This window comes from Delphinus delphis, chromosome 13 (assembly GCF_949987515.2).
Source record: "Delphinus delphis chromosome 13, mDelDel1.2, whole genome shotgun sequence".
NCBI classification, from domain to species: Eukaryota; Metazoa; Chordata; class Mammalia; order Artiodactyla; family Delphinidae; genus Delphinus; species Delphinus delphis.
In genome coordinates, this window is record NC_082695.1 from 17,198,525 (window position 1) to 17,320,420 (window position 121,896).

General features: G+C 52.9%; 2 protein-coding genes and 1 long non-coding RNA gene across 7 annotated transcripts in view; 1 reads left to right on the forward strand and 2 right to left on the reverse strand.

Moving 5' to 3' along the window:
* TRPV4 (transient receptor potential cation channel subfamily V member 4) overlaps positions 1 to 14,998 on the forward strand; it is a 22,445-nt gene extending 7,447 nt beyond the window's left edge. For 2 of the 5 annotated variants that reach the window (XM_060029402.1, XM_060029403.1), the window contains 13 exons: positions 710 to 862; positions 1,580 to 1,720; positions 2,351 to 2,649; positions 4,235 to 4,414; positions 5,629 to 5,787; positions 6,163 to 6,255; positions 6,398 to 6,471; positions 7,183 to 7,348; positions 7,588 to 7,654; positions 10,409 to 10,725; positions 12,143 to 12,270; positions 13,878 to 13,999; positions 14,472 to 14,998. In XM_060029402.1, coding sequence (XP_059885385.1) covers positions 710 to 862; positions 1,580 to 1,720; positions 2,351 to 2,649; positions 4,235 to 4,414; positions 5,629 to 5,787; positions 6,163 to 6,255; positions 6,398 to 6,471; positions 7,183 to 7,348; positions 7,588 to 7,654; positions 10,409 to 10,725; positions 12,143 to 12,270; positions 13,878 to 13,999; positions 14,472 to 14,629 — 2,057 coding nt within the window. In that variant the 3' untranslated portion in view covers positions 14,630 to 14,998. The remainder of the gene's footprint in view (positions 1 to 709; positions 863 to 1,579; positions 1,721 to 2,350; positions 2,650 to 4,234; positions 4,415 to 5,628; positions 5,788 to 6,162; positions 6,256 to 6,397; positions 6,472 to 7,182; positions 7,349 to 7,587; positions 7,655 to 10,408; positions 10,726 to 12,142; positions 12,271 to 13,877; positions 14,000 to 14,471) is intronic. The other 3 variants (XM_060029405.1, XM_060029404.1, XM_060029406.1) reach the window with 3 other exon arrangements.
* A 10,669-nt stretch (positions 14,999 to 25,667) lies between these two features.
* Positions 25,668 to 80,562, reverse strand: FAM222A (family with sequence similarity 222 member A). The gene is made up of 3 exons (XM_060028219.1): positions 80,451 to 80,562; positions 51,946 to 52,077; positions 25,668 to 27,077 (listed from the first exon to the last, which is right to left on the reverse strand). The coding sequence occupies exons 2-3, from the start codon at positions 52,025 to 52,027 to the stop codon at positions 25,792 to 25,794; spliced, it is 1,368 nt and encodes a 455-aa protein (XP_059884202.1). The 5' UTR covers positions 52,028 to 52,077; positions 80,451 to 80,562; the 3' UTR covers positions 25,668 to 25,791.
* Positions 80,563 to 82,700: 2,138 nt separating this feature from the next.
* On the reverse strand, positions 82,701 to 121,336 carry LOC132436497 (uncharacterized). The gene is made up of 3 exons (XR_009521802.1): positions 121,261 to 121,336; positions 83,592 to 83,770; positions 82,701 to 82,989 (listed from the first exon to the last, which is right to left on the reverse strand). It is a non-coding gene; the product is annotated as an uncharacterized lncRNA (long non-coding RNA).
* Between the last annotated feature and the right edge of the window lie 560 nt (positions 121,337 to 121,896).

Genomic DNA, 121,896 nt, shown 5'->3' on the forward strand with positions numbered 1-121,896 from the left:
CCTCCACTTTGGGGAATGCTGCACTCCCTCTGCTCCCCTCTAGGGGCACTAGTGTAATCGCTTCATGGGAAAAGGATCTATGTGCAAATAGGCAGGCAAAGACTGCCTCCTGGGTCTGCTTTTAGAGGTTCACAGTCCTCATTAACAGATTAAAGGTTCTGAGAAGTCCTGTAGTGAAGAAATACGGTTGGCATTGTTTAACCCAGCATTCCCCCTTTTTATTTGATTTTTTAAAATTCTCTCCAGATATGCTTTGGTAAACACCAACCTCTCTACAGGCTGCAGCTTCCCACATTTTAAGAAACTTCTGCTCCTGGGCTTCCCTGGTGGTGCAGTGGTTGAGAGTCTGCCTGCCGATGCAGGGGACATGGGTTCGTGCCCTGGTCCGGGAAGATCCCACATGCCGCGGAGCGGCTGGGCCCGTGAGCCATGGCTGCTGAGCCTGCGCGTCCGGAGCCTGTGCTCCGCAACGGGAGAGGCCACAACAGTGAGAGGCCTGCGTACGCCAAACAAACAAACAAAAAAAACTTCTACTCCTCTGAGTTTATTTGACCTTCTCAGTACCATGGGGAGCAGATAGGGAACAGGCTCGAGAGGAGGACCGACACGGCCAGGACCTCTGGCTCCCTGCCCAGTGCCCTGTCCACAGCTGCCCAGCAGTTTGGGCCACGGGCCGAGCGCCCCTTCTCCCGCATGTCTCTACTCACAGAGCCATCCACGGGGAAGACCTGCCTGCCCAAAGCCCTGCTGAATCTGAGCAACGGCCGCAACGACACAATCCCTGTGCTTCTGGACATCGCTGAGCGCACGGGCAACATGCGCGAATTCATCAACTCGCCCTTCCGGGACATCTACTACCGAGGTGAGGCTCTGGGCTGGGCGGGAGGGGGGCACCGTCTTCACTTGTCCAACCATCCCCCCAACTGAGAGCTTCAGTCTGGGCCCCAAGTGCCAGCACGTCCCCAGGAACCAGTTGTTGAATGAATGAATGAATGGACGAAAGGACAATAACTACCCCTTCCAACTTGGATATTCTGAGTTTCACAATCAAAGGTTCCAAGGTTCCCAGATGCAGTGAGCCAAAGGGGCCGTGAACCTGGAAATCTGGACCCAAGATGCTCTGGTTCTGGATACTCTGAGGCTTTGTTGCAATAGTTCTATGAGCCACCAGCTCAGAGAGGCACAGGTGTCACCGGGGCCAGCTCCCTGGGTCTAAATTCTGAGATCTGTGAATCCAACTTGACCTTCCAGATTCCTGGATATGCAGATTCAAAGGCTGTGAATTTTATATCCCAAATTCTGTGAGACCATGATGCCGTTGTTTCCTCTAGGATGAAAGCCTCTTATGAGTCTGAAAAGTTCCCACATTTGGGACCCTCCGAGTTGGATATCCCTTGAGCCCAAGATTCTGCTTGCATGACGCAGCAGATCTGGGACCTCGGGCGTCAGAGACGCCACGTCTGGGAATGTCTGAAGGTCTATTTGCTGCCCTCGGGTGGATTTCTCCCTTTTGCACCCCAGCGCCTCCCACGACTGGTCGGGTCTCTGCCCCCGGTGACTGTCCCCCACCCCATCCCAGGCCAGACCGCCCTGCACATCGCCATCGAGCGCCGCTGCAAACACTACGTGGAGCTTCTGGTGGCCCAAGGTGCCGATGTTCACGCCCAGGCCCGGGGACGCTTCTTCCAGCCCAAGGATGAGGGAGGCTACTTCTACTTCGGTGAGGAGGGGCTCGGTGGGGCCTGGGGCCCACGGGGGAGAGGCTGGGGGCTGGGGGCCTATGGTGGTGCTGGCAGCCCTGAGCCCTCCCCAAACAGCCAGGGCTGCGCTGGCCACGGGCCCAGACAGCACCCGGTACACAGGCCACCTTACTGGTCTTGGTCACTGAGGTCTTGTCTTTGAGGAGTAGAGCATCACCACACTGCCCTGAGCCTCAGTTTCCCCATCTCTATGGTGGGGATCATGATGGGGTCAGAGGGTTGTGATGGGGTGTCCCTGCCCCTTAACACTCGCATCCTCCAGTCTGACTTAAGCTGGGACTGATGGTCGGATTGCATCACCGCCATGTCCCAGTTGGACCCATGAAAGATTTTAAATTTCACCCCTGCTCAAAGGCACATGTTATTTGGGGTTCAGGCACAAAGTCCCTTAAAGAATCCCTCACAGCCTCCAAGTCACATGACGCCCCCCACCCCCCCGGCCCCTGTCTACCCGGGGGCATCGCCTCCAGACACGTGCAGTCAGCCGGGGCTCGTCCACGTTGACCGTGGGCACTGCGTCCATTGTCACGGTGTCTGCCCCTGAGTGTCCGCCCCCGGGGCCCCGTCACTGACCACCCCCTCACCTACAGGTGAGCTGCCCCTGTCGCTGGCAGCCTGCACCAACCAGCCCCACATCGTCAACTACCTGACAGAGAATCCGCACAAGAAGGCGGACATGCGGCGCCAGGACTCCCGTGGCAACACAGTGCTGCACGCACTGGTGGCCATCGCTGACAACACTCGCGAGAACACCAAGTTCGTCACCAAGATGTACGACCTGCTGCTGCTCAAGTGTGCCCGCCTCTTCCCCGACAGCAACCTGGAGGCCGTGCTCAACAACGATGGCCTCTCGCCCCTCATGATGGCCGCCAAGACGGGCAAGATTGGGGTGAGTGCAGGGCCGGGGGCACACACCCATTCTTGCCCCTCCACACACACACACACACACACACACACACACACACACGCACACACACACACGCGCGCGCACACACACACACGCGCGCACACACACACACACGCACACACACGCACACACGCACACACACGCACACACACACGCACACACGCACACACGCAGGGGAGGGGCTGCCGCTGGCATGCGTTATTATTAATGTGCACACCCACCTCCCATCCTGCCAACCCCAGTGTGCAGATGTCCCAGCTCAAGAACCTGCTGTGGCTCCCTATTGTCCAGCCAAGCTATTCAACCTCATCCCAGAGCCTCTCTGCTCTTCCCACCCCATTGGATGCCCACTGCCCCATTCCCACCAGCCAGGGCAAGCCACTGACAGAGAACTGAGTCCCAGAGCTGCAGCCCTGCAGTACTCCCCTCTACTCCATGGCAGGGGTCCTGGCTCAGCCTCTAACCTGCTGAGTGGCTGTGTGCCAGTTGCTTCCCTCTCTGGCCTCACAGCACAGGGCCTAGAGCAGGATTTCTCAGCTTGGGTCTGGATGTTCTGGGGCATGGGGCTGCTCTGTGTCATTGTGGGATGTTTAGCTGCATCCCTGGCCTCGACCCACTAGATGCCAGTAGTACCCCCCACCGATTGTGACAACCCCAAATGTCTCCAGACATTGCCAAATTGTCCCCTGGGTGGGGCACCCATCGACCTGATTGAGAACCAGATCTGGGGTTCTCTCGAGTCAGGAGCACCTGGGTCCAAGGCCAGGCTCTGCCACTTCCCAGCATGTCACCTCAGGCATCTCACCGCTCTGTGCCTCAGTTTCCTCATCTGTAAAATGGGGATAACAATAGTGCCCTGTGGTATGGTGTTCTGACAACTCAATGAGGTGATCCACTTAAAGCTCTTAATAAAGATCCTGGGATGGGTAATAAGTGCTCAATAATCGGTAAGAGTTATTATTCCTCTATTAAAAACATAGCAAAAAATTACTAAAATCACAATTATGCCAGAGTCCTGAGGCGGTAGAAAAGGCCTGGGTTTAAAATCTGGCTTTGCCTATTGAACTCTGTGGCCTGGGGGGACTCCCACCTGGATCTGTTGCCCAGTTCCCCTGTGTGTAAGCCAGAGATAGTGGGAGTAGCAATAAGAAGGACCGAATAGGATAATTGTTACTAGATTTAACTGATCAGTAAGATTGATTAATTGCTGTTTTAATTATGTAAGGAAGATACTCATGACAACTCAGATTTTTAAGGCTGACCTGGGTTCAGTCTGGATTCAGTGGGCTGTGTGGCCTCAGGGAACATCCTTCTTTTCTCTGAGCCTCTGTTTGCTCATCTGTCAACCAGGATGGTAAGGGTAGGAAATAAACAAGATGATGTGAGGAAAGGGTCCGGCATACAGCAGGTGCTCAGTAAATATTTTACCCTTCCCTCCATCCTGCTCTCTGGGAAGGTGCTATCTGATGGGCTGACCAAGCTCCCAGGGTCCCTCCAATGTGTGTGGCCCAGCAGCAGTGCTCCCCGCCCCCCAGAGGACCCCCTGACCCTCCCTCCTCCCATGCAGATCTTTCAGCACATCATCCGTCGGGAGGTGACAGACGAGGACACCAGGCATCTGTCCCGCAAGTTCAAGGACTGGGCCTATGGGCCAGTGTATTCCTCACTCTATGACCTCTCCTCCCTGGACACGTGTGGGGAAGAGGCCTCTGTGCTGGAGATCCTGGTGTACAACAGCAAGATCGAGGTAGGCATCAGGGCAGGAGATGGGGCCCAGTGAAGGAGGGGCCCAAAGTGGTGGGTCTGTGAACTGGATGCAGAAGAAGAGGCCAACTAAGTGCCCAGAACAGCATCTGGCACTGGGGGGAAATGAGAGGTTGTAAGGGTCGGCCTTCAGGGGCAAGCAGGACTGGTTCAGAATCCTGGCTCTGTAACTTACGTGCTGTATGACTCAGGACAAACTACCCAACCTCTCTGAGTTGCAGCTTCCTGTTTTGTACCATGTGGATAAAGATAGAGCATTTCTCATTGGGTTGCTGGGAGGACCAAATGAACAGCCTGGCGCAGGGTGAACATTATGTGTCAGCTATTATCATTAGCATCTGTTATATGAAGTTTTTAAAAGCTCTTTTTTTTTTAACTTAGGAGTATTTTATGAACATCGTTCTGCACCATTAAATATTCTTCTGCAATATCATTGCTGTGTGGAAATGTACCACATTCTAATGAACCATTCCTCTATTCTTGGTCATTTGGGTTTGTTTCTGCACTTAACTATCAGGAATAACACTGCAGTGGCATCTTCGTGACTACATAATTGCACAAATCCTTGATGATAAAGAAACTCAAGTCGTTAAAGGGACAGGATGCTGTACAAATGGGGCAGAAAGTGCTGGGTCCTGGGTGCAGAAGGTCTCCCTTCTAGCCCTGGCTCTGTGAGCTTGGACAGATGCCTTTCCCCTACCAGAGCTCACTTCCCTCATCTTTGAAATTAGTGACCAACTTGATTTAGATTGGGGATGGTGGGAAGTTTAGCATCTCTGCTGCAAACTCTGATTGATTGGTAGTGTCTGCCCAGGGAACTGTGTAGAGAACTATTTTGTGGGACTCAATTATTGATGTCTGTCCTGGGTTCAGAGTTGGAAAATTGTGGTGAGTCAAGTATTTATTACCCTTGGGCTAAATTTCCAAGTCCCACTTCCCGAATCAGAATTTCTGAGGTTGAAACCCAGGGATTTATATTTTTAACAAGCTCCATAGGTGATTTTGCTGCCAGTGGCTTGGCACCATCCACAGACTGGAGTTTGGGGACCACAAGAATAGATATTCTTTAGGGATATCTAGAAGTTTGGGTGTCGTTGAAGAATAAATTAGGAGGAAAAAGTGCTCCCAGGGCAGAGGGTGGGGGAAGGTGTACTGGAGTCAGCCTGTCTAGCCCCCTGACCACCCCGCCTTCCACAGAATCGCCACGAGATGCTGGCCGTGGAACCCATCAATGAACTACTTCGGGACAAGTGGCGAAAGTTTGGGGCCGTTTCCTTCTACATCAACGTGGCCTCCTATCTGTGCGCCATGGTCATCTTTACCCTCACCGCCTACTACCAGCCGCTGGAGGGCACTGTGAGTGACCACGAACCAGGCAGAAGCTGGGGCACAGCGGGTTCCCCCGTGGGAGGGACTGGAGAAGGCTTAGGGATGGATAGGGGGAATTCCCTGGTGGTCCCGTGGTTAAGACTCCGTGCTCTCACTGCTGAGGGCCTGGGTTCAGTAAATCCCTGGTCGGGGGAACTAAGATCCCACAAGCTGTGTGGTGCAGCCAAAAAAAAAAAAAAAAGAAAGAAATGGATGGGGAGGTGCCTACCCCACACCCAGAGGGAAGAGGGTGAGGGAGGAGGCTCCACAGGACGTAGATGTTCGGGGCATTGGGGAACATATGGATCTGGGACCCGATGTTGGTGGGGCTGGAGGAGGACTTGCATGCCCCTTGCCCCCCAGCCGCCATACCCTTACCTCACCACGGTGGACTACCTGAGGCTGGCCGGCGAGATCATCACGCTCTTCACCGGGGTCCTGTTCTTTTTCACCAACGTGAGTGCTTGGCCTCCCCCCTCATCCCCCCGCCCACCCTGCCCGTCCCCCTCCTCTCCCTCCACCTCTTTTAGCTCCGTTCTCCTCCCCTCCACGCTTCTGTTGGCTCCACCTCTCTCACACGTCCCCTCCCGTCCTCCAGATCAAAGACTTGTTCATGAAGAAATGCCCTGGAGTGAATTCTCTCTTCATCGATGGCTCCTTCCAACTACTCTAGTGAGTAGAGGTCCCTGGAGTGGCAGCTTCTGGGTGAGGAAGGTGGGGTTGGGAGGGACATCATCCAGGTTTGGTGGTGGGATAGGGGCTGACTCTGTTAGGAGTGAATTCACCCAGCCTGATCAGGACAAGGCCAGTGTCAAGCAAAAGGGTCTTCTGGTTAAAGCAAGATTCTGGTTGCTAAAGAGTTATCACCATATACACCATGGATAGAAATAATTTAACCTCTTATGCTTGTGATTAATTGCTAAAGTCTGCCAGGAGTGCCCATGTTAAGAATCTTGAGGCTGTGTCTGTGTTTAGTGGGAAAGAGTGCTGGGATTGATTAATGATGTCTGCCTAGGGCACAGGATGTGTTGTTACGTGTGTGTGACTGCTTTTCCCTTTTCCTTAGAGTTAGAGAACAATGAATATTCACTTAGCCACAAAATCACCACTGAACACCACTGAATCTTTCTCTACCAGTTCCAAAGGACATCACTTTGGGTTCTGGTAGGGCCTCGGGGCCATTACACACACGTATCAGTTGCCAATTAATTGAGCGTTCTGGTTAACAGGATGCTGGGGAACCCAGTGAATCCACATGGTTTCTCTTCTGGGTGTCATTGGACTGACCTACTACCTAGAGGGCTTGAGGGCATGCCTCCCCCTCCAGGGCCTCATTCTCCCCTCTCCCCTCTGGCCCCTCTTGTGATCTCTGCTGCCCTGTAGCTTCATCTACTCTGTGCTGGTGATTGTCTCGGCGGCCCTCTACCTGGCGGGGATTGAGGCCTACCTGGCCGTCATGGTCTTTGCCTTGGTCCTGGGCTGGATGAACGCCCTTTACTTCACCCGTGGGCTGAAGCTGACGGGGACCTATAGCATCATGATCCAGAAGGTATGGGGTCGGGGGGTTCCCTCTGGACTGGTGTGTCCTTGGAGGAAGCCACATACACCACATATGTACAGACAGTGCTGGCGGCCTTGAGGCTGTGGGGTGCTGTGGGGGCAGTGGGCAGGGTCTGGACATCGGAGAGGGACAGGGTGGAGCTGGAGAGAAGATTCGGGATGAGGTGTTGGGAAAGCGAGAAACCACGTGTCTCATCTTTGCCTCCATATTCCCGCCGGGGTCTTTAGATCCTCTTCAAAGATCTTTTCCGCTTCCTGCTGGTCTACTTGCTCTTCATGATTGGCTACGCTTCAGGTGAGCTCCGGGTGCCCAGGTGGGCCTGGCGGGGGTGGTACTGGGACTGGAGCGGCCACCACAATGTGTGGAGGAAAATAACCAGCGTTTGTAGAGTTCTCATTGTGTGCCTGGCACTGGGCTAAGTCCTTTCCCGTTCCTGCCTCATTTAATCCTCCCAGCAAGTCTGTAAGGGAAGTGCCTTTCTTATCACCTTTTACAGATAAGGAAACCCGAGGCTTAGAAAGGTTAAATAATGTGCCCAAGTTCAAAAGCTAGGGAATGGTAAGACTGGTGTCTTAGCTATTGTTGCAAAAGAAGCCACCCCAAACTTAGTGGCTTAAAACAACCACCGACGATTACATTCAAGTCTGTGGCCCAGCTGGGTGGTTGTGCCGACCTGGGCCAGGTTTGGCTAATCTTGATGGGCTCCTGTGTCTGTGCTCAGCTGGCGGGTTGGCTGCCGGCTGACTGGTGTAGCTAGGGGGTGGCCTCAGTTGGGGGTGACTTCGCTGTCTTCCCTGGGGTCACTCATCTCCAGCCGGCTAGCTTGGACTTGGTCACATGGTGGTCTGAGGGTTCCCAGAATGTGAGCGGAAGTGTTCAAGGTCACTGCCTGGCACAGCATCACTTCTGCTTCACCCTATTGACCAAAGCAAGTCTTAAAGCCAGCCTTGATTCAAGGAGTGGGAAATAGACTCTACCCTCTTGGTGGCAGGAGCTACAAAGCCACATTGAAGGGGTGTGGTTACAGGGGAGGGTGCATTTTAATCATTCATCTACCAGTCCAGGTCTTTCTTTTTTTTTTATATAAATTTATTTATTTTATTTTTGGCTGCGTTGGGTCTTCGTTGCTGCATGTGGGCTTTCTCTAGTTGCAGCGAGCGGGGGCCGCTCTTCGCTGCGGTGCGCGGGCTTCTCATTGTGGTGGCCTCTCTTGTTGCGGAGCATGGTCTCTAGGTGTGCAGGCTTCAGTAGTTGTGGCGTGTGTGCTTAGTTGCTCCGCGGCATGTGGGATCCTCCCGGACCAGGGCTCGAACCCGTGTCCCCTGCATTGGCAGGCAGATTCTTAACCACTGCGCCACCAGGGAAGCCCCAGCCCAGGTCTTTTTTAAGGCTCAGCACTGGCTCCCTCTAATAGGCTTTCTCCTTGATGACCTGATGCTGTGGGACTTCAGTGGCACAGACCATGGGGGAAGGACCAGGGATGGGGAAACTAATCAAGCTGTTGGGCTGGTTCCCAAGGGGTGGGTGATCTGCCATCCAATGCCCAGTATCCAAACGGGAGTGGCCAACTCAGGCTTCACCAGGCCACATTCACATCTGAGGAGGTTGGTCTAGGAACCAGCACTGGCAGCAGGAAATCTGATGATGGTGATATTTTAACCCAGATGGTGCCAAGGCTCTGTGTGGATTATTTTGGAGAAGGAGAACTGTGGCCTTAGCTTAGCTGGGGAGAGAGGGACAGGGGCCAACTGCCCCTACCAGGAGTAGGACTGGAAAGAACTAGACAGATTGTCAAGGGTTCTCCAATGGTTTGAAAGTCATATCAAGAGTCCAGCCGTACCACAGTCCTAAATATAGAAACTGAGGCAGAAACCTAGGGGTTAAAGTAGCAACTTAGTGGTCAGCTTGGTCCCAGGGCTTCTCCTGCTAGGGAACACTAGATCTTCATTCTGAGGCTAACATATCCCAAACATGGTACATGTGCTGCTGTTTCCCACTATTGTGCCCATGACAGACATTGCTAATGGATCACAGAATCCTTCTCAACACGTATTTCAGCAGTCGCTACAGAATTGAATAGCATTAGTATATGAGTTGGAACCTGCTTACTGTAATCCCAGGTTGAAGGCATAGTGACAGTCTATGCCCCACTGACTGAAGGGGCTCAGCCCCCTCACGCTCCCTGCTGTGAATGGTGTAGGAGCAGATGCACATGTTGGTGCTAAACTGTGTTGAGAAGGACTCTGAAGCTTATTCTGGGTTTAGTGGGAAGGGGTGAGCACCACGATCAGTTTGAGATGTCTGGAGGGGGTGAGGGTCTTAGTGAGAACAGCTTCTTCCACCCTTCCTCTCTGGGCTGCTGTGAGCTGGGAAACAGGAGCACGCGAGAGAGTCTGCCCCCAGAATGCTGGCATTCCAGGCTCCCAAGATGTCTAAGAACAATAGGCACGATGAGGTTTTTCTTAGCCTTGGCACTGCCGACATTTGGGATCCGATAATTCTCTGTGGTGGGAACTGTCCAGTGCATGGTGGGACGTTGAGCAGCATTGCTGGTCTTTTTTTTTTTTTAATTTTTTTGGCCATGCCGCATGGCATGCGGGATCTTAGTTCCCTGACCAGGGATTGAACCCACGCCCCCTGCAGTGGACGTGCGGAGTCTTAACCACTGGACCACCAGGGAAGTCCCAGCATCCCTAATCTTTACCCACTAGGTGCCAGTAGTGCTCCCTCCTCCAGTTGTGACAACCAAAACTGTCTCTAGACCTACCAGAGGTGCCCTGGGGGAAAAATTACTCCTGGCTGAGAACCACTGGACTAGGTCCTGGGAACCTCTTCCTTGTTAACAAGAGTTTGTGGACAGAGCAAAGGCTTTGCATGCAGGGGGGCCCAGATGTGACTGCTGGCGTGGCTTCCTCGCTTAGTAACCTTGGGCCAGCGCTATCCCCTAACCGGGCCTCAGCGTTCCCCTCCATCAAATGGGAAGGGTCCTCCCCACTCCTCAGCCGGCGTCCTCACCCTCGGTGAACATCGCCGCCGTCCCTCCCACAGCCCTGGTCTCCCTCCTGAACCCGTGTGCCAATGTGAAGATGTGCAGCGAGGACCACACCAACTGCACGGTGCCCACGTACCCCTCGTGCCGTGACAGCGAGACCTTCAGCACCTTCCTCCTGGACCTCTTCAAGCTGACCATCGGCATGGGTGACCTGGAGATGCTGAGCAGCACCAAGTACCCCGCGGTCTTCATCACCCTGCTCGTCACCTACATCATCCTCACGTTCGTGCTGCTCCTCAACATGCTCATTGCCCTCATGGGGGAGACGGTGGGCCAGGTGTCCAAGGAGAGCAAGCACATCTGGAAGCTGCAGGTGAGGCCCCCCGGACTCCCAGCCCCACCCTGCCGGCCACTCTTCTCCTTCTAAGATGGGCCCACCTGACCCGCCTCAAGCCCTCGGCCTCGTGCTCTGGGCGAGCCGCACCATCTCATTCTGCCTCCACTGCCCTGTCTGTAAAGTGGGCACCGAGGACTGCCGTCTGTTTCCCAGAGCCGCCTAACACACTTCCAGGTGGCTTCTTGCCTGACCGCCAACAGTGGGCTCAGATTCCCTTGTGGTCCAGTCTGTGGTATACAGTCAGCTTCGCCCGGCTCCACTGGGCGAGCTCTGTCGGCGAGCGAGCTCTGTCGGCACAGGCAATGCTCAAAGAGCATCACATTTCACATTTCAGTGAGGGTTCTGCAGTGAGCACGGCAGAGGGGGGCAGCTTCCGTGCCCCACCCTGGCCCAAGAGACAAGGCTGGCATGCGTACAGGCCACCCCAGAACCAGGAGGTGTCGGCATTCTCATCAGAGGGGCTTCTCCCAGCCCAGGGGTAGCTTCCAGGTTCCCCACCTGCCCCCCGCCAAGCAGATGTGGTTGGATGTAGAGGCAGGCCTCGTGGGTGCTGGGGAGCTGCTGCCTTTGCTTCCCACAGGTTGCTGTGCAGTCCTAGACAGCAGAGGCCCTGGGGGTGGGGGTCACAGCCCGCCTGGGTGCATGCAGTTCAATAACTGGGGTTCCCAATAAATTCACTGTCGCTGTAAGGCCCGGGAACGCAGCATCCACATTTCCCATCGCTTGGTGCATTTCCAGGAAAAGGCGCAGTGAGAAAAAACTCCAAGGTCCTCCTCGCAGGTCTGGGTCTCACGGAACCATCTGGACTTGCTCTTAACCTTTATCCATACCGCTTACTTCCCTGGGCCTCAGTTTCCCCACTGGGTATAACTCATAAGATGCCACTGGCAGCCTATGGACTGGATTTGACCAGCCCAGATTTATTTTTTTCCTGCATCACCATATTTTTTTTTTAATTAATGCAAAACTTTTAAATTAAGAGATTTCATAGAAAAATCCAGATTTCTGGCCTTTCTTGAAAGGTTGGAAGGCTGGCAAGGTGAGCTCACATTCCTGCCTGGCGGCGCTCAGATAGATGAGAGGTGGCTGCCCCCTTTACGCGGGGTGGGGGACCTGCACCCCCTGGTCTGCCCCAGTCCCCACCCCTCCCTGGGGATGCCCAGCACCGAGGGGACACAGGGTGTCCTGGGGCACCGGCTGCTGATCCTTCTTCCTTCATTTTCTTCTGCCAGGCCCCTGTGGGTGTTTGAGTTTTTAATCCAGAGGCAGTGGGAGCTGGGAAGCCTAGTTCTTTGCCCAGACTGGCCCACTGAATCATTCCTGCCTTGAGAGCAGTTAGGCGAGGCTGGGGGCGGCTCACCCACGCCTGCCCGCCCTCCCTCCCTCCCCGCAGTGGGCCACCACCATTCTGGACATCGAGCGCTCCTTCCCTGTGTTCCTGAGGAAGGCCTTCCGCTCCGGCGAGATGGTGACCGTGGGCAAGAGCTCAGACGGCACTCCAGACCGCAGGTGGTGCTTCAGGTGAGGCCGGGTGAGTGGGCAGGACAGGACCATCGGGCCTCCTTACATTTTCTACCTATTGCCACTTCCCGAGCCACTGAGGCCCCCATGGGCCCAACCAGAACTCAGTTCCACCAGCTGATCTTGGGCCAGTTGGTTTAGTTCTCAGTCTTGGTTTCTTCATCTGTGAAGTAGGGACAATGATAGCATCACTCCCTCGGCCATCTGTGTGGATTAGACGGGTTGGCACGTGAGATGTGCACGGCCAGCACCTGATGCACGTTGGGACAGACACCCCCCCGATGGCAACAGGTGTTACTGCTCTGTCCTTTGGTGGAGGAAGCGGGCTCAGAGGCGGCTTCTCATCACAGGGCACCGCCCTCTGTGGGCGAACCAATGGGGTGGGTTTCAGGTCTCCGGCTGAAAGGGGGAATCTGAGCTATCTGCAGCTTCCAGGGCTTGGGACGTTACCCAGATGCACAGGGAATGCCAGCTTCTTAGGGGAACCCCTGGGTGAGTCTTTTCTTTTAAGGGGACTCAGTCTTTGTAATGTGGTTGCCAGCACAGAGCGAAAGCATCACGTTTGGAGTCAGGCAAAGTCAGTTTCTGCTACGGTAGCCCCCACCTCACAGGCCAGCGAGTCAGTCCTGTTCAGTGTGAATTTGAAGTTCAAGCCCCGACTGTGATTTCTCAGCTCTGTAACCTTGGATGAATAGTTCAAGCCTCAGTTTCCTCATCTGTAAAATGGCAACAGAGAATGTATCTTCCTTGCTGGGTCCTGACCCATAGGAAAAAATGCTCAAAAAATGGAAACTGAATGAAAATAACTTAAAAATAATTTTAGAAAGGAAAAATGATCTTGAGCCCATTTGGGCCCCAAAGGGTATAACCTGACTTTAGGAGGGCGTCTCACTAATAAGAGTGAGAATATCAAGAAGGAGGGTGTCCACCTACAGGTGAATGGATATATAGCCGTACAAATAAGGTCTTTCCACACAACGGAATAGTATTCAGCCATGAAAAGGAATGCAGTACTGATCCAGGCTACATTGTGGATAAAACTTGAAAACATGATGCTAAGTGAAAGCAGCCAGACACAAAGGCCACGTGCTGAATGATTCTACTTCCATGAAATGTCCGGAATAGTTAAATTCATAGAGAAAGAAAGTAGAACAGAGGTTGCCAGGGGCTGGTGGGAAGGGGAATGGGGAGTTATTGCTTAATGGAGACAGAATTTCTGTTCGGGGTGATGAAAATGTTTTGGAAATAGATAGGGGTGATGGTTGCACAATCTTAGGAATGTATTTAATGCCATTGAATCGTACACTCAGAAGTGGTTGAGGGGGAGTTCCCCGGCAGCCCAGTGGATAAGACTCCATGCTTTTACCGCCAGGACAGACACCTGGCAGGGCAACTAAAATTCTGCAAGCTGCGTGGTGCAGCCAAAAAAAAAAAAAAAAAAAAAGTGGTTGAAATGGCAAATTTTATGTTATATATATTTTATCAGAATAAAAAAAAAGTAGGAGGGTATGCTGGGAGGCTGGAACAGGGATGCTGCCTGGGGGTGGGGAAGGGGTGCTATCTCTGGGGAGCTCCCCTTGACCCTCCCTCTTCTGTGGCCCCACCAGGGTGGATGAGGTAAACTGGTCTCACTGGAACCAGAACTTGGGTATCATTAACGAGGACCCCGGCAAGAACGAGAACTACCAGTATTACGGCTTCTCGCACACCGTGGGCCGCCTCCGGAGGGGTGAGTAGAGGGCGGAGTGGAGGGGTGGGGGACATTCAGGGGTGCAGAGGGGGAGCCCTGGTCCTGCTCCTCACTGATTTGTTTTGAGCAGTCCTGTCCCTTTTCTGGGACTCAGTGTTCTCATCTGTAGAATGGAAGCGTCTGATGGGCTGGCCACTGAGCTTCCTCCGCTGCTTGTGAAGGCCTGGGGCCCCTCCGTTCCACTCAGCTGAGTGCATGACATGCAGTGGAGAGGTCATGGGCACTCAGGCGTCCTGACCCAGGCTTGAATTCTTATTCTTTCATTTACTCCTGTGTGTTCCTGGGCGGACTCTGTGACCTCTCTGAGCCCCACTTTCCACCTCTATAAAACAGGGATAATATACCTCCCCCTTTAGAGCACTGTGGAGTGCCAGGTACACAGAAGGTGCTCAATATATGCATGTGCACTCTCCGCCAACCCTCACCCTTCCCTCCGCCACGCTCACTACAGATCGCTGGTCCTCGGTGGTGCCCCGCGTGGTGGAGCTGAACAAGAACTCGAACCCGGACGAGGTGGTGGTGCCTCTGGACAACGTGGGGAACCCCAGCTGTGACGGCCACCAGCAGAGTTATCCCCCCAGGTGGAGGACTGACGACGCCCCCCTCTAGGGGCTGCAGGCAGGAGTAGGGTCCCTTCCACCGCCCATTTCTAGTCCACCTGCATTTCAGCGGCGCCTCCTGGGGTGTCCCCCGCACCCTTGTTCGACCCCCAGAGGTGAGGGCCAGGTGGAGATGCCAGGGAGGCCCCAGGACCCTCTGGTCCCCAGGCTCCTGCCTCCAGCCCCACCTCCCTACCCGGGCACGAGGCTCCTGGCCACCTGTCTCACTCCCATGGAGTCACATAAGCAACACCAGTTTCTCCGCCCACCAGGGCTCAGACCCTGGCCTCTCCATTTATTTATTTGCTCTGTTCTCAGGAAAGTGGCACAATCTCCACCCCCAACCGGAGCCCGGCAGAGGCCTCAGGCCCCCGTCCCAGGTGCACTGCCGCTGGCTAAGCCCCCGGCCCCGCCCCACGCTGTGGCCGCACAGGCCACCCTGGGCTGAAGTAGGGTGGCTTTGCTGAAGGGCCGGGCACTCGGGGTGGGGCTGCGCCTTCTGTGTGTTCTGTAGGGGATTGTTGGTGCTCAATAAATGTTCACTGATGGTGGAGACGGTGGGGGAGACGGTAATAGGCACGGGGATGACAGCACAGAGATGGACGAGCTAAGAGATGCCTGTGTCGGGGGGATGGGGCGGTGGGGATGAGAACAGAACGAGGGTTAGTAGTAACGACCAAGGTGACGTTTAGGGTGATGGTTGGTGGGGGCTGGATGGGGGGTGGTGGCCTGAGAGATGGAGGTGAGTGGAGTGTGATGGGAAGGTAGAGACAAAGGGAGTGAGGAGAGGAGGAGCGCTGGCGGAGGGATAGTGATGCTGCGGGGAGATAGTAAATCTGTCGAAATGCTGGGAGCGTGTAATGACACTGGTGGGGGAGAGTAATGCCAGTGGGGAGATCGTAAAGCCCATCGTGGGATAGTGATACTGGTGGGGGGACAGTGATGTGCTGGTGGGTAGGAAGGCTGCTGGGAGAGGGCAGAGCAGAGGCGGAGTTGACAGGCACAGAGATGGGTGAGCCATCCGGTGTCAGCAGTGGGGTGATGTTGAGGATGATGGCCTTAGTAAGGACAGCGGTGGTGACTGGAGCCGTGAGAGTGCTTGTGGATGGGACCACCTGCCGTCGGGGCTGTGAATGTGAGCTGGACTTGAAGGCCGGCCTGCTTCCCTTCTGAGGGCAGCCATTCTCCCCAGGGTCCCACCCCGCTGCTGATCAAGCCTCTGGGCATGAGGAGAGGCCCCCAAAATACCCCATCCTGCTGCTCCACCTTGAAGTGGAGGAACCTGCAGCCAGCTGGTTTCCCTCCGACCTCCCAGGTTCCTGGTCCCGGCTTGGACTAGGCCTTACTTCCTCTCTGAAGCTTCAGTTGAGAAGAGCTTGGGTCTCTGAGGACCTGGCCAAGGGCAGCTGCAGTGGGAGACGCACAGGGCTTGGAGTCTGAGACCCGAGTTCACACCCTCTGCCCAAACGGTGGCAATGGGTCCCTTTACTCTGGGCCTCCATGTCCCCGTCGGTCAGAAGGATGGTGTATCGTCTGTTCAGCTATATGAGAATGAAGGGGAGACTCATTGTATTACCGCTGAGGGTGGCTGAGGGGCGCCAACCTTCCCACAGACGCATTCTTTCCATCTCCCTCTTTGTTGCTGATGGGCAGGGGCTGATGGGCTGTCCTCGTGATCCAGGGATGACCCTGCTTCTCCCAGGGCTACTTGCTTCCTCATTCCACCATTCTCAATGGAGGTCCCAAGAGCCATTCTGATTGGACGGACTCGGGTCACATGTCATGCCTGAGCCAATCCTGTGCTGGGGGCTGGGATGCCCTCCCTGGCTGAGCCAAGCCTTCTGGGTAACCGTGGGTAGGGCCTAAACTCTGATTCTCAGTGTCCTCAACTGTAAGATGGGGCACAGCTTTTGTGAAGGTCAGATGATTCCCTGGGCCTGTCAAAGAAGAGAGGATTGTGGTTGTGGTGTTCCAACAGTTATGTGTTTGGGGCAGCAAGTCAGAAAACTTACACTGGCTTGAAGAAAAGAATATTTATTGTCTCGGCAGGAAGTCCCAAGTTAGGAAGGGCAGTAAGGCTGGTTCATTCAGTCTCTGTGATTCATTAAGGGTTTTGCCAGCTCATTTATCCCTTCAAACATTTATCAGGCACTGTGCTAGGCACTACCCAGCAGATGTGCTGGCTTTTTCCTCACACAGGCCTCCATCAAAGAAACAAGACGGCGCCACTGTTTCAGGAATCACATCCAGGTTCGGCAGCATCCAGAAGAAGGAGGAGAAATAGTTCTTCCTGTGTCTCTTTTTATGAGGGAGGAAACCTTTCCCTGAAGTCCCCCAGCCAACCTCTCCTCTTGTATTATTGGCCAGAATTGTGTCATGTGTCCCATGCTTCAGCCAATCAGCAGGCTGGAAGCAGCAGTTGTCTCAAAGCAGCAGAAGGCAATATGGAGAAAGGTAGTTTCCCCAGCCAGGTCTCGGTTCTGTGGGAAAGGAGGATGGGGAAACCAATGTTGCCTAGGCAGCCAGTAACATCTGCGACAAGCCTTCTCCCAGATGCCCACCCTCTACCCAATCTGGGCAACATTGTCATGGAAAACGGCTATGACTTATTCTGGGGCTATAAAGAGGTCATTTCTCTAGGGGGTTTTATGATGGGCTGGCCCACAAAATCAAAACACCCTCTCAGCTCAAAGAGACTCCATAAATTAGTGAGGTGAATGTTTAATTCATTCATTTTTAAAAAAATAACGAAAGAATTGTAGCTATGAATTTTCCTCTGAGAACATTTTCAGCTAAATACATAGTAACTTTTTCAACTGTGATTTTCTAAATATTTGGTAGTTTGGGTGTTGATGTTCTATAACTCAAAAGCTGTTCAGGGGGAACTTAAAATATTTTCAGGCCATTGAGATTTTGTTTGTTCCTGTAAGATCTGAAAGATGACCTTTCCCAATGTCCTTCAAAATATAGGGCAGGTACTGGTGGTATGTCAAAATATTTTCAGGGGACACATTAGACATAAAATCACTTAGAGGAAAACGTCCCTCCTGATTAGGACATGGTCTCAGTTTGATGTTTCTGGGCTTTTGATGACCTTCCTGACACTCACTAATCTCTCTTTAATGGAGAAAAACCGGAGGATCAGAATCTCTGAAAGGTAGAGCTAGAACCAGGGGTGATGTTAACTTCTCCCGGACTACAGGGACTGAGCGTGGGGAGGGGAAGTTCCCGAGGCAAGTTGGAGTGTTGATACCTGTGCTAGACTGCTTCAGTGGCCCTGACTCTTCCCTTTAGCCATTCCTTTGCAGTACAACTTTGTCTTTCGACTGTGGGCAAAGCATAAGTTTGCATCCCTGGGTTTAACCATGTGACTTGTTTTAACCAGTGGGATGTTAGCAGACATGCCGGCGCCAGCACCCGGGAGGAGGGTGAGAGAACGTGGAATAGAGCTATGTCATCCCAGGCAAGCCTCGCAGAGATCAGAGGGACCCCACAGATGCGGGACCAAAAACATTTTTTTTGTATGTCATTGAGTTTTGTGATTTTTTTCAAGGGCAGGCATCAATTTTGTGGCCATAGCTAATGAATACGGACAATAGAAGAAAGAGTAACTAGAATCTGGTGAGGCCAAAAAGAAACAAAAAACAAAACCCAAAAAACTGAATGTCCACTGCACTCCATGTTATAAATGGGGAAACGGAGGCTCAGAGAGGGCAAGACACTTGCCCAGGGCAGCTGGCTGGTAAGTGGTGGAGGTGGGATTTGAACCCAGGCATTCTGCCCTCAGACCCCATCCTGGAGAGAAAACACTCTGACCCCTGAGGGGTGAGAGGTGGTGAGGCCAGATCGCTTCTGCAGTGGGGTAAGACCCTGGCTGTTGCCTGCCACTTCCGCTGAACCCTGGAGACTGTCAGTTTGAACATACGCTTAACTTTATTCCAACAAGGATTTCTTATTATGTGCGTGTATGTGTATTTAATAATGTTAAAGCACTTGTATGTCATGTGTGACAGCAGGGTTTTTTTCATCCCAACTTTAAAGCGCTACTGGGAAATAATTAGTGCTACCAGAGTCAAAAACAATGGGACCCCATCAGAAAAGACAGTCTCAGAAACTCTTGGATCTTAATTGAACAATTACCTCTTATGCCTGTGAATAGTTCATTATTACATGCACTGTTATTATTGGCTGTTATTATTGTTTTAGATGAATGCTGGGGATTTTTTTTTTTTAATCAGAAGTCATTTTCAACCGTACTGTTCATCTCCTCCCGGCGTTCGCACGCTTCTGACATTTCCGAATGTAATAATGGAGTTGGCAGTCAGTCTCCACACCTTGCCCGGATAACGGTGTATTCTGATCACTCTGGTTGCTTGGACGGGGTGGTGAAATACTCCAGGCCTCTGTTTATACTGTTATTAATTTTTGACTCCCTGGCAAAGGCATTTGCATGAGAATCGAGCACGTCCCGTCTTTTATTTTTTAGGAATCTGAAGTCATGGGGGACAATGGGGAGATCCTTGTTCATCCCAAGCTTTGGAGACAGAAACAAAAGGAGGTGGTGGTGATGGAACCAGAGGACAGGGTAGAAGGGGCATTGGGCAGTGGAGACCCCAGCCCGAGGGATGGAGGGCGGGAGGCTGGGTCAGGAGAGGCCAGGCTGGGAGTCTTGTGTTTTTGGAGGGAAGCCCAAAAAGGAGAGAACAAATGAACACACATAAGGCACCTGCCATGTGTTAGGCGCTGTGCTCAGTGCTTGGCATTCATATTTCAGGAACCATGTGTGGGACCTCATGGACTGGTGTGGATGCCTCTCCAAAAGTCATGACTCTCTTCCTTATTCACAGCACCTCATTTTGTTCAGAGTTCTCCACTCTGCTCTACAGTCATGGGCTTTCGCCGAGCCAACCACTGTGACTCTATCTCCCTTACTAGGTATTGGTATAGGAATAGCCATGTGAACCAGTTCTGGACCATGAGACAGAAGGGAAAGTCTGCCAAAGGAGGAAGAATTCTGGGGGAAAAAAGAGAAATGTAAAAAACACTATCTTCTCTTTTGCTGGGCACTGTCAGGTCTGGATGTGATGCCCAGAACTGCAGCAGCCATTTTGTGACCATGAAAGGGCTTGGTGGAACAGACAGATGAAAAGGACATGGGTCCTTGATGACACCATTGTGCTATTGAATTAACGAACCCTGGAGCTACCCTACCATAGGGTTTCTTATGATTGTTTGGGATAATCAATTTTTTTTCCTCATTTATACCAATGAGTCAGGATTTCCTATTATCCTGCCAAAATCATGAAGATATAAGAACAAATTTTTCTGCCTATTTTGCAGATGAAGAACGTGAGACCCACAGGCTGTGTGTGCTTAAGTAAAGGCATTTGCTTAAGCACACACAGCCTGGATGTGGTGGACTCAGGATTTGAATCCTCTGGCTTAGAAGGAGACCCCTGCTGGGGGGTGGCGGGATTTTTTTTCTTTCTTTCTTTTTTTAGCGATTTGGCCTTTCCACAGCACGGGGGCATTCTGTTTTTCTATAGCAACAGGCTGTGATGGCTTCTAACAGGTGAAGATGGGACAGGTTGGGTGGAGATGGGACTCAAACCCAGATCCCCATATCCCAGCTCAGAGTCTTCTCAGCGTCATCAGAGACTCCCCCCTCAGTTTGGGATATACCCACTGGATCCCACAGATCTGCCTTTGGCCACTACAGGGTGGGGTGGCTGGTCGTGGAGACTGGCCACCAGGGGCTGCTGTAGTCACACCCGGGAGTCTCCTCGGAGGAGGCCTTAGGGAAACTTGGAACCTGGGGACGTGGTCGGGAGCCCCTAGAGTGAGCTCCCCATTAAGTGAGGCTGACGTTACAAGACTGAGGAAACCCTGCCACTGCCACTCCCACAAGGAGAAAAAGGAGTCTATATCTGCCTCTGGAAAGTCTAGGACCTAGTTGCTGTGTGCTCTCAGGCAAGTTGCCTCCCTTCTCTGAACCTTTTTTCATTTTCAAAATGGAGGATCATCCCCAGTTCTCAAGTGAGGGCTTCCTTTCTCTCCCTGGTGGTCTTTTCCTTCTTTGGGGCCTAGCTCTACACAGTGGACAAAGGCCAATTAGGATGTGAGGCCCAACAACTCAGGTCAGGGTTGGATTCCAGTTCTGGCTCTGCAGCAAACTCATTAGGAGTCTTTGTGTTGCAATTGGGGAAACTGAGGCCCAGTGAGGAGAAAGGACTTAGTTTCCCCAATTGCAACACAAGAGTAAGGACTCAGTATTTCCTTAAGTCCCGTTTGTTCCTTGGGATGCTAACAGATAGGAACAAAAACTTAGGTGATCGGAAAAAGTTAGGGAAATGCTGGGTTAAAGCTGGAAGGGTATCTTGCCTGCAGGACTTTTCAGAGCCTTTAATATGCTAATGTGATTTGTGCATCTCCAAGGTGGTGGGGGGAGGGGGACATAGGCATCTATTTCTCAAACTCTTTTAACCTAGAAACCCACTTTCCAAGGTGAAAATCAGCCAGACTAGGTGAAGACAGAAATAATACATCTACAGAACAGGATCTGTGCTGCCTCGTGGATCTGACTACCTGTCTCCTCTGTTCAACACCACATGGTACGTGCATTGTAATATTAGTTTCACTTTACATTTGAGACATAGGTGGCTCAAAGAGGGGCAGTCACTTGCCAAAGGCCACATGCTGGTGGGCGGTAGCCTCAGGACTGGAACCTTTGGGCCCCACTGCTCTGGGGGTGGGTCCCACTCACAGGACTAATTTGCCCTGTCATCCTGATCACACATCACCTGATGCCATCCCAGTCCTTCAAATGCCTCCACTCCCTTTGACAGAGGCTCAGAGAACTGGAACCAAGGCTCAGAGAGGCCATACAAGTCACCCAGGGTCACACATGGAGTCTATGAGGACACTGAGGCCAGTTTTTCCTGACTTCTCCCCTCCTCCTGCCACTCTTTAGTGAGCTGGTGATGGTGATGATTTAAACACAAAACCTTTTGTCCACCGGGTTTGCCCGCCCCCCTGGCTGGGCCCCCTTCCAATGGCCAGCGAAGGGGGCCCTGTGGCGGCCGTGTGGGCCCTTTAAGAGCACCCGGGACGCGCAGGCGCAATACAGCGCAGGGGGAATCCCAGGCGCACGTGGAGTCTCAGATGCAGCTCAGAGCTGAGCGGTGCGGGTTCGAATTCGCTGCTTGGAGGCAAGGCAGGGCTCGAAATGGGAGCGGGATCTAAAGGATGGGATGAGTCAGGAAAACACGGAGCCACCCTGAAAAGGTGAGTGTTCCCCACGTGGATTCCCTCCACTCAAATGTTTGTCGAAGCCCTCCCTCCAGTCTGATGCCTCTGGAAGATGGGGTGATGTTCTAATTGCTGTTATGACCTGAAGTGGTAGTAATAGACGCGGTTCTGGGCCAGCCACACGTGGTTACCGTATTGGACAGCTCAGCTCTAACTGGGGGTGAACCCAAGACAGCTACACGGAGAAGAGGCTCCTAGCGTCCTTATGAAGAGACAGGCTTGCACCTCGGGTGGGGGGAGGGGGCTGGATCGGCTGGCAGCGGCTCCCCTCTCCCTCGTTCACCCAACATGAAGTCCCAGCGGCGCGGGGTGTGGCAACTGAGGCCGGACCTGCGTTCTGGAGCCAAGCAGGCCATATTTGGGGGTCGGTGGTAGTTTTAGTCACTGCATAGCACAACAGTTAAGAGCTTAGACTCTGAGTCAGAGGGCTGGTGTTCTACCCGAGCTGCTTCGCTGATCTCCATCCTCAGCTGTGTGACTTTAGGCAAAGTGATTGCTCTTCTCTGGGCCCATATCACGCGCACCTGAACAGTTGTGAGGACTAAATACTATTTAGTGCTGAGCCTGGTAGCCAGTCTGCCCACAGTAACTGGGCTGTCTGTAATTGTAGTAATGATAACATCGTTATCACCTGCGCTGCTCCTCCAATGTGGTATAAAGGGCAGGAGGGCCCTTTGAGATCAGCTAGCTCAGCTCCCAGGGAGAAGAAAACTGGCCAAGGCACCCAGGAAGCCAGTGCTAGGCCAGAGCTAGAACCCCAGCTGGGTCCTGGGGCCATGCCCCGACTGGCTGTGCTCCGTGCCTGCACCTGCCCTGCTTGCAGACCCGCCCTGCAGAGGGTAAGATTCTTCCCAGAATAGGGGGTGGGTCCTCACCCCCGGTGTGAGGGACCTGACCTGGAGGGTGGCTCCCATCTCTGTCCTCTCTCCTGATGCCCCAGTGTGGGCGGGCCTGGTGGTGGGCCCAGGACGTGGGGGCCTGGGCTACCTGGAATTGGTGCTGGTAGCCCCTTAGAACAGCTGAGCCACAGGCTGCCGAGCAGCCGTAAACCTGGCTGCAGACCCTGCTGCTCTGTCCCTCTCCCAAGTACCCGCCCTGTGCTGTGGTGTCCTTGAATCCCATCTCTGGTTATGGCGCTGCCCCCTTTGGGGATGGACCTGTTCCGGGTCACTCAAAGTACCATTGGTAGGATTTGCACCCAGGGCTAGCTCACTCCAGGGGCTGGGTTGCCCTGGGAGCTGCGATGCCCCCAGGTGTACTTCAGTGATGGATGAGGGTGGAGCGTCGAGGCAGCCTGGCCCAGGGTGTGGGGCTGGATGCCGGAACCTGGCTTCCTCTTACCATCCTTGTGGCCGTTTCTCAGATTCTCTGCGTCCTCATCTGTAAAGTGGGGATGCTTTTATTACATACCTGAGAAGGCTGTCATGAGATTCAATTATGTGTGGTCAGAAAAGCACTGTGTCAGCTGCCGTTTACATCCTATTTGTGATAACTCCCAGGGGCCTTTCACGCAGCGCTGACTTCCCTAGCTTGTCACCCAGCAGGACCCCTGCTCCTGCTCTCCAGGGCCTGGGTGGTGTGTTTGGTTCATTGACCCAGCTCAGAAGGGCCCGGGTCCCGCCCTGGACACAGGCTCTTCCTCTCGGAGCCTCCGTGTGCTGCCAGGCTCAGAGGTCTGGCCTTAGGGAGGTGGGTGTCTGCACTGCAAGGTCACATCCACGGTGTCCCCTCTGTCCCTCTTCTGCCCTGAACCTACCATGCCAGGCATCCAGACAGGGCTCCATGCATGAGAGGGGAGGCCTGAATCAGACTGGGGACTCCCCCTGTTCAGACATTGGGCCAACAAGCCAGGGGAGAAGGTGGGGACAGGACGTGAGGAAGAGTCTGTGCTTTGCTGCTTGAACTACAACTTTCCACAGACTTGCTGTGTGACCTCAGGCAGGTCGCTTCACATCTCTGAGCCGCTTCTTCCTCTAGAACACCCCGTACCTTGCAAGCAGTGGTGAGGCTCCAAAGAGCTGCCGTGTATAGGAAAATGGGCAGCACACAGTAAGTGCCTGAAAAATGCTGAGCATCCTGGAGCAGGGATGGTCTCCTGGACATCCCCAGGCACCAGGGCACGGGGTGGGTGTGTGCTGGGGCTGGCCAGGGAGATGGCCACTGCTCAGCCACTTTGGCCTGTCCCCAGCCACTCTGCCTCCAGGGAAGCAGGGATGGTGCCAGGCACAGAGGAAGAGCTGGGAAGGAATTTAGTGATGCAGGGGAACACCAGCCCCAGACCATCTCTGTACCCCTCAGGGAATGAGCCAGAGCGGCCCGGGCTCAGTTCTGTCTCGGCTGCTCTAGGACCGATCACTGACCCAACTGAGTGGCTGACACGTAAACAGGGTAAATGACAGTGTCCACTTCGAAAGAGCTGGAGAAGTAAATGAAACATTGCATACGAAGTGGCCCAGCAGAGGAGGGGCCAGGAGGCTCCTGGCCTGCTTCCGAGGGCTCCAAGCCCAGTCAGCAGGGGAGGAGACAGCCCCTTTTACTCCTAAGGGGAGGAAGGAAGAACGAACAAAAACAAGAGCTGCAAAACATCCCACAGCTGAGACACCATCTGTGTTTTCCTTTTTTTTTTTCTTTCTCTTCGTTTTTAAAACAATATAGTGCAGACCGCACTTCTCACAGTAGAATATAATGGTCAATTTTAGTATAAAAAAAAAACATTCTCAGAGATTTGTAAATGCACTTAGTGCTTGAACAGGCCTTGGAGAGAGATACAGTACCGCTTCTGGGGTGCCAGAGGGGCCGGGACTTGGGGAAATCGGGCCTTGGAGACTTACTGGGGGGACCCCCTGCCTGCCTTATCCCCCGGAATGGTGTGGGGCAGGCCTTGGAGGGTGGCTTGCAGGAAAAGAGTTGGACTGGATCTCCCAATTAAAACCAGCAGGTTGCCCCCAGAACTGGCTCCTAGGAGAACCCCTGAAGGAGGCGGGGTCTGGTCCCTCTGACATTGTTAGCCCCTATGGCGCCTTTGTGCACATGGGTGAATGGTGCCCCTTCCTCAAGATTCAGAAAATTGCCGTAATAAATATACAAGTCTAGGATGCAAATGGTGTCTCCTCAGATGAGTTGCCTTGTGCAGTACACAGCCTGCACAACTATGCCCAGAAGCCCTGTAAGATGTACTGAAGGGAAGGGAGAAGGTGGTAGTCCAGGGTTTGGAGAATGGAGAGGGGATTCTGTGTTGGGAAGGAATGGTGAGGAGGGGAAGAGAGTCTAGAAGAGGAGGAGCAGGGGGACCTGTAGTCCCCGGAGCCTGTATTCGAGTGGTCTTCGCCTGGAGAGGGCAGTGAGGGCGCGGTGGGCTCGATGACTTCCTCTAGGCCCCCTCTGCTCTTTTTCCAGGATACTGGGGAGCTCGTGGAGGGAGGAGCTGTCTAAGCCCCAGGGGCTGCTCTGATCCCACCCCGACTCTAGACCCTAACATTTCCTTCTGCATCCCACTGTGGTCTGACCCCCTCCCCCGGAGAGCCGGAAGGAACCGCTTCTGTTTTAAGTGGTTTCTCTCTCCCTGCCTCTGCCAGCTTGGATGGAGGAAGGTGTGGATGTTGGCAGCTGCCCCCCCTACACCCCCCCGGCCCTCCGCGTGTCCTGGGGCAGCTGATGGTGGGGAGGTGCCTTGGCGAGTCAGGTCACCTTGCCATTCCATGTCAGCAGCAGCCGGCAGCAGCCGGCCTGGCTTCCCTGTGGGTATAAATGGGCACTCGGACACAGGGCGGGGCTGGCGCCCCCGCCCCGCGTGCTGCCCACCCTGTTCTGCGGCCTGCCTCCCCCCTGGGCGCCCTGTCCGTCTGTGCCTCTGCCAGGCAGGCCTTATCTGTAGACGGGCAAGCGGATGTGGGCGTGCTGGTGGTCGAGCAGCCGGGGCACAGCCACCGTCTCGTAGCCCTTGCCCAGCATCTGCTCCTTGATGCACGGGGGCCGGATGTCGTTGATGAGATACTCCAGTGACTGCAGGCTGCTGCTCAGCACGGCCGTGTTGCACACGCTCTTGCTGGGCAGGCCTGAGAGGGTCTCCGCCGGGGGCCCCGCCAGCTCCCGGGCCGCCCCCGGCCCCAGCTCGGTCACGGCCACTGCCGCGGCTGCCGGATTGTAGCAGTCGCTGGTGGGGGTCACCAGCACGCTGTTCCAGGGGGCGGCGAAGTACTGGCCCACGGTGAAACTGGTGGGCAGCCCCACGCCGCAGTTGACGGGCGACCCGCCGGCCCGCTCGTATACCCGCCCCCCACAGGCCTCGGGGGACTTGCTGGCCACCGTGCCGCCGCTGTAGGCCCGCAGCGGCTGGGGCGGGGGTGGCGGCGGCGGCTTCTGCGGCCACAGCAGGTAATCCAGGCCTCCGTCTGCGTACCCTGTGGGCTTGGTGGCCCCAGCCAACGTCAAGGCCGGCGTGCTTCCCTGGCCCAGCTCGGCGCCCTTCCGGCAGTCGGGTGGGCCGGCAGTGGCCGGGTAGGCCAGGCTGGGGAAGCTGGGCACCGGGCCGTGCTTGGCTGGGCTGGGGTGGGGAACGGCCACGGCCTGGCAGGCGGCGGGCGCAGCGCCTGGGGCCTGGCACTGCTGGTTGAGCTGGTAGAGGATGCTGTGGATGGAGGGCAGGTTGGAAGGCGGCAGGGGCAGGCCGCGGCCGGGCAGGGAGATGACGGAGGCGGCGGTGGCCGCGGCCGCGGGCAGGCCGGGTGGCGGGGCGGGCGCCTCGGGCGGCTTGGGGTAGGCCAGGGACCCCAGAGTGCTGGGCGCCGGGTAGGGCGCGATGCCCACCTGCACGGCGGCCGGCGACAGCTTGGTCCGCTTGCCCTCGGCGCTCTTGAGCACGCTTTTGGTGAGCCCGGGGGGCGCAGCCACGCCGGAGGAGGTGACGGCGGCCTTGACGACGGCGAGCAGGCCCTGGTAGCCGGCCGTATGCGGCGGGTAGGGGCTGTAGCGCTGGCCACTGGTGTCGTAGCCGTTGACGGTGCGGCTGAGGTGCTTGTGCTGGGGCACGCGGATGTTGCTGGGGAAGATCTTGATGGAGAGCGGGCTGTTGGCCACCTTCTCGGCGTAGGCGTCCAGCTCGGCCGGGCTCGGGTAGCGGGAGGAATGCATGGAGCTGGCCACCGTCTCGCCTGTGGGGACACAGGAGGGGAGGAAGCACAGGTGAGAGCCGACCCTGCGACCCGGCGAGGCCCGGAGGCCGCACCCCGCCACTGTCCGCGGAAGGACTCGCCAGCCACCCCTCCCTCGCTTTTTCCGTCCAGTCACTCGCTCCTTCATTCATTCTTTCTAAATCGTTAAGCTTCGGATCAAAGTGTAAAGTACGTTAAAGGAAACTGCATACATCACAAGCTGGCTGCACTTTCACAAACAGAACACACTCGTGTGATACCTAGGTCAAGGGAGAGGCCTGTGCGCCCCCTGCGCCCCCTCCTAGTCAGTACCCACACCAAGGGAACGGCTCTCCTGGCTCCTAACGGCGCGGACTCACGGTGCCTGGGCCTGGCACAGGTGAGCTGGGATCCTGCAGTGCATGCTCGTTTGCACTGTCGGGTCTCTGCCACTTAAGGTTATGTTTCGAGGTTCATCCGGGTGGCCATGGGCGTGCGGTCTGTTCATTCTCATGGTCGTGTGATGTTTGAGTGTGACTACCTCACAGTTTACTCATCCTTCCCACTGCTGATGGCATTTGGGTCATTTCTGGTTTGGAGCTGATACAAATAGTGTGACAGCCCCTGGGGCACGTATTCAGTGAGTCCTGCTGGGAACAGGCCCAGGAGCAGAACTGCTGGGACCAAGGAGAGACAATGTTCAGCTTCAGGAGAGAATGCCCGACAACTTGCCGAAGAGACTGTGCCGGCTGCGCTCCCCGCACACCGCCCCCCCCAGCACGGGAGTTACGGGGGCTCTAAACCCTCCACTCCACCTGTCTGGTACCGTCGTCCATTGTATTAGGTTGGCCAAAAAGTTCGTTCAGGTTTCCCGCGCCATCTTATGGAAAAACCGGAACGAACTTTTTGGCCAACCCCAACACCACCACTCTGGTGGGTGTTCATTCCGCCCCTTTAGTTGTCCTCTCGGTGCCTCAGTCTGTAGAATGGGGTGATGATGGCCCATGGATGGCTCAGTGAGTTGCTATGTGGCCTGGCGCGGGGCAAGTTGCCGCAGGTGGCTTTCATCCTGGTGCTCACCGACCCTCGTTCAACCAACAGGCAGCTGGGAAGGAGGGGTTTTGCCCCTGCTGGCTGCCCCTCCCCTCCCCAGGTCTGCCTGTCACCTGCAAGACCTGTGTGGTGGCCACTGCCTTTTTTGTGAGCTGTCAGCACGTCAGCTGAAGGGTGTACTTTGTTTATTTATTTATTTTTTTGGCCACGCCACACAGCTTGTGACATCTTAGTTCCCTGACCAGGGATTGAACCCGGGCCCTCGGCAGTGAAAGCGTGGAGTCCTAACCACTGGGCCGCCGGGAAACTCCCTGAAGGGTGTACTCTGTGTGACAGGCTGACTGTCCCCACCATCAGTGGGCACAACTGGGCCCTGCTGTGGGGGAGGCGGGTTGCCGGTGGGTAGACCCTCTTCTCCCATCCAAAGCCCCTCCCTGGTCCTAAGACATTCCTCAGTGCTGCCCAGGACCCCCTCTGGGGTGGGGAGTGGAGCAGGAGGCCTGCGTGAGGCAGATGGAGAGACCCTGGGCTTTGGAGCTGGCTGTCTAGGTGGAGTCCTGTCTGGTTGCAGGGCTGTGTGGCCCTGGGCAAGTTGTTGGCCGGGCCGAGCCTCAGTTTTCCCACCTATGGAATGGGGATAAGGACTGTGGCAGATCTGCAGGGCGGCCTCAAGGAATGTCTGTGCCAAGGGGCCGAGCAGGGGGTGAGACAAACAGTAGGTGATGGGAGATCGTGACCTGGCTGGGCCCCTGGGTGAGGAGGACCCTACAAGGTCTCATGGTGCACTGCCTTCCTCTCGGCCCTGTGGGCACCCCTGGGACCCAACAGTGACTCCTGCGGGGGTGTGGGGGGTGTTCACCACTCCGAGCCTCAGTTTCCTCATCTAAAATGGGCTTACACCGCTGCTAACACTGCCTCCCAGGAGGGCTGTGAGGCTTTCATGAGTTGTGCGGTGGAGCGTTAGCAGAAGTGGGTCTCTCTAAGTGTGCTAAGTGTGCTAAGTGGGTCTCTTAGTGTGCTAAGTGGGTCTTTCTGCTAACACTGCCTCCCACCTGCCTGGCACAGGGGTCTTCCTGGGAGAGGAAGGGGTAGGGCTTGTGCATGGCTGGGCATGGCACTGTGGCTAGGACATAGTGCAGACCCCACCGCCTTCCTTAGGCCTTCCCACCACATCCCCTCCTTCCCAAGCCTCACCCGACTCCCTTGTGGACTTAGAGCCAGTCTGAGCAAAATGCATGCCGTGATGGGGGAGCCTCACCCCCAGGGCTTCAGAGGTAGCTTTCTGGAAGAAAGGGCATCCCTGCTAAAGGCAATGGCGAAAAGAGCGAGGAGGGAGGAGAGAAACATATTCCAGCAGAAGAAACTGCACAGGCAAAGGTCCAGAGGTAAGGAAGCCTGTCCCGGTGGGAACTATAAACCAGAATAAAAGCAGAAGCCCAGAGCAGGCATGCAGGGGAGGAAAGACCACGACAGGCAGCTCAGGAGGGTGTCGGGCCAGAGCAGGGCCTCTTCGCTGTGGGGCAGTGGTTCTCAATGGTTCTGTCCCCAGGGCACACTGTTGACATCCGCAGACGAGTTCGGTTGTTATAGTTTGAAGAGAGGGTTCTACGGCAGCTAGCGGGTACGGGTCAGGGATGCTGCTAAACGCCCTGCGATGCGCAGGACAAAGACCTGTCAGGCCCCTGGTGTCTGCACTGCTGTGCTGGGAGCCCTCGCCCAAGGCATCGGCAGCTGTGGAAGGTTCTAAGCAGGTGAGGGGCAGGGCAGGCCTGCGTTAGGAAGACCGTTCTTCTCTGCCCTGAGGCGCAGGGATGTGGTCTGACCTGGGCAGGACAGTGGGGAGGGAAGAGGGTGGCGGCACCGAGTACCCCAAGGAGGCTGGGGCAGTGCCCCTCCATCCGTGTGGCCTAACCTGGGCCAGGTGGGTGGAGCTGACCCCAGGCCCCCCATCCTGACCCTGCCTGGGGCAGCCCCCACTCCTAAGTGGCCTAAAATAAACTCGGTGTGGAGAATGGAAATGTCACTTTGGCCAACGGGGGAATCTTTCTCCGAGATTGGATTTAAACTACATTATACAAGCAATTTCATGGGCACTTAGCGCCGCTCGGAGAGTCCCGCAAAAAAGGGACCAGCTCTTCATTTACCAGCCATAAATCAGCAGTTGCTATAATGAGCACAAAAATGTCACTTTTATGCAATTTTACAGATGAACAAAACTGGTGAAATTAACTGTGGTAACCTACTATAGTCAGCAAAAGCGGCTGCCGGGGGAAAAAAATTATATCTGTATGTATTTTTGTTCCTCTTAAACTCTCTTCCCAAGCAAGTTTCTGCCATTGTGGTGTGAAAACTCATTTGTCCTCGCCCGTATACTTTCATTTGGAGTTTATCTTGAGTATCCAATGAGCCACCAACTGTGAAAATGATTAAATCTACAAAATCCATCTAATGGATGGAATAAATTAGGTGCTTAAAACCTTAAGAAGAAGAAGAAAAAAAAAGAGCAATGCCTGTTACTAGTTTCCATCCATTGAAAGAAGGGGCCCATCTGGCCCCTCTGCTGGTCAACAGGGCTCAGCCAGGGTGGGTTGGTCCCTCCACTTTGTTGGAGCCGACCGTGGTGCCGTGACACAGAGGCCGTCCTTTGGTGAGCGCTTAGTATATGTGAGGCCCCCTGCCTACAGCTTTTCTCCATGCCTCTTGTTTGGAGCACCTGACAGCTCCGAGAGGTGGGAGGTGGTCCCATTTTACAGATAAGGAAGCAGACAAGTTGTGGCACTTGGCAGGCAGCCTCCAAGATCTGTCCCCGACCCCAGTGTTTCTCACCTCCTGGTATTCACGCCCTTCCACTCCACATGGGGCTGACCTGTGTGACCTGTAAGATACCCTGGAAGTGAAGGAGTGTGACTTGCAGGGCAGGGTCGTGGAAGGCTCTGTGGCCTCCTCCCCTCTTGGATCACTTGCTCTGAGGAAGCGGCCGCCTGTGAGGATGCCGGAGCAGCCGAGGGGGAGGCCCCCATAGAGGCACGTGCGCCTTCCCGGGGGCAGGTCTTCCAGCCCTGGCCAAGCCTCCAGAGCCCCTGCCAACATCCGCCTGCAGCCTCACGAGAGACACGGAGCGGAGCCACTGGCTAGGTGGCCCCTGAGCTCCTGACCCACGGAAACCGTGAGAGACGGTCCGTGATCACTGATGCTTTAAGCCACTGAGTTCTGGAGCAACTTGCTACACAGCAGTAGCTAACTAATCCAGGCCCCCATTTTACAGAGGAGGAGATGGAAGCTTCCCGAGAACACAGCCGGGGAGGGGCTGAGCTGCGATTTGCCTTCCATGTCATCATCCCCTCACCTGCACCCCAAGGCAGGCCCCAGCTGAAGCCAGGAGACTCAGGAGGCTCCCCCTCTTCCTCCTTAGAATTAGGAGGCGGACAGTCCTGGGGAGGGACTATAGAGTCAGCCCGGAGGCTCAGAGAGGCAGGAAGTGACCCATCAGAGGGCACACGGCCGGGCAGCTCTCATGGCTGCGCTCGGCTCCCGGAGACTGCCGGCCGGCGGCCCTCGGCAGGCCTCCCCTGGACGTGCTTGTCTCTGGGTGGGCGTGTACCAGGGTCGCCCTGTTCCAAACCTGGCTCGATCGCTGCACCCCTGTGAGTCTTTGCATCTGCGGCCTCTACTGTCTCCCTTGTTCCTGAAGGGCTTTCTGCTGAGCCACCCAGGGGGCCTCAACCCCAGCCTTGTCCACCAGCATACAGTAGCCCTGGCTTGGGCGGGGGGGTCCTCTGGCCACCCGGGCCAGGCTGGGCCCCCGAGTCCCGCTGGGCAAAGGCTCCTGACCCTCCCCCGGAGGTGGGCGCCACCACCAGTGTTCAGTGCAATCGCACAGCCCCATTTTGGCAAACGTCATGACACAAAAAAGGCCTCACATGAAGGAAGCAGCCAGCCAGCTGTCTGTGGCAGGCTTCTATGCAGTGGCAAGGGTGGGGGGCAGCGCTCACGGGGTTAATGGGCAGAGGAGGGGACCCATGGCCCTGTGGGCCCCCTGGGGAGCCCCAGGGCCCACCTTGCCTGGTTCCCCGAGTTGGCCAGGGCGCCCCAGCGAAGGTTCCATCGGCGCCTAGTGCATCGCCGCAGGCACCACGGCAGATTCTGACTGCCCTGGGCTTGTCCTGCTGCCCCAGCAGACTGGGCTCCCTGAGCTGGCTTGTTCAGTGCTGTCCCCACTGCCCACAGGACATGGAGTAGGAACTCAGGAATGTTGCGTTGAAGGAATGACGAGGCTGTGGCTAGAAGGACCCGTCCAGCCTGGGAGCCCCTGTTCACCGCCAGTCACGACACTTGGGAGAGTTGGTCCTGGGAGGAACTAAACCAGACACAGCCCCATGGAGAGACGCCTCCCCCCAAGCCCGCATCCCCTGGGTGTCTCCTGAGCCCTCCCATGTGCAGGCACTGTCCTGGGCTTGGAGACGAGCAGCGGTCAAAGCAAACCAAAGTCCCCGCCCTCTCCGAGTTGACATCTAGTCGGGGGAGACAGACAATAACGTGTAATGCGTCCGGCAGCGATAGGCCCCGCGAACAAGGAGAGAGCAGGTGTCGTAGTTTATGTCCACAATTCTTTGGCGTTCCTCCCACAAACAGCGGAGGCTAATTTTCCTTTAAACATGAACTAACTAAGCGACTCGATTCTACTGAATAGAACGCGTGGTGACTGGTGACTATTGTGGCTCAGTGGCGCTGAGTGACTATCATGGTTATCACTAAGTGGCACTGGTGACTGTCATGGCTCAGTCCTGAGGGCGTATGGCTGCCTCCTGGAGCTCCAGGTGGATCTGTCTCTCAGGAGATCCATCCCTGGAGTCATGTCCATCCCCGCCATCATGTTCTGGGAAGCCCAGGCCACGTGGAGAGGCCATGTGTGGGTGTTTCAGCCGACGGCCGGCACCCACCACCCGATGTGTGAGGGAGCAGGCCTTCGGAAGATTCCAGCCCCAGCCCGGGTCTTCCCGCAAGGCCCCCTACCCCAGCCCCGTTCCCAGCGACATCACGGAGCAGAGACACCAACCCCATGGTGCCCTGTCCATAGTCCTGAGCTTACGACAGAGCTGTGTGAGGCCGCTGAGCTTTGGGGTGATTTGTTACGCAGCCGTAGTCATCGGGACAGCAGGGCGTGGGGGACGGAGAGGGATGGGATGGAAGGGCGCCTCGTTCGGACACGGCAGTCAGTGCAGAGGCTTCTCTGATAAAGCAGCTCTTCAGGACCGCGGAAGGAGGTTGCGGTGTGGGAGTGAGCCGCGTGGACGTCTGATGGGAGAGTGGTCCCGGCAGCAGAGGCTGAGGGGAGTGGATGGGTGCGCCGGGCGCAGCGGGGCCGGTGGGGGAAGGTCACAGGAGATGGACCGGAGAGGCAGGGGGCGCACAGAGCAAATAGGCTGGGCCTTGGGGCCATTGAGAGGACCTGGGCTTTGCTCCACAGGGGAGGGTTGGGAGCAGAGGAGGGACATGACCTGATGTGGGTTTTAATGGGACCCCTAAGGCTACTGGGTGGGAACCAGGAAGAAATCATCCCGGGAGCAGCCTGACTGTGCCTATGAGACAGAGCACCCAGGAGGCCCCTGGCAGAAACACACCTCGCTGGGCACTAACGCTTAGGGTGTTGGAAGGCTCTGATGATGCCGGGAAGCGGGTACAGTACAGGGATGCGGAAAGAGGTCACAAAGGGGGCTGTGTCTTCCTCCTTCCCTCTCGAACCAACACTTGAAGGAAAAAAGCCCTGGATGCCAACAGGGGCTGGCCTGGGAAGGAGGCATATTTTATTTCTTCTCTGTGCTTTTCTGTAATTGCTGGTGGCCAGCTACACCTGAGTATTGCTTTAGGGTGGGGGACAGGCACAGGCTCCCATTCTTCCCAGGGTGCTGCCTTTGATGTCTGCTTTAAAGCATCCTCCACTGCCCTTGGCCTTGAGCAGCCTGAGGCTTCCCGGCTCCCCATGTCATAGGGCAGCGTCTGCTCCTGGGCAGAGCACAGAGGGTGGTCGGCAGCCTTTTGAGAAGGAATCACAGTCAAATCCCAGCTCTGCCACACACAGGCTGTGTGGCCCTAGGCAGGCCGCTGCCCTCTCTGAGCCTCGGTTTTCTCTTGTGTAAAATGGGGATGATACTGCTGTTGCTGACGTTCGAGAGTTTTTGTGAGCACTGGAGAGGGTGCCTGCCTTCAGTGGGTGCCAAGGTTATTGGTGATGAATTCACTGAAGCCCCTTCACTGCCTCCAGGCCCCCAGCTGCCTTGCTTTTCTCTGCAAAACCCTCCCGTGAGCCCCCCATTTGCGTGAAGTCTTAGCTGCTCAGGGTGGCATTCAGGCCACCTGGCCTTGACCTCCCTCTGCAGCGCCCCCCCACAGGCCCCTGGATGCCTGCACGGTGTCCCCGGGACTCCTGTACATGCTGACCGCCCCCCTCTGTTAAGTGCCACCTCTGGGTCCAGCATCGCCCCAAACACCCGGGCCTCGCCCCTCTGCCAGCCCTGTGGAGGCCCTGGGAGGTGGGCCCTGGGTTCCAGAAGAGAAGGATAGGCATTCAAGGGACAGGACATCGGTGAGGGTTGCAGACGCAAATCCCTGCGTGGTCTGCTGACTGCTGGCAGACAGATGGGTTGCCAAGGAGCCAGAGCCCAGGTGGGGCAAGGACGGAGGTGGGCGGGGAAGGCGTGCCCTGCCCTGAGGTGTTCTCTTTTGGTTTTTTGTTTTATATTTTTTGGCTGCGCGGCATGTGGGATCTTACTTCCCTGACCAGGGACTGAACCGGCGCCCCCTCTGCATTAGAAGCACAGAGTCTTAACCACTGGACCCCCAGGGAAGTCCCCAGAGGTGTTCTCTTTTGAAACAGTGTTCAGACACCAGCAGGACACACCACACACCTGGTGGGCAGGTTGTGGCTCGTGGGCTGCCAGTTTGAGACCTCTGGTGGCAGAGAAACAATTTGTGAGCCAGGATGTGAGCCCCGGGCATCTGTGCCCCGGGACCCTGCTCTCAATCACTGGGCACCGTGGACACCATGGCTGGACCGGTTCTCTCAGGTTGATGCCGATGGCCTGGACACCCTGCTTGTCTAGTCTGTGTCCGTCTGTCTCCCCCGCCCCACACCCCGAGGAGAAGTGCTCCATCTCTGGGTCCCCTCCAGTGCCTGATCTGGAAGGGTGAACCTGGGGTGGGGTGGAATTGTCCATGCAGTGCCCAGCACGCAGTAGGTGCCTGAATTATGTGCCGAGAGGATGAAGAAGAGGTGTTGCTTACACCCCCTGGTCTCAGCTGAGACACGGCCCCGGCCCCCATCCGGGCAGCCTTCCCTGCCTGCCCCCAGCACTCCCCTGCTGTAGCTGTTGGCTTGCCTCCTGGGCTGGACTTGGAGTTGTCTGAGAGCAGGCCTTGCTCCTTCTCAGCACCCTGATGCCTAAGAGAATGTGTGGAACCGTGGCAGGTGCCCGGGAGCGTTGCGTGAACGACGGTGCGGGGTCTAGCGAATCTCCCCCCATGAACTGGGCTGCCCCTGCCCGCCCCCCCGCCGTGGCCCCTGTGAAAGCCTTGTCGGGAAATGCGAAAGACTGCCTGGCTGGCTGGCGGTGCAGGCGAGCCGTCGCTGTCGTTAAGTTAATGTTATGGGCCTTTTACAGGTGTGCTAAATAGACGCAGTTATTAACAAGTACATTAAGCCAATTAAAAGCAGCCCTTTGAGTGGGATTTAATGTTGCCACAGGGAGACAGGAGAGTGGGCCTCAGTGGCACTCTGCCTTCCGGAAGCTGGAGGGGTGAGACTGGGGAGAGGTGAGCAGCTCGGATTCCGACTGGAGGCAGGCCATGGCCTTTTGACGCCCAGCTCAGCCACTTGCTGGGGGTGACCTGGGGCAGCCGCTGGACGTGAGCCTCAGTTTCTCGTCTGTAAGGGGCTGAAGGGGCGGGCGCATCGGGGGTTGCCGAAGTCAGCGTGATACTCTGTACGGGCAGGCACGTGGTACCTGCCCATCAGGGGGCAGGTGGAGGTGGGAGGGGTGGCCAGGGCAGGACCCCAGCCCAGGATTCCTGCTCCCATGCTCCGGGCTTCTCTGTGCTGCCCGGGTGGCAGCCCCAGGTGCCCCCAGGCACCTACCAGCCAGACGCCAGTCCCTGTGCAGCTGAGTGCGGCTTCCTGCTGAGCCACTGCACGTCCCCACCAACCCTGCCCCCAGCGAAGTTGTTCCCTTGGTGGACCTCAGACTTTCTGACTGTAAAATGGGGCTATTGGTAACTGTAGCCTTCCTAGAGGAGGGGTGGGAGAATGAAAGGTGTGCCGGGCACCGGAGCACAGCAGGTGTTTGGTGAGTTTTTTTTCCTTCTTATGTTGTCACAGATTTTGCCTATCACCTCCTCCCTAAGGCTCAGGAACTAGACATGATCTGTGTTGAAACGGGGCTGGGGTGGGGTGTCCAGGACAGGAGGGGTCCCTGGGCCTGGGGCCTGGCCCCAGCCCCCCAGGAGGAGCAGCCCGTATCCGCATTCCCCTTTGCTGCCGACACTGCCCTTGGAGGTGGCAGCCTTCTGAATGCTCAATTAACGTGACACTAATCAGCTGGTGGCACCAGCAGAATCCCTAATGAGGCTGTCCCGGAGGGGGGCAGGGGAAGGCGCTGGGCTGGGGCAGACGCAGCTGTTCTCTGGCCTCTGCTGGGAGGGAGGCAGGGAGGGGAAGGGCGGCGGCCAGCCACCCTGACCTGCCTCCAGCCCGCTGCCCCGGTGGCAGCCCCAGGGCCTTGGAGGTCAGGCCCGGGTGTCACTCCAGGTGCCCCAGCTACCAGCTGGGGGTAGGGGAGTGGCCCCAGCTCCCCGGCCGCCACTTCTCCTAAGGGGACGGATTAAACAAGAGGATGCGTGTCAGAAGGCCTGGTACATAGTGGTGCTCAGAGAAGGCTGGCTGCCTGCCTTCTAGCTCTTTCTGTGCCAGAGCAGGCAGTACAAGGTAGTGGTGGTCATTGGGCGCCGCACAAAGGGTCCTCTCATTCTCTAGGCATGTGTGTGTACACATGTCCAAGCTCACACACATGCTCAGATGCCTAGGGTCACACGTGAGCCACGTGTGCCCAGATATTCAGGGACATCCTGTACATGCAGAGACTGGCAGGTGTTCGCAGGCACACGTACCCGTGTCTACATCCTCCTTCCCCGCTGGAGCCCCAGCTAGAGCCCTGCGGCGGCCAAGGTGTCCCTCCCTGTAGGCAGGTCTGGGAGTACTTCAGTCCCTCCCCAGTCTGACTTTCCTGCACCTCGGTTTCCCTGGCCTTCTCCCTGACTGGGCTCGGTCTCTGGGAGCCCACCCCTCACTCTCTCCCAGGACCCAGCAATGTCCATCCCCCGCCCTGGGCTTTGCCTGTGTTCCCGTCTCACCCTGCTGCATTGGCCATGATGCATGTGGGATCTTAGTTCCCCGTCCAGGGATTGAACCTGCGCCCCCTGCTGTGGAAGCTCGGAGTCTTAACCACCGGACCGCCAGGGAAGTCCCTGTCCCTCTGTCTTCGTGGCAGCTGTCTTTGCCCTTTGGAACTGCTGCCTCATCTCTCCCTCCTTTTGGCCATTTTCCTACTCCTGTCTGTCTCCGTCCACATCCATGCTGGTCTGACCCCCCCATCCCTTCCCTCCCCCCTCCAGTCTCTGTCTCCAGTCCTTAGTCTCACCCCCTCCCACCCACCACTGGCTCCCTGCCCCTCCCCGTTGCTGTCTTTGTGCCACCACATCGTGGCTCTCTATTTAGGATACTGGTCCGTTTTAAGTGCTGAAGACATCCTCTCTCAGTCTGGGGGCTCATCTTGACTTTTTCCTAGAATTCCTGTTGATGTATGGTGTTGGGTAAGGCTCCAATGTCATTTACTCCATATGTATAACCAGTCGTCCCAGCACTGCATATTCATCCCCAGTGATCTGCAAGACCCAATTCATCCTAGATGGAGCTGGTAGTGTGTGGATCTATTTCTAGATGCTCTGCTCCATCCCCTGGTCCCCTCTTTCCCTTTGTTAGTCCCATGGTTTCAGCCTTAAGCCATGGCAGTACTGGCCCTTATACTTCTTTTTTTTTTTTTAATATTTATTTGGCTGAGTTGGGTCTTAGTTGCGGCACACGGGATCTTTCGTTGCAGCACGTGGGCTCAGTGGTTGTGGTGTGCGGGCTTAGCTGTCCGGCGGCATGTGGGATCTTAGTTGCCCGACCAGGGATCGTCCCCTGCATTGGAAGGCAGATTCTTAGCCACTGGACCACCAGAGAAGTCCCTGGTCCTTATACTTTTTCGTCAAAAGCACCTTGGCCATTCTTGGCCCTTTGTTCTTTCCTTATCAACTTCCACACCAGGTTTTCAAGTTATACACAGGATGGCCAGGATGTAGGGATTGGATTGAATTTTTTCCATATTGAATCTCTGTCCATGCACAGGACATATGTCTAAGTTTGTTCTGGTCTTTAAAAACTGTCATTATATAAACTTAAATTTTTCTCCATAGAGGTCATTTACCTCTTTTATCAATTTATTTTAGGTCCCTTAATAAATTGTAATAGTATCATAACTTAGATAAAATGGACAATTCCTACATAGACACAAACTACCAAAACTGACTTAAGAAGAAATAGAAAATCTGAATAGACCTATAACAAATAAAGATATTAAATTAGTGATCAAAACATTTACCCACAAAGAAAAGCCCAGGCCTAGAAGGCTTCACTGTTGAATTCTATAGAACATTTAAAGAAGAATTAATGCCAATTATTCCACAAACTCTTCTAAAAAAGAGGCTAGGAGGGAACACTTGCAAACTAATTCTGTGAGACCAGTATTACCCTAATGTCAAAACCAGACAAAGACACCACAAAATAACTACAGACTAATATCACTTATGAATATGTACTTGGTCCTCCGTATCCACAGGTTCTGCATCCGTGGATTCAACCGAGGACCAAAAATTCCAAAAAGCAAAACTTGAATTTGCTGTGCACCAGCAACTATTTTCATAGCATTTACATCATATTTACAACTATCTACATATCATTTACATTATATTTACAAGTATTTACATAGTATTTACATTGTACTAGGTATAAGTAATCTAGAGATGAGCTAAAGTATATTCAGGGGAATTCCCTGGTGGTCCAGTGGTTAGAACCCCACGCTTTCACTGCTGAGGGCCGGGGTTCAGTCCCTGGTCGGGGAGCTAAGATCCCACAGGCTATGCGGTGTGGCCAAAATAAGAAAAAAGGATATGCATAGATTATACACAAATACTATGCCATTTTATGTATCAATATAAGAGATTTGAATATCTGTGGATTTTTGTATCCATCGCCGGGGGGCAGGGGGGAGTCTTGGAGCCAATCTCCCATGGATACCATGACTGTACATGCAGAAATCAACAAAATACTAGCAAACTTAATCCAGTAATATATAAAAAGCATTATACACCATGACCAAGTGGGACTTATCCCAGGAATATAAAGTTGGCTTAACATCCAAAACTCAATGTAATACACCATATAGATAGAATAAAGGACAACTACCACATGGTCATCTCAGTGGATGCAAAAAAGCATCTGATGTAACCTAAGGTACCTTCATGATAAAACATTCAACAAACTAGGATAGAAGGGAACTTCCTCAACTTGAGAAAGAGTATTTAGGAAAAATCCACAGATTATGTCACATTTAATGGTAAAAGACCGAATGCTTTCCCTCAAAAATTAGGAATAAGATTGCCACTTCTATTCAACATTGTACTAAAGATTCTAGCCAGGGTGATTAGACAAGAAAAAGTCATTCACATTAAAAAGCAAGAAATAAAACTGTCTCTTTTCATAGATGACATAATCTTGCACATAGAAAATCATATGAGGGCTTCCCTGATGGCTCAGTGGTTAAGAATCCGCCTGCCAATGCAGGGGAAACGGGTTCAAGCCCTGGTCCAGGAAGATCCCACATGCTGCGGAGCAACTAAGCCTGTGTGCCACAACTACTGAGCCTGCGCACTAGAGCCTGCAAGCCACAACTACTGAGCCCACGTGCCAACTACTGAGCCCATGTGGCACTACTGAAGCCCGCGCGCCTACAGTCTGTGCTCCTCAGCAAGAGAAGTCACTGCAACGAGAAGCCCGTGCACCGCAATGAAGACCCAATGCAGCCAAAAATAAATAAATAAATTAGCTTACAAAAAAAAAAAAGAAAATCCTATGAAATTCACTAAAAAAACTATTAGAATAAACAAGTTCAGCAAGTTTGCAGGATCAGTGTACAGAAATCAACTGTATTTCTATACATGCACAATGAACGGTCCAAAACAAAATTAAGAAAATGATTGCATATACAAGAGCATCAAAAAATAAAACTTAGAAGTAAATTTAACAAAAGAGCAAAAGTTACAATCTGAAAAAAAATTTTTTCAAAGAAATTAAAGAAGATTTAAATAAATGGAAAGACATCAGACATTCATGGATTAGAAGACTTAATATCAAGATGATAATATTCCCTACACTGCTGTACAGATCCAACACAGTCCCTATCAAAATCCCAGATGGCTTCTTTGCAGAAATTCACAAGCTGATCCTAAAATTCACGGGACCCAGAAGACCCAATACAATCTCGAAAAACAACAAAGTTGGAGGATTCACAATTTCTGATTTCCTGACTTACTACAAAGCTACAGTAATCATGACAGTGTGGCACTGGGATAAGGAAAAACATGTAGATCCAAAGAATTGAGAATCCAGAAATAAGCCCTCACGTTTATGGTAAACTGATTTTTGCCGAGGGAGCCAAACAATTCAATAGGGAAAGATTGGTTTCTTCAACAAATGGTGCTGGAATAAGCCACACGTGAAAGAATGAAGCTGGACCTTTCTTCACACCATACACAAAAGTTAACTCAAAATGGATCACAGACCTAAAAGTAAGAGCTAAAATTAGAAAACTCTTAGGCAAAAACAGGAGTAAATTTTCTTCCTTAATGTAGGGTTAGCAAAGCCTTTTTAGATACAACACCGAAAGCACAAGTGAAAAAAAATTTTTTTTTTTTTTTGGAAAAAGAAATTTTTACTTCATCAAAGTTAAAACCTTTTGTACTTCAAAGGACACCATGAAGAAAGTGATAAAGGCAACCCTAGAATGGGAGAAAATATTTGTGAATCATGAATCTGATAAGGAACTTGTATCTAGAATATATAAAGAACATTTACAACTTAATAAAAAGCCCAATTTAAAAATGGGCAAAAGAGCAGAATAGACATTTCTTCAAAGAAGATATACAAAGGCCTATGTGCACATAAAAAAATGCTCAACATCCTTAGCCATTAGGGAAATGCAAATCAAAACTACAGTGGTACCACTTCATCTGCATTAGGATGGCTGGAATCAAAAAGATGACAAGTTTTGGTAAGATGTGGAGACACTGGAACCCTCATACACTGCTGGTGGGAATGTCAAATGGCGCAGCTGCTTTGGAAACCAATTTGGCAGGTCCTCAAAAACGTAAGCAAACAATTACCATGTGACCCAGCAATTCCACTCCTAGGTGCATATGCAAGAGAAATGCAAACATACGCCCACACTGAAAATTATATACAAATGTTCGTAGCATTATTCATAATTGCCAAAAATGTGGAGATGACCCAAATGTCCGTCAGTTGATACGTAGGTAAACAAAAATGTGGAGATGACCCAAATGTCCATCAGTTGATACGTAGGTAAACAAAACGTGGCATGTCCATACAATGGGATATTATTCGGCACTAATAAGGATGAAGTACTGATGCATGCTACAACACGAACCTTGAAAACATTAAGTTAAAAAAGCCATACATAAAAGCCCACGTATGACATGATTTCATTTATATGAAATATCCAAAGTCGGTAAATCTAGAGAGACAAAGTAGTTTAGTGGTTGCCTAGGGCTGTGAGGGGGCTGAGGGGTAGCTGGGCAGTGACTGCTATTGGGTATGGGGTTTCTTTTGGGGGTGAGGAGAACATGGTCTGGAAGTTCATAATTGGTGATGGTTAGACAACTGTGAATTTATGCTAAAAAGAATTCACTAGTATACTTTTAATGGGTGAGTTCTATAGTCCCTGTTACCATACATGTAAAACTGTCCCCACCCCCAAGTGAAATCGTATCTTTTTGTAATACACATTTTCCAACTCTTTGTTATAGATACAGAGCTGGCAAACTACCATCTGCAGGCCAAATGTGGTGCGCAACCTGCTTTTGTAAATAAAATTTTCCTGGAACCCAGCCATGCACACTCATTTCTGTGCGTCTGTGGCAGTTTTCACACCACGATGCCGCAGAGCTGAGTAGTTACAATAGACACTGTGTGGCCTGCGAGGCCGAATATCGGCTCTTTACAGAAGAAGTTTGCCCACTTCTGCTGTAGAGGAATGAAACTGCATTTGTATGTTGATATTCTTTTTTTTTAAATTTTTTTCTATTATTCCACTTTTATTTTTTAAAAACTTTGTTGAAATGTAGTTGATTTACAATGTTGTGTTAGTTTCAGGTGTACAGCAAAGTGATTCAGTTAGCGTGTGTGTATATATATACATATATATTCTCTTTTAGATTCTTTTCTATTATAGGTTATTACAAGATATTGAGTATAGTTCCCTGTGCTGTACAGTAGCTCCTTGTTGGTTATCTACTTTATGTATTGTATGTTGATGTTCTGTCTGCAAATCTTGCTGAATTCTTGTTCTCTTGAGGTTTCTATGCAGACAGTCTGACTTCTTTCTAATCTTTAAAACTTGTTATTTATTATCCCCTGTCTTACTGAGATGGCCAGGACCTCTGTACAGTGTGGGAAGGCAGTGATTTGGGTCTCTGTCCTCCTCTGATTTTATCAACACTTGGGTTGGTTTGTGGTGGACTGTGGTTGTATCCTCCGTAATAGAAGAAGGAAGTTGCCTGCCGTCCTAGTTTGCTAAGAGCTTATTTTTATTCATTCAATCGTAAAAGGAGGCTAACTCCATCCGGGCCTGTCCTGGCTGTCACCTCTGAGCGTCTCTCCTCTCCTGGGCTCGGTTCCGAGGCGGGGGTGGCCCTGGACCATCCCTCCATCCCCGGGGCTGTGCTCAGCAACAGCTCTGTAATTGAATCTGCGGTGCGGCCAGCGGTGGGTTTTTAATTTTATTGGAATTTTAAATTGCTTTGTTTCTTCCTTATTTTATTAGTGTTAGTGGAAGCAGCTGCACCTGCAGGAATGCTTGTGGGGCTACGGCCCACAGGGGCAATGGCGCCAGCCTTTGGGGTTGGGGGCGTTGAGCAGGAGTCAGGTGAGGAGGGGTGGGCGTTGGAGAGAAGCTTCATCTGTGAAGATGCAAGGGATGGGCTGGGGAACCTCTTATCCCTTTGTGGGTATGGGTGTGGGGAAAGGGGTCCTGCCCTCTGGGGGAGATGGGGGCAGGTAAAGGGTTTGAGTCTGCTGCCAGGCCCTGGGGATTCTCTCCTTTTCTTCTTATTCCCACATCACAGCGGAGGAAACTAAGGCCTAGAGAGGGCCAGTCTGTCATTTGCCCAAGACCACACATACGTCCCATTCAGGGCACAGCCAGGATTTGACCCCCCAGGCCATCTGGTCTCAAAGCCTGTGTCCTGGGGGCTCCTGGGGAAGAGAGCAGGGCAGTCACTCAATCCTCATCTTCAGAGGACCAGCCTGAGGCACAGAGAGGCTGCGTCCCTCACCCAGGGTCCGGCAGAGCGAGGCTGGACGCTCACACCAGTCTCCTAGGGTAGCTGCCACGGCCCCTCCCTCCCTGGATGACAGGTCCCTGAGTCTACCCCTGCACCAGCCAAGCCCCCATGGTGCCTCTCTGCCTGGCCCATACTTTTAGCGGCGTGTGACTCAAAGTTTGTGTATCAAAACCATGATGAGAAAGTCAAATATTTATTAGGGGCACGGTCCTGAGCAGCTGAGAACAGGCTTCTGTCCCAGGGATGGGTGGGTCCTGTTTGGGACCCAGGGACTCTACCCAGCTGGGAGTAGCCCAAGATCTTAGGCCTGAGGTAGGGAAGGGGGATGGACTTTGCCTCCCGCCACATCTTTTTCCCTTTCTTTTTCTCCAGGTCACTTTCTCCGGTTAGCTGGAACAGGCTACAACAGCCAGCCACCTGAGCTCCTGGACACGTGGCTGCCCGTACCCCCGGCTCGGCCACCTGCCTGACCTCAGGTCCTAGAGAGGTAAACAGCCATTTCTGGTTCACTGACTATGTTCTGGGCGCTTGTGGAGGTCAGTCCTCGTGCAGCCCAGTGTAGTCAGGCAGCGCTGATCCCATTTCACAGGAAGAAGAGGGAGGGGGGGCTCAGACCAGGCCACGTCTTCTCCCCACCGGTTTTTTGACATTATTATCACAGATGGTCAGAGCTGGATGGCTTCTTAAGTCCATCTGATCTGACCCCTTGCTTTACAGAAGGGAGAATGCAGGCCCCAGGAGGCCAACTGACTCATCCAAGGTCACGCTACATGTGGCCCAGTCGAGACCTTTCTCCCTTAGTGAGAAACAGCATAGCCCGAGGTCTGGTCACAAAGCTCAGGGCCAGCCCTTCCTGTCTCGGTTCTGCCTGGGGGCCACAGGGACAAGAGGGTCAGCCTAGGCCTGAATGCCCGGGAGTCTTTCCAGGCCTTGACCAGGCAGCAGGGCACCCAATTCAATTTGCTTATCTCCCTTCTTGCCGCCCTCTCTCCTGTGCTCTTCAGTTACAGGCAGAGTCAGTGTCTTTTCCAATAAGTGCAAAGATGTCAAAGGGTCTGAGTGGGCAGGGGAAGCAGGACATCCTTGGTGGCCCTCCACATTCTCTAGTTCCGGCCTTGAGGCAGGAAGGAAGGACCGGCCCAGGTCATTGTGCCCAGCCCTTATCTCCAGCCAGTTGGCAGCAGAGGGCAAGGCAGGAAACACTGGCACCTGGACAGTGGCAATCAGAGGTTAAAATGCACAGATCCTTTAAGCCAGCAAGCCCACCCTGGAAGAATTTTTTTTTTTTTTTTTTTTTTTTTTTTGCGTTATGCGGGCCTCTGTTCTGGCCTCTCCCGTTGCGGAGCACAGGCTCCGAACGCGCAGGCCCAGCGGCCACGGCCCACGGGCCTAGCCGCTCTGCGGCACGCGGGATCCTCCCGGACCGGGGCACGAACCCGTGCTCCCTGCATCGGCAGGCGGACCCCCAACCAATGCGCCACCAGGGAAGCCCCTGGAAGAATTTTTTGCACAGATATACGTACGTGTACAAAGTTGATGTTCATTACAGCACCGTTCAGAATAGCAAGAGACTAGAAACAACCTAAATGTCCATCAACAGAGAGATGGTTAAAATGTTATATTCATCTGTACAATGGAATACGAGGGTACTCTTTCTGTCAGGTGAGGAATAATCTCCAAGACACATCGGTAAGAAAAAAGGCAAGGAGCTGAGAAGTATGTCGGGGTGCAAATGTTTACATAAAAGGTATTTACTGCCCCTCCTACGTGCATACATTTTTCAGGAGGGTATTTAAGAAACTGCTAATGCTGGTTTCCTCTGGGAAGGAGAGTTATTTTTCACTGTAAATTCTCATGCCTTCTGAATTATGTGCCACGGACAATCTATTCAGTGAAGTATCCAATTTTATAAAAGAGAACGTGTTCTCCCTGGAGGCCATGTAAAGGAGGGAAGGGGGCTGTGCATGAAAAACATTTTTCCTTGGAACCGAAGGCCCTTCCAGATTATCTGTCATTGTTCTATTTTTGATGAGGCAGACATGTATTCTGTAAACCCCTATCTCTGAAAGAACACCCTCAGAGGACCTTCAGTTCTGAGGATGTTGATATAACATCTTAGGTCCCCCTTGTCTTTCTGGAAATACCCTCCAGAGGCAAGTAATCAAAATTGAACCAGCACAGGACCTAATCAAAATATATAAGAAAAGGGAAGGAAAGGCAAGTTATAAGTAATGGTTGGCAAATAAACACTTCCCATCAGAAAAATGTGGCCACAGAAGAGATGAAGATTATGGCCAAATATTTCATTGTGAAGGAAACAATGTAGTAAGCAACTGTTTTCATAACGCAGAAATGCAAAGAGTAGGAGGAAAAAACTTACTATGAAAGGAGAAATGGAATGAGCACAGGGAGAAAAAAAGTCATAGAAAACAGGATGAAAAGTGATCAAAATGAAAGGGAAATAGGGAGTCAGAAAGGCATAATTAGAAGAGGGTACATAGGGAAGATGGGCAAAAGACAGTCAATCTGTGCTTAACTAGAGTCCCCAAAAGAAGGAAAGTGAAATAATACAAGCCTTGGAACTGCCTGTCGAAAGGCACAGACTGTTTCCAGGAGAAACAGACTCTGAAGGGTCAATCTCAAGACACAGGCTAGTAAAGCAATGGCATGAAAGATGTGGAAAGATCAAAATGAAATATAAAGGAGGAGGGCTCAGGCTTCAACTTCTCCATGGCAACATTCAACATAAGAAAAGAACAGAACAAGGTCTACAAAAATCCTCAAGGAAACAAAGTGACCCAGGAATTATTTTTTTGCTCATTCAAGTAGAAAGTCGACAGACCATTCTGAATGTGCGGGAATTCCAGGAGTGTTGTTCACAGGAGGCCTTAAGCCATAGACTAAAGGGCAACTTCAGATGGTGGAAAAATAAGGCAAAAGAACTGGTGATGAGCATGGACCCTGTTTATCTAGGAGACTGAGATGGATAGAACTGTGGGAGTGTGGTGATGTAACCAGATGTTAACATCACAAGCCCTAGGAGTAAAGTAATGGTATCACTAAGAAGAGAGGGGATGGGGAAAGAGGGGAACAGTAGTATAAGTACACAGGTGTCCTCATTCTTAATAGCTGGGATCAAAAGATATTTAAAGCTGATGTCAGTTAATAGAGGTTTAAAAGGATGAAGTGAATGCTGAGAAAGTGCTGTAGGGAGAAAAAGGAAATACACTAATTTCATCATTTTGTTCATTTTAGGGTAGATGGAATAGATGCTGTTACAAAGAGATAAAAAAATTAGGGGATTATTTAATGCTACACCACTAGAACAAGAACAGCAGCCTTCCCTATGAGTAGTAGGTACACAAAGCAGAGAACTTAGATCACACAGGGAAAGACTTTTCAAAGCAATTAAAACAAAGCACAGCATGACTGAACTAATACCAGACATCTGTTATATCAATAAATGTAAATGGCCTAAACTCTATTAAAAATTTTTTAAAAGGCATTCAGATTGGATCACAAAGCTTAATTCAACTCTATATTATATGAGTCACATCTAAACAAAGTAATTCAGAAAGGTTGAAATAAAAGGACTGGCAAAGGTTTCAAGAAAAATGTGAATTAAAAAAGCATCTTAATAGGCAGTTACCATCTTAATAGGTAAGATTGAATCCAGGCCAAAAAGTATTAAATACAGCCAAGAAGGATGCAGTTCACTATGGAGATTTAAGGTACTAATACCTGTGCATTAAATTCCATTGCATCTTGGATACACAAGACCTAACTAATGTAATTAACAGGGTAGATATAACTGGTTAACACCAAACTCTGAATCCCGGAAACAAAGCCACATCTTTTCAAATTCCCATAAAAAGTCACAAAAATCACCGGAGGTTGTATCACAAAGAAAACTTCACTAAAGTCCAAAAAAGTAGAAATCATAGATAGCATTCTCTGATTACAATGCAATAGAACGGGAAATAACAAAATACAAAGGCACCTACTACCTGGGTGGACAGATGGAACTCAAATGAGCCTGAAGCCAAAGAAGAAGAAATCAAAGCCAAAGTTGTAAAGTTATCTAGAAAATACTGATAATAAAAACACATGCTAGAACCTACAGGATACAGCTAAAGCAGTGCTGAGAGAATTCACAGCCTTAATTTTCCTTGTTTTCTTGTTTAGCAGTATAAAGATTTAAGCCTCTCAAGACATTTTTTAAAAAGGAAAGCAGGAAGAAGATTTTAATAAAGATAAATGCATAAATTAATGAATTAGGCACCAGAAAAGGGTAATTACTAATAAATGGATCCTAAAGATGGTTCTTTGGGAAAGGGGGGTAGATAACCTCATTAGCTAACTAACCTAATCAAGAAAATGCGGAGGGGAGCACACACAAAATATACAATATAAGAAACAAGGGTGAAGTAATCACTTAAAAGAATTTATTTTGTGCAACCTCATGCAAATAAATTCAAAATGGGTACTTTTCTAGAGAAACATAATTTACCAAACTCATTCAAGAACAATTAGATCAATCATTACAGAAGAAATAGAGAACATTATCTCAGAGTTACCCAGCCCTCCATCTCCCAAATAAATACACTAGCCCAGACTGCTTCATGAAGGATCAAACAATCTTTAAAGAACAGATAATCCACTTCTACTTAAGCTGTTATAAAGCACAGAGGAAGAAGGAAAGCCTCCATTGCCTTTATGAAGCAAATGTAACACTGATAGCAAAACCCAACAAAAACTGTTCCAAAAAAAGAAAACTAAAGACTATTCTCACTGATGAAATTGAGGCAAAACTCCTAAACAAAATATAAAATCCAATTCTATGGTATGTTATAATGTAATATTTATCATGACCACGTGGGAACCAACCAGGAATGCAAGGATGGTTCAATATAAAGAAATCTATATCATTATTCATATTAAAAGAACAAAGTAAAAACCCATATGATCAGTTTCACAGACATTGAAAAGTCATTTGGTAAAGTTCAGATTCCATTCTTGATTTTTAAAGTTCTCAATAAAATAGGAATAGATGGACACTTATTTAACCTGATAAAATATCTGCCCCTAAACCAGCATTCTGTGTAATGAGGAAATCCTAGAAGCTTCTCAAGGGCAAAGACAAAGCAAGAATGTCTACTGTCACCACTATTATTTTTCACTGTGCCAGGGATAGTAGACAACACTAATAAATAAGACAAAGAAATCAAGGTATAAAACTTGCAAAGGGCTTCCCTGGTGGTGCAATGGTTAAGAATCCGCCTGCCAATGTAGGGGACACAGGTTCGAGCCCTGGTCCAGGAAGATCCCACATGCCGTGGAGCAACTAAGCCCGTCCGCCACAACTACTGAAGCTCGTGCGCCGAGAGCCCGTGCTCCACAATGGGAGAAGCCATCGCAATGGGAAGCCCGCGTACCGTAATGAAGAGTAGCCCCTGCTCGCCGCAACTAGAGAGAGCCCACGTGCAGCAACGAAGACCCAAGGCAGCCAAAAATAAAAATAAATAAATTTATCAACAACAAAAAAATTAACTTTCCAGAGGAAGGAAACTTTAAAAATGTGTAAGATCTAAATGAAGAAAATACTAAAACATTCCTGAGGGACATAAAAGAAAGTCTGAACAAACAGAAAGGTATAGATCATGTTATTGGAGGGAAAGACATCATAAAAATGTCATTTCTTCCTAATTTATAAATTGCATGCAATCCCAGTAAAAACCCAAACAGGATTTTGTTCTTACCTAGATAAGTTGATTCTACAGTCCAGACAGAAAACTAATGGAACAGCCAAGGAATTTCTGCATAAGAGGATGGTGAATAAGAAGCACCAGCAAATATTAAAATGTTTTATACACATGCTTACAGCATGGATGAACCTTGAAACACTATGCAGAGAGAAAGAAGCCAGTCACAAAAGGCCACATACTGTATGAGTCCCTTCCTAGCAAAGTCCGAAACAGGGGAATCTATAGAGAAGGGAGGAGCCAGGGGGATGAGGGAGTGGGTAAGGGATTTCTTCTGAGGTGATTAAAATGCTCTAAAATGAACTGTGGTGATGGATGCAAAGTTCTGTAAATACACTAAAACCACTGAACGGTACACTTCAAATGGGTGGATTGTATGGTACGTGAATAATATCTCAATAAAGCCATTAAAAATGTTTAAATGTGTTATAATGCTACAACAATGAAAACAGTATTGCACTGATATTTGAATACACTTGCATCCATACCCCACACTTTGCACCAGATAAATTATCAAATAATCAAAGATCATATATTTTAAAAATTAAACCAGAGAAGAACTAGAAGAATCCCTGGGGACACCTTTTTTTTTATTTTTAAAAATAATCTCAGCATGAGAAAGGACATTCTAAGTATGACACAAAATCCAAAGGCCATACTTCAAAAAACTCGTCCATGGCAGAATCAAAGACAAATGACAATTTGGGGGAAACATCTGCAATTCATATGGCAGACAGAAGTCTAATTCCATCATATACAAAGAGCTCCTATAAATTAATAAGGACAAAACCCAATGAGAAAAATAGATCAAGAAGATGAAGAGATAAGTCAGTCAAACCACATCCATCAAAATTACAAAAGCACATACCTTCGACCCAGTATTTCTTCTTGTAGAAATTTATGCTGTAGTTTTATTCACACCTTTGTGACATACCCAGTGACAGAGTTTGTTGCTGCATTGCTTGTAATGGCAACAGGTTGGGTATGTTCTTCTTAGGGGACTGGTCAAATAAATTATGGATCATCCGTGCTATGAAAAACTATATGGCAAAAGAATGAGGAAGCTCTTTAGAGGCTGACATATAGGATATACTGCTAAGTGAAAAAGTGAGGGGTAGGACAGTGGATAAAATATGTATATACACACATTTGCTCGGATGTGCATAAAACGTCTTCTGAGAGGACACACAACAGCGGGGAGAGGAGGAGTTTTATCTCTACACCCCTTTATTCCTTTTGAATACTGGACCACGTGAGTATATTACCATGTCTGAAGATAAAATACATATTAAAAGAGCAAAAAGCAACAACGTAAACACTGTAAATGGCAACCACTCCTGCACTATAGGACAGAGGCAATAGGAAAGGGTGGGGACTGTGGTGAACTGGAGATGGGTGTCCCCTTTAAAGAGGCAATAGTTACATTCTAACCAATAGCTACAGGACAGGAACACAGGCTTATGTTACCAGATCCTCTGATTTGTGTTCGAGACACACTACATCCAGATTTTTATACAAACCTCTCCGTTTTTAAATGTGTCTAAATACTTGGGGAAAACAAACAAACAACCTATGGTGGTTAAAAATAATCAGATCAGAGGGTTTGGGAGCCCTGTCCTGGATGGTAAAGGAGGACAGACCCTTGGAGGTTACCAAGTCCAGCTCCCTAATGGCCCAGAGGGGGAAAAGACATGCCCAAGATCACCCAGCAATTCAGGCCGCAAGCTGGGATCCCATTCAGGACTACAGTGAACTTTTGAACAACGTGGTGGTTAATTCAGGCATAACTTACAGTTGGCCCCGCATATCCTCGATTCCTCCATATCTGCGGATTCAACCAACCACGGACCCTGTAGTACTGTACTATTTACTACTGAAAGAGATCCACCTGTAAGTGGACCTGCACAGTTCAAACCTACATTGTTCGAGGGCTGGCTGTGTTTGCTTCCCCGTCATCCTCTCTGCTGATGCAGAGGGAGACAGGACACACAGTCAGGTCACAGAAGAAGTGCTGGGGTCGGGGCCATGGTGCTGGTAGTGGTCAGAGAAGGCTCCTGGGGAGGAGGTCACACCCAGTGGGAGTCAGCCAGACCAAGGGAGTGGGGAGGGGCCCCAGGGAGGCAGCACAGCCTGGGCAAAGGCCTGGGAGAACACGGACGGTCCAAAGCAGGGTGGTGGTGGGCAGATGTGCCGGAGCGTGGACGGCTTTCCCCGCCTGGGAGCTGCCCTGCGAGTGCCCGAGGTGGGGAAAGCTTGGTGTGTCCAGGAGAGAGGCAGCCCCGTGGACTGCGGGGTGGGCAGAGGAAGGGGTGGGGCTAGGGCCATAAGGAGGGCGTGTCACTCACACTTGCGCAGCTCCAGGCTCTTTGTCGGGCAGGCCAGGTGTTGGCCGGGGGCGTTCTGGGTCCTCTGCAGGCAGGCCAGCATGGCTGAGCTGGGGGCCCGCGGCGGGGGGGACGCGCTCTGCGGCAGGGGCCCTGTGAGGAGGGAGAGGAGGCGCTGGTCACCGGGGCTGCTCTGTGCCCACCTCCCCCCCTCCCCGCCCAGCCCTGCTCACTGTGTGGGCCACCTCCTCCAGGGGGCTTCCCGACGCCCCCAGGCCTGCTCAGACCCTCTCCCCCTTCGTGTTCCCCCAGCAGGCCATCCTTCCAAGAGTGGTGGCCTCCAGCTCTCTTGTAACCGCCTGCCAGCAAATCCGTACCAACCTCCCCGTCCCCAACCTTCAGCCTTGAGCTCATCAAGGGCAAAGACCCATCTGGTCATCTTGGGAACCAACATGGAAGGGTGCCCGGGAATGGCCAGTGGGCGAATGGGTGTCCCCACTTATTCAGGTGATGGTCTGCCCTCATCCCCGGCCTGGAGACTTCTCACAGCGCCCCTGGAGGGGAGATGCCCGGGATGGTGTCCCCGGGAGAACCAGAGGTGACCTGTGCTGAGCCCTGAGCCCAGGCCCCGAGGGCCATCACGGCCCCCTGACCGAGTGCCCTATTCCGAACGGAAAGGGCAGGGCCACCCAGGGCAGCTCTGCCAGGCTGGGGCGAGGTCCCCCATGGGCAGCAGCTCAGATGTGGCTCCACACAGGTCCACCTGTGCTCATTCACCCAGATTCACACAGAAACGAGCATCTTTATCTTCACAGAACCCACTTTTCCGAGAACCCAGAGCCCCCGAGGGGCAGGGTGACACAGCCTGCCCTGGATGGATGGGGAGAGGGTGGGAGGTCTCCTGCCAGGGTCAGGGTAAGGAGAAGGCGGGCTCAACCCTGGACACTACTGATGCCCACCCTGTCCTGCTCCCATACCACCGCCACTGCCAAGGCCTGAGCCACCAAGCTGGGCTGGGTTGAAAAAAGAAGAAAGCGGAGGGGAGGGTGTGTTGAAGGGGAAGAAAGAGAAGTTATTTAACACTAAACAGGTGTCTGGAGCCCTAAATTCTGCCGCTTTCTTCTAATAATGAAGTATTCATGAGGAAAAGCCTTTTTTCACTACTTTCTTAAGATACTAATTTCACAACAAGCTCCTTGTTACGGCGCAATTATTCCAATCTTGTATTTCCCCGAGACGGGTGCAGCCTCCTGTCTGTCCTGGACTCCCGGTAAATGAAAGACAATCACGTACCCACCTTTCATTATGCTCTATTTTACTTTCAGCAAAGGTAGCCTGAAAGAAATGATTTACTCTGAAAGGGACTTTTATTCAGTTTCAAAACCAATTTTCTCCTATTACTGTCTCAGAAAAAAAAAAAAAAAGAGAGAGAAAGTGGGGGTGGATGGGGGAGGGTCGGTGGTTCTCATGCGCCACGCGCCCAGTCGCCAGCCTTAATGCAGCGATGCAATGAAAGATCTGGTATCCACTTCCTGGCTTTGATTTCTGGTAATTTTAAAATATGCCATTACAATCAGGCAGAAATTATACAGTTTAAAAAGGGAATGAAGTAGGGCTATTGCAGGGATGAAAGCCCTTGACTGCGGGAACGAGGCGCCGCTCCCTGGGGACGCGGACAGCGGGAGCGGGCCATGCTGGGGCCCTTTGGGACACACCCGTACACATGGGGGCAGCTGGCCCCCCTGGACACCTGGGGACACGTGGACATGCATCCCGGACATGCTCGCTGCATACGTTTTCCTGAAGGTGGGCACACCCTGTCATACCCTCGCCCACCCCGAATGACACGCTCCTCTGGCACCTCTCAGCATACGCGGGAAGTGCACGGACACGCACAATCATGTGCCCACCTGGAAGGTAAGAGGCCTGTGCTGACCCTGGCAGCCCGGCCCCTCCCCCTGCTCCAGCCCAGAGCAGCAGCCACTCTCCCTCCACAGATGGGGAAACCCAGGCCAGAGGGAGGCAGCACCCTCCCCGGGGCCACCCAGCAGACAGTGACAGGGTGAACCTGCCCCCTCTCCACTGGGCTGCACTGCTCCCCACAGGCTGGGGCAGCGCTGGGCCAGGAAGGAGGGAGGCCAGCCACCTGGCACACGGAGGAAACCTGGGCTGGAAGCCTGGGACCTCCCCTGCCCCAGTGCCTGCTGTGTGACCCCAGGGGAGCTACTGCCCCTCTCTGGCCTTGTAATAGCGCTTCCATGATCCTTCCCAGGTCATTTTTCTCCAGGGTCCTGGCCAAGCCCAGCCCCACTTTGGGAGGTCCTCCCCACCTCTGGCCTTTCACCAGGTGCTGGGGGCCCAGAAGCCCAGCCCCTCTCCAGCGCCCCCCCTCCCCAGGGGCCACGCACCCCAGCATGCTTTTCAGCTGAAAAGGGCAGGCTGGGACTGCAGTGCTAATCGGGTGAGGGGTAGGCTGCCTGTTCTGGGGCCTCTCTAGACCCCATCAGCTGCCCTCCCAGCAGGGCTCTGGTTTCCGAGTGCTCGGATGGTGGACGACCGGGCAGCTCTGGGAGCTGAGCGGCCACGTGGCCCAGCCCAGGGGACCACAGAGGAGCCCCCAGAGGAGACGGTATCCACGTGAAGGCCTCAGCTCAGCTTTTCTGGTGCAGCCACCTGGATCATTTCATCCCTCGCCACTGGAGGATCAGCAGCCTAAGAGGCTGTCTTCACTTGGAGAGGAGCGATTTCTCTCTCTACACCCCCAATCCCCCCAACCCACTGCCCATCCTCCCAGGAGCCCTGTGCCTGCTGCTGGGGCAGGTGGGCGGCTCCAGCGTGGGACGTGGGCAGGGGCCAGTTCGGTATCATCCACATCATCTGCAAACAAGACAAACAAAACAGAGCCCTGTTTTTGGCCATAAAAATTCTCTCTGGTCCCAGAGTAGAGCCTAACCTCCTTTACCTGGCCCTCAAGGCCGCTATGACCTGTCCTCCCCGCCTCCCACCCCCATCTCTCCTAGCTCCCTCCTAGCGCTCCCTCCAGCCTGGCAGCCTCCCACCTCCAAACCTTTGCCTGTGCTGGTCCCTCTGCCTACAGCACCGCCACGTGATCCATTTTAACTCAGACTCTGGCTCCCCTCCTCTGGGCATCCCCCCTCACAGCCCTAATCACACAGAGTTGTAATTGCCAATTTTCATGTCTGTCTTTCTCCACTGGACTGTGAGTTTCTCAGGGGCAAGGACCATGTCTTATTTGTCTCTTTCTCCCCAATGCCTGGCAAAGAGTAATCACTTTATAAATAGGTGTTGAATGAATGGCTAAATTAATGAATCAGTTATTGTCAGATGAAGTGATAGAGGCCCAGAGAAGCCAAGCGTCCTGCACAAGGTCACACAGCAAGCTTGGAGACAGGACTGGAGCAGGTGCCTAAAACACTCATGATCTTCCCATGACCCACCCCCCGCCCCCCGCTTGGCATCATCCCATCTGCAGAAAGCCGGCCCCTCAGAGCCCCCGCCCCAGCTCATTACTCCCCCAGCCAGGGACCATCCTGGGAGCGCTGCTCATTCTGAAACCCTATCAGTAAATCGGGCTGTTTATAAGCCCAAGGTCTTTTGTGACTTTAATAATAAAAAAGGGGGGAGGGGGGAAATGTCGCAAGCCTCAATGATTAGAATGCTTCGGCACCGTCCCTGACGTGGGGGCTGATAAGACGCCTTATCTCGGAAGCACCCCTAGGAAAAGGTCCCCTCCACCAGATAACGCCCCCAGCTGTCGATATGCCCTTTCATAGCTGAGGCTTTAGATAAAGAAAATGTGACAGGGGAGGGGAAAGAAAGGAAGGAACTTTCCAAGTCCGAGGAGGAACTGAGTCTGTGCTGCTCGCCTTGGCAGAACAATGCACAGCAGAAGGATGTCTAAAGGCTGTCTTTATTTTTATTAAAAGAACAGGGAATTGGGGCCTTTGGCCCTGCCCGCCTTTTGTCATCTCTCCCAGCCTGTCCGGCTGCAGAGGGTGTTGGGGAGCCACCCCCCACGCTGCCAGTGGGAACAGGGAGCTTGAAAATTACAATACGCGTGTTTCTGCTAATAGTAGCAGTGCACATTGACTGAATGCTTCCTCTGTGCCACGCCCCGTGTGCATCCTGTCTGTTGTATCTCACAGCATCCTCCTAGCAGCTGCTGTGGTGGGTTCTGTTTTTAGCCCCATTTCACAGATTAGGAAATGGTCACAGAGAGCAGAAGTAATCTGCCCAAGGTCACACAGCTTTTGGGTGGCAGAGCCCGAGGGTGTCAACACGGCTCCACACTGTACGGCCTCCAGCCCTGGCTCCAGAAGCAAAGTCCTGCTTCTCCCCGGTGCCCAAGTCTTTGGTTCTACTCCAGGAGGGGCTGGGGTCACAGAGAGGGAGATGAGAGGAGGGAGAGGAGGAAGAGGGACTCTCAGGAATCCACCTACTCATCCCATAAACACTCATGGAGGACAACGCGAGAGGCTTGCGTGAGCAGAACAGTACAGAGGTGGCGAAAGCAAGGCCCTGCCTCCAGGAGGGAACTGTTTCAAGGCAGCTGTCATTTACCCAGCCCTTCATTCACTCATTCATTCATTCAGGCAGCAAACATTCCCTGAGCATCTTTTGGGGGCCAGCCCCATGCCATACGCTGGGAGTATGGAAATCGGTGAGAACATCCTGCCAAAACAGAATATCCAACCGGAAGTGACTGCCTACTCCCAAGGCCAGCCTGTTCAAAGTGGACTTCCCTGGCCTCTCCCTCCGGCCTCCAATATTGCTCTGAAGTGGCAGGTGGGCAGGACTTTCCCCCATGTATCCTGCAGGTCAGCAGTCTGCCCCTCACCAGACTGGGCTGGCCCTGGAGCACGTGGAATGCAGGGACGTACTTGGGCTGCACAGCAGGAGGAGGCTGTGACCCTGTGAAGGCCATGAGCGGTGCCGCTGCCAGCCCCCATCCTTCCCTCCTCCCTGGAGCTCCCTACTCTGGCCTCTGTGGCTCCACTCAAGGCCAAAGACCCGCTGTGGCTTGGAGGAGAAGGTCATGTGAGGCCTTCCCTGCGTCCAACGGGACTAGAAGTTCACAGTAGAGGGCCAGCCCCGGAGGCCTTAGGGTCGCACCTGCCTGGCAGGGGGCAAGCACCAGGGTTCTGATTGGCTGAGTGACCTTTAGGAAGCGACAGCCCTTCTCTGAGTCTCAGTTTCCCTTGCTGAAACCTGACGGGCAGTGGCCCAGCTGATCATAGGAGGGCCTTTCAGGGGATGTTACCATGTGGTTTTCAAACACAATCCAGTGCACTACCTGTGTGCAAGACACAGGGCTGAGTCCACATAGGGTGGGTTCTAGATGTAGTCTGCTCTTGAGGGATTTGGAATGTTGAGTCAGGAAGCTGGTAAAACCCGCACGTTAAGTGCTGAGTGGACAGTCGGGACTCTGAGTTCCCTAAAAACAGGCGAAGGAGAAGCGTGCTATTCCCAGGGCCTCACAACCTTCACGGGGAGAGGGCAGGAGTTCCCCCCCCCGCCCCCCAGTTCTCACCTCCATCCCCAGGGCTGCACTTGAAGCCTTGCTCTCCTTCACCCTGTCCTGGCCCCAGAGCCTGCCCCCAAATACAGGGAAGAATTTGAAGTAGAGGCAGAAGGCCAAGGGCCTGGGGAGGGGAATGAGCATTGGATGGAGAGCCTGGAAGAGCTGGGTCGGATCCTGGCTGTGTGGCCCTGAGTACCGGCATCCTTCTCTGGATGGGTCCCCACCACCATGAGCCAGGCCAGCACAAATACTCAGAAAGCTCAGGGCCCCCTAAACCACAAGGGGCAGGGTTTGCCTGCCCTTGGCCAGGAGAGAAGGGTGGAGGGGCCCTTGCCCGAGAGTGCCATAGGGAACCTGGGTGCACAACCCTTCCCCCACGATGGGTGGATCCACTGTCTGTCCTTCACTCCTGTCTCTATGGCTGTCGCTCACTCCATCTGCCTTCCTATCCTGACGCTTCCCTTCTTCCTCCCTGCTGTCTCCTTTCTCACTCCCTTCCTGACCCCATTCTCCCCTACCCCTTCCAACCCGCCCCAACTCTCTCCGCAAGGCAGCCAGAGTAGAAGCCCTCCCCCACCCCCTCCTGCTGCTCCCTCCCCCATTCCCGTTCCAAGCCCGAGCCCGAGGCCTTCCAGGGGACCCTGTTAATAATTAAATGTTAATCTAAAAAGCAATTTGAGCTGCGGCTAGGCAGATCTGGTTAGAGATTGCATTAGCATGGAGGAGGCAGGGTAATTTTCTTTAACCCCTCTCCTGATCTCTCAAGCCCGGGAATCTCCAGGTCACACTGGCACTGCTGATTAAACTGGCGCAGGGCTTGGCTGTGGATAAAGGGGCCTGTGAAAAGTGATTATTTCCCACTGCCATTTGGGCTGCAGCACCAGAAAGGGGAGTTTCACTTTCTTTTTTTTAAGGTTGGGGGAGGGGGAGGGCACTGGCCCCTTCCAGAGGAGGCCTCATCTACTGCCAAGTATTACCACTGCATCGATCCCCACCCCCAGAGGCTCGAGGTCTCTCTAAAATGCGAATCTGGCCACTGAGCAAAACCTGGCTCCCTCTGTTCCTAGGACAGAGATGCCAGCCTCCTGCCTGGGGGACAGCACCCCTCCATTTAATCCTCACTCATAGTTTCTAGCACCTTGTCTGGGCCCTACCCTGGGCAGACCACTGGAGCCACAGATGCTGGTGGCTCTGGGCTGCAGGGGAGGTCAAAGAGTGAACCACCAGCCACGAGTTCTGGATGGCGGGCAGCAGAGTCCAGAGGCAGGCATCCCTCAAGACATGCCTCTCACCTGCACACTTGCAAGCCTTTGCCCATGCAGCCCCTTCTGCGTGAAGCCCTTGAAATTCTACTCAGCATTCACCTGAAGCCCAGGTTCCTCAAAGGCTTCTTGGAGACACACGAGATGCCCGATAAATGTTTGATGAATAACTGGAGTGCCCCGAGCGGCTCTCCCCGATCCCTTCTCCATGGGTTCACGGTGCCATGACCAGTGCTTGTGAACAGTAGGCCCTCAGGAAACCCTCTCACGAGGGGAGGATGAGCGACAGGTTGGCCCAGGGAGCTAGGGCAAGGCGGGGCTCAGGACGTATCCGACTGGGACACAGGGCTGCGGGCTGGGGTGGGCGGCGGTCCCCAGGCCGTTCAGCACCATGGCCAGCTCCCAGCTCAGGCACCCTGGAAAAAGGGGCGGGGCGGAGCCTGGGAGCCTAGCTGTCGGTCGCCATGGGAACTACCTTGACGTGATCTGCCCTGGGCAGCACTCCAACCTACAGAGATGACCACGGGACAAATTAAGCACCTACTACGTGCCAGGTCCTGTGCTAGATGCTGAGGCAGATGCCAGGAGAGGGGTGTGCGCGTCAGAGGGGCGATTACAAGGCAGGGTGACAAGTGTACCCTTGATGGAGCCGACCTACCTAGCTTGGGGGCTGTCAAGACAAAGGGGCAGCCCCCCTGCCTCATAAGGAGGGTGACAGTATTGTGTCCCAGGCTTCAGAGCCAGATGCCTGAGCTTTGTCTCTTAACTAAATCCCAGCTTTATCCATTAAGTCTGGCCTTGGGCAAATGCCTCCATCTCTCTGAGCCTCAGTTTCCTCGTCTGAAAAAGGAGTTAATTCCTTACCACAGCTTAGTACGAAGAAAGTGCTAGGGTCACAGTAGTAACTCCCTAAGTGGTAGCCATTACTAGTATCATTTATGATGATTATCGACAGGTAAGTAGGAAACAGCCAAGTGAACAAGGCAAGGGGGAGGGGGTCCCAAGCAGAGAGCTACACAGACAAGCTTTTGGAGACCTGAAAGAAATCAGTGAGTATGGAGAACCTGAAGCAGCTCTGGGTTGCTGGAGAAGACCGAGAGCATCCTGTCCTGGCCTGGCAGGGTCACCAGGACAGAGGGGACAGCGGCAGGGTCCCCCAAACCTCAAGGTGGGGAGAGCCGCTGTCTGTGGACACGTGCTGGGTCAGGGCAAGGAGAGGCTAAGAGCAGGTGCTGGGTGCATGGGTAGGTGGGGGGCTCACAAAGGCTCAAAAGCCGTCCCATCAGTGATGGGGTGAGATGGGCAGTCACTGCCACCAGCAGCAGGCCTGGCTGGCTCTATCCCAGAGGCCCCCACCACAGTACCTAGGGAGTGAATGCGGGGCTCATTCGCATGAAAGTGAACCTTCGGGAAGCCCTGGTTGGAGAGCAAAGCCCCCACGTCTCAGAACCCCTGGCCAGTTTCCCTGAGAGCCTTCTTCTCTGAGAGCCAGCTCCCAAGGGGGGAAGTCTGGGGGGGGGTCCCATCCTACCAGTCATGTGTTCCTCTCCTGGTTCTGGCCTTGGCTCTTCAATGACAAAGTGGCAGTCACCTTCCAGCAAAGGGGTGGGGCGGGGGTGGGGGGCGGGGCGTGCGGTGAAGCCGTAATCAATACCAGACGTCATCAGCGCTGTGATGCCACTACAATGGGGGCCGGGGTGGGGGGGAACCCAGCAGAAAGGCCCAACCCAGTATTTTTGGAGGAGGGCATGGACCCTTCCAAGAGGAGCAACACGTTACCCGATGACTCTAGGGATAAGGGGTCTGGAAGAAGAAACATTGTGTGCAAAGGGCACAGGTAAGGTCCACTGTAGAGCCAGGAAGGGCTGGATGCGCCCAGCCATCCTCCCACCTATCCAGGTCCCTACATCCACAGTTCAGGGTTAACCCAGCAACGGAGAAGGAGAAAATCTAATACTCAGAGCAATAATGGGAGCTCGTTTTTATTTTTAGTGTTCCCCATGGGCTCAGCACTTTACAGACATCACCTCATTTAACCCACCCCAGGCCTGGGAGAAGGAGAGAGATGATTACCATGGTGTGTGTACCCGTGAGGAAACAGAGGCCTCAGGAGGGGGAGGGGCTGGTAGAGGTGGGCCTGGGCCAGCCGGGCAAGAGGTTTAGACCCTGGGGGGAGGGGAAGAACGATGGAAGATTGGGCCCTGGCAGGAACGGCCAGGAGTGCTTAGGAGAGAAAAGCCTAGGTGGGGGCGGCCGGTGAGGGCTAGTCTTTAAATCAAGGATCAACAGATGCTTCTGGGGGTCAGGCTGGGGCAGAAATCAGTAGAGCCTTCCAGGCAGGGGTGGGGGAACAGGGCAGGGCACTTGGGACCAATAAGAGCACGAACATAAAAGTATTAACCCCTGAGAGGCAAACCCCACTTCTGTGTGGGCCAGGTCTCCCCATTCTGCCCTTGCTGTGAGCGAGGCTGGGGATGCAGTGTCCCTAAGCCCTTCTCTGGTAGGGGAGCTCCCTCCGTGTCATCTGGCCACAGGGCGCCATGATTTTAGTGCTGGGGTGCAGGGGCCAGACCACCTGGGTTCAAACCCCAGCTGGGCCGGAGCCTCCCCTGCCTCTGGGGAGTCTGATTTCTCCTCTTTGTGCTTCTCTGCATTTATAATTTTTCTATGGTAAATATATCATCATTTCTGTTTTCTTAAAAATAACTTTTCGGAAGGGATTTCAACCACTGACCCCCTGGACACAAAGCTGGGGTGCTGTAAATTCACTGACTTGACAGGGAGACAGCGGCCAAGGAGGGTAGAGATGGGCGGGGAGAGAGACAGGAGGAGGGGAAGGCATCGAAATCCAGGAGTGGAGAGACAGACAGATGGAAGCATATCGGGTCTAGCCCAGCTTCCAGCAGGTCCTGTGGACCACTCTTCTACAACAGGCCCCTGGTGCCACCACGCGCCCCATCACCTACAGGCCTCCACTCGGGCCCCTTCACTCCACACTCCACCCTGCAGGGGCCAGGCTGAGCTTTCCTATATGGAACTCACTGCCTTCCCCACTCAAAACTCCCCCGCTGGCCTCCAAGGCATTTCGAGCAATATCCTCCGCGGCCCTGCACGTACCCCTTCCTCACTCCTTGCCCACTCTGTCACTCTCCCCTGGTGCACCTGGTCCTCTCACAGGCCGACCCTGGTCTCACCCCAGGGCTTCTGCAATTACAGTTTTGTCTCTACCTAAATACTCTAGATCCAGTGCTCTCCTATAGAAATACAATGTCATTATAAATTTTCTAGTACCCACAGGGGGAATTATGTTTAATAATATAGTTTATTTAATCCCATATATCCAGAATAGTATTACTTCAACATGGAAGCAGTATTCAAAAATTACTAATGCGGTATTTTATGACCTTCTTTCCATAGTAAGTTTTTGAAATCTGGGGTGGATTTCACACGTAGAAGACATCTCAGTTCAGATGGGGTGGCACTCTCTGTGCCAGCTCCGTCCCCTCGTTCACACCTCAACTCAAACATCACCTCCGCCAAGAGGCCCTCCTTGATCACTCTGTCTAAGCTGGCAACGCTCTGCCCCGGCCACTATCCTGTCACCACTGCAGCTCCTTCACTGTCATTACCACTCTGAAATGATCTTACTGAGGAATGGTTTAGCATCTACCTCCTGTACGGGAGCACAGACTCTGCTGTGTTTGCACACTGGGGCACACAGTAGGTACTCAGGGTGAGCAGGTGGTGGGGGGTGGAGGTGGCAGCCTGGGGCCCTCGTCTGCCTGCCTCATTCCAAATTCTACTCTCAGTGACGAGAGGCAGAGGCCTGTGTGTGTGTGCGCGCACATGTGGGGGGGACGTGCACACACACACGCACACATAAAGACCCCCCCCTCCCCCTGCTTCTGAAAAGCGGGCCCAGAAGATGGGCCTCCTTTCAAAATCAGCCCGGCGCAGAAAAACGGCTGTGACAGCACAAAGCCGAGATTGAATCAGCGACGGGGCCGATCGCCTGGTGACGGTTACAAATGATCTGATGTGGAAAAGACGGGATCAGATGTGTGCAGAACAACGTCTGCTCCGGCCCCTACACGCCAGACAATGGGCTGCCGGGTGGGCAGGCGAGCGGGCAGGTGGCTCCAGAAGCCCAGGCCCGAACGTGCCGATCGGTGCGGGGCCCAGGCGAGACTTGGCCGTGTCCCTGCACCGACTCACGTGAGGTCTGATTGACCAGGACGGCCGTTCATGCCACGCAAGACCAGACCCTCCCCAAGTGCCCTACACCTGGGAAGGATGGCCCCAGCGTGAGACCAAGTCCCCAGCTCTGGGCAGCTGGATGATGGCCAAATTTTTCTTGATCAGACTTGTCATTTCCAAACACTAAAAGAGAAATATTACTTTTGTCATAGGGGAGGAAAAAGAACTTTCTCCCTGCTTCTTGTACCCCACCGGCCTCCAGCTTCTGCTCTCAGAGCCAGGGGCCATGCCCCCTCCACACACAGCCACCGAAGCGGCTCCCACCTAACCCCAAGGGGTGGGGCAGGGCAGGGGTTTGAACCTCTGAGGGTGGAACTCCCTGGCTCTCAACCACCTCGTACTGAATGTCGTCCCACCTTGACCCTCTCCACAGCCCCCTGGCAGGAGGCTGGGTCCAGAGAGACTGCCTGGCTTGCCCAGGGGTGCACAGCCGGGAGGCGGCCGAGCCTGGGGCCTCACAGACCCAGCTCTAGTCTTCCCACTCTGAGGCCAGGCACAAAGCAGATGCTCAATAAATCCGCACTGAACAGAGGATACACTGAGGCCTTTCTTTCCCGAACACTCCCTGCATGCCCGGGCTCACAGCTCTCCTCTCTGGTCATCTGCCCTGGCCCCTGGGGTCTCTCCCCTCCTTGTTGCACTGCGCAGTTTACCACTTCAATCCAACACACCCCTCTGCACGTCTGGAACACCCGGGACCCCAGAGAACCGAGTGGGTGTTTGTCAACGCAGGTGGGTGAGCGGCACGTCGGGTGGGGGGCCACGCAAGTCCCATCCCAAGCTGTGTCCCGGAGGCGCGAGGGCTGGGAATCCTCTGGAAGAGGGGTAGGGCTGCTTCCTCACAGGTCTGAGCAAGGGGCTGCTTCAGCCGGCAGCGACCACGTGCTGACGCCACGTCCCAAGCTTGAGCCCATCCTGAGAGGTGCGGGCACAGCCATGCCTCCCACGCTCCCGGGGGACACAGGACAAGGGTTTGTCTGAGGCCAGCTGGTGGGGTGGGGGCATGAAGCTGCGTCTGCTGGACCCTCAGGCCTGTGGCAGGGCCATGCCAAGGGAGGGCTGGGATTCCAAGTGGGCACCCAATGTCCCACCAGCCACCCCTGGGGGGGGGCACTGGGTCACCGCCCTCAGGGGGCCACCGCCCTCAGGGGGCCACCATGGCCCTGAGTGGTGGGCGTGACTGTAGGCCGAAGCTGATGCCAAATAACCTGAGGTCAATGAAGTTAACCCTCCACCACCACCACCAGGACGGCGGCCTGCTGGTCCTCACTGTCCAGACCTGCCAGACACTGCCCCCTTCACCCCGGACCGGAGGCATCCAGGAAGGGCCAAACAGCACCGCGGCTAAAGCGCAAACCCAGAACTGCTGTGTTTGTACCCCAGCCCTGCCACTTACCAGTGGGACTCCCTTGAGTCTGAGTTCCTTGGGGCCTCAGTTTCTCCATCTGAAAAATGGGGCTAGAAACCTCCCCTCCCTCACCCAGTCGTGGTGAGGACTAAGCCGGGTGATCAAGTACTGTCACTCGATCGGGGGCAGAGGCTACTCTGTTGCCCTCTTAGCAACTTCAAATCCACTGCCCGCTAGGTGCCCATCGTGCTGGCGATGTCCACCCTCAGCTTTCACCATCATGGACCAGAGATGAACGCAAGGGGCTTGCGGAGGTGAAGGGATTTGTCTGTGGTCCTGCAGGGCAGGGGGAGGGGGCTGGGGAGGCGTCCGCAGCCCTGGCCTGGGGACCCTTGAGCCCCAAGATCTTAAGCCCCAAGTCCTTCCAGCACAGTTTCTCCTTCAACTCCCAGGGCCAAGCCCCAGAGATGCCCAGGTGGGGGTGGGAGCGAGGGGATGGCTCCAGTCACAGAGCCTTGCCTGAGCGCCAGCTGTGCGCCAGGCTGCGAGGACCTGAAGAAGAATCAGACACAGCAGGGAGGATCAGGCGCACGCCCTGCAATCCCAACCCTGGGTCAGACGGAGCTTCGCAGGAGCCCGCAGGAGAGGGCTCATTCCCAGGACGAGCAGCTTCCCAGCAGGGAGGGCCCCTGAGCCCCTTGACTGTGTGCTCCGGGAGCAAGGGCAGCGCCTGGCTCGGAGCCCAAAGGCCCCCAACAGGGGCTCCTCTGACAAGCCAGGCCTTGGAGGGCCAACTGAACGGTGTGGGGCTGGGAAGGACCCCACCCCGTGGGCAGGTGCCAGAGGTAGTACTTTGCAGTCATTCACCTACCGAATCTCCTAACCTCCCCGCAGAAGGGACCGTTATTATCCCAGTCTTCCAGGAGGGGAAACTGAGGCACAGAGAGGGCCAAGTCACTTGCCCAAAGCCATCCAGTGAGGGACCGACGGATCAGGGATCTGAACTCGTCTCCACGTGGCTCTGCGATCCTGACCACCACACCCACATAGCCCTCGGAACGAGACAGCGCGCTGGGCAGGGGTGGGCAAGGACTCCAGAGCTGATCCCTCTAGGTTCAAACCCCAGCTCTTCCTCTCCAGCTGTGCAGCCTTGGGCAGGTCAACTAACCTCCACGTGCTTCAGCTTCCCCATCTGAAGAAAGGGGTTCAGATCAGTGAGGCTGAATTTTGGCATACGATGAATTTCATGCATTTATTAAATTGGAAAAGAAAACAAAAAAGTGAAGAACGTGAAAGCCAGTGGACTTAAGACAGTGCCCTGCCAGGTGTGGGGACAGTCAGGTCGCTGGGCCTAGGGCACATTTTGGCCCCGGGCCGTGGGCTCAGCCTGGCCCGGCCCGGCCCTGCCAGGTGGGTGCCAGGCCTGGGGAGGGGTGGCAGCGGTGTCTCCCAGCCTCGCCGGGGCATGCGCCAGCACGTGCGTGTGCGTGGCTGTGTGTGTTGCTGCAGCGGTTTCTATGCAAACATGTTAATTTGTTTTCATTTTGTGGTTTTTTTTCTCTCGCAGGATAATTGGGTGAGTTGGAAGTCTTGGCGAGGCGCTGATTATAGCTGTTTGGATGGTGCCCTCGTGGGGCTCGGGCCCTGCCTCCTGCCTCCGGCAGTGAAGGCGGCGGCTGGGGGTGCCTTCAGGGGTGCGTGGAGCTGCCACTGGGTTCTGGGGACTCTTGTTGGCCGGGGATGGGGAAGGCAAGACATCCTGGGAGCCCCATCATTCCCGCCACCCAGACAACACCACATCAGTGAAGGGTACAAATCCTGCCCACAAACATCTTTTCTGTGCTCTGTTTGTTGAAGTAAAAAGAAATTGTGACATGGTTGCCAGTATTGAAAAGGAAAGAACTAAAATTCCATCTAAAATTCTCATTGTCTGGTTTCTCTTGAAAACAAACTAGAGCTGGCAGCTCTGGAGCCCACGTTCCCACGAGGCCCAGTGGCAGCTGCTTTGTTCACTGTGTCACCTGGTTGGCCAACGTGGGTACCTGAGTTTTCCACCCGGGAGCAGGGCACAGGCTTTGGGATCGGATGGTCCAAGCCTCCAACAGAGGCTCTGCCCACAGAAGCTGTGTGACCTCAGCCGGCATCTGTCTTCCTGAGCCTCCTGTCTCATCCGTAAACCCCTGCCTCGCCCTGGGAGGATTAAACCGAGATGGCCGAGCTTTCAGGAGCATAGTAAGGGCTTGGAAGTGTTGGCTCCCTTGGGTAGAGGAGGGAGAGCTGGGGTGGAACCTGCCTGCTCCTCGGATGTCCTGCACTTGACCCCATCCCCAGACATGCAGCCTTGTCACTGATCTGTTTGTATCTGTTTCTTCCACTAGGCTAGGCAGGGACCTGGTCCTGATGGCCAGGGCTGCATCTTTGTTTAGACTTCACTGAAGGCCTACTACATGCCACACTGTGGACGGAGAGTTTGGAGAAAGAGGCTTGGGGCTGTGGCATTGGTGAGCAGGGTACAGGCCCAGAGGAGGGACTTGGAGCCCTTTAGGGAAGAGGAGAGTTGGAGCCACCCCTGAAGAGAAGGCAGGAGTGTGCCCGCACGAGCGTGGGGTGGGGAAGGCGCTCCCGGGGCTTCCTGGGAGCCCCGGCCTGAGCAAAGGCACGGAGCAGGGAACGACCTGGTGGATGCAAGCTGGTCCCAGGTTGCTGGACTACGCCATGGGAAGCCAAGTGGCCTTTGGGGGCTTCCTGTGGGTGGTTCTGGGCCTCCCACAGGGCTGGTATCACAGACGGGACTTGGTCAGTGGCTGCAGGCCAGGTGCGGGTCAGAAAAACACTAAGAGCTGGGCTTTCTGGGAAGCTACCTCCCCTGTGTTCCTGGGCTCCTTAGGGCCCTGGGACCCTGGACAAGCCACTTCAGCTATCTGAGCCTCAGTCTGCTTACCTGCAAAATGGGGCTACGGCAGGGACACAGTGAGCCAATCCCTGCCATGTGCTTGTGCTCCTAAGAGTTACCCTCACATCCCTGCCACCCACCCACTGCCTTGTCCTCTCACCTCTCCCAGGAGGTGGTAGGGGTGCCGGGACACCCCAGGCCACGTTTGTGCAGCCTGAGTACGTGCAGGCACTGAGCTTGGCACATTACCTGCCCCCTGGCCCAGCAACCCTGATGCTCCCAGGGGTGGATTCTATTTCATTCTCATTTTTAAGCCAAGGGGATCAAAGCTCAGAGAAGGTTTAATGGGTAAGGCAGCCCTCAACAGGTCCTGGGCTTGGTCTCCACTAAAGCTGCAGCTGCTAGCCCAGAGCCTGGCCAGGATGGGGATGGAATGGACGCCTGGTACCCTGTTGCCCAGGCAACAGAGACAGCCAGCAGCCTTCCTCAGGCCACCCCGGCAACTGAGGCGGCACCTCAAATTGCAGCTCTGGGTCTAGGCCCAAAAGGCAACTCCATGGGAAGAAAAGGCTTTGAAGTCGGCCAAATCCTGGCCCCAGGACCAGCTGTGTGACTATGACAAGTGGCCTGTCCTGAGCCTCAGTGTCTTCACCTGTAAGTGGGACTATTGCCCTTGACCTGCAGGGATGGTGGAGTGTCTGGCCCAGTGCTGGCGCACAGTAGGCCCATGGCAAACCAGGTTAATGGCTGCCCTTGGCTCCTCTAGCAGCCGGGGCCCCCAGAAAACAAGAGGCAGGCAAATACTGGTGGAAGGAGGTGGCAGGGAGAAGATGACAGGCTCCCTGGCCAGTCCCTTGGGGATGGCGGCAGGCCTCTGTGGAGGATTCAGGCCTCCCCGGTCACACAGGGTGGCAGCTGGCAGCACCCCCTCCCCCACTGAGCACCACACAAAGGAGCCTCTATTCCTGCTCTGAGCATTTGTCCCTGGCCGGCTGGGCTGCACCGCCTCTCCCCACTCCACTGGCTGCCCCGCCTGGCCCAAGCCTGCCCAAGCCTACACAAAGGCCGGTGTGTCCCTGCCGAGCCAGCCTGGCCTCAGAAGACCCCATCCACAGAGAGCTAGAGAGCTCAAAAGGGTCCTGGGGAGGGTTCGTAGAGTTGGCCAGGCCTCACATCCAGGCCACTGATGGGGAGGGGGCTGGAAAGGCATGAGAAGGGCTTTGGAGTGGCTAAACCTGAATCTGGCTCCAGCTTCCCCACCTCCTAGCTCTGCAGCCCTAGATCAGTTTGGACCTCAGTTTTCTCATCTGTACAATGGAGGCAATGATGACAACCTGCCCAGCTTTCTGGGCAGTGGAGGGTTTGGTTAGGTATACGGGCCTGGCATGCAGTTAGCACCCAGCACCTCCGAGGCAGGTCAGAGGCAACTGCGGGAGGGGGCGGCAGGCAGCAGCCCCCTATAGACCACTCCCCTCACTACCTCCATCCAGCAAGGTCTATGTCTTTTGGTGCTGTCCCTCAGGCCTGGGCCTGAGCCCCTTACTACCCCTGGCCCATCTGCAGGCAGTGGGATGACAGCAGCTACTGTTTATGAAAACACCTACTGTGTGCTGGGACTTTTAGCTCCATCATCTCCTTCTGACCCTACAGTTACCCTGGGAGGGCACAGCAGGGTGGGCTCTGGAGTCCAGCAATCCTGGCTCCACCACTTCTGGCTGTGAGACTCCGGGCCTCACACTCCCTGTTGCTAAGAAGAGCAGCCCACCCTCAAAGGGTCCATGTAACAACTAAATGAGAAAAAGCCTACTTCATGCCTGCAGCCCGGAGCTTGGCCCCAGCCAGCCTGAAATCCCGACCTACTGGGCTATGACCCCCAACTCACAGGTGGGGAAACTGAGGCCCGGCTGGCAAGTGGCACAGGGCCTGGCATGCAGGGGGAGGGCAGTAAACCTGATGGATCATTCTAGGAGATGGGATTCAAAGCCAAAGTCTGGTGAACACTGAGCCCCTCTTTTCTCCTTGAGGATTTTGCAGACGTATTTTAGGCGTTTTTTTTTTTTTTTTCCTTGCTTCACAGTCATCCTCAGCCTGTGAAGGGTATGGCCGGAGACCCGGGCCGGGCGCCTGACCCATCTCCCTGGCTGACCCCCAGGAGCCCGCATCCTGCCAACACAAAGTGCCCCTTTCTCCCTTCCATGGGCGCGGGGCGGCCAAGTGAACAGCAGAATCCCAAGTAATTAAGCCGGCGTGCACCATCCGGGCGCCCGGGAACACTGTGGAGTTTCCCTTTTATGTTTATAGCAATTGTATGAAAATGTGCAACACGGAGCGGCACCAGCTGACAAATGAGATGAAACAGACAGGATTCCGGGCCGGCTTTTTTCCGGCCCTGATTGGCATTAATTGTGAGCGTTTACAAAGCACAACTCGGCGCCTGACATTTGCTTCAAGCGAACGTTTCCTTCTAATAGTTCTAATGATTACAACGGGAGCTGGTGATCACTGCCAGGTGGGGAATGGGCTGCCTGGTGTCTGCCCTGGGCTCCTGCCAGGGGCCTGGCTGGCCTGTGCTTGCTCGGGTCCCAGGGGTCCCCTTTTCCCCGCTACCTGTTGCAGGAGGGCTGCCCCAAGTACCGGGCCTCAGGCACCAGGACCCCAGCATGCGGCCTGGAGCTGCCAGTTGGTGAAGTTGATGGGGAAACCCACTGGCACAGGGATCCTGGTGCAGACCTGGGGGAGCTGGAGGGCAGGGGAGGAGGGAGGAGCAGCACACTTGGCTGGCCTGGCTCCGAGGCTGGAGGGGCTGAGTTTCCTCAGTTTACAAGGGACTAGGAAGGACCCCACAAACGCTGCCTGCTGTTTCCTTGCCGTGTGACCTTGGCTGAATCCCTTCCCCACTCTGGGCCTAACCTTCCTCACCTACAATGTGAGGGCGAGGAACATGGTCAGATCAGAGTTCCGGTCCCAACTCGGGCCTCTTTCCAGCTGCATGACCTTGGGAGAGGCCCTGGCTCTCTCTGGGCCTCAGTTTTCCCCATCAGTAGAATGGAACTCATAATCCCCACAGTTTGCAGAGTGGTTTCTAGACTCCAATAGAAAGGGTGTAAAAACCCTGAGTTTCTGGCTGGCCTGGAGCCTGTGTCTCATTCCCTCCCCAGAGAGTCCTCCAAATACTTCACTCACTCATGCATGCATTCATTCACTCGCTGACATTCATTCAATAAACATCAAGTGTCCTGATCAGGAACCTGGGAAGACATCAGTGAACAAAGACCTTCACTTGCGGAAGAGATATGACAGACAGATAACAGAAGCTTTTCACATGCAGTATCGCATCTAGTTCTTATCCCCATTTTACAGAGGAAAAAACTGAGGCATGGAGGGGAAAAAAACAACAGTCTGACATCCCCCAGCTGGGATGAGGTGGTGCGGCAACAGAACCCTAGCAGGCTGCCCCAGAGGTGAGTGCTCTCAGATGACCAGCCCACTCAGCCCCTCCTGAGGTCCCAAGGAGCGCTGACCCCATGGACAGGGCTCATCGGCCCAGCCGGGCTGGGCACCATGCCAGGTGGTCAGGACCAATGGGAAGAGTGGAGTCTGTGAGGCCTGGGCAGCCTGCGGGAAATGAATTCCTGGGGCTGCATTTCCTGGGCTAGAAACGGAAGAAGAGGCGCCTCGTTCCAGGAGCCCCACTCGTGCCCACATTTGCATCGATACTGCGCAATGCCCATTCCATGCCAAGAAAGAACAGCAGATACTTGGACAGCTCCACGGCATGTGCAAAGGCCCGGAGCCCAGAGAAAACCCAGTGGGTTCAGGAACTTCTGGCAGTTTGCTGAGGCCAAAAAAGCCTCGTCTCAGCAGTCAGGCCCCACGGGGCCTGCTCAACCCCGCCCCGCCTAGCCCCCTGACTTTGCCGGGCCCACACTAAAGGAAGCCCCCAGGGTGGATCCCAGCTCCATGCTTGGCTCCAGCCAGAAAAACCCTGGCAAATGTTTCTTTTGGAGTCAGTCTGGGGGGATGGGGCAGGGAGAGACGTTTTTTCTTTTTTATGGGAATTTTTTTTTTCCCTTTTGCATATGGTGGCACAGATGGGCCCATGATCCATAAAAACTGTTTGCAATTAAACTCCCACTTTGCATGGCTGGATTTGTCAGTTGTGTGAGCCACAAGCACGGGGCTCCACGCTGACGGGGAGACGGGACTTGGGGCAGGGCGGGGCCACATTCTGCAGGACGGTTGCAGGCCCACGAACCTGCTCTGGGCTTGCGGCCCAAGATGATGGTGTGTTGAGACAGCCATGCCAGCTCCCTCTCTGGGCATCCCCCAGCCCTCGCCAGGAGTCGGAGTATGGCCAGGCAGCTGGGGTGGGGCTTGGCAGGGCTCCCCTACCCAGCGGAGACTTGGCCAGTGCTGGGTGCCCCGGCTGTGTGGGTAATGAGGGGGGAGGGGGGGAGGTAATCACCACTCAGCCCCTGCCAGAGACTGGGGCTGGGACCCAGGACAGGCAGGAGTGTGGTCGGGCAGCACGAGCCGTAATGGGGGTCCAGCGGGCAGAGTGCAATGCCAGGTTCAAGGCTGAGGAGCCAGAACCTCTGGCCCAGTTGGCAGAAAGGATATCAGGTGGTGCCAGGAAGAGCTGCCGCGGGCCAGAACTGGCTCCTTCCTCATCCCCAGGGGAACTGGCAAAGCCTCTTTGTACCTCTTCGAAGCAGGTAGGGAAATCGAGGCAGTCACTAAGAATATCTCAAGGGCCTGGGCTTCCCCTTGCCACACCAAGGGACCCTCTGCATTTGGAGCCATTTCCAAGGGTTTCCAAAGTGGAGGTGAGGGGCCTGCACCCCTTCCACTAGTCCTGGCCTCAAAATGCCACCCCAGCTGCCACGCTGGCATGCCTGCTTAATCTGGGTTAATAAATGCATCATTTGGCTTTGGGAAATCCCGCGTTCACTAATAATTGTTCCCCGATGAAAAGAAATAAGGCCCCGATACCCCCTTTCCCCTCACCCCCTCCAAGCTGGGAAAGAAAAGTCATAAAAATAGCTTGTTATCTCACCTATTGAGGCCCCGACTGGATGTTACTGCTAATTGGGTATAACATCCTTGTCTTGTTCTCTTAGAAGCTAAATCAAGAAAGCGCCACTGCTGTGAACTAATTATATCTCCGGCCTGCAGCCTGCAGCTTGTCTCTCCCTTTATTGAGTTAAAAAATGGTCACGAACCTTCATCTTTTATCCCCACCAAGCGCTGGGTCCAGGCTGCCTGCCACGCCTGGTGGTGAGGAGAGCGGACAGCCCTGTGGAAAGGTCTAGGAGGGCTTTGGGGACACGCAGCAGGGTTGGGGAAGGCGGGAAGTCCCTGCCCCAGGTACCTGCCTGGTTCCCTCCCCCAGGCCTGGTGTTCAACTTTTCCTGGAGAGAGAGACTGGCCTCTCTCCTCCTTGCAGCTGGGCCCACAGGGACACCAGGAGCGTTTCAACCCGGTAAGCATTTTCATTCATTGATTCATTCAACAAACATTTCTTGGATGCCTACCTACTATGTGCCAGGCAAGGTTCTAGGCTAAAGCCTCCAGTAGACCAGAGGTAGCCCCAAGCACCAGCTGACCTCACCCTGGGTTCATGGAGGCGCTGAATAAATACACTTAGACAAGACTGGATCATTCCTGTGCTCCAAGATCTGCCATAGTTCCCTACTACGGGAGGGCAGAGTCTAAATGCCAAGACCACCACAGTCTCCTCCACAGCCCCGTGTCCCCCAACATTCCAGCCACATCCAGCCATACACTAGTCCCTCAACCTAAACACTCTTGCCTGTAGCCTCTGAGCTGCTTCTCATGCTGTTCCCTTCACCTAAAAGGACCCCCTTCCCTTTCCCAGAAGGCCCAGCTCTGCCTGTCAGAAGTCCACCAGCCTTTAAAGCCTTGGCCTTTAATGACACCTCCTCCAGGAAGGCTGCCCGGTCTGTCCTAGGCTGTGGACTTCAAGACCTGGATTTGAATGCCAGCTCAGCCACTAAGTATGTAACCCTGCTCTGCTTAATGGCTCTTAGCCTCAGTTTCCACATCTCTAAAATGGGTTAAGACTTCTTCCTAGGAGTGCTGAGAGGCACACTGCAGGTGCTCTGGGGAATATGAATGAGAGGGTGCCCAGGAAGGACCTGGCTCTCAGGAAGAGCTCAATAAATGCTATTATTATTATCCAGACTGAAAGCATCTGCAATCTGCTTACAGCACTCCATGCTGAGCATGTGATGGGCTGTGCAACTCTGGGAGTTGGAGGAAGGTAACAGACTCTCACACCTCAACAGTCTTCATGGCTGAAGAACAACCCATATCCTCAGAGGAGATTCCCCAGAAATCCCTCGCTCTGGTACCCTGGTCCTCTGAACCGTGCAAAGATGGGCTAAAGGGACCCCTGAGCTTATTGAGGCCAGGCAGGCAAGCAGGCTTCAGCACATAGGCCCCACTGACTGACTGGTGCCACCTGCCCAGAGCCCTCCCTGGCAAGAACCCAAGGTCAGGGGAAGAACTCAGCGGGGGAAGAGGGCAGCAACTGACTGGCAATGTCTGCCAAGGGCACAGCAGTGTAAAGCAAGCCAGACCTGCCACGGATCTGCTATCCTTGACATCTTACAAAGGACACGGCTGAGGCCAGGCTAGAGTGGAGGGTGAACTGCTCAAGGTCGTGAGCTCATGAAAGCAACAGCTGGCCCAGAACTGGTCCCCTTAGCTCCTGCCCAAGGATCCTCCTGTGACAGCCCCACCCAGCCCAGCACCCTCACAGGCAGAGGACAGGCAAAAGCTTGTGTGGATAACGAAGGGGATTCTGCTGACCTGCCATGTGGCCCTGGGCTGAGCCTCAGTTTCACCATTTACACAACAGGGACAAAACCTTGCTGAGTCTCAGTTTCTCCATTTACAAACAGGGACAAAAACACCCTTCCCAGAACCACATGAGGATGTGGTTGCCGAAGCGGAAAGCTCTGTCTGGTACACAGCAGACACCAGCCGTGTCCTGTGATTCCCATAATAGGTGACGGTGTTTAGACAGAAGCCCCCAAAGCTAGCAATAGAAAGTGCCTCCTCCTCCAGGGAGCCCTCCCTGAATACTACAGCTCGAAGTAGTCATTTCCACCTCTGATTTCCTAGCATGCTTTTGAAAGACTGGGGGCCCCAGAGGGAAGGGGCCATATCTGGCTTGTTCATTGCTGTCACCCCGCCTCTGGCACAGCGCCTGCACACTGTGAATTCCTATATTGTGGCGACCTACCCACTATACTGTGATGGTGTGTCTAAAGCCTCACCACCTCTCAAGGCAACTGGGCTTGTTCATCTTTGCATCCCCAGCTTCTGGCAGGGAGCCTAGCACAGAGCGGTGAATCTCCCGGAATGAACGGATGAATAAAGAGCAAAAATAGCAGTTCCTGTGTATTGCCCGCTTGCTGTCGGTTCCTGCCAAACCTCACAGCTGCCCTCCAAAGTGGACCTCTGGCCCATCTGACAGATGAGGAGACTGAGGTCACGCAGATGCTGAGGGGCAAAGCCGAGCCCCCAGTTCAGGCCTGGGGACTGCAGGCCAGGAGGCTCTGCCACCTCTGCCTCTCCCAGTGCCAAGCTCAGGCCTGGACCCTGCGGGGCAGCTGCCCCTGCCTTGGCAGCGAACCCTGGAGCAGGCAGCTGGTGGCTGGACCTCCCTCCTCCTCCCCCTCCTCGGCCCCCTGCCCCACAGACTCTAGGTCAGTAAGTTCTGAGTCATTAAGTCCCCATCCTCAGGAACCTGTTCACAGCCAGCCTCGGCCTTACCCCCTGACCTCCCAGGCCTTTGTCCCCTGTGCCCTCTGCACAATGGCAGGGGCTCCCAGGGCCCCAAACAGCTGCTGTGGCCGGGATGCTGGTTTGTTGTGAGGCCAGGATGACTGGCTGGGTCCTGGGCCTGAGCCCACCTGGCTCTGAAAGGCTCAGTCAAGCTCCCCCAAGCACTCCGCACACTCAAGCTCATCCCACCCACAAGCCTGTGAGAAAACTGCTATTACGCCCTTGAACAGATGAGGCAAGTGAGGCCCAGAGAGGCAAAGTGACTTGTCTGAGGACACACAGCCAGCGAGAATGGAGCCAAGGTTCATCCCAGTCTGCAACGCCCAAGCCCCTACAGAGGCTGCCAGACTGGCCTACGGGCACCCAGATCGTATTGCACCCCTCCCTGCCAGACACCTTCACTGGCTTCTGGCTGCTCTTCCCCTGGACAGGTCAGGTACTTAGCGCAACACTCCTAGCTTAACTGCACATCCTCCTAGCTTAACTCCCTTTTACCTCCGCCCTCTTATAAGCTCCCCCTGCCCCTTTGGTCATGCCCCTGGGTTCTCAAACTCCCTCCTAGTGACATCCCCATTCACTCCATACTGGGCAGATCCACCCAGTCCTCAGGGCCCAGAGCAAAAGCCTCCTCTGCAGGAAGCCCTCCACGACCAGCCTCCTTCCCCTCCTCAGTGTCTCTCCTCCAGCCCTGCTCTGGCTCTGTCTATAATTCGAGTCAGTTGCAGACTCATCTTACTCCCCATGGAGGCTGCAGGCCATCTGATTCCTTAGAGCTTTGCCACCCAGACAGTGGCCAGCAGGGTGCCCTCAACCCAGGCTGATGCCCATTGTTTACCAAATGGAAACACAAAGGGGTGAGGGAGAGGGGAGCTGGAACCCATGCCTGCCCTTTCACCCTTCTCACTGCCCACGCTGCACCCCTATTTCTGGCCATCAACAGATCTCACACTTCTGCCCCTCCCTGGCTGTGTGACCTTGGGTAGTAATGTAATCTCTCTGTGCCCCTGTTTCCTCCCTGGTCAAATGGGGGTAGTAATAGCATTTGCATTTCTTAGGGCTATGACATAAACGCTGGGAGGTATCAGACAGGAATGATTACTATTATTGTGTCTGTCTACACTCCACTCCAGTGGCCAGCACGTGAATTTAGGGTCAGAGAGACTCAGGTCCCGACTGACCACTTATTGGGTGTATAATTCTGGGCAGGTGGCTCATCCCCTGGACCTCTATTTTTCCCATCTCTAAAATGGTACTAACTCCGCCCCTAGGAATGCAACCCGCCCACCCCCACCCCCCCGCCTTTTGTTCCAGGCACGCAGTAGGCATTCAGATATTTCTCAACTAACAAACCAACCAACGGCCCAGGTGGAAGGAATCCCTCCCCCTTCCAGCCTCCTCCCTCACCCCACCCGTCCAGCCTCCAGAATCCCCCTCCCCACCCCCAGCCCGTGCAGACTAAAATAGTCATTAGGCAGATTTCAAAAGATGTCAGTAGCTTATAATTATAGTCGACATCCTTCTGAGATAAAAGTGATTACCTTGGATGCAAATCACTTAGCAACCAATCAGGGCGGTGGGCGGCGCCTGCAGAGGTGACCGGCCGGCGCGCAGCCCTCCTCCCGCAGCCCGCCCCCCACAGGCAGAGAAAGCGCACAATAGCTCTTGACACGCAAATGGGTTAACACAATAAAGGCGGCTCCGGCCGCTGCTGGGGGAGAGCAGCAATCCCCGGCCCGCGGGAGGTAATAAGGCGGCCCTTTTGTGTGCGCCTCCCCGTTCTCACCCCCGCCCCGGAGCCCAGAGGAATCTCCGCCGCCCGATTGAATTACGGTCCTTGAATATGAGCTGCTCCGCTAGCTTCCTCCGGTTTGTGAGGGACTGGAAGGCGGAGAGGGCAGAAGGGAGATTGGGCAGGGGGGGCCCCTGGCCAGGCCCCAGGCCCCCAAGGGCTCACATGGGAGCCACGTGTGCTCACCACGTGGGGTGCTCTGGGAAGGTGGGTGGGAGACACAGCACAGGCAGCTGGAAGGGTGGGGGTCCCTGACCTGCCCTAGGGTCTTTGATCTTTGGCTCCAAGAGGGACTGGGAGAGCCATTCAAGGCCCTGTTCTGAGGATAAGGCTACCAGTGGCCATGAGAATGTGCACTTATGGAGTGCTTATGGTATGCCATCGTCTGTGCTCAGCCCTCACTGAATCCCTAACACGAGGCTGGGCAGTGGATGCTATTATCTGCTTCTTCTCACAGATGAGGAAACTGAGGCTCAGAGAGGCAAAGCTACTCACCCAAGGTCACACAGCCAACAAGGTGGACCCACTCCACAGCCTGGCTCTTAATCACGAGCCACTGGGCATTAAGAAACCCAGCCCAGTGCAGCCCCGGTCCAGAGCAACTGTGAAGCTCAGAAGGGATAGGGGGTGGGTGAGCTTATATGGAATTAGACCTGTGATAAGGATTACTGCGGGTGGAAGGTAGGGAGCTAACCTTGAGAGAGGAGACTGCTCAGAGAGTTGAGAAGGTTTCCACACACCCCCCTCCACCTGCCCCGGACTGGAAGGGATGTCCAGGGTCTCCGTCACCGTCAAGGGAGCCCTCACTGGATCCTCTCCCTGCTTAAATCTCTCCCATCACCTCAGCCTCCAGGACACACCCACCCCAGGGCCACCTCTTCCCCTCAGCAGCACACTCCAGCACTCAGGCTTGCTACACGGCCACTCCTAATGCCCAGAACACCTTTCCACTCCCCTGCCTGGCAGGTCTCTATGTGTCCTTTCTGAGACTCACATGGTACCATGTTATAGGGCCCTTCCTGACCCTCAGGCTGGGTTGGGAGCCAAAGTTGTCATTGCCCCATCAACATCCTTGACTTCCCCACCAGCTGAGGGCCAACCAAGAGGGTGCCCAGAATGGCTGAGGGCAGACTCACACCCCTCCCCGAGGTAAGCCCAGAGGGGCAGGTGACAAGGAGCCTAGGGCTGGCTCTCTTGACCCTTCCTGGAAGGCAGGTTTCATGCCATACCTTTCTTACCCCAGTATTGGAGAAAGGGGTGCTGGGGGTGAGGGGAACAGGCTGCTCACAAGGCCAGGACACAAGTTGCTACTCTGCTCAACACTGTCCTGTAGGTAATGGGGAAGCAGGATTCAAACCCGGGTTTCAGTGTGGGAAGGCATCACAGTGCCTCCATAGCAGATGGCCCCTGACTCTTACAGGGCCCCTTGTCCAACAAGTGGGGGTGCCTCCCTCCACCCATGGAAGGGGGCGGGAAGACCTGGGGACTCAGGAGCCAAGGCAGTTCAGAGCTGAGCCTCTGCAGCTGCCTTGGCTGAGCACCTGTAGCCTGTTGCTTCCTCTGTTTGAGCCTCAATTTCCTCATCTGTAAAATGGGCCACAGCACATAAGCTACTCCAAAGAGTAACTGAGATCCTGTAAAATGCCAGGCACGTAGGAGACGCCGGGTAAGCTGGCACTCCCTCCTGCTTGTTGCCTGGTGCTATTGCCAAGCCCAGGGAAGGGAACAGAAGGAATTGCCCAATTCTGACAGCCTCTCCCTCCGCCTTGGCTGTGGAAGTGTAAATACTCCACGGAGGACCTCCGACTGCCTGTGTTTGTGGATCTCTGGCGCGCACTCCGAGTTTGTTTCTAAACTGGGAAGCTTCTAGAGGCAGCGCAAACAGCCCTTCTGCCCACCTCTCCCGCTTCTACCCCCATCTGCCGTTGCTCTGTCCTTGGAAGCCTGTGTGTTTAACGACACCATTTCAGCTGGAAATATCATCTCCCTGCCAAGCCCCCCAAAGCAGCTCCACTGATACTTATCGACCTGTTAAATCTAGCTAGATAGCCTGGTAGGAGAACGGGGCGGGGGAGAAAAAGCTCACTACGTAGAGACTGGGGCCTGGCTTCTCATAATGACCCACACACACTCCCCTCTGCTGTCACTCCACCCCGCACCGCTTAAGCAATGACACAGTTCTCTAACCTTTTCCTAGAAATGTGATCACAGCAGTTTCACCCACATCCGACACCGGCAGCAACTGCTGGAAGGAACTTAGAAGAGGAATCAAAGAGCCAGCAGCAGAATGCTGCTCTGGGCCTTCACAAGGAACAGGGCCAGGGCTGGGGTGTGGCGGGGAAGAGAGGACTGCTGCCTGACCCCCATCAAAGCTGGCCCCTGGCAGGGGCACGCTTATTCAGACCTTGGCACTGATGGGCCTGACTTATCCTCCATTCACTTAATGAGCACCACACTGTGCTTGTCAAATCATCTTCAACACCAAGAGGAGAGTGGGGCAGTCGGGAGTTCAGGCTTGGCCAAGGCCCTGCCATCTTGGGGTCGAGCAGCAGGGGGAACCCCTGGACTGGAGGGGCAGCAAGCAGCAGCTCCTCTGCACCTTCCCTGGCTGGGGGTGGGTCACCCCTGTTTCCCTGAGCAGAAGTAGCCTGCTTTAAGGCTGGGGGCCCACATCACTCTGGGGACCCTGGGAACTTCAGCCTGCTGGTTGGGGTTCAGGGAGCTCTCCTCTGTAGCATCCCCTTTTGAAAGCAGAAAGTTGCTCTGCTTGGGAGTCCTGCGCCCCCAGGCACTGCCAGGCTATATGGGCAAAGCTAAACACCTGTCTTTGGGGGGAGGAGCATCAGCAGGGACAGCTGGCACTGCCTCCCTCCCCCACCCCATTGGGGCGCTGGGGATTTAGGTCAGAGGACTGCAGTTGGAGGTGGGGGAAGTCTGCTTTCACCCCTCCACTACTCAAAGGCATCCAGCCTCGCTCCAGGTTACCGCGACCCCGCCCCCTCCGGCCTTGGGTCAGGACAAGTCGCGTCGCCACGGCAACCGCAGCGACGTCAGAGGTCTGGCAGTGACGTCACGCCGTGACCCCACTGGGGAAACCATCGTCCCTGCGAGCTCTTTGTAGGAACGCGGCGGTAAGGTGAACCCTGCTACAGTGCAGCCTCAGAGGGCACAATCCTCAACGCAGCCACCTGCATGGTCGGGACACCACGTCCCCCTCTGAGCTAATGTCCCTTGAAGATTTCAGAGGCTACTCGGGAGAAGCCCAAGGTGTCCCATCCTGGGTGCTCCCCCAACCACTCTAAGACGCGAGAACTCCCGGGGAATTTTCGGATGACTGAGCTGCTACCTTTGTCTGTTGGCTTTAGGGGTGGGGTGACCTTTCCTCTCCGGCAGACGCCCCACCCAGGGCTCTGCCGGAAGTCCTCACAACGAGCCCCCCATGTCCACTCTGGCCGACAGGCCGGTCTAGACAAGTTGTGCGCGGGGGGAAAGGGGCAGACAAGGGCCACTGCTGCTTCAGGATCGCCAACAGCCCAGGGCCTCTTTATTTCCAATCTGGCTGCCCCGACGCCAGAGAGTGCCCCCAGCTTCATCCCGGAACCCCGCCCCGCGGAACTCACCTAATCAGCCAGGCCGTCGAAGGGCACCAGGTCTCAGCGGCTACGACTCTCCGCTCGCCGGGTCGCAGCCATGCAGAGGTGGCAGAGGCGGCAGCGGCTGCCTGAGGAAGCCCCCTTTGGGGGCCGATGCCTCTCTCCGGGTGGGAAGAGACGCTGTCGGTGTGGTCTATCCAGGCGCCGGCCCACGCCGTCCGAAGTCGGGGGTTGGGGTTCTCTCGGCTCAGCGGGGGTCGTGCCCGCCCGGGATCCGGGCCGCGCGGGCGCTCAGGCGGCGCATCCTCGCCGGAGGCCTGTGCTCACAGCGTCCGGCGGGCGGCGCTGCGCCTCCCCTCGGGGTCCCGCTCGGGGCTGCAGCTCCCCTGGGCGCCCTCTCTGCCCGCGCCAGGAGCCCGGGGACCACGGCTCCTCTCGCCGGCCCCAGCTGCAGCCTGTCTTTGTTGCTTCCTCTCGCTCGACCGCCCGCCCGTGGCTTGCAGCCCCCCGGTTCGCCCGAGGGTGGGGGGGTCGCCTCCTCCGAGGCTGCACGCACCTGCAGCGGCCCGGCTCCTCGCTGGGCATGCACCGGCCCCCGCAGGTTGCAAAGAGAGGCGGCGAGAATGCACCGGCCCCTCCTCCTCCTGCTCGGAGCCCCGGGTGTGGGGGGAGGGGAAGCCGGAGAGCAGCGGCAGCCGCGGCGGCGGCAGCGGGCGGTGGAGGCTCGGGTGCAGCCCCGGGGGCCTCGGCGCCGAGAAATAACCGGTCCGGGTGGCGCTGGGCGGATGTGAGGACGGCCCGGAGGATGGTGCACTGGGCGTTCGAGCTCTCGAGCTGCAGCAGGGGCGGCGCGCGCCGGGCTCTCACGCGCCCATGGCCCCGGGCGGCGCGTGGGGGCTCCCGGGGCCTCAGCCTCAAGCCGCCTGGCGCGCGCCGGCGCCTCGCCTCGCCCCGGGCCCGGGTGCCGCGCGCCGCGCCCCACAGGCGGCGTGCCCGGCTCTTCGCCTCCCCCGGGTGCCGCGCGCAGCCTCTCGGCGGAACCGTCAGCCCTGCAGTCCTGCCCGCTGCTTCGCTCCGGTCCGACTGACAGGCGCTAGCGCCCGCAGCCGCAGCCGCGTCTCGCCCCCCGACCGCCCCCTGCGGTCTGGCCCAATCAGCGGCGGCCGAGAGGCGGTTACCAGGGTGACGCGGCGCCGCGTCCTGCGGGGGGCGGAGCCGGGGGCCGCCACGCGCGCTTTTCGCGGCAAAATTCAAAGGCCGGCAGGGCGGCTCTCCAACCTCCTCCCCCAAGCTGGGGCGAGGCGGAGCCTGCCTCGCGAGGACTGCAACTCCCGGCATGCAGCGCGCCAGCGCCGGCCGTAGGGGCCCCAACTGGGGGCGCAGGGCATGCTGGCACTTGTAGTCCCTTTGTCGGGAACGAGGAGTGGAAAAATCGGTATCATTTTATTGAGCAAGTATTTGGTAGCACAAGCTAGGTGCATTGTCTGCATTGTTTCACTTAATTTTGGAAACACCCCAATGAGGAGTTTGTTAAAAATAATAAAATTAATAAAAGAAGCTAACAGGGCTTCCCTGATGGCGCAGTGGTTGAGGGTCTGCCTGCTAGTGCAGGGGACACGGGTTCGAGCCCTGGTCTGGGAGGATCCCACATGCCGCGGAGCAACTAGGCCCGTGAGCCACAACTACTGAGCCTGCGCGTCTGGAGCCTGTGCTCCGCAACAAGAGAGGCCGCGATGGTGAGAGGCCCGCGCACCGCAATGAAGAGTGGCCCCCGCTTGCCACAACTAGAGAAAGCCCTCGCACAGAAGCGAAGACCCAACACAGCAAAAATAAATAAATTAATTAATAAACTCCTACCCCCAACATAAAAGAAGAAAAAAAAGAAGCTAACACATGTAACCAAGTATTGATACTTTACCTAAACCTCACAGACAACCCTGTGAGATAGGTATTATCACCCTCAGTTTACACATGAGAAAACTGATATAGCAGGTACTATCATTATACTCCCAACTTATAGAGAAAATTGAGGCTAAGAGATGTGAAGTGACACTCCAGAATGTTTTGCCTCAATTCATATTGTTGGCAGTGATTGATTTTGGCATCACAGCTGAGATCTGTGGAGCACTAACTATAAAACCAGGCCCCATGCTCATTGTAAGTTTCACCTCACCAGATCCTCACCACACATGTGGGAGGTAGGAGCTGGTACCCACTGCCCCAACTTAACGGATGGAGAAAATGAGGCACAGTATCACCTGGGGTTTTTGTTTTTGTTGTTTTATTTTGTTTTGTTTGATACTTCATTGGAAGTTTATTTGCCCTGCTTTTTTCTTTGGGGTCCAAATTTTGACTCCATCAAACTATACGCACCTTGCCTTTTACTTTCTAAGCAGCTTAATAGGTTCTCATTTGTTCTGTCTGATAGCCCGCGGGTTGGCCCATTTAGCAGTCCCATTTTACAGCTGGAGAAATTGAGCCCTGGGAGGGACATTTCCCTCAGTTGCCATGTGTGCATCACACAGCAAGTTGGGGAGGCAGCTTTCCAGGAAAGATCTCAGGATCCCTAAAGAAATGCAAAGCAGCAGTCAGAACTCCTCCCACCACACTCAGGCTATGTCTGTGTGACCCTCACCCCCATCCCACCCCACACCCCCCAGTCCCACAAAACCTGGGCAGGATTCTAGCCCTGGCCTTGTGGCCTTGACATTTATCTTCATGGCTCTGTGCCTCAGTTTCTTGTCTGTGTATCATAATTCGTACCTTACAGGTTGGTGTGAGGGCAGAGTGAGTTATTGCCTGGAAAGGACTCAGAACACAGTAAGTGCTCAATAAATGCCAGCTGTGGTCATTCAGATGTGGGGAGCTCTGGAGACCCTGGTGAACGTACCCAGTGGGAGGAGCTGATTATAGCTGGGCCCTAGCCTACTTCCAGGAGCCAACCCACAGCTACCCAGAGCCTGGGAGAGGCACCGGCAGGGAAGCTCCAGCGCCGGCCCAAGTAGGCCACGCACTGCCTTATCTAGGACAGAAGCTGGCCCTGTTTCAGGCTGCCCGCCACGCTCCCCGTTCCCAGCATCTCCCTGTCTCCGTGCCCCACTCTATTTCTCCCCGCTGCCCCACCCAAACCCCCCGGAGAGGGGGGCTGTGGTGGGGGAGGGGATTCACCTGGAAACGTGATCCAGCCACCAGCTGCTTCAGCTCCTGGGCCAGCCGCCAGAGCTGCCAGTGACGTCTGGGTGGGTTGCCCAGGCGACCTGCTGTGTGGACCTGGGCGTGAACAGGTGGGGAGAATGCTTGGTGGACCCAGGCCAGGTGCAAGGCGAGGGACAGCGACAATCAAAACCCTGGGAAGAAAGAGAGAGCAGGAAGGGAAGATGGCGGCAGGGGGCCACACCAGAGCCTTTGCGAAGTTTGGGATTTCTTCTGTCGTAGGTTACCATGACTTGACACCTACTATGTGCCAAAGCGCATGCTCAGTGCTATTTATATCACATATTTCTACCTCCTTTTACCCTCACAGCAACTCTGTGAGGTCTATTCCATTATTATCCACATCTCACAGCCAAGGAAGGCCATGCGACTTGCACAAGGTCACACGATGACAGATTGGGGTCCCAACCCGAGCCCCTGACCTTGATTTATTGTGCTGTGTGCCAGCCTCTCATTGACTGGGTGTGATCTTGAGGGCAAGTTTCTTCTCCTCTCTGGACCTCGGTTTCCTCTGCTATAAAATGGAGGTTGGGGCTTATAACCCAGCCCTGCCAATCAGACCCTGGAGCTGGCAACCTGTCTCTGCCTCCGTAGCTTCCAAAGATCCCCACATTATTCCAAAGTGCAGCCCAGGGGTTAGATGATCTCAAAAGGCCCCTCCATCTCTGAAGGTATGTGAGTCCATGATGTGCTAAATGGTGGCATTTCAGGCAGCACCAGGCTCGAAGGTAGCTACATAGGGAACTCATCTTCCAGGTGCCCCTCTACCCTTCTAGGCAGGTGGATGTCCTCACAGATGCTCAGCCTTGGACCTTCACTTATGCCCCATACACAAGCTCAGTGCTACTGCCCCATACCATTTCCCACAGCCCACATCCCTGAGGTCAGACCCTTGTACCATTGCCCCCTGGCCCCCCAACTCTCAGCCTTGACCCAGCCTTTCCTTGCTTTTGGTCATGTCCAATAACTCTGCATTATGTGAATGGAGACAATGTCAAGATGGATTTGCCACGGTCTGTAGAACCAACAAGCAGGTCGGCCCCTGAACATTGTGTTGGCTCCAGCCAGGGGTCCAAGAGGCTCCAAGGGGGAAAGGGGACTGAGAGCACCTCATTCCTCATGTGCCCTGTATGCCCCTTACACTTCAGCCTTGTTAAAATACCTGTACATCCTCCCAGATGTCTTTCTGGCCTCCAGGCCTTTGCCCAGGTTGTCCACTCCATCTAAAATGTCCTCTTTTCCAGGTAGGTAGTTGATGCTTGCTCCGCCTTCAGATTTCAGTTAGGCTGCCACCTCCTCCAGGAAGCCTTCCCTGACTACTGCTCTCCAGGCTGGAGTGCTTCCCCTTTCATAGATGCACCCAGTCTGTGTTATAATGGCCCACTCTTTTGTCAGTCTTCCCCACCAACCTGAGGGCTCTGTGAGGTCAGGGGCTGCATTCAAACTGCTTTATCCCCAGCATGGGCCTGACATACGGTCAATGCTCAATAAAGGTTTGTTGAATTAATCTCTGAATCAATAGATGAATGTGGCCCAGGTTTCTGTTTTGTTTTCTTGTAGAGGGCGAGCAGGGAGAGGAAGAGGGAGGGCAATCAGACAGGCTGGATTTGAATCCTAACTCTTCAGGTGACTAGCCATGTGACTCATCTGCTCTGTGCCTCACTTTCCCATCGGTGAAATGGGGTTAATTGACACAGCGGCACTGCTCAAGAGGCCTGGAGCCTAGAATTTTTGCTTCCACTCTCCCACGTATGTAAGGTTAGTCATGCCTCTCTCACTGAGGCCTGATCATTCTCCCTTTAACCCTACTCATTCATTCATCATTTCCTAAGGACCTGCCCTGTGCAAGCCACTGAGGATTCAGCAGTAACCCAGACACAGTCCCTGGCCTTGTGGAAATCAAGTTTCATGGGGGACAGACAAGGCGACTAGCAGTTATCACCTAGGGTAACAGGGAAGGGAAAAGCACAGAGCAGGCACCTGACCCAGCTGGTGGGCTAGTGGTGGTGGAAAGAAGGATCAGCTGTCCTGGGAAAAATGAGTAGGAGGTAGCCAAGGGGAGAGGTGAGGGAAGAGTGCTCCTGGCAAAGGGATTGTCAATGCAAAGGCCCACTGTCCCAGGTGAATGTCCCCAGAGTGGTGGTGGCTCAGAGGCTGAGCTGGGGCTGGGCAGGGAGGCGAGGAGGTGGAGACTGAGCCTTTATCCTGGCAGGGGGAGCAGGCCTGGCCCAGCCTCCCTCCCCATCCCCCAGGTGCCTCACCTGCCCTCATTGCTGTAATCTAGGCCAGAGCCTGGAGGGAGCCGAGCCCCCATTGGTGCACGCCATGTAGGTTTTTCAGAGATAATTTAATCAGAGCTATTAATAAGCAGAAAAGAAAGAGCTCTTTATGCTTCTTCTGGAGAAAAGGAGAAAGAAGAAGCACGTGTAACCTTGTTACTCACCCGGCCCTGCCCCCCATCCCCAGAACCTGGAGCCTCTCTCTGGGCCAAGCTTTGGGCGGGGATGGGGCAAGAAGGCCAACAGAGGGGCGCTGAGGAGGCCCAGGTAGTCGCAGGGACTGGCACCCACAAGCTCCCCGACCACACCCCACCCTCACATCCCACTAGCCACTTTGGCCTCCTCTTGGTTGCTTGAAGGTGCCAAACTGCTTCCCACCTCGAAGCCTTTGCATGAGCTGTTCCCTCTGCCCAGACCACTCTTCCTCTGCTCTTCACCCGGCTGGCTCGTTAGCTTAAATGTCACCTCCTCGGAGAAGCCTTCCCTGACTACCCCCGTCTGAAGTTCTTCTCCCCAGAGCACCTCCCTTTTGCTTTTCCCTTCCCCAAACTTATCACTGTTGGCAACTCTCTGAGCACTGTGGGTTGACTTGTTTGTTTCCTGTCTCCCTGTCTAGACTGTCAGTTCTGTAGGGGTGGGACTCAATGTCACTATCTTCACTGCTGTGTCCCCAGCACCTTGTGTAATCACAGACACATACCAGCTTCTCTGTCAATATTTGTAGATGGAGTTTGGGGAGGGTTCGAGGGGCCTGGGTTGTTGGGATGGGAAACAGGAGGTGGTGGGGGTCCCTTCCACTTGGGAGACCCCCCGGAAAAATCCAGGAACCATGAAATGCCCCCCATCCTTTGTTTCGCTACTGGGGATCAGGAAACCCCGGGGAAGGCATTCACCCAAAGTTGTACAGTACATTTGGGCCAGAGGTGGGACTTGAACCCGGAGCCGTTTTGGGAGCACAGAGTTCCATATGAGTCTCATCTCAAATACCAGCTCTGTGTTGAGGAGGATTCTGAGGCCTCACTCAGGATTAGAATGGAAAGAACACTGTGCTACCATTGATTAGTGACGTCTGCCAGAGTCAGGGTTGGCTATTCCTGTGCATGGAGGAATGCAAGAGTTTAAAAGAGCACTGGGCTGGGAGTCAGGAGGCTTTGTTCCTTCAATCAGCACCACCATCTTATCACATGACCCCCTAGACAAGCCAGCCAATTTCCCTGGGCCTCAGTTTCCTCATTTGAAAATTGGGAATAGCCCTGCCTAACTCAAGGACTATGATGAGAAAATATGTATAACATTTCCAAAAGCCTAATGGGCTCTTTATAAGCATAATCAATGATTATTATTGTAAAATATAGCAACAATAATAGTAATAACATCCATCTTCTGAGGCCTTGCTATGGACCAGGCACTACCCCAGGTGCTTCTCATACGTGATCTGTAAACCTTGCAACAAGCCATGAAGAGGACCCACTGGCCTGTGTTACAGGTGTGGACCCTGAGGTGGGGTCAGTGGCCTTGATCAGGGTGGCACAGAGCTCTTGAGTGGGTGGAACTAGGATCTGAGCTCTGGTGGGTGTCTTTGCACGAAGGCCTGCTGACTTCGCTGGAGGCCTTAACAAACCAGAAACGGTTGGAGATGGGGGTAGTCCTGGCAACCCCCCCCAAAGGCGACCCCTCCCCCCCAACAAGGTCATCTCTGCTCTCTGGCCAGCTGGACCTGGTTCTCCTGGGCTCTGAGTGACAGTGAGATTTCCAGGAGATTAAACCCAGCCCGCCCCACCTCCCCTCTGGCCTGGAAAGGCCAGCAGGCCCTCCCCAGCCCGCCTGGCAGATCTCCTTTTGTACAAAAAGTTATTGACTTATCAAGGTTAAAATACACTCAGCGCAGGCCAATAAAACAGGGATACCGCCGCATCCCGGCTGTCATGTGCAGCCTGGTTTTCATGGCAACAGGCCCTCTTCTGAACATGAAACGGTTCAGTTGTGCAAAGTTCAGGCGTTACATAAACAGGGAGTTAACAACAGCGGCAGAAATCAATGTCTGGCCAGGCATGGCCTGGGGAGATAGCATTGATTGGGCCCTTGTTGTCGATGGGCTGGGTCCCTGCTTCCTGCCCGGTCGCCTTGGGCTCCATCCCGCAGCCCCAGCCCCTGGCTCAGACCCAGAGAGCTCCAGGAAGGTGCCTCCTCCCTTGCCCCAGAGCCCCCTTCTGGCTGGGATCCAGCAGGGAGGGGATCTGCTAAGCTGTCTGCAGCTGTTTTGTAAACCATTGTTGCTCAGAGACACCATTCCATTCCTTAAAATATGTTCACGCCATCGTTAATGGAGAAAGCATCCCTTTGCCTTTTAAGCCATTCTGGTAACAAGGAACAGTCCCACTGCCTCTATGTTTAGCCACAAAAACCACCCATACATCAAGATGTGACCTAATGGGGTCAAACAGACCAGGATATGAAATTAAACTGGCTGTGCAGCCTTGGGTAAGTCAGTTCACCTCTCTGAGCCTCGGCTCTCTACCTTCTAAACTGACAAGAATAACAGCCCCAACTTCATGGGTGTAGGGATTTAGAAATCAGGGGACATGTGTGAAGCCCCTAGCTTAGGGCCTGTGTCAGGAAGCTAATGCTCTGTGTCTCTCTTCTATCACAGATTCCAGAAGACACCCTGGTGGAGCAGAAAAGGGCAGAGAACTAGAAAGTGATATTTGGGTTCAAATCCCCTCTCCACTGCTAGCTGTGTGACCTTAGGCAAGTCCTTCACCACTCTGAGCCTGGGCAACCATTCCCTTATATGAAATGGAGAAAGTGCCTTTGCCAGAGTGAAAGAAAAATGAGCTCACCCACGTGAATGTTCTGGGCACACAAAATGTGCCTAGTAAAGATCTATCGCATCTGATCCTTCCTCTAGTGTTCCAACGTCACATATACCCTCCCTCCTAAGTGGAAAATCTCACGGGCTTTCTCTCAGGAAAGGGAGGGTTCGAGGGGAAAGGGTTGTCTGTTTCATTTACTGGAAGGTGCTGAAGGACAGGGGGCTGGTCTTGTTCATCTTTGTATGGTCAAGGGTTGGCGCAGAGCCCAGGTATATAGTAAGAGCTCAATACGTGTTTATTGAGCAAAGTTAAACTCCTCTGGAGAGCTGGCTGGGCATGGGATAGCATGGGGACAGGGGATAGTTAGGATGACTTAGGGTGGCCGGTGGGGCTTCCAGCCATGCTGGGTATGGCAAAGATAGCCAACCCCCTGCTGAAATTCATAGCCCATTCCATGGGCGAAATGACGCCGAGAAGCAGAGCCCAGGGAGAATATGTAGCTGGGGATGACACTTCCAGGCGTGGCTGAATGAGTAGCTTCGGCCAACGAAATGCGAGCATGATGTGAGAAGTGAATGTGCCTTTTCTCTATAAGCTTTCTCTTCTGCCCTAAGGCAGGTGATCGACCCTTCTAGGTCAAGGAAGGACCAAAGATGGATGAAGCCTGGGCCCCTAAATCACTTGAGGAAAGTTGCCCACCTGTTGACCAACAACACAGGCTCTGAACTGTTAGGTGAGAAATGAACCTCTGTTGAGATATGCCCCTAAGATGCCGGGGTCTATTTGTTACAGCAGCTGGTGTTGCCATCATGAGTTCGCAGGGCTTCCCAGGAAGGACTCAGAACCACCCTTGCCCTCAGCACAGTCCTCTCTGAGTCATGGCATTTTGCAGAGCTTCGAGGGTGCCCTTATTTGATAAGGGAAGTACAGTAAAATATTGATGGTAGAATCTAGATGGTGGATATTTGAGTGTTCATGGTAAATGTCTTTCGACTTTGCTGTAGGTTTGAAATGTTTCATAATAAAATGATTGAAAAAATATCTATTCCTATATTTTCAAAGTCTTTCTAGGAACCTTAGAGTTTTAGAAAGATGCCTCAGGGACCACTAGTAAGTGGTGGGAGTGGGCAAATGGAGCTGGAAAAGTTGGAGCTCGGAGGTCCACACTCTACCCCTCACCCCGCCAACTTCAACCAGAGAACATTCAATTTCATCTCTTTTTCCTCTCAGAGCTCAGCACGTGATTTAATTTGAAAAAAGCTCTCCACTGTTCCAACAATAAAAGGTTTGAAAACCACTGAGTTCAATCCTCTCATGTTGCAGATGGGGAAAGTGAGGTCTAGAGAAGGGGAGGGACTTGCTCCAGATTACACAGTGAGCCAGTGGCTGAGCAGGAATTCAAACCCGGGTCTCCTGGTCCCCAGGACAGAGTTTTTCTCCATGGCTTTCTGGAGGGTCTCTGGGGTCTCCACCCTGGGGGCTGCTGGGAGGCAAAAAGGGAGGGTTGAGTACTAGGCAGGTGCCTTCACACCCTGTACCCTCCAGCTACAGCCCTCTGCCTTTAGTGTCATATATTAGGTTCCAAGGTATTTGACCAAATGGTTCTGCAGGTGGGGAGAGGGTGTCTGGGAGGTGATGGGAGGACACTGGACAGTGTTTCCTGGAGCAGTACCTTCCCCTTCCCTCTATCTGTGGTGGGAAGATGGATGGGGGGAGCCAGGGCTGGGACAGACCACGCAGGAGTGATGGATTTAGTCCCCAACCAGAAGCCTCCAGGGTCATCTGGGGTCATGAGCAGAGGTGAGAGATCACCCAGCTGGGGCAGGTGGGTCAGCAAGGCACAGGGACAAGGAGTCAGCTTAGAGGTCCAAGGGCTGGTAATGGAAGGGGTGCTGTGTACCCTAAGCCTGGAACTCCTCTAGTACTAGTATCATTCATTCATTCCATGACCCCAGGGTGCCAGGTCCTGGGCAGGGCACTGGAGGTGCCAGGATAAACGGGCATCATTCCTGCAGGTGGGGGCCAGTGGAAAATAGAGAACAGTGCCATCTCACGCCACCCCTAGCAAACGACCAGCCATATGACCTTGGGCAGGCCCCATCACCCCTCTGAGCTTCAGTTTCCCCATCCAGAATATAAGGATAATTGTAGTTCCAAACTGAGAATGTGTGTGACACATTTGGCACAGAGCTTGGCCGGGAGAAATGGTGGTTCTCTTCCCTAGGCTTTCAATTAAAAGAGAAGAGAAGGTCTCCCTTACCCCATCTGGCCTGTTTCCGGCAAGACAGGTGCATGGGTTTGAATCTTGATCCCACTTATTCGCTGTGTGATCGTGGGCTAATCACTTCCCCTTTCTGAGCCTTGGTCTTAAAATGAGCATAATAATAATAGGAATGGTTTATCTAATGGTTATTAGATCTAATGGTTATTAGATTAGATTAATATATGAAAGCATTTAGACCAGTGCCTGGTCCAGAGCTAACACTCAGGGAATGCTAACCTTTGCTATTAGTGCTGTGATGGATTCTGAGTCTATCAAACCAGTGATAACGGTACTGGTGAATATTGACCTAGTGCTAGTGGAGGACTTGCAGACCCTCTAAACCCAGTCTGTGCCTGTATGCCAACTCTGGCTCATCCAGGGGAAATGCCTTGAGCATTGGCTTGGATTAGTTTTGCTACCTCATCCTGGTTCAATGAAAACAGTACTGCAGTTGATTAGCAATGCCTGCCATGGGCATGGGAGGGGAGAGTGACAGGAGGCATGCCATCTATTAGCCATTCCTGGCCCAAGCCCTCCCCTTGCACAGATGGGAAATGAAGGCTCAGAGAGGGAAACAAGACTTACTCAAGGCCACACAGGCAGTGACAGACAGGGCTCTTGCTCCTGCCTCCCCGATTCCTTCCTGAGCCCTGGTCTATGTCATTTCATCCTGTGGAGAAAAGTCATTATTTCTCCATTACATTTCCCAGCCTGTTTTCTGGAAGGGAGTTAATTGATTTAAACTTTTCCGGGATGATTCTCCCTCCTCCTCCACTCCCCTGGGCCCCCGATTCTATTACTACTCTGCCTCTCAGAAGTCAGTAGGTGGCATCTGCTAGGCCAGGCACAGAAGTCTCTAGGTGGGGGCCTCCGAGCAGGTGTGGAGAATGTGGACCTTGCCTGGGGCTGGGTCTTCTGGGGACCTCCACTTCAGTGACAATAACGTGTGTGGTGTCGCTTATCCTCAAAGCGGCTATCGTTTGTGCTAAGTGCCAGGCGCAGCTCAGAGCACCCACTGGCTCTTTGCATCTACCCAACATACAAAAGGGGAAACTGAGGCACTGGGATGGTCCCAGAGCTGAGATTCAAACTCATGACCACCTGGCCCCCAATTATTTATTCTTTACTATTAATATCCCTCCTCCTTGGCTCTGTGAAACCCGGTCACCCCAAATGCCCTTTCAGATTCTAACTCCAGACTTTTGAACTTGGCTGAAGGGTAATCACTGATACCCATTTGATGGATGAGGAAACTGAGACCAAGAGTGGGGAGAGAGGCTGATCCTGAGTCACATAGCAAGAGAGGCCAAGGCTCTGTCCTTTGTCTGCCCCTACGGGGAAGAAGCAGGACAACAGAGGCTCAGAGCGGGGCTGGCCACCGCGGTCCTCCAGGCCGATTCATCTTTCAAGCTGAAATATTTATTTACGCACCCCATTTAATCAGGATATGCCATAATTAGAGGCAGATTTGTGCCTCCTGCCTGTGGTATTATTTATTTCAGGTTCTGGGCAGCCACTTCCCTGGGCCGTGTGTGCACTGGGCCTGGATTTCAATCAGATGGGGCCCAGCAGAGCTGTCCCCAGGGACCTCACGGCAGCGATGCCCCCCTTGGAATGATAAATGAGTCCACAGACAGCAGAAATGCTGCCCAGCTGCTCTGGGGGGCTGGCATGCATGGGGTGGCGAAGGGGGTGTTGTCACCAATCCCAGGATCCTGTTGCCGAGGAGCTCCCCCTCCCCCAGTGCCAGACAATAGCCTGGCATTCTCCAGCCCCAGGAAGAAACATACAAGCAAGATGGCATCATGTGGGCCCGCTGTCGTCCTGCTTCTAGAATCCTAAGGCCAGAAGGAACTTGGAAGGGCTGTCTGCCCCCTGCCCCTATTGCTGTCTCGTGAAAGTTTTTATCTCAGCATCTCAGCCTTGACTCTGGGGAACACACTCTTTTGCTCACAGCTCCCGTGGCTGGGAAGTTCCTTCTACTGTCTCACTTTAGTCAAGGTAAAAGCATTTGCAACTCTGTCCCCTAGGTGATCCCACAAATGACACACTTCGTCACTGTTTAGAAGGAGGTGGAAGATATGGGAAGGGTGGAGAGTGTGGGGAGCGTTCTTTGGATACTGAAGGGAGTGGAACAGAAAAAAGAAAGCTAACCTTTATTGAGGCCTCCTGTGTTAAGACCTTTATGAGTTTGGGTGAGGTTTTTTTTTTGGCTGCATCGAGTCTTCGTTTCTGCACACGGGCTTTCTTTAGTTGCAGTGCGCGGGCTTCTCGTTGCAGTGGCTTCTTTTGTCGCTGAGCACGGGCTCTAGGCGTGCAGGCTCAGTAGTTGTGGCACATGGGCTTAGTTGCTCTGCTGCATGTGGGACCTTCCCAGACCTGGGATCGAACCTGTGTCCCCTGCATTGGCAGGTGGATTCTTAACCACTGCGCCATTAGGGAAGTCCTGGGTGAGTTTTTTAAACTCTCGGTGCCTCTGTTTGCTCAACTGTAGGATGGGAATGATACTAGGAGCTACCTCCAGAGATGGCTATGAGAATTAAAAGAGTTAATACCTGCAGAGATCCTAAAAAGTACCCGACACACAGTAGGTGCTCAATAGTTGTGCACTATTGTTATTATTTGGTGATTAATCCTTCGGGAACCTGGCAAGTCAGATTCCCACCATTTTACAGATGAGGAAACTTAGGCCATCCCTTGCCCAAAGAGGGGCCTCCTCATCATTTTCTAGATGAGAGAACCGAGGCTTGGGAAGGCGGGGAGCCCTCAAGGGCTGCCCCCAGCATGGCTAGGGCTCTGTGGGTGGTGCCCCAACCCTGAATCTTCCTCTGGAAAGTGGAGACACAGGTACTGACCTCCCTGGGTGCTTTGGGAATCAAGTGATGGCATCTATTGGAGGTATCCATTGTGGGCCTGGCAGGGAGAAGGGCTCCGTCTGGTGTTTGAAGCCCATTCTCCGGCCATAGAGGAGCTGGGTCCTGGGGTTGGCTCAGAGGCGCTTGAGACCAATGTTTCATGGGTCATGAAATGATCACAGCGAAGCGGGCACAGCTCCCGGGGGTTCTCCTGCCAATTAGGCCAGATGCCTACAGGGGGATGCCCTTGTCCCTGGCCTAGTTGGGACAGGGTTTGTAGCTGAGCCTCCCCCAGGGACCACTGCTTCTAGGCCAACTGCCCTAATGAAGTCAGTGAGAGATGTGGCTTTAACAGGTGTGTGAGGGGACACTTCACCTAGGTCTCATTTTGCAGGTAAGGAAACTGAGACTCATCAGGGAGAGGTGACTTGCTGAGGGTGCAGGCTGTAAACCCTGGAGACTCCGGGAGGGCCCCCGATAAACAGCTCCTTGGACCACCGAGCTGGTCCAGATCCAAAGTGTCTTTGTTGTGTGACCTCAATCGAGTTACTCAACCTCTCTGAGCCTCCCTTGCCTCAGGTGCCATGATGGGAATAATATCTAGCTGGGGATAGGGGTGAGGGGCACGGTGGCTGTGAGGGTCACATGGTGCTGGACACACCTGCCGCTCAGAGGATTCTGATCCTGAAACAAAGGAGGCTTGTGGGAGGGCCCCTTCTGTGTCTACATCCTGCGCCTTCTCACATTTCCCAGGCTGTTCCCTCTGCCCGAGATGTCCTTCCTGGCCCCCTTTCCCAGACTGACCTCTACTCATTGTTTGTGTCCCAGTTCAACTGTCACCTCTACCGGAAATCTCTCACTGACCCTCCTCCACATATAGGTTGAGTTCCACTTCTGTGCTCCCTGATCACTCTGGACTGTACCTGCTTCCTCCCTGTCAGCTTAGCAGGGCAGGGCCCCTGATTATCTGGTGTGCATGGCAGACTTGGTGTCCAGCATGGGGCCTGGCATGTGGCAGGGGCTAATAAACGTTTGTTTAATGACTGACTCACTCCCTGAGTGATGGAACCAGTGAGTGAAATTCACCAGCACACTGCTATGGCTTGAATGTTTGTGTCCTCCCCGAATTCATATGTTGAAACCCTAATGCCCAAAGTGATGGTATTTGGAGGTGGGGGCTTTGGGAGGTGATTAGGTCATGAGGGTGGAGCCCTCAGGTATGGAATCAGTGCCCTTATAAAAGAGACCTCAGGAGATCCCTCGCCCCTTCAGCCATGTGAGGACACACTGAGAAATCTGCAACCTGGAAGAGAACCCTCACCTGACCATGCTGGCACCCTGATCTCAGACTTCCAGCTTCCAGAACTGTGAGAAATAGATTTCTGTTGTCATAAGCCATCCAGTCTCTAGTATCTAGCAGCCCAAACAGACTAAGACACGTGCCCACCACTCCTGTTTCCCCAACACTAATCCCTCTTCTCAGAGAACATGGAAGCTGGCAGCTTGGGTGGCAGCAGCTAAATTTGAATCTCCCATAACAGGAGCTGCACAGATGTGAAACCAGGTTCCCAGTTCTGGGAGCGCATTTTCTTTGTCGGGAATAGCCGGGTCAGGTGGGTGCTGCTCGGGAGAAACCAGCTCTGGGCTGCCCACCTTTGTAGCCTACAGGAGCAGCAGAAAAGGCTGATCTGGAATCAGCCAGGCCTGAGTTCTAATTCCAGTCCTGGCACAATCTATCTGGGTGACCACAGGCAAATGCCTCCACCCTGGGCCATAGTTTTCTCATGTATGAAATGGACTTGCCGCCATCCTGAAGCTGCCACGTGCACTTAGGGGAGGCCCTTTGATGGGGCAGGGGGTTTCACACAAGCACAGTCTGTCCTACATCCTGGCCTCCTCATCCAAGGGAGGGCCCGGGCTCCAGCTCCCAGTGTGCTGGGTTTTAGGAACCCTCGTCACCTGCCAATTCTGTCTCTCCTTCCCCTTCTCTACTGATGCTGAGCTCTCCCTCCGGAAATTTCCACTGTGAGAAGGGCCCAAAGGATCCACTGTCATTTACTGAGCACCTACTATGTTCCAGGGCCTGGATACTTTTGCCCTCACTGGATCCTCCCCTCTGCCCCCATTTTACAGATAAGGAAATTGAGGCTCAGAGAGGGAGGACAGGGGCCCAGGGGCACGCAGCTGGGAAGTGCTGGAGACAGGATTTGAACTCACATCTCCCCCGCCCCCAGCTCTAGAAACAGCCTCTCATTGGGTGATGGCTCATGGCCCCTGTAACTGCACAGAAAATACCCACCCCCCAACCGAGGCCCCGCAGATATGAGGGTAGACGGGGAAGTTATTTTGAGAGGAGTGGGAACCAGACAAAGAAAAGAAGCCCCCTTCTTTTTTGTATTAATAATAATAATTATTATTAATTGCCTGATTAATAATAATAGTAACCCACATGTTGAGCCTTTACCAAATGCCATGCCACCTAGGACTCCCAATGACTCTTTTAGGACATGATTGAAATGTATCCCCATTCTACAGATGAGGAAACTGAGGCTCAGAGCGGTGAGGTGATTTTCTAGGAGTTGCCCAGCTTGGAAGCAGCAATGCTGTGATTCGAACCCCAGTAATGCCAAAGCTCCTTGGCTGGGGCTCTTGCCCAGGGATAACCTCAGGAAATGTTTGTTGATTGACCAATTGAAAAAATGAATGAGAGAAGAAATGATTTAATGAATGAATGGTCAGCTCTAGGATGCCTACAGGGGGCGGGCAGGGGGCTGGAGAAGAGATGCCAAGTCCAACCCCGCCCTCCAGGCCTGCCTCCTGACCTCTGGCAGGGACTTCAATCTTTGGTCTCATCAGGGTTGGGGGTGGGTGGCCAGCCGGTGGGGCAGATCAGGACTCCCCCAGCCTCTGTCCTGCCCCCAGATGCTCACACTCCTTGTGACTTATTGTTAACTTTACAAGCCCCTTGGTTTTTATGAGGGCTATTCATAAAGCTTCGGGCTTTGATCCACAGCATAAAAAAGCAAACTCCTGTGTCTGAAAATGTCACTGGGGATTAGGGGAGCCTTTGAAGTCCCCTCCCTCCAGGCAGCATCCGCACAGCTTCCCTTCCAAAGGGCCTCCACGCCTGGGAGCCCTGGCCAGGCCCTAGGGGCCCTCCTTTGGGGTGGAAGTGGCCCCTGCCCAGATGAGTGACAGGTAGGGGTCCCCTCCCCTTGGAGCACTCTGCCCAGCCGGGCACTCTTCCCAGTTCCAGGCAGGACTGGGCCTCCCTGGTCTCCAGATGTTGGCAACATCTGTCTCTCCTGTTTATGGACAGCCAGAGGCAGCTATCTCACATCCCTGAGCCCAGCAGTAGGGACTGCGAGGTTTTAAAAAATGGATTATTATTACTGGCTTATTGGGAGGGAGGGGGACAGGGAATGTAAATAGGCAGGTAGGGGAGAAAGAGCTCTTAGCGAGGCAGGTGGCTATCCCTTTCCTCCTAGCCCTGGGGTCTAACCTTCCACCCTGCCTGGTAGGGAGGGACCCCCTCATGTGTTTCTTCCTTTTTATCAGTCAGGTGACAGCTGGAATGGTTTAGGCCAGTTCATGGGGGTGGTGGAGAGAGGGACCCAAGTAGACAGTCCAGAGAAACAGTGTGTTCCCTGCTCCCGCCTGGTTCTGCAGTGAAGTGAGGCCAGAGCGAAGAAGAGGATGACCTTGCTTGGCTCCTGTCAAACATTCACAGGGGCCTGACTGCTTCTAGGAGGTTTTCTCTCTCACTCTCTGGATCTTGCGGGACCTCCAAGCAACTCAGTGGCCAATAGCAGGTGAGGAGGTGAAGTCCCAGCTTGCCTGGTCTCTGAGCTGTGTGATCTCAAGTAAGCCCTTGCCTTCTCTGAGCTGCCCTTCCCCTATTTCGAAAACAGGGAGCTTCACACCATGCAAGGCTGTGTGGGGATCAAAGGAGGTCGTTCCCGGGAGCACATGGGATGCTCAGCCACCCTCCAAGGAGCAATGGTCTCTTCTGCCTCCTTCTCCAGACTCGGCTTCCTTTCTTAAGGCTCAGAGGAGGCAAAGCTAGGGCCCCAGGGGGAAGAGGCCTCGGCCAAGGCCCCCTGCCTGGCCCTTTGCCCAGCTTTCTCCTGGACGAAAGGCCTGGCCTCAGCTGGTGGAGGAGGCGGCCACCGTGATCGTCCACGGCGCTGGCGTCACGGCCACCTCCTTTACCTGCACCTTTAAAGGTCACCGAGGAGGGATGCGGCTCTTCCCTTCACAGGGCTTTATGCGGGAAGGCAATAAAGTGGCAGGAGGTGTGTGCAGGGCAGGGGGCTGTGTGTGTGAGGGTGAGGGGGTGGGACCAGGACAGTGGGAAAATGGGTGGGTGGAGGGGGGGCCATGTGACCTGGGACTCGGACAGGTATGCCAGGGAGTGAAATGGTGAGCAAATAAACAAACCAGGTCTGCTCACACCATGGAGTACTACTCAGAGATAGAAAGGAACGAACTCTTGATACAAGCAACAACATATGTGAATCTCAAAAAAAAAAAACAAAACCATATAGTTGCACCTGCTTTGCCATCTGCCCGCAAAGCTTCCTCCTTCCTTGCCACCTCCCCTACCTCTTTATCTGGCTAAACTCCTCCTCATCCTTCAGAGCCAAATTCAGAAGACTACACACCGTACGATTTCATGTGTATGAAATTTTAGAAAAGGTAGAACTATAGTGGCAGAGAGCAGACTGGTGGTGATCGGGGGGCCAAAGTGCGGGGAGTGGGGATTGACCACAAAGGGGTCAGAAGGGAAATGCGGAGGGTGATGGAGACGTCCTATAGCTGAATCTGGTGTGGTTGACATGATTGTATATATTTGTATACTAATTGCATGCATTTGTATATACTTGTATACTCATCAAACTGCACACTTAACATCAGGGAATTCTGTTGTATGTAAATTACACTTGGACAAAGGCTAAAAAAATTACAGTAAAAAACCCACAGGCAAGCAGAAGACAATTCGTCATTCGGAAGAATGTAAGATTAAAAAGTAAGGAAGTGGGCTTCCCTGGTGGCGCAGTGGTTGAGAGTCTGCCTGCCAATGCAGGAGACATGGGTTCGTGCCCCAGTCCGGGAAGATCCCACACGGCTGGGCCCGTGAGCCATGGCCGCTGAGCCTGCGCGTCTGGAGCCTGTGCTCCGCAACGGGAGAGGCCACAACAGTGCAGTGAGAGGCCCGCGTACTGCAAGAAAAAAAAAAGTAAAGAAGTAGGGGCTTCCCTGGCGGTGCAGTGGTTATGAATCCACCTGCCAATGCAGAGGACACGGGTTCGATCCCTGGCCCAGGAAGATCCCACATGCCGCGGAGCAACTAAGCCCGTGAGCCACAACTACTGAGCCCGTGCACCCAGAGCCCGTGCATCGCAACGAAGAGTAGCCCCTGCTCACCACAACTAGAGAAAGCCCGCGTGCAGCAACAAAGACCCAACCCAGCCAAAAATACAAACAAACAAATTAATTAATTTTTTAAAAAAAGGAAAGAAGTAAAACTCTCTACCTTCATTTCAACTCCCCAGAAGCAACAACCCAAGTGTGCATTCAGACTTTCATTCACTCACTTACTCAACTAATACTGACTACCTACTATGTGCTACACACTGCTGTAGCTACTTTTAACATTCGTGTGTTTGTGTGTAATTCTCTAGAAACAGTTTCTAGATACACTTTGTTTTTAGGTAATTGTGAACACGCAGTAGTCTATTTTGCACATTTTTCACCCACCCAACAGCCCAGCCTAAGGAGAGATGGGGTGAGTTCACACCTCCTCCATGCTTTTTAAAGGCTGTCCAGGAGTTCACTGAATGGATGGACCAAATTTATTAACCTGCCCTCTCTTGACAGACATCCCACTTGGCTCTACATTTTTAAAATATCACACACAGAGGTGCAGTGAACATTCTTGTGACTGCAACTGGGCTTATTTACAGGGTATATTCCTGCGGGTTGAAGAATATTTTTCAAAATTTCAAAAAAATTTAAATCTCTCAAGTCCGCCCTCTTCTTGACATTTGGGTGTGTTTCCACCCTTTTCATAAAGGGAACCCAAATCTTCACACACACCGACAAGCTGCACCATCCTGCCCCTACCAATTCCACTTGGCTTCATCTCACCCTGTGCTCCAGCCACACTGATCTCTGCCCTACCCTAGGGCCTTTGCACCTGCTATGTTATCCGCCTGCAAAGCTTCCTCCCTCCTCCTTGTCCCCGTCGCCTGGTTAAACGCCCTCTTATCTTTCAGAGTTCATCCTACAGGAAGCACTACCTCCTCCAGGGAGTCTTCCCTGATTGCTCTGACTGTTAACAGCTTTCAGAGACCCCATTGCTTTCCTTCAAAGTACTGATGTCCATTTATAAAGAAATTTGTTTTTCTAGGATCCTGTGAACAATGCCTGTCTCCCCACTAGATTGTGAGCTCCACAGGGCAGAGATGGAAACTTGGGTTGGACCCTGGGACCAGGATTGGTTCGCAAGGGATTAAGGAATTGATCTCAGGAGAGATGAGTAAGAGCATGGGGAAAGCAGGATGGGGAAGGGGAGGAAGCCAAGAAGGGTGCAATTCCAGGCAAATTCCCACGGAGGGTGGCTTCATCCTGACCGGGAGCTTGGGAGTGTAAGTTACACCGCAGTTATCCTGACCTGAGGCAAGGAAGCTGGGCTTCCACCCTCGCTGTCAGCCATTGGCTAAGAACTGCCCCAGCATGGGGATGAAGGTGTATATAAACTCCCTGGCTCTGGCACATGCCTGCAAAGTAGCTCCAGTGGCCTGAAGATAGTTCTTTGAAGGAGTCACAAATGTGGACACACGGAAAAAAGCACACAAAAGCTGGTGGAGGGACATATAGAAATGGTCAAAGGGACCCCAGGAGATAAGTGGCATGTGATTGTACCCACTGCAAATGAGGTCTTTTTTCTTCACTATCCCAAGAACCCAGCGTAGCACTTGGCACAAAGCATGCACTCAAGAAAGACTTGGTGAATCAATGAATGAATGAAAGAATGAATGTGAGTGTAAAGACAATATTCCGGCAGAAGCGATGGCATATGCAAAGCCTCAAAAGCAGAACTAGACATCGCCAACTAAAAATTGTCACTCGCCTCTACAAGGATAAAGTCATGAGCCACTGCTGGTGCTGGCTGTCAACACTCCCTGAGAGGAGTTCAGGGCGGAGATCAGGAATGAGGCGCTCTGTGCTCCGGGAAAAACTGGCAGAACAACACTTCAGATAGTTAGATATTTTCAGGAGAAGGTTTTATGAGCCCAAACTCTTGCATCTTCTCATATCTAAAAAAGCACTAAAATTATTAATGATGATGTCTGCTCCTCGTGACTAAGCAGCCAGCCTCTGCCAACGTGTGCTTGACGCACGTGCCCCTTTCACTAAAATCACACATAATACCGACTTTCCCCACCACCTCTTCGGAGCAGTTCCTCAGAGCTATCTGAGATGCTCTCTCCCAGGCTACAGTCCTCATTTTGCACCAAGTAAAACTTAACTCACCACTCTCACGTTGTACATTTTTTTCAGCATTTATACCCGTCTGACGAGAGCCAGTTGTCAAAGGTTCAGGAATTCCGTGAGCCAGTTATGTAACATAGTATTCTGATCCCCGCTGGTGTGCTGTCATTCAATCCAGTTCTGATGCTTAACCATCAGACTTAACCATCAGTCAACATTGGACTCGGCAGGTTAAGGGGCACAGACGCCAACAAGACTGCCCTCGCTGCAGACGACAGCTGCAAGTTCAGGGGTCCTGACACTTAGGACCAACTGGCTACAAATTCAGGTCTGAAAAGGTTCAGAATTCAGAGCTTCCGTGCCTGCTCCCCGTGGAATCGGGCACGTCACCTCCTAGCACATCAATATGTTTACCAACCAGGTAGCTGCACTGAGCTTTGGTGTCCAGAGTTTCTACTATGTTTCCATTACCTAGGTGAGCTTGACTGAATCACTGGCCATGGGATTGAATTCCATTTCCAGGCGTCTCCCCTGCTTGGAGGGGGTTGGGGTCAGCGGGGGGTGGCACAAAGGCCCACCTTCTAATCACGTGGTTGGTCTTTCTGGTAACAAGCCCCCATCCTGAGTCATCTCATTTGTTAGCATAAACTTAGGTGTGATCCAAGGGTTCAGGAATAACAAAGACAATCTTTTTTTCTTTTTCCTGGGTCACGCTTCCACTAAGATGTGGAATCTTAATTCCCCGACCAGGGATGGAACCCATGCCCCCTGCAGTGGAAGTGCCAAGTCCTAACCACTGGACCACCAGGGAAGTCCCACAAAGACACTCTTATTACTCCAGAAATTCCAAGGATTTAGAGCCTCCCTCATAGGAACCAGGGACAAAGGCCAGTCAGTCTTTCTTATACAAGAAATTTAAATTGTATAAACGTACAGCTAAACAAATCATATCGTAACAGCAAGAAATACTCAAACCTCATCATTCCTTAGTGTTTTACTACATTTTGCTATTATCTATGCCATTGAGGTTGTTTCCATCTATTGTGTCTATATGGTGGAAATGCTACATAACTGGTATCTCCGTATGTCTCTCCAAGTCCACATTCACTAAAATGTTGGTGAGTTTGAAATCAGAGTATTGTCACCACAGAAATTGGCAAGTGCTACAGATCAGGGCTTAATTTATTGTGCTGTTGATTATCTAAACTTAGAAAGTGATGGAGAAAATGTTAATGACACAGATCAAACTTGAAAGTGTGCTGTGTTTACAGCCCTTAAATGTGACTAACACACAAAATTGAAGACATATTCTTCCAGTATTCAAAAACCATCATGCAGCTCCCATCACTGACAAATGGGTGAAATTCTAACATACATCTCCACTGTTTCACTCTCAGCTTACCCATTAACACTTAAATGAAAATATCAACCAGTATTCATGCCTGAACTACACTTGTTCATCGAGTCCAACCATAGGCTGGCTATTAATACCAGAGCTTGGCAAATTTCAGTGAAAGCATTTTAGGAGAATCAATTGGCTCTATGGAATTTACAAGAAAGACTATTGTAGGTTTCACTTTTTTTTTTTTTTTTTTTTTTTGCCGTACGCGGGCCTCTCACTGTTGTGGCCTCTCCCGTTGTGGAGCACAGGTTCCGGACGCGCAAGCTCAGCTGCCATGGCTCACGGGCCCAGCTGCTCTGCAGCATGTGGGATCTTCCCGGACCGGGGCACGAACCCGTGTCCCCTGCATCGGCAGGCGGACTCTCAACCACTGCGCCACCAGGGAAGCCCTCACTATTACTTTTAAGTTGTGTGCCACACATCAGTATCAATACAATATACATCAATAAAGGTTCCAACTATGCACAAAGGCACGTGTAACATATACACTTTTTTTTTCCCCCAAAGAGCTGGGACTAAGCCACTATGATAGGGCAGGTTGGATGGAGTGGAAGGGACAAGGTGTCTGAGGGGCTAAAGGTGGAGATGAGGCCCAGTTCAGATAGTCCAGGAGCCTGAATGTCAGGCTCAGAGAGGGAGATAACCTGCTCTAAGTCACACAGCCAGGAAGTGTCAGAGCTGAGTTAATCAGAGGGTCGTGGTGGGGCCTGCCCTTCTGTCTTGGGTCCTCTGCTCCCTTCTCCTCTCCAAGGCTCCAGCTCACAAATCTTAGGGACAAACCTGGGGTTGTTTGGGTCTGGGAAGTTAACCCAGCCCAGCCTCTGTATCCCATAAGCAGAGGCATTTGTCAAGTCTCTGAGTGCCAATTAGTGGGGCAAGGGCCTGATTAGTCATTGTGGCATGGCAGATTTGGGGGAATTAATGAGGCCGGAGGTGGTGGCAGGGAGGGGGCGGAGGAGAAGCGGGGGAGAGTGAAGCATGGGTGCTGAGTCCTAAGTATCCGGGTGATCCGTCCTTACAAGTGGCCATCAGGCTGGCCTAGGGAGAAGCAGCCATTGCTTCTGGGAGGTGCCACTGGTCAGGGAGGGGAGGGGAGTGGATATTCTGGGGGACCAGGAGGGCTTGCTCACCCTTCCCTAGAAAGACAGTACAGAATTTTAGATCAAGGCGGCTCAGGAAATGACCACAGATGGGGCCCTGCCTCCCATGCCTGGATTTCGGAGGTAGGAGGGGCATGGGAGACGGGGCTAGGTGGGATGGGAGGGGGTGCTCTAGGGCAGCTGAGTAGAGTGGTTGGGTCCCGACCCCCTTCCTTGCCAGCCCGCTTGCCTGGGAAACTGTCAGGAACTGTCTCCCACCTGCTGAGTCTGGGCTGGCTCTTCCGGACAGGGGGGCTCCATGGGACCCCACCTCAAAAGTGTCATCTTAGAAGCTGGGCAGGGTTTCTCAGCTCCTGCGGATGTGCTTGCCTTTTAAAATGTGTTTCTGCTGGGATTGCAGGCAGCCCATCTGGGGGCTTTGTTGGAATTAGAAAGAAGTATCCCCCTCTGGGCAGACCCATGAGGAAAAAGCACCCCTCTGGGTGTGATCATTACCAAAAGGCTACACTTTCTCCAGGCTATTGAAGGCCCTTGGTACAAGCCTCAACTAGTGGACCTCAGACTGAATTTCAGATGCATTTCACCCCTAACCCCACTCCCTCAACCAGGTGCCCCTGGGTGGGGCACAACCTGAAAAACTGTATCCTGTTCCCATCTTCAGACCCCTAGGGACTGCTTTGGTCCCCTGTGACACCATGGAAAGAGCATGGGCTCCAGAACCAGCTAGCACTGGATCCAAATCCCAGCACTGCCTCTAGCCCTATGTGTGCCCTCCCGTCTCATCTCTGGGCCTCAGTTTCCTCATCTCTAGAATGGGGATGATAACAGCTCTTCCATCCCAGGGCTCAGGGATGACAGAGGAGATGATATGTACAGCCATGTGTGGTCCTTCCTATGTGCTCAATACACGCTTGGGCCTTTATTCCCTGGCCCCAGCCCAGATCCCTGGCTGTACCCTCCTAAGGACCAGGCCTGCCCATCACCCTCCCCAAAGCAGAGGAAGAATCTAGCTGTGGCCCAATGGTTAGCGAGGCCGGCAGATAACCTGAGGACTGGAGCTGGGATCTAGGGCTGGGGAGGCACATGCCAGGAGACAAGATCCAGCCCTCAGAGCAGTGGTCCTTGGCTTTTGGGGGTCATGAGCCCCTCTGGGTATTTGATAGACACTATGGCCTCTCTACCCAGAAAAATGTGTCTGCACACACAGTTCTGCATATTGCTTCAAGGGCTCATGAACATAGTAGAACCTAACCATGGACCCCAAAGAACTCCCACTCTAGAAGCAGCAGGCTCAGTTCCCCGTCCCCTCCAGGGGGGGCCATCGGGACACTAGATTCTTCCACAGAGCAAGAAGAGAAGAAGGAAGGAAGGAAGCTGGCATCTACTGAGCTGACTTTATATGTATTAGCTTGTCTAAGGCTCTCAGCAATGCTGTGGGGTAGTAACTATTCCCATTTTACAGATGAGGAAACTGAGACTCAAAGAGGCTAAGAGACTTGTCCAAGATCACCCAGCTAGTGACAGAGGTGGGTCTCTTCCTAGAGGGAAGATGCCCTGGTTGTGCCTTTGCTGGGAGAAAGAACGACGTCAAAGGCCTGATTTTTCTAGCCTGACCCTGAGTGCTAGGGAATGTCAACTGCTCTGTGCCCCTCTCTTCACACCCTGCTGTTGCTCCCATGGATGCCAGAGTCCTATTTGCTGCTGCCACAAGACATTCAGCTTCCATCCTCCAGATTACCCAGGCTTTGTCCCTGGATCAAGTCAGATCAAATTAATCTTTTCCTGGGACAACCACCCACCCAGGGCCACAAAGTGATGGAGTCCTTGGCGGTCACTAAGGGTTTATGTGAGAAAGAATCATATGTGGAATGTCTCTGTGCAAAACCACTGTCAAGAAGCTGATCCATAATGTTGTCCATGGTTGTTCTACGTCACATGGATTCCAGAACGGCCCAGGGGCCACATCCCTCTCAGGACTCAGACCTAAGAGAGAAGTCTCTCTTTTCTGGAAAACTCATAGTTTTACTTCTCTTAAACTTGGCTTTTGGTACACAATGAGAACTAGGGAAAGAAACTTGTTTGCCTTTTTGCCATGGCTGCTAGGAAGCTCAGGACAGGGCTTACATTTTGATTGCCATCGTTTACCTTACCCTAGGTTTTCTGAAATAATTTGTTTCCTCACATACTGTCCGAGAAAAAGCACATTCTCCCCAAAAAAGTGCCTTTTAAACAATTTCTAAGGGAATATGTTGACCTAATAATTGTCTTGCAAGACTATGGAAAACAGAGAGAGAGTAGTCAGAGAATGGAGCCTTTTTCTGTGCATCTCCCTTGCACCCCCATCTAATGGCATAGGCCTCCCTGCAGCTCATTCCCTCTGATGTTAGGGTCTGGCTACCTCTCTGTTCCCAACCCTCTTTATACTTGGCTCTTGTATTTTATTTCCAGTTTTAATGGTATAATTTTAATTAGGCAGGGTTTTAAAAAAATGTCAACTACCTTACATAATTTTTTGGAAGTGACACAGTTAGCTGTACAAAACACTACCTGTCTTCAAATGCACAGGTACACACATGACCACAAACGCACATAGACACACACATACACATCTGGTCTGAATGCCTCCCTGTCTCCCTACTCTTTGTTTCCTGGGACTCTGGTTTGCCTATGCTCTGCCCTCCCTCACCTGGAACATTCTGGAGCCTGGTGCTGGATAAAAAGATTAAGTCCTGCAGTGACTCTTCTCTCTTCCCCAGGTTGCTGAAGATCTCTATCATTTTCCCATTGGCCTGGTGGGGCCCAGGAAAGGGAATCAGAGATGATTATGGGCCTGGAAATTCAGGGACATCATGGGAAACACAAGAAGCAAAGATACTTAGATCTCAGCTCCAATTCCAGCTCCACCACTTTTTCCTGTTAGGGGACTTGCTCCAAGTTCTGGACTTCTCTGATCCTCAGTTTCTTTCTTTGAATAATGAGGAGAAATAATCATACAGACTGTTATGAGGATGAAAGAGCATGTAAAATGCCTGGCACACAGTCAGGGCATAATAAATGGGCACTACTTTCACTGCCTTCTGTCAGCTATGAACAATTATCTCAAGCCCTAAGTCTGGAAGTTTGTGGGTGACTGAGAGATGAGAGTATTTTCGGTCCTAACAAAGGGAACTACTGAAACCAGAAGTCAACATCTACCAATCCATTCACTTCCCAGTCTGTCCATCCCTCCATTTGTTCATTCATCCATCTATCCATCCACCTACCAACTCAAACAGCTATCCATTTATCCATCCACCCAACTACCAACCCACCCATTCACCCATCCACCTACCAATCTGCTCATCCATCCATCCACCCAACTACCAACACACCTATTCACCCATCCATCCACCAGCCTGCCCATCCATCCATCAATCCATCCACCAACCACAAATCAATCCATCCACCAACCACAAATCCTTCTGTCTGTTCATCTGTCCATGTATCCATCTCACCTACCTATCCATCCATCTGTCCATCCTTTCATCATTCATCCTTTCACCTATCCCATTATTCCTTAGCACCTTCTAAGGGCTAATTTCCAGAGATAAGAGAATAAAGCATAAACTTTGCTCTTAAGAACTTCTGGTCTTTGGACTTCCCTGGTGGTGCAGTGGTTAAGACTCCATGCTCCCAATGCAGGGGGCCTGGGTTCCATCCCTGGTCAGGGAACTAGATTCCACATGCATGCCTCAACTAAGAGCCCGCCTGCCTCAACTAAGCAGCCCACCTGCCGTTAACTAAGACTCAGCACAACCAAATAAATAAATAAATAATTTTTTAAAGTAGCTTTCTGTTTTAAAAAAAAAAAAGAAAAGAACTTCTGGTCTCTAGAGGAAGATAAGATATGTAGCTAGATTATTTTCTCTTATCTATCTTACCCACCCCACCCCAGGGTATCAGGAAAAGAAATGTTTGGGAAATGTTGCCTATTAGATCCCCCTCTGGGTGATTCACTGCTCACACTATTAGCACATTAAAATATCTGACAAGTCCTCTAGTCAAGATCTCTTTTCAATCACTATTACCCCACATGACTTGCCTCTAGAACTTATTTTAAGAGGATTGCCTGTTAAAATCCCATGGAATGAGATTGCCTCAGAATAGATTTGGGGAAACGCAGATAAACCAAGGAAGAAAGAACCAAGTGTCATTTAAAAAGCACTGAGTAGTATTGGATTATAACCCAAAGTATAAAATAAATATCCATGAGTCCATAGTGATATATGACTGAATAAATAAACAAAAGAGAGAATATACATATCTCCTGTGCAGAAGAACTCCAAATAATTTTTGTAGGTACTCTGTCATCAAGGAGGGGGAGCCTAACTCCCTACTCCTTAAGTGGGGGCTACACACAATGACCTCCTTCTAAAGAGGACAGTATGGAAAGCAGAGGGAAAGTCACTTTACGGTGGAGAAGCCAGGCAAATGCTACCCCAGCCATGTGATCAAGGTTAAGGTCAACAACGATGTGTCAAACTCATAGTATGTACCCTTGACAGGACGTGATGAGAATGGCATCTGTGGTCTTCCTCCCCCCCAGACACATGAGCTCAGTCTAACTATGAGAAAAATACCAGACAAATCCCAAGTGAGGTACAATCTGCAAAATACCTGACCAGTGCTCCTCAAAATTGTCAATGTCATCAAAAACAAGGAAAGTCTGAGAAACTATCACAGCCGAGAGGAGCCCAAGGAGAAGTGATGATAAAATAGAATGTGGTCTCCTGGGTGAGATCCTGATACAGAAAGAGGACATTAGGTAAAAGTGAAAGAAATCTGAATAAAGAATAGACTTTGGTTAACAATAATGTATCAATATCGGCACATTAATCGTGACAAATGGACCATACAAACGTAGGATGTTAATAATAGGGGAAACTGGGTGAGAAGCATATGGGAACTCTCTACACTATCTACGTCATTTTTCTGTAAATCTAAAATGGTTCTGAGATTTAATATTATTATTTTTTGGCCACACTGCATGGCATGTGGAATCTTAGTTCCCCAACCAGGAATCGAACCCATGCCCTCTGCAGTGGAAGCGTGGAGTCTTAACCACGGGACCACCAGGGAAGTCCCCGAAAAATTATTTTGAAAATAAATAAACAAATAAATAAACTTCAAACAAGCAACGTACAGGGTTTAGGGAACAGCCCGGGGGAAATAATATGTCCTGGTTAGGAGGGGACATCTGAAATCAGAGCAGCCTGGGTTCTGTACCTTACTGTGTGACCTCCAGCAAGTTGCTTGAAATTTCTGAGCTTCAGTTTCTTCATCCATAAAATGGGGATTTAAAAATGCCAATTATTAGTTGATTTGGATTAAATGAGGCAATGTACGTAAAGTGCTAGGCACCAATAAATTCTCTGGGACTATCAGATTTACTATATTATTATTTTTGGCAGGGTAAGTGGAGGATCCTGGAAGGCTGCAGGGAATAGGGCTATTGGCACCAAGCCTTGGAGAACTGGTAGGATACGGATGGGATGGGCAGTGGGAGGTGGGGTGTCAGCTTTCCCCAAAGCGGAGAGGTCTCTCCTCCTATCCTTAACTCCTACCCTTTGGTTCCAGAGCAGGGCTAAGCAGCCTGGGAGGAGGTAGAGACTTCACAGTTATGTCCCTGGCTTCCCACCCCAGCTATGGCCCCAGCTTGCTCTCTGTCTGCCAGGGTCTCCGGGCTAAGTAATCACTAATTCCTCCCTAGAAGCACCTGTATCTGTAAGCAAATGAGCTGGCAGGTGGCGGCCTGGATAAAATGACCTGCTCAGCAGGGGATTTGCTTACCAGTGGAGAGGCAGCCCATCCTGCTGCCTGCAGCCGGGAGGCCTCCTGGATAAAGCATAAACCGCTGGTGCATACGGCGAGGGCAGGAGGCACCCGGAAGAGTGAATGACCCCCTGCTTAGTCCCCAGCCACAGGCCTATGGACATGTTCTCAGTGGTTTGTGGAGAAGAACCAGCACTGGGTATCAAGAGACAAGGGGAGTTCATTCTAGCTTTACCACAGGACTTGCTGTGGGGCCTTAAGCAAGTCACTTTCCCTCTCTGGGCCTTTGTTCTCAACTCTGTCAACTAAGAATTGTTCCTCTTCCTCCTATTGATTTGCTACAAAGATCATAGGAGAAACTGTATGGAAACTCACAATATTTGTTATCATCTTGATTATTACTATGTTGTTACTATGTTGCTCCTGCAGTAGCCCTAGTGAGCAGAGCTCAGAGGCTGGTAAATTTCTGGTGGGCTGGTAGCTTCAGGGAATTACCTTCAAGGCTATAGTATCAATATCTTTTGGCAGAAAACTGATCAAAGACTTTTCCAAGGAGGTGACATGATATATTAAAAAGCACAGGTTCTGGAAACATCAGAACTTGGTTCAAATCCTACAGCTGCCACTCATTAGATGAAGGTACTTGGGCAAGTGACATTCCCCCTCTGAGCCTCAGTGAACTCATCTATAAAGCAGAGTGAAGAATATAATCTTTTGGGTTGTGGTTATGAGGTTGAAACAAGATTACATTCCAGAGTATCTGGCTCATAAGTCGCTGCCCGATAAAGGTTAGTTCTTCGAGGCTGAACCAGGTTTACAAATCAGATTTCCTAACTTTCTACTCAGCTCTTTGCTGAGGTCTCAGAAAGCCTTAGTGGCGCAATGCTTGAGAATCCTGGTGGCCCAGTGCTTGAGAATCTGCCTGCCAATGCAGGGGACACGGGTTCGAGCCCTGGTCTGGGAAGATCCCACATGCCACAGAGCAACTAGGCCCGTGAGCCACAACTACTGAGCCTGCGCGTCTGGAGCCTGTGCTCCACAACAAGAGAGGCCACGATAGTGAAAGGCCCGCGCACCGCGATGAAGAGTGGCCCCCGCTTGCCGCAACTAGAGAAAGCCCTCGCACAGAAACGAAGACCCAACACAGCCAAAAATAAATATAAAAATAAATAAATAAATTAAAAAAAAAAAGAAAGAAAGCCTTAGGGGAAACCTCCAGGCTTCTGTGATCTGAATCACTGCCCCCACCGCCTGTGCCCCACCAGGAGATTTCTGCAACCTGGACCTGGAAGAAGACCCCTTGGGAAGTGCTCCAGCCCAGGGGCTGTGGGGACTGCATGATGAAGACAGAGCCGTTTGCTAATACCATGTGGCTGCTGTGACAGTCTGTTAATGCCATTTACAACGTGCTGTAATTATGTCTCACACATGCTGGCGGCCCAGCCAGCAGGAACGTTCCCTAGGAGGGGCTTTGGAAAGATTCCTTTAGTGGGGTGGGAGATTGGGCTTTCTCAGGAGGCTGGGGACTAAGGTTTTCAAAGCCATTGTGAAGGAGGAAGAATGCCTTGCACAGCCCTGGGCACCTAAGAAAGAGGTCAGCCCTGCTCGGACCAGTGGTTCCCACCCCGAATTGCTGTGGAACTTTGGACAAGCCATGGCTCCTCTCTGGGCCTCAGTATCCCCTTCTATAAAATAAGGATACGGGGAAAGATAAATGTACTGGATCAGTAGTTCTTAACATGTTCTGGAGCATCTCCCTAGAAAAATGCCCCAACTCACAGCTAATCACAGTGTAGCCTGCATTACAGGGGGCTCATGGGCCACTGAAGTCCATCCTAGAGCTCCAAGGACCCCAGCTCAAGAATCTCAATCCAGATCATTTCATGGACCTACTACCAGTATGGTTGACCTGATACCACCACCTGGGTTCCGAAGTTGCTCTCTGCTGGGTGTTGCTGCCATGTTGATTGGGACATAGGTATTCATGACAGTTAACTGCTGACTTTGGCTTGGACTTCTTATCATAAAGTGCCCAGCGTTGTCTCTTAAGGCTTTCTTATTTTGCCTTGAATTTAATGGGCCAGCTGATTTCTACAATGCTGCCCAAACTCTGACATTCTAGGATCCTTGCTTGTAGGTAATGCTCATCCTCCTAGAGGTCTGATAAAAAGAGCTCTGTTTGGAGTCAAACAGATCTGAGTTCGAATCTCTCCATACTTCCTTGTTGGCAAGCTACCGGCATCCCTGAGCCTCTGTTTCCTCTTCCAGGAATCCGGTTGTCATGAAGGTTAAATGCATCAATGCCCCTCAGGTGCCTAGCACAGAGCAAGCCACCAATACATGCCAGTTTTTCTGCCCCCATCACACTCTACCACCACAGTGAACTCAGGCCCTCCTCTCCCTTTCCTGGAGGGAGCTGAGAAGGAGTCCTGGGGAAGAGCTCTCGGGAATGGAGAAGCCTATTTCCAAGTCATTAGTCCCCCAGTGTCGGGCTGCAGGATGGATTTTGATCAAGAGCGGGGTGACATTTGGCAAAAGTTGCTGATGAAGGATTGAATGATTAATCGTCATGACAACCAGGCTGGAGTAATGACAGGGATGCAATGGCGCCCGAGTTAAACACAAAGCGGCCCTGCGAGCCGGGGCGGTAAATTACTAGGCATGTCACCGCTGCGCTTTTGGAGAAAGCGGCCGTGCGTTCCTAATGAGAGGTTAACTGTGTCCCCAAAGTAATTACAGCCGATTGAAGAGGTGGCTGGTAATTAGAGGATTAGCAGTGATGAGGCTCACCTGCATAGTTGCCACGGTGATGGAGGGTGGGTGGGGTAGGGTGGCAAGGAGGGTCCAGGCTCCTCCTCAAGGCAGGTACCAAAGGCTTCTCTTCTGCACCAGTCTTGGTGTCCACCACCGATGCGACAGGCCCTGGGGAACTGGTAGGCAAGCGCCAAGGTTCTGCCTCTGGTGGCTGGGCCTCAGTCTTCCCATCTGTAAAGTGAGGGCTTGAACCCATTTGAGAATATAGAATATCAAAGCTGGAATTCTGGAATGTGTTGAGTGATGTCACTTTCATAATTCAAATAGTGTTTAATTTGCCACCCTCCCCCGAAGCCTGGCTTTGCTGGGACCCAGGAAATAGGAAATTATACACAAATTCCACTTCTTGGCTGAGTGACTCCAGTCAGGGGTCTGATTGCAATCCTCAGTTTCCTCACCTCTAAAATGAGAATACTAATGATGGTTCCTACCTCTGAGGATTATCTGGAGAACAAAGTGAAATAACTGCAGAGCATCTAGAACAGTGCCTGGCCACTGCAAGAGCTCTATAAATGTTAGTGGTGGCGACCACCTTTGCAATCACCTCTCCTCTCCACTGACTTGGGGCAGTTGGGGCAGGGAGGGAACAGGAGCCTCAACCTTTCGTTGAGGAATGGGCTGAACCCTCCCACAAGTGACAGGTCACAGGAACTCCAGGGAAAGGGAGTAGGTGCCCACTTTCTTCTCACTTGCTGTGCATCTTTGGTCAAGTCCCGTTGCCTCTCTGAGCCTCTGATTCCTGCCTGCCTGAGCACTCTGTTGGGAGAAAGTCATGAAATGCTGGATTTGTGAAGCACTTACTATAAGCCAGACCCACCCTCACTATGTACTTTACAGCCATTGTCTAATTTGATCCACCACATAACCCATAAAAATATTATTTTGCCCATTTTCGAGTGGAGAAAACTAAGGCTTAGAGTGTTGAAGTACTAGCCCGGGGGCACACAGCTGGAGAGTGAGTCAAGATCTGAACCCAAGTCAGTCCAAATTTCTCGCTACCGTATGAAGAAGCCTGTTTATCTCCCAAAGAGAAGCCAGGCCAGTCACCTCCACCTAAGCGGGCTGGGCACCGCCCCCCCATGGACGGAGCTTCGAGAGAGGTCTCCCTGGGATTGGCCAGGGCTGGTATGACATCATGAGGGCGGGGCCATCGCTACTGAAATGCGTGCTGGCACCTGCCTTGGTGCTGGTGGAGTCTGCACACCCAAGGGTCAAGTTTAAGATGCTGCGGGGGTGAGGGGGAGAGGAGAGAGGGGAAGGGGAGAGCGATAATGAACACCCCAAACCAGTTCAGCAGCTATTGATGCCTGGTGTCCGGGCACAGGCCTTGGTGAACCGCCGAGCTCAGTGGCTTAATTATTCCATCCATAAATGATAAGCCCCATTCATTTCCAGGCCTTCATGACAAATTTATGGCCTTAATGTGCTCGCTGCCCAATCTTCCCCGGGATTGCAGGGAACCTGGGGGCCCTTTCTGGAGGGCGCAGAGGGCGATTCTTGCAGCCTTAGCCGCTGGGCCATGCATCCGCCCCTCCCGGCAATGGCTCCCAGGAGCCGTGCTCAGGTCGGCTGGTCTGTTACACTTTGCAAACCCATTTTTCTGTTTTGCTTCTGGGAGGTGCCGGAGCTTAAGCTAAGGTCAGCGAGTCAGTGAAGACTCAGGTTCAGGTCCCAACTCTGCTCCCTGTGTGACCTTAAGTATGCGTGGGTCTCTGCCTCGGCTTCCTGGTTATGAGGGTGAAATGAGATGAAACAGATGGGAAATGTTTAGTGTGTAGTAAAGACTCAGGATAAGTTTGTGGTTATTGCAGCTTTGGGGTTTTCACATCCAGTTATATGTTCTTTATTTGCAGCCACTGCTTGGGGCCTGGGGACCCAGGGGTGGGACATATCTTAAAGTAGAAAGCCACCAGGCTCAGCCACCAGGCCCTGCTTCTGCTCTGACTAGAGACGGCTGCAGAAAATGCTGGCTATGTAAGCCTTGCCTCAGTGACCAGGAGCCTGGTCACAGTGTCGGTCTCACCTCCAACTCTGGGCTGGCCTTGGTGTCTCCTGCCTTTCCCTCAGTTTCCTCATTTGTCACAGGACCTCCAGCACAGTACTCAGAGCTGCCATGGGCCATAGGTTCCAGCATGATCGAGGAGTGGCAGAATCACTTTTTGGGGGGCCAATTACTTGAACGTGCGCAAGGCCCTCCAGCCTTGATGGCGGACAGGCTCTGAGTTGGAGTGAAACGCAAAGAACCACAGAAACTTGGAGCTGGCAGGGGCCTCAGAGAGCACCCTCTCCAGCCTCACACTTCACAGATGAGGATGCTCAAACATGGCTGCCATATCTTAAGTGCTTACTGTATTCCACACACCACAGTCATAGCTTACCCTCTATTGTCTTATTCAGTCCTCACCACACCAAGTATGGGCCAGAGATGACTAACCCCTTTTTACAAAGGAGGAAAACAGAGGCCCAGAGAAGTACAGAGTCTCGGGCATGGCTACACAGCACCACCTGCCTCCAAGTCCAGACCCTTCCTGCTTGGCTACAAGCGTTTGCATGTTCATGCATATGCATGCCTCCCGTGTGTGTGCATGTTTGCCTAGAGGTGCCGATATAAGGATGTGGGCGTCCACCCACAAGTGAGCATGTATGTGCTGTACCTGGAGCACATCTCCCGACTCCCTGTCCAGTGTTCTTCCATTCCTACCCAGTGCCTTTTTGCAAAGAGCTGATTGGAGACAGGAGCCTTTCAGCTTGGGGAGTGCCTGGATTCTGAGTCTTAGGGACTTAGCTTTAATTTGTATGCTCATTTGCATGCCAGTGTAGCCACTCCCTTAGCAGGACCCAGCCTGGCCAGGGACTGTGCCTGTAACTCCACCCTAGCTACCCCCTGGAGGTTCAATTTCTGTGAGGTCATTTCTATCATTACGCCCATTGGGTAGATCATGAAAGTGAGGCTAAGAATGGCTGGACCAGGACCATGCTGCCAGCAAGTGGCAGGGCCAAGTTCTGATTCTTGGTTTGGGGACTCCAAATCCAGTGGTCTTTCCCCAGTCCCATCCTGCCTACAGCCTCGAGGTGGGCATGGAAGAGTGAACAGTCAGGAGGGGCTTCAGGGAGAAGAGGCCATGAAGTCCTTGAAGGTTCAGGAGGGGTTGAGGAAGCAGAGACGGGGGAGGGTACAAACTGTGTTTGTGTTTGTGTGTGTGTGTGTGTGTTATGTGTGAATACGTAGGTGTGGAAGAGTGTGTTTAATCATCTTCAACAAAATGATTCAGAGCCTATTATGTGACAAGCACATAAACAACAATAATAATAACACAGCAAATATGTATCTACTGCTTATGGTGCACCAGGCAAGTGACTTCCATTAACTCATTCAATCCTCACACCAACCCTATGAGATGGTAACATTATCATTCCCATTTTACATATGGGGAAACAGAAGCACAGAGAGACGAAGTAAGCGGCTCAAGGTCTCACAGCTGATAAGTGGCAGAGCTGGGATTCAAACCCAGGCTATCTGGGCCCATGGTTCATGGACGCTTCCCTCTCAAGTTGGGAGACCTTGCCAAGTTGCTGTGCTGCTCCCAGAATGATGAGACACATGAGGATGTGTGTGTGTGTGTGTGCATGTGTGTCTTAGCTCAGGCTGCCATAAAAATACTACAGACTGGGTGATTTAAACAACAGAAATGTATTTTCTCATAGTTTAGAGGCGTAAGAAGTCTAAGATCAAGGTGCTAGCCTATTCAGTCCCTAGTGAGAGCTCTCTTCCTGGCTTGTAGACAGTTGCGTTATTGCTGTGTGCTCACATGGTCTTTCCTTGGTTCATGTGCACGGAGAAAGACAGATTTCTCTTTCTGGTATCTCTTCTAATAAGCACACTAATCCCATCATGAGGGCTCCGTCCTCATGACCTCATTTAACCCTAATTACTTCCCAAAGACATCATCTCCAAATACCATCATCATTTTGAGGGTTAGAGTTTTAACAGATAAATTTAGGGGGCAGGGGGAAACAGACGTTCAATCCATAACAGTATGTGTGCTATATACTTGTGCACATGTACATGCATGAGTGTGCATGTACACGAGTGTGGTGTGTTTGCATGGCCATGCATGCATTTCATGTATGTGCGTGTTTCTATAAAGGTGCCTATTGGTATATAAGGATGTGGATGTATATACATGGGCAAGTATGTGCATGTAAGCACATTCTGCCTTTATGCACATGTATATCTGAGTGTGTACACTCAGATAAGAGGTTGGGAAACCTCATCCCAGGTCAACCCTTCTGCCAGTTGGTCCAAGAGCCCCGTGAAAGTCCGGGTCACACAAAGGGGACTAAGGTGGGACTTTGGGGAGCTAGTGCTCCCTGGATCGGGGGGGAGGGGACTCCCCAGCTGCTCGTGCCTGTCACCCTGGCCTCCAGCAGACATTAATAATAGATCAGCAAATTCCAAATGTAAATAGGGCAATCAGGCCCGAAAACACAGACATTCATCACCCAGATACAAATTATGCTGCTGGTCCTGATGTAATTACTGGAGTTCAGCTCGATGCCTGAGCCGCCCCCACTCTGTACCCCTGCACGTTGCTTTGTGCTGGTGTTCTTCCCTGAAAACACTCCCAACCTGACCCCACAGGGTCTCTCTGGCCACAGCCAAAGGTCCCCAGCTGTCTTAAGCATCTATGAAGATAGAAGACCCATGAGATCCTTGTGCTTTGATGGCAGAGCCTGAAGTTCACGGAGGCAGACACCAGACAACAAATCTTCCCCAGTTCTGGCTCCAGTTTTGAAACGACTTGCTGTGTGACCCCGGGCAAGTCACCCACCCCTTCTGAGTCTCAGTTTCCTCTTCTATCCAAAGGAGCTAACAATACAGTATGGTGTAAGAGCTTTGGGTTTTACAGTCAGAAAGACCTGGGTTTGAATCCCAACCTTATTAGTCTTGAGTTGGGAGACCTTGGGCAAGTTTCTCCCCCCACTCTGAGCCTAACTCCTTCATCTGTAAAGTGGGTGTAAAATGCCTCTTATGGGATTATTTGAAGGAAAGAATGAAGTAATATTTTTTCTTTTAATTGGTGAATTTAACTCATTCACATTTATTGTGATTATACTATCATATATAAAATATATGCCATCAACATATAAGTAGATTTTAAAAATCTATATCCATATATAGTGATTATATAATTATGTGATTATATGGTTGCACTCTTTCTTGCCATATTTGTTTTGTTTCCTATTTACCAGTCTTCCTTTTGTTTCCTTCTTTCCCGTGGCTATTATATTAGTTATCTATTACTCCAAAACTTGGTGGCTTACCACAATAACCACTTAGTATCTCATAGTTTCTGCAGGTCAGGAATTTGGGAGCAACTTAGCTGGGTGTTTATGGCTCAGGGTCTCTCATGAGCAGCTATCGTGTCAGCCAGGGCTGCAGTCTCACCTGAAGGCTTGTTTGGACTGGAGGTTCCACTCCCCAAAGTGGCTCCTCAGTTCCTCCCCATGTGGAGCTTCCCATAGCTGCTTGAGTGTCCTTATGATATAGCTACTGGCTTCCCCTAGAGCAAGTGATCCAATAGAGCAAGGCAGAGGCTTGGAAGTCACAACTGTCATTTCTGCAATGTTGGTTACAAAGGTCAGTCTCTTCATGTAGGAGAGGACTACACAGCAGATGAATACCAGGAGGCAGGGATCACTGAGGGCTGACTTGGAGCCTGGCTACCACACCTGTCTTATGTTAGATTGAATGATACTGTATGTAAAGCTCTTAGTCCAGGCACTGGGAGAAACTGATTAATCACTGTAACCCCAAATGCCTGGCACAGACTAGGCCTCCACAGTAATGGGATGGCAAGTAAAGGACAATAGCAGAATTGGGTCTCCTCTCCCCAAAGCCATTTCCTAGAAGCCAGTGGGTCAGTAGCTACTTATAAGCCCACATCCTCCTTCCTTGCTGCTGTCCAGGCCTTGGCTCTGGACAGGCTGAGAGATGGAGGGCCGAGACCTCCTGCCTTCTCTGAAACGGAGAAGAGAGTCTAGACCAAAGGCAGTTTCCAGGCCTGTCTCGTCCCAACTTTACATCGATCAGTAGTTAAACACAGCCTCCAATTACTATAACGTTTGGCGAGGCACCAAGCTTGTGTGAAACCTTGCAATAAACATCTGCTTTATAAATTGCTTCTGGGTGCAGTGCTGCACCAGAGGGGTTCTTGGGGGTTGGGGAGAGAGAAAATCAGAGAGCTGGGAAAGGGAGGAGAGGTTAGGGAGGCAGAAAGACAAAAGGAGAGGTGAGAGAGAGGGAAGAGGAGGAAGGGAGGAAGAGAGGGAGAGAGGGACATGAAGGGCCCGCTCATTCCTCCGTGACCCTCACCACCCTCCAGGGTGGAGACCCAGGACTGAACCGAGAGCGGAGGAACACTTGTCTCTTGAGATTTTCTCACACACCTAATGCAAATTACTCTTCTGTTGTTTTTTATTTTACCAAATCCCATAACATCCCACTCATCTGCCGTTTACATTTAGAGGAAGAAACATAAAGATGTATTTGCTACACCTGCAGCCCCTGTTGGGGGTGAGATATTCCCCAGGCTGCAGAGAAAGAGGCGGGTCAATGGTTTCCCACCACAGGCCTGCAGCCCACTCCCCCTAACTACACACACTGTCCCCTGAGCGAGAAATGGGCCTGTGCAACCCACTCTTTCTCCTGCACGGTCTTACTCAGGGAGGCCACAAGGAAGGGCGAACCCCAGGATGGGGAATGAGATGGAACTGGGCTGAGCTTCAGCTCAGCTCACATGAGACTTTGGGCAAGTGACTTGCTTCTCTGGGCCTCTATTTCTACACCTGTGAAATGGGCATAAAACCACCCTTGGAGGTTTTGGGAGGATTATGGGAGTTGTGGAGGCAGGCCTCAGGCCAGACCTTTTCCTCTAGAGCCTCATCTGAAAATGGGAGTCTGATAGACCTGTCATCCCCAGCCTGCCTGTTTGTTCACCCAGCACTGGAGGAGGTTGAGGACTTCTGGTGGGTGGGGGTGGGCAGAAAGGGGAGGGCTGCCTGAGGCCAAACTGCCTGCCTGGGGGACCCTCACAGCTGCCCAGGGCAGCTGAGATGAAATGAAGTAGCACACGTGTCACATGTTCATCCGGTCACGTTAATACCGCTACTGTGATCTGAAACCCCACCTGGGGGGTGTGGGGCATGTCCATCTCCCTTATTCCGTCCACTTTGGTCATGCAAGATGCAAGGCGAGATGAGTGGGCCTCCTCCCATCTCTATGCCCGGGTGAGCTGCCCAAGCGCCCGGGAGTCCACCATTAGAAACCCTTTTCTTACCATTGACACAGGGTCCTCTTTAAAAATGAAAACGGCCCCTAGAAGGCTGGCGGAGGGAGTCCTATCTTAGCAAGAAATTCTTTATGAAATGACCTCATCTGAGCGTGAGGGGGGGATGTTCAGCCGAGTGCTTGGGTCATAGTGAATATTTGATGAATGAATGAATGAAGCCTTCCTTCTGTCTGGCGCTGGCATCCTCGCTATGACACGTTTACCGCACGGCAGCCCAGCCTCACTGTGCACTCTTTCCCAATGCAGGGAGCTCATTGCCTGAAGGACAGCCTGGTCCATCCCTAGACAACGTCAGGCACCAGAATAGTCCCCTCTGAGCTCAAGCTCACGTCCCTCCAACTCCTCTAGGACTCCTTCCCCTGGAGCACAGCACCGAGGTCACTCTCCAGAAAACCGTAAGCCGCAGATAAGCAGGTGCCGATACATTTTGTAAAAGCTTACCCTGCCACCTCGGGATGGTTGTCAGTGAAACCGACGCAGCAGGCGAGGTTTGGTTCAGAGCTCTCAGCTCAAGGCAGCACACAGGTGCTCCGACAAGCAGGAACATGGCAGAATAATAAGAGCTCCTGGCTATTGTAAATAGAGCTGCAATGAACATTTTGGTACATGAAATAGCCAGGAGATGGAGACAACCTAAGTGTCCATCATCGGATGAACGGATAAAGAAGATGTGGCACATATATACCATGGAATATTACTCAGTCATAAAAAGAAATGAAATTGAGCTATTTGTAGTGAGGTGGATGGACCTAGAGTCTGTCATACAGAGTGAAGTAAGTCAGAAAGAGAAAGACAAATACCGTATGCTAACACATATATATGGAATCTAAGAAAAAAAAAAAGGTCATGAAGAACCTAGGGGTAAGACGGGAATAAAGACACAGACCTACTAGAGAATGGACTTGAGGATATGGGGAGGGGGAAGGGTAAGCTGTGACAAAACGAGAGAGTGGCATGGACATATATACACTACCCAACGTAAAATAGATAGCTAGTGGGAAGCAGCCGCATAGCACAGGGAGATCAGCTTGGTGCTTTGTGACCACCTAGAGGGGTGGGATAGGGAGGGTGGGAGAGAGGGAGATGCAAGAGGGAAGAGATATGGGAACATATGTATAACTGATTCACTTGGTTATAAAGCAGAAACACACCATTGTAAAGCAATTATACTCCAATAAAGGTGTTAAAAAAATAATAATAACAAGAGCTCACCCAGGCCAGGTGTCAGGTACTATTTAAATGCTTTCACGCGGAGCAACTCATCTACTGCTTCCAACCCTCCAGTGACGTAGGTGTTAGGAAATGGAGACTCAGAGAGGTCAAGTGACTTGCCCCAGGTCCCACAGCTGCTGAGGATCAGGGTAGGGATTTGAACCCAGACTGTCTTACTCCAGAGCCTGGGGACCAAAGCCCTACACTAAACTGCTGCTCTACTTACCTATGATTCCAAATTTTCTTGACGCTGGGCAATCAAAACCAAATACAGGGTTCTTCCCTGGCAGCCCAGTGGTTAAGACTCCACGCTTCCACTGCATGGGGCATAGGTTCGATCCCTCACTGGGGAACTAAGATCCTGCATGCCGTATAGTGTGGCCAAAAGAAAAAAACAGAAATATGGAAATAAATTAGATGTGGGGCTGATACAAGACAGCACCTGTCATCCCTAACGCCTGATTTCAAATGTTTACATCTGTCAAAGTAACTTCCTTGTTTTTTCTAACTGGCTTTATGAATACATATATTACCTTATTTAGCCTATCTTTGGTCACAAGTGATAGAAAACCCAACTGGCTAGAGCATAAATGGCTCTTGCAACAAAAATCTCCAGAGGTGGTGCTACTTTCAGGCACAGCGTGATTCAGGGGCTCTCGTGATGTCACCAGGGTTCAAGTATTCGTCATCTCTCAGCTCTGCCTTTCAGGGTATTGGCTTCATTCTTAGACTCCAGGGGTGAACTCTAGGCTTACCCAACCCCCATCTCAGGCTCAAATCTAGGAGAAAAAGGACCTTCTTTCCCTCTATAGTTTGCATGGAAATCATAAGCCTGACTGGCTCACATTGGCCACAGTCTGGT

Coding starts and splice junctions, on each gene's coding strand:
- FAM222A (XM_060028219.1), bottom strand. CDS start 52,027: ATGCTGGCCTGCCTGCAGAGGACCCAGAACGCCCCCGGCCAACACCTG. Junction 27,078..51,945: donor GAGCCTGGAGCTGCGCAAGT/GTGAGTGACACG, acceptor GTGTCCCCACAG/GCGAGACGGTGGCCAGCTCC.